General features: G+C 44.1%; 3 protein-coding genes and 1 pseudogene across 4 annotated transcripts; 2 read left to right on the top strand and 2 right to left on the bottom strand.

Annotated features, from left to right (window-relative positions):
* Nucleotides 1-71: 71 nt before the first annotated feature.
* Nucleotides 72-3,192, bottom strand: LOC308165340 (interleukin-6 receptor subunit beta-like; the record flags this gene model as incomplete). Its single annotated transcript, XM_080539497.1, is given in 7 exon segments — nucleotides 72-414; nucleotides 416-708; nucleotides 1,027-1,108; nucleotides 1,545-1,638; nucleotides 2,077-2,238; nucleotides 2,476-2,590; nucleotides 3,175-3,192. Coding segments are annotated over 7 exon segments (1,107 nt in total).
* A 1,389-nt stretch (nucleotides 3,193-4,581) lies between these two features.
* Nucleotides 4,582-17,097, top strand: LOC308165339 (transforming acidic coiled-coil-containing protein 3-like; the record flags this gene model as incomplete). The annotated part of the gene is made up of 8 exons (XM_080539496.1): nucleotides 4,582-4,656; nucleotides 8,829-8,935; nucleotides 11,056-11,143; nucleotides 11,598-11,790; nucleotides 14,015-14,157; nucleotides 15,929-16,035; nucleotides 16,507-16,627; nucleotides 17,032-17,097. 8 exons carry the CDS (start codon nucleotides 4,582-4,584, stop codon nucleotides 17,095-17,097), a joined length of 900 nt encoding a protein of 299 aa, XP_080395622.1.
* Nucleotides 17,098-29,480: 12,383 nt separating this feature from the next.
* LOC308165338 (putative ATP-dependent RNA helicase TDRD12) lies at nucleotides 29,481-126,326 on the top strand (annotated as a pseudogene). The gene is made up of 22 exons: nucleotides 29,481-29,546; nucleotides 29,892-30,045; nucleotides 30,486-30,597; nucleotides 31,126-31,317; nucleotides 32,925-33,053; nucleotides 33,686-33,833; nucleotides 34,005-34,144; nucleotides 44,165-44,361; nucleotides 44,546-44,627; nucleotides 44,797-44,978; nucleotides 45,378-45,585; nucleotides 46,047-46,139; nucleotides 46,253-46,419; nucleotides 46,643-46,814; nucleotides 55,829-55,966; nucleotides 91,217-91,290; nucleotides 116,637-116,712; nucleotides 116,813-116,920; nucleotides 118,045-118,230; nucleotides 118,561-118,714; nucleotides 119,152-119,279; nucleotides 126,276-126,326. The product of its transcript is annotated as a putative ATP-dependent RNA helicase TDRD12 (transcript).
* A 5,657-nt stretch (nucleotides 126,327-131,983) lies between these two features.
* On the bottom strand, nucleotides 131,984-136,842 carry LOC308165337 (mixed lineage kinase domain-like protein; the record flags this gene model as incomplete). Its single annotated transcript, XM_080539495.1, has 9 exons — nucleotides 131,984-132,033; nucleotides 132,317-132,460; nucleotides 132,606-132,655; nucleotides 132,827-132,966; nucleotides 133,164-133,251; nucleotides 133,980-134,115; nucleotides 134,239-134,339; nucleotides 134,499-134,676; nucleotides 136,395-136,842. The coding sequence occupies 9 exons, from the start codon at nucleotides 136,840-136,842 to the stop codon at nucleotides 131,984-131,986; spliced, it is 1,335 nt and encodes a 444-aa protein (XP_080395621.1).
* Between the last annotated feature and the right edge of the window lie 7,337 nt (nucleotides 136,843-144,179).

Raw genomic sequence — 144,179 nt, 5'->3', positions numbered from 1 at the left:
CTTTGAAATGAACAAAAGGCACGGAGGAATTACACTATTGCAAACAAAAGTCAACGTCCTCTGACTCTCCCTCATTGTGGCCTGTAGCCACTCAGCTGAGGCATATAGCTAGGGGCGGGTCCTGCTGACGACGGCTGCCAATCAGGGGTTTCCTCTTCATCTGTGGGCGTGGTCTGCTGAGACCCCTCCTCCAATGGGCTGAACCTGAGCGACGAGGCCCCGCCCTGCTCCTCCATCTCTAGCTGGTTGAACTCCGCAGGCGGACGGCTGTCCTCGTTACCCGCCGGCGAGCGTCTGAAGTATGGGTTCCTGGGGTAGCGGGACTCCTGCCCCTCCTGGAGGTGGAGCTGGTGGTGGAGGTCAGGGTGCTCCTCTGAGTCCAGCAGGGGCTGTGTGGGCGAAGACGTGCTGGGCCTGGGCCTGGGTCTGGGTCTTGTAGCCAGTGGAGGCGGCCACCACAGAGGAGTATTGGACGGTGCTGGCCGTGGTCTGGCCCGAATCTCCCCCCTCGTCGCTGTCAGAGACGCTCTGGCGTGGCGAGGACATACAGGAGGAGCCTCCGATGCCGCTGCTGTGCTCTTCCGACAGGTACTTGTCCTTCTTCAGGGGCAGGCACGTCTTGTCCTCCTCGTACAGGGACTTCCTGTCAAACACATCCACTTCCACCACGCTCACATCTGCCAGGATGCTCTCCTTGGGGCTGTCTGCCTGGCAGCGGAGAGGGGGAGAGAGAGAGAGAGAGAGAGAGAGAGAGAGAGAGAGAGAGAGAGAGAGAGAGAGAGAGAGAGAGAGAGAGAGAGAGAGAGAGAGAGAGAGAGAGAAGAGGGTTGATGGGATTAAATAATATACAGTATAATAATAATAATAATAATAATAATAATATAGAGATATAGATAGGTGAAGTGGATGCACATCTGAATCTAGGACAGGTGTTTTGTCTGTGGGACATAAATCATCTAAGTTCCTAAGTTTATAAGTTCCTACGTTTATTTCTTCCCACAGCAGCACAGAGGCACTGGGACCTACTTTGGAGGGGAAGTCAGGTGACCAGGTGGCGATGGTGCTGTTGGAGGGGTCTGGGACAACCGGCCAGAAGATTTTCTTGATCCTAAACAAAACAAGGCATGGTTAGAGAACGTCTTTTAGCAGGTGAAAAATAGACTATAGGTTTTAGTCTGTTGCTTTGTGTTTGGTTTGGCATGCAGGATGAGAACGTTTGGAACTATTCTGTTGATTCCACTGAAGCCTTCATGCTAGATTCAGTGAAATGAAGTGATAGTTCTTTGAAAAGGAATTATTTCAAACACAAACACAGCTATTTTTGTAAGTGCTTTGTTCAGACAGCTAATCTACTGTATGATATCAAGCAAAGTCAAATTCCTCAGCAATGACATATGTGCTGTCTTCACAGAGAGAAGCCAGAACTGCTGCAGTAACTTTCCAGGAGTCATAAATATAATATATAATATAATAATCCATAGTGATGAATGTTGTTCCAGGCTGTCACAGTGTAGGAGAGACAGGATAGAGGAGTAACTCACTACTCCTTCTTGCACATGCAGAACAGCATGGTCATCAACACCACGAACAGGAAGGCGAAACACGCTCCCACCACGATGCCCTCTATCTGGCCCGGAGCTGATGGACAACGCGCACGCACGCACGTGCACGCGCACACGCACACGCACACACACACACGCGCACACAACAAATAGAGAACATTTAAATGAGATCTAGAACATCAAGATGAGATACAACATTAAGATGACATCTTCTACAACATTATTGTTGATTCACTTGACTAACGAATAGAACCACAGAGGGAGAACGGATGGCAGCCCAGGGGAAGTTATAGAGGGACAGAAGTTTAACAGAGTGCAAAATGTTGCTTTTGTAGTATGAAATATTCTTGTGCTCCGGCAGATTTTGTGAAAATATTGCTGATGGAGTCCATTCACATGGTGCAATTTTGGAAATACATGACAGACAGAATACAAAAGAAAACCATGTGGGTGTACCTCAGTCCATGTAACATGTTTGTGTTGGTTGTGTGTGTGCTTGGTTTTAGAACAGTACTGTGCTCCTGGTAACGCTCACCGTAGGTGTGGGTAACGAAGGAGAAGTTGGTGCTGTTGGTGTGTCCCACCACAGTAGAGGCCATGACCCGCACCACGTAGTTACTGCTGCTGGACAGGTGCCTGAGCGTGTAGGAGTCGGTGTCAGGAGGCACGCTGTCGGCTGCAAAACAACACAGTCACAGAGGTGAACACACACACTCGTACACGCCGCCCCGACACTCCCATTACAGCAGGACTGCACATGGAGAACGAGATGACAGTAAATTGGGTCAAGACACAGAATCATTTTAATTATAACATTTTTATTTAATTAATGTTAATTCATGTGTGTGTGTGTGTGTGTGTGTGTGTGTGCGTGTCCGTCACGTCTGTTTGAGTGTGTGTGTACAGTACGTACAGAGTTCGTGGCCCCCTGTGGTGTAGTAGATGGTGTAGTTGGTGATGAAGCCTCGTTGTCTGTCCAGAGGGATCTCCATCCACTCCAGCTCTGCATCGTTCTTCCCTGGCCTCAGCTATCACAAAAGGTGTTAAAAGTGTTCCCACGCACAAATTAAGCCTAACATGTTTTGTAATTACAATTTATTCCAAGACTTGGCTTAATCTGTGGCCAGGAAACCAGTGAAGCAAATGTTCTAGTGAGAACACCCCCTAAAAAAAGGAAATCATTCCTTCAGTATTCTGTGTACAAAGCCATGTCACCTGTGAACTTGTTAGCTCTGCCAGTGTGATAAGGAACCATCAGGCTATTGATTATTTGTAAATGTAAAAAATGTTCTTCTTCTAGCACGACTGCCAATGGCCCCTGGCCTGAGCTGGATAACTCTTCCTGCTACAACTAGTGAATTGATGATTCACTTGCTTAGTCAAATGTATCGATTGTACCTTAAGTAATTTGGAATAAGGCGTCTGCTAAATGCCAAAAATGTAAATGTAACTTTTCATAACTTAAAATGGGTCTTTAACTTACCATTGCTGGTACTGATAGTAGCATCCTGCAAACAGAGTGTGATTGTGAGGGGAAAAAACTGCCTCTTCATTTTAGTATGATTCATATCAAAATGTGTTTGATGAAGTTAATGGTCAGGTGGCAAATTACCTCGTCCCATTCTTCCATGATTGGTTTTGGGATTGGCTGTAGTAAAATAATTACAGTGTCAAGGCAACACATCTTTAGGCTTAAATGCTACTGGTTGATCATCATCAGCAATTAGGGAGACAAATGCATTTGCAGCCCTCCCCCCCACTCCAGTTTGATAGGTTGGTAGCTAACAATCAATTATAGCGCGTTTTCCGAATGCGGACGATCCTGCTAATTGGAAAGAGTCAGAATTGTCCAAACGCTTGAGCAAAATCCCCGAATTAGTCCACTTACCAAACTGTTTTAGCTATACAATACATAACTAATTATGTTTAATTACCTGGCCGTATACCAACCGTTAATTACTAAAGCTTTAATTAATAGCAACTAGGTTAACGAAATGTTAACAGTAACCCAGCTAGTTCAATGATATTGCACAGTGCACACCATAAAGCAAGATTAATTCAATAACATAATTGCAGCACGTGTAAGACATTAACACATTTATATGTAATTTGATCAAATGTCTTCCATACATTACGCAACACTTTCCGCAGTGTCTTGACGGTCTTGGATGTGGCAGCGAGCAGGCTGAGAAAGTCAGAAAGACAGAATCGTCCACGACCAGGAATAACAGGGAAGGAATCACGTGTTCACTCCGTTAAGACGTGAGATAGTTCAACAGTTTACAACCAAGTTTGCCCATATACATGCACCTTAATTTATGGATAGGCTACCTATATTCTATCTTGTATTTTGTTAACGTACTGTTGCTGTGCAACACATTGTCTCTTAATTTCGTTATCTGAAAATAGCATCTATATAATAGAGTCCATAATTAGCCTATTTACTGTGTCTTTGATGAGCGATGATCTGGTGGCGTCTTAATAAACTGATTCAAGATCAGTTCGGTTGGTTGTTTGATTTGTGGTGGTTAGATTCATGCCTGAGGCAAGCCACCACTGACTCATCTCTCACACCTGCCACTGACTACGCAATTGACTCATTAAGTAGCACAGTCAAGTAGTTCCGAAACAGTTTACTGAAAGAAAGAAAAAATCAAAGTATGAAGTTGAGCTAAAAGACACAGTAAATGATAGGCTCCTTATGGACTCCATAGCTGCTATTTTCAGATAAATATTCAGAGACAATGTGTTGCACAGCAATTAATAAAAATACAAGATATACCGGTAATATAGGTATCCATGAATTAAGGTGCATGTATATGGGCAAACTTAAATGTTTTTGTAAACTGTTGAACTATCTCACATTTTCAATGATAAGAGTTTAATTGCGTGTTTTTTTCAGAAGTGCAAATTACACGGGTCCTGTTTCCTCTCACGTGACTCCTTCCCGCCCGGTCCTAGACACTCCAGGTCAGAGACGTCGGAGACTTTCTTTCTCTCCGACCATCAACCTGTTCGCATGCCCACCGCCCAGACCGACAAGAGACTGCATCTGAGAAAGCTGGTCACCTTACCGCGGAAAGCCTTCCACAATGTATGGAAGACATTTTCATATCTTATCAATGTACATATTAATGTGTTAATATCTCACGTGCTGCAATTATGTTATTGAATTAATCTTGCTTTAAACGGTGTGTGCACTGTCATTGAACTAGCTGTGTTAGCGTTAGCATTTCGTTAGCTTAGTTGCTATTCATTAGAGCTTTCGTCATTGACGGCTGGTATACGGTCATTAAATATAGGTCATATATTACATATAGGTAATTAAACATAACTAGTTATGTATGTTATAGGTAAAACAGTTCGTCAAGTGGACTTATTCGGTAGTTGGACAATTCGGACTCTTTCCAATTAGATGCTAGCTAAGGGTCGATCGTCCGCATTCGGAAAACGCGCTATTGATTGTTAGCTACCAAGCTATCAAATCTAGCTAGTTATGTATAAAATATATTCCAAATGCTGCACTATGACGATAATGTAGCCGTGAAACCAATCTACATTCTACAGCTATTCAACCCCCCTGACCCCCAGGTGGGCTGTCCGGACATGGCCATTATCAGTGCACGCGGTGGACACGTTTTGCGTAGGGGGGGAGGGGGTTACAGTGATGAACTGTTAATCAGTATTTAAGCCTGTATGGTTATGTATGTGTGTGTGTGTGTGTATATATATATATATATAGGGTTCGACAATATCGATTTACTGTATATGCCGGTATGTTTTTCTGGCAGTTGCGCGTTGTAAAAACTCAAGCGTCAAACTCTGCTGTGTAGTATTCGACGGAGATGTAGAAACGTAGATGACTCATGAAGATGTTATAGCTAGCTATCTACAATTTATCATCAAAATAATGAACAGCAAGCTAGATCCAAAACTAGTGCCGGTGGAGAAGGGCAAGTGTGACATTGGACAGACTACCAAAACAGAAAAATAAAGTATCTGGTTTTTCAAATGGCGTCTTTGGCAGTCAATGAGTTAAGAAGGTACAAAACGAGTGAAATTGCTTAGCTATCACGATTCAAAGGCATGTGCAAGCGAATATCTGCTAGCTGAAATTATAATTAGCCAAGAAAATCTCCGTTTACCATATTAGTGTATTACCAGACTGCGTTTCTCGTGAAGTCATTAGCTAAGCAGGCTAACCGCAGGTGCTTATTTGATTGAGCAAAATCATCAAATGCACGACTATAACTAACTATTTTAACCGTTATTATATAGCTTATAGATGTGAAGAACACACCAAGCTGAGTTTGTTGCTGTGTTGTGGAAGCTAGCTCATAAAGCAAGTTTCAATGATATGTAACACAGCCACGTGCGATGTTCTTTGTTTTAACTTGCAGTTGGCCAAGCTGTTGGAGGTTTGAACGATGTCTCACATATCCATTTTGAAGGTAATTATTTCATCATTGCATAAATGTGTAGTATTAATAGTGGTTGATGTCGGTTCAAGTTCTGACCTTGTTAGAAGAAGAATGAATGTTTTATTTGCCATGCAATCAACTTGTCAATCAATTGTTGGAATTTGGTATTTTTTGCTCTAGGCACAGGGTCAGCAATAGTCAGCTCCCCTGGAGCAATTAGGGGCAGGGTTTGACGCTTACCTTTTCCCCAGGTAGCACTGTGCTACCATGTCAAAAAATTTAGTAGCACACCAAGAATTTCAGTAGCACAATGAAAATTGCGCAATTTTCGTATGACGACAACAAATTATCATAATCATAACATATCAGAATTATCATAACCGGCTCTTGACACTGTAGGTGTTTATTAATGCCTGTGTGGTGTTATTTTTAAATGTTTACATTTTTGAGTTAGTCATTCATAAAATACAAAGGTTCCATCTCACAGAACATAATGGAATGTAAAACCTTTGACGCTCAATATCTCTGAACTGCCCTAAGCGGAGATAGAACCTTATCATTCTAAACGGAGATAGAACCTTATCATTCTAAACGGAGATAGAACCTTATCATTCTAAACGGAGATAGAACCTTATCATTCTAAACGGAGATAGAACCTTATCATTCTAAACGGAGATAGAACCTTATTCTAAACGGAGATAGAACCTTCTCATTCTAAACGGAGATAGAACCTTATCATTCTAAACGGAGATAGAACCTTATCATTCTAAACGGAGATAGAACCTTATCATTCTAAACGGAGATAGAACCTTATCATTTTAAACGGAGATAGAACCGTATCATTCTAAACGGAGATAGAACCTTATCATTCTAAACGGAGATAGACGTTGTATGTTAATATCAAAGGACCATGTTGGAAATATGTGAAAGTTGTCATCCCTTGGATTACTGCTTACTGTCGAACCATGAATAAACTCAATCAATCAAAGAGACAAAGCGGAGATTCCTTATTTGACAGCATCTAGACAACACAGCTCCGAGTCTGCCCAACCAGGTTAATGCCAGCACTCCAAAACCAACTCAGTAATCAATCAGCCAAACAGCAGTGAATATGCAAACCGTATAGCAGCCATTAATATGCAGCATACACAGGTAAGCCTACCTGGCTTCTGTGATTGTCTTTGGCTGTCTTTGGCTGCAGGTCCCGAAGTTAATATGTTGACAAGTTCAGTGATTTATCTCCTATGGTCACTTGTGATCATGAGGGACATGATCCCCATGATCTCTTACTCAGGTGTTATGTTTCTCAATAGGTTCTGTTATGTTTCTCTATAGGTTCTGGGTGTACACAATAATGTCGGATCCAGGTGCGGGCTAAGTAAAGAATGAGACGGAGATGTAATAAAATAAAGATTCTCTTTACTGAGACGTATGATTCATAGGTACAAACATAAACTCTTAGCCGGAATAACAAAAGGGGAGCAGTAGGGCTCAGCACGTAGGTAATAATAACTCAGGCACTGCGGTAAATAATAAAGTGCACGAAAACTAAAGATTGAGCAAAGGGCTCCAAAGGCGGTACAAGGTTGCAAACCAGCAAACAAAGTCAAAGTTCAAATTACGTTCCGGGTAACGGATACGTGAAGTGGTAATACATACACAGGGTTCTGAAGCATTCCATACGGGGTAACACAAGTGATCGACTGACAAGGGAACAAGGAAATGGGACACACCTATATACACTGACAAACACTCACAGGTGACAACAATCATTCGATAATTAGTCCAGGGCTGGAGCACTGTCGCTCTTCGACCAGTAGGGGCGATGGGGAGTCCTCTTCGCTGACCCCCCTTGTAACACTCAGGGACACAGAGGCTCTCACAGTATGAATGAATGAATGAATGGTCTTTATTGTCATTGCTATAGTACAGGTACCAAACAACGAAATTTAGGAGGGGTGGCTCCCCTGGTGTTAGGAAAAAAAGAAAAAAAAATGTCGCACTGGTGCGATTGAATGTATTTCCAAGTCGCACAGAAATATATTCACTCGCAAATGCGACCAAAACAGTCGCACTGTCGAACCCTGAGGGGTTAAGTGCCTTGCCTTGGTTAAGATCCCCGCCTCATGAGGGTGCTGCATATGCTCTTGAGCAAGGCACTTATTGTCATTAATACAGTACAGGTACCATACAACGAAATTTAGGAGGGGGGGCTCCCCTGGTGCTTGGAAAAAGACTAAAAACACGAGGGCCAAGGGTAAAATAAAAAAGGGAAAAGAGCTGGTTTACATAAATAAAGGCTAGGTACACTATCTACTATACTACTAAACTATACAATAAAACACTGTGCTGTACTCTATGCTATGCTATAAATATCCTAACTTTTCCTATATCTGAACCTTATGTACACAAGGGTTGTCATATTGCACATAGTATTGTTGCACATTCATTTAAAGTATTAATGCATTTTAACATTGAGACATATATTTTGTATTGACTATAAAATAGTATTAATGCATTTAAACATTGAGACAAGAAGCTGTCTTCTGTACCCGCTCTCCCAATATCTCAAACTGTGACCCGTCTCCCCAAGAAAAAGTTTCAGGCACAGGATTTTTCCCCACTTTAAGCCCTGGTTATCGCTATAGGGTCCATTGAGGTCATACACAAAATTGGGTCTGAATCTTGTGCTTGTGGCGTGTGCATATCCATGACCTTTCTGTCCAGAATTAAACAAGATAACCATGCATGAACTGTTTTGTATACAATTACTTCAAATGTATTATCATTTTCTTTTTTGAGATCCTACCTTTGAGGTCCTAACTTCTTTTCCATTTGAATTTAGTTCCAGGAGTCTGCGTTGAGGAAACAGTCCCTACGGGAGAGCCCCAACAAATCTGGCTGCGCTACAGGGCTGAACAGCCTTCCCTGCCCTGTTCCCTTCGCTTCACGGTGAGTTCCACTTTTTGGCTTCTTTGTTTATTAGGATCCCCATTAGCTAATGCCATGACATTAGCTAGTCTTCCTGGGGTCTGACACACAAATTATATTTGAACAATTGTCAACATTAGATAGACAATTGTAAACATTGTATACACACATAACAAAAGAAAGGAATAAAATAAATAAAAACCAAAGAAAATAAATGAAATACAACAGATCAGCAAACGAGGAATCATCTACTGTTCATTCAGAGTTAGGCCCAATCCCGATTCCCTTTTCTACCCCTATGGCTCGTTTTCGAGTGTGACTCGATTTCAAGCCAAGGCCTTCGAACAGAGCCACAAGCCATAGGGGTTGAAATCTACCCCTAAGAATTGGGACAGCCCTTCACGACGGATACGTCATCAGGAGTATCGTAGAAAAGCATTGACGCTCGCGACTCATTCACAACTTCACTTTTACGCTATCAATCGATCAAACAAACCATCAAATAAAAAATAACAATGCTTCATTATCAGACCATGACAGAATAACGGCGCTCTAACCTGTATGAAACCTGTGCTCCTACCCTGCCAGTCTGCACTGATATAGGACAACAGTGCAACAACTTCGTGGCTGAACTTTTGTTAAATTTACGGCGTCATATACCATCAATGGGAATCATGGACAAATGCATGACTTACATATTTAATTTTATGACTTTACGAAATCCGAAGTGACAGGAACGCTGGAGAAACAGCCGCTGTCCACTGCATTAATTAACTACATGTCCTTGATGAGTCTCCCGCTCACTGCCCTCCATCAAAAATGTCACATCCATCGATAATATTACATAATAACAACTGTTCGGATTAGATTGCGAGTTGTTTTGGTATGCCGCAATACAATTTATGCCACCAAGGGGGGGGGGGGGGGGGATTCGCGCCTATCATGCACATATCAGCCTGTGGATAGAACACTTTAGATGGATAACTTTACATTAAATATGTCTACCATCATCCGCTGTCAAACACCTCAATTTATTTCTAAATAAACATGATTGTACATCTCTGAAATGTTAATCGCGCACATTGCTATGGGTCAGTTGCCGGGGCAGAGGAACAGAGTGACTGTCAGCCTGTGACAAACGCGCAGATATGAGTGCTCCGGTGTCTTGCTTTAGTAGTCTAATGGAAGTGATCAGGCATAACAGCAATTTTTTTGTTATGCTTGTTGTAAAGAAAAAGTCTATAATGCATTGAAATGACATTAGTACATCAGACATTAGACATGGAGATATGTCATATGCTGTCCACAAATCAGCCTGTAACGTTAGACACAGCATCTCGACATAAAAGCGATTTTTTTTGTTATGCTTGTTATAAAGAAAAGGTCTATAATGCATTGTAATGACATTAAACTAATTTTTGATAGATAACTTTACATATGTGTACCATCATCCGCTGTCAAACGCCACAGGTAATAATTGATTTATGATTGTACATCTCTGAAATGCTCGACTGTCATGCAGCTTTGCGTTACTGTAACGTTAGACACAGCACCGACATAAAAGCGTTTTTTTGGGGGGGTTATGCTTGTTATAAATAAAAGGTCTATAATGCATTGTAATGACATTAAACTAAGATGATAAGATTGTTATCATAATTTTTCAAATCTTTATTAATAAGTAATTACAGAGAAAGTAAAATGACATTTCCGCATTGAATAGAGCGACATAACATTTCTGTAGATGATTCGCAAAGCATCCTGGAATCAAGGGGTAGCGTACCCCTATGGCTTCGAAGATAGTCTGGTCCTGGAATCGCTCGAAACGAAGTCATAGTTAGCCCTCGAAATGAAGCCATGGCTCGATGAAATATGAATTGATAGCCCTCCCCCTAAACGTGAACGCACAAATCAAGCCATAGGGGTGAAAATGAAGCCGTGGGGGTGAATTGGGATTGGCCCTTAATTGTATTAAGTGCTCTTTTTATTGTTTTCTTGGAAGTGCCTCTAGAATACATTTTTACTAACATGCTTGGGTAAAGAGTTCCATCCTTTTTTGGTCCTAATCACACATTTTTTATCTCATTCTCTCTGCTATTTAATCAGCAGTCGTATATAAACTTTTATGTCTGTTGTTGTTGCAGTCTTGAGGTGCAGAGGACCAGCGTGAAGGCGGAGGTGAAGGGACAGAAAAGAGACGGCAGCAAGCTGCTAGATCATGTTCCAGCACCAGTACATCTCCTCAACACTAGAACACCACATCACCAACACTGTCAAATCTTATTTAAAATGGGAAAATGACAGTTAAATCTAAGTGACAGTTAACACTAGAACAGCTAAACAACAACAAAATCAGTCCGACCACATGGAAAGTAATCAAGCTGGAACCAAAAAACTGCCAATTCGCTTCCTTTTTTGTCTGTATGGCAGTGAAATCCCTAATTTCATCGCCTCGAAGATGACAAAAAGCTATCATATGGTGTTGCGAATAGGTCTAAAATTATATTCAAAGAGGTCTAAAAAGGTCTTAAATTTGACTTGTTGAAACTTGTAGGAACCCTGTGTTTGAAACATCCTGCTCTCAGCTAGTGACGTTAGATGTGTTAGTTTCCCTTAATCATCACACCTTACCATCAGATGAATGCATACCTGTCTGAATGTTGTCCCTCCCTCTGGCTCTGTGCAGGGTGTCGTTCCTCTCGTTGATAACTATCAGATTCTAGAGAGCTTGGTCCCCCCCTTCCCCCAGCCGGTCCACACCGAGGACGCCATCATCGACGTGCTGAAATACAACCAGAAGGATATGGATGATGCTATCGCTAGGGTCCAGGCAGAGGTGCGTGTTTTCTCTGAAGGAGATGTTTCACCAGTGGCGGCTGGTGCTAAAATTTTTGGGTGGGACACAGGTTATGGGGGCATGCTCCACGGGGAAGAATATCAACTTTAAAATCTGGATTTACAGTCGATTTTAGCATGAGAATAACAGTGTTTCCCCTAGGTTTGCTGCCTTGGGGGGGTGGCATGGACCGTGGCATAAGACCCTGCGACATACCAGCGTCATGTCCAGGGGGTGTACTAACTTGTACATTAAGCCGCCTCACGCTACGGAAACAGGAGATGGGCTCCTTCCCTATGGGCCATTAGGCTCGAGAACCATCGGTTCTCAAGGCTACTTACTTATGTGGTCTTGACTACCTGTCCACTTTCTCACCTGGTTCTTGCTCTCTCTCTCTCTGGTGTGCCGACACCATCCTGCTCTCTCTCCTTCTCTCCCTCTCTATCCTCCTCTCTCCCTTTTGCTGTCAACCAAAAGGCAAACATAACAACCAGAGTATTTATAATGCCCACAGCAATCCAAAATTCAATTATAATTATGTTATAAATTGATATGGATCAATTTATAACATAATTATAATTGAATTTTGGATTGCTGTGGGCAATGCAGTCAGATAATGTCATTTTGACATTACTCTCTCACCTGGAAAAAAAAACATGTCCAACTATACTATACAAAACAGACATTTCAAATGCTTCAATCCACTGTCCATGTACTGTAAATATGCCATTATGGTATTACCAATGAAGCCCAATTCTAGCAGAATAAGAAAGATTGTATATCTAATTTAACTTAAGTAAAATAATAAAGTGCCTCCAGTTAGCTCTTTAGCTGGCATGTGTGCAGCAGACTAGCTCATCTCATCACCTCTGAGCTAGCTAGCTAGCTTGATAGTTCTTTGACACTATTTACAATGGAATTATAGTCATTGTCAAGTGTCAGTCAGACACTTTCTAGTCACAATAATAACGACCAATTTTAACCAACTTTCTCTGTCAGAACACTCAGCAATTATATTTGCTGACGTTTCAACTTGCTTACTTTCTATCTGAAGACATCTCACCCGGCAAAAACTCTCTCGCGTCGTGCGCACAATGTTGTATTTCTGGTTTGGAGCCGGAAATTGCAAAACGTCACGTTTGACGTCAGACTTAGGACCAATTTTTGCGCCCCGGCCGAGAAATAGGAGACAGCCAATTGGAGCGCTGCTACAGCTCACATGTAAGCCAAAAGTATTTGGCCTGCCATAGACTTGCATTCGGCCGGCGCCCCGACGACTCCCCCTATGTATTTTAACAGTGAATTTTACACACACACACAGATAAAATGTTTATTGTATTGGAGGATTTTTTATGAATGCTGATAGGCGCCGACAGAATATCAGCCGCATTTTGTGAATAAACAATGTTTTATTTTTATTTTTATCGCAACTAGGAAGTGAAGGTGGGGGCGGCGCCCCAGCGCCCTCTATCGGCCAGCCGCCACTGTGTTTCACCATGTGTCCCTTTCAAACCAACTGTGAGAAAAAGTTCTTTTTTTAAATTTAACTTCTCTTTTTTTATAGGCCAATAAAAAAGAGGAGCAGTGGAAGGTGAAGACTGACCAACTGTCTCAGGGGAATCAACAGATGAGGTAAGTTGACTTGAACCATATTTTGCAGATGTTGCTATTTTCTGTTGTTGCGGACAACAAGTTCAATCAGTTCCTTTTTTTCCTCCAGATTAATCGTGTCTAAATATGAAGCCACAATCATCCAGATATCGGGTATGCTACTTTACTTACATGCCGTTCTGGAACGTTATTGTCATATCCAAATGTGTCATGTTCCAATGCTTTGGTCCTCATGTCGGGATCTGATATATTGATCAGACTTTTCTTTAGAAAAACGTGAATAACGCGTTGTTGAAAATCAACGACACATCGCTAGTCAACTAACACAGCTTGTTTTGTGAGCCTTTTAACAATGTAAAGTAGTGTTATAGTTAACTAGGTAGCAGTGGGGATTACTCACCCAGTCCATTACGTTGTTGCAGTATTTTGACTCGACTAGCGAGTTTGTGTTGTGATTCTCAACAACGTTGAAACGTAGTTCTGTGTTTCAAAAGAAAAGTCTGAACATTTTGATTGGTTGCTGATATGAGGACCAAAGCATTAGAACGTGTCACAAATGATAACCCTTTGTTGGTTCCCTGTGAAGCGTTGGTTAGATTGAGATGACCTTTTGACCTGTGGTCATAACGGTCTGGTTGTGTGTCTTCCCCCTCCAGCGGCTAAGAAGAAGGAACAGGAGGCAGCCCAGGAGGCGCTGAGCCAGGTCCTGCAGGAGAAGGAGCAGATCATAGAGAGGTCCTGCTCTGACCTCTTCAAGATACTGGCCAAGTACAAGGAGGTCATAGAGGGGTTTAAGAAGGTCAGTACAGGGAGGTCATAGAGGGCATTAAAGGTCAGTCAGGGAGGTCATAGAGGGGTTTAAAAAGGTCAGTACAAGGAGGTCATAGAGGGCTTTAAAAAGGTCAGTACAGGTCATAGAGGGCTTTAAAACGGTCAGTACAGGGAGGTCATAGGTCAGTACAGAGAGGTCATAGAGGGCTTTAAAAAGGTCAGTACAGGGAGGGCATAGAGGAGTTTAAAAAAAGTCAACATTGTTGACTTGTTGAAAGATGAGTCTAGAGATGCTCCGATCAGGGTTTTTGGTGCCGATCACTGGAATCAGTGATCTGCCGATCCGATATCACCGATCACAGCGTCGAAAATGGCAATTGAAGCATTCTATTTATTGTGTAGCATTATTTATGTTTTTAATTATTCTTAACACCATTGACATTGTATATTAAGTATTCAAATGAAATTAGGAGATGAGAAAGTATCATGAATTGACAACCATCTGTTTTATTGAATTCACAACCACCTGTAGCTTACTTCAGGAAAACAAATAAAATGTGAAAATAAAAATCATAATAAATAAAATGTACACTGTCACATCAAATGTGCAACATTCCACTCGAATGAGAGGAACTAGGGGCTCTTAGAGAACTTGGAGCTTATACTGTAGCTTTCCTGAGGAACAATAAACATACCCAAACTAAACTGCAACATAAACAGGCTATAGCCAAATATAAAATACTGTTTCAAGTCAGTCAGTTTCAAGTCATATTTAGGAGGAGATAAGACAGCAAGTCAGCAATAATCAATAAAACAAAAAAACAAAACATTGCACCTAAGGAGATTTCAGACTCAAACCTTACTTCTGATTAAGCAGCATCACTGGCAGATTAGCCTTGAGAAATACAAGCATCTCAGCGTTTTTGGCACTCAGCCTGTTCCTCTTATCATCTAAAATATGTCCTGCTATGCTGAAAAGTTGCTCGCTATCTACACTTGTGCAAGGTACACAGAGGAAGACCTAAAACTCGCGCGCTAATAGTTGTTGTTGCTATGGGCCTTAGCCTAGCTTAGTGACTTCCTGCTCGCGGGGTCACATGACGTCGCTGAACACTACCTACACTACGCTCGCGAAGTCGCGCTGGAACTCTGACCAGCACTCGTGGAACGCCTCTCGTCCAATCAAAGCACTCGGTCCCTTTATGCCGTCGAGCCCAGTGTGCGCTTCGGAGCGAATCGACGAACGCAGCAAATGCCGTATGATAATTCGTGGTATTGAAAGACCTTGCGTGCGTTCCTCCGCGAGGAATTTCTTTTGAGCAGACATTACAAACTGCATATTTGTTGTCTCTTTCCGACACTGTGTAATATTGCCAGACTGGCGACGCCATTTCTCTATGTAATATGATCGGCCGTGTTTGATCGGCCGTTTTGAGAACCCCGATCAAAACCGATCAAGGCCATATCGGACGATATCGATCGGCGCCGATCAGATCGGAGCATCTCTAAAGATGACATTGTTTTTTGGTCAAAATCCATTCCTTGAATGTTAATGGGTGGATGGCCATAACTTGGTGGTAGTATTCATAGTTTATTTCGTTCCTTTTTTGTGTGTATGAACATAGAAAACGCATCAATAATAAGGCATTAAACTAAATGTTAAGAAAGGGGGAAAAAAGCGTAAGCTGAAGTAGTATCTTTTGGTTCTGCCAGCCTCATGATTGACATTTTAGATGTGTTTGTGTTAAATGTGCCTTTCTAGAATGTTGGTGTGTTAAATGCCCCCCCCCCCTGTCTAGAACGAGGAGGTGTTGAAGAAGTGGGCCCAGAGTTACCCTGCGAGGCTGAAGAAGGAGGAGCAGCGGTACCAGACCCTGAAGGCCCACGCTGAGGAGAAGATCGCCCAGTAAGACCAGACAGACTAATGTCTCTGTTAAGCTTTCTGATTGGTGCAGGGTTTTTGTGTTGTTGCAGTTCTTTCATATGTGACAGTCTGATCATTTGGTCCTCATGTCGGGATCTGATGTAATGATCGGACCTTTCTTTCGAAAAATGTGAATACATTTCCGCGTTGTTGAAATATCAACGACACATCGCTAGTCAACTAACACAGCTCGTTTTGTGAGCCTGCTAACAATGTAAAGTAGTGTTATAGTTAACTAGGTAGCAGTGAGGTTTACTCACCCAATCCATTTAGTTGCAGTATTTTGGCTCGACTAAAGAAAAGTCAGAACATTTTGATTGGTTGCAGAAAATGAGGACCAAAAGACTAGAACGTGTCTCATATGTCGTCATGGTGACTAAAGCGGTGTTGTTGTCATGGTGACTTGAGGCGGTGTTGTCGTCATGGTAACTGAGGCGGTGTTGTGGTCCGCAGGGCCAACACAAAGATTGCGGAGGTGCGCTCCAATCTGAAGGCCGAGGCGGTGGGGCTGCAGGTTCAGCTGCGCAGGGAGCAGATGAAGGTCCAGTCGCTGGAGAAGAACCTGGAGCTGAAGGTAAGACACCCCAGCCCAGCCCATGTGACCAGTAGACCCCAGCACAGCCCATGTGACCAGTAGCCCAGACCTGGGACGTTCCATCATCAACGTCGCTAAAGGATTCTGGCTTATTTCGATAAGTCTCGCAAGACTTCAAAAAAATAAAATAAATCCTGGCTTATTTTTATGAGTCTCGCAAGACTTCAGATCAAAATAAGCCTAGATTTTACTTAGAGTGACGTTGATGGAATACCCCCAAGACCATGTGCAACTTGTGTTGACTAGAAATATATATCTTGCTTATTGTCTGAACAGACAAAATGCTACCTTAGAAAGCATGGTTCTAACTGGTGTCTGACCTACCTTAGAAAGCATGGTTCTGACTGGTGTCTTACTTACCTTCGTTCCTTCTCTCCCTCCAGGCGAAAGAGGCAGAAGAACTAACGAGCCTTTGCGATGAGCTAATTGCAAATGTTCATAAGGGCTGAGGGCAGCTTAAGTAGTTCTTTCTTTGTTTGTCCTCGGCGAGTCTGTACTGCTGTGGTGAGATAATAAAGGTGATATTACAAATCATTTCCCATGTTTCTCCATCAATGAAAACTACATAGAATTATTGTTTTTTTGTACAGTAAAAAAGATATTCATAAACACTAACCATAATGCATGTTCAGCTCTCCCTCTAGTTAGCTGAATGGTGAATTTTCTGCTTGCTCCGGCAGTACGGGTGAAATGATGAGACTGACACAATTCGGTTTGATTTCCTTCTTCCTCTAATAAACAGATTGTAAAACTGAAAACACATTGATCCATTAGTACATGTAAATAATTAACAGTGAACGAACTAACAGAAAAGATTCAACAAACTACACAATCATTCAGAGCTCAACTTACCAACTCCCATCTCGCTCTATACTGTCATTCCGATTCCCTGCCACCCAGATTACCTCCATTAAGCCCGCCCCCATTTCTATCTAAGCCAATCACTCTCTGCATGCATACTTTTACCCAATCAAATGAATCAAACAATAAAATAAACTCCCAATCAAATACCCTCCCATGGATTAGCCAAACACCTCCCACTTGGTCCATTGGTCCTTTGTGCCTAAATGGACCACAACTTTCCCTCTCTTTAATACAGTTATTTTCTACTGCTCCTCCACGGGAAGCAGCACGACCACCCGCCCAACGTCTCGGTCGAGCGTTGGGAAGAGATCGTGGCCCTCGCTCCTTCCTCGTCCTGAATCACCCACGCCTTCTTGCGCATCTTCAATAGGGTGCCAGCCAACCCCTCGTGGTTCGCCCCATGGGCCTCCCCTGCCAACAGAGTGCTGATCCATGCAGTGTAGGGGACAAGTGGGATTCCCACCTCCTTCGCCTCCTGGATTCCTCCGGAACACACCAGCAGCCCCGGCCCTTCGACCCTCTCAACTACCAGTCTGTCCCAAGTCGTTTTAGGAAACTCTGTTCCATCCTGTGCAGCCAGACACAGGTCGCGGAAAGCTGCGTTCAGCTCCTGGACGCCGAGGCTAACTCCGCTTCTTGTCTCCCTCGGGCGTGTAGCCTCCCACTTTGCGTCTTCTGGAGCCCTCCTGCAAACCAACCACTGCCTAACAGCTCGCCGGACCCACCCAACTACCCGAATGAGCCTGCCTATCTCACTGAAGCGTTCTGGCTCAATCAGGTCCATGAGAGCAGCGCCCCAGAGCCTCTCCCTCTCATGCTCGGGGTCCCTGGAACTCCCAACCGGTGTGAATGTCCCCTTTGCATTTGCTTCCTCCTCAATGCCGCATTTCGGGTCCAGCCCCTTCCTCGCCTGAGCGCGTGTTACAGCTGCAGTGAACGCTTTCCGTTGCAGCATGCTCACGCTGTCTCGAGCACTTACAGCCACTCCCCTGGATGTTTCCTCGCTCAGCTGATCAGCCAGCACCAACACCTCTGACTCTGGCTCCACATTGGCCCTCGTTTCTGCAGGCTGGCCCTCTTTGCTCCTCCCACTTTGACCCGACTGGATCCGTGGTTCCGGAGCGAAACCTCCAGCGTTGAGCGTCCTCTCGATTCCCTCTGTGATGCTCCTCAGCTCTCTCCTGTCGCCATGAGACGCTAGAATGTCGTCTACATAGGTGTCCTCTTCAAGTGCTCTCCGCTCTTCTTTTAGGTGGGCGACCTCTGGCAGCCTTGCCGTCTTCCTCATGGCCAGCTGGGCGATGCATCCGGCTGGCTTGTCCCCGATGTTGACGCGGGTAATTGCGTAGGTTTTGATCTTCTTTTCCTCTGCGAGAGTCATCTCTTTCCCGCCCGGCTGACAATTTCCGCAGCGACACCCTCCACACTTTGGCTCGCACGCGGCGCTGATGCTATCCCAGCTCCACCACTCGAGGACCTCTTTGCTGCTTGCAGCTGTTCTCCCGGTCTTTTCATGACCTTGCGGCTTCTGGTCTCCATCCTCTTCTTTTGCGCTGGGCGTCTTGCAGGGGATCTCCTCAAATCTTACTGCCTCCGTTCTCAGAGAACGCGCAAAGTGCGTCTGGGAGTTGTGTGCGGATCTTTCCCAACTTTCAAACAGGTCTGGGTGCGTTCCTCCCACGGTCTTCCCCAGAGGCCCGTCCCACAGCACCAAGTCTCCCGTCCCTCTTCTCCACCGTGGAGCGAGTCGTCCCTCTCGGTGGCTGATCAAGAGCTCGATTTCCTTAGGTCGGACCAGCTCTTCCTTCTCGACCCCAGGGAAGAACTTACAGAGTCGCTCTGGACTGATGACCTTGTCTGCACGAGCGATTGTGTCGAGCCCGTAGCATACCATCTCGTGGGGACTCCATCTGTTGTTGCTCCACGCTCTGACCTTTAGCAGGTACTTATTAGTCTTGACCTTGACCTTCATTCCACCGACTCCATGCACAGTCAGTGTTACTTGCTTCCGCTCCAGTCGGAGCCGATCGGCGGCCCGGTTGGTGATATAATTTGTGTCGGAGGCGAGGTCTATGAGAGTTCCCAGGGCATATCCATCTTCTGTTTTGACTGTCAATATCATCATTAGTACTGGATGTTCCTCTGGCCCATCCTCTGCGAAGAGACTTCCGCCTTCTGCGCCCGCGCTCAGCGTCATCGAAGCCTTACTGGTGAATGCCTTCGCCCTCCTCTCCTGTTCAGGGTTGAGTCCCAAAGAATCCAGGAATTCTCGTTGCTTGTCAGCGAACCCTGGCCCTGTCCTCTTCCCCTCACTCCATTCGGGACACAGAAGGTAGTGATGACTTGCCCTTCCTTCATCCCGCTTGCACACTCTGCACAGGTACCGGTTACTACACTCCCCGTCGGCGCCGTGCATGCCCAAACATTTCTGACAGGCTTTGCTTTGCCTTACTATGGCTCGTTTCTCTGCCAGACTGACACTCTTGAACTTTTGGCAGAAGAATATTTTGCCACCGTGCTGATCGCTTCCACAGATGTCGCACTCTTCTCTTCTTTCCGAGTTCCTGCCCGTGACTCTGGTTTCACCTCGATGTTCCTCCTCTTCTTCATCTACCGGTGAGTCTCTCTCCGTGGCCCTCGTGAATGCCCTCTTCTCCCATCTGACTGGCTTCTCTGGTGTTCCCTCAGAGGTTTCTGTGGAGCCTCGGATTCGAGCCATCCCCTCGAGGATTTTTTCCTGCCTTTTCAGAAACAGAAGAAGAGCATCGAACCGCTTGTCTGGGGCGACTTGGTTTTTGGGTTTGGTTACAAAAGCAAACCAGCCTTCCTGCACACGATCTGGCAGTTTGCTCTCGATGGCCTTAATTACAAGTGGGTTCTTCATAGCGCCCACTTCTCCTAAGTCTGTCAGGTCCATGAGGGCTCTTTCCACTGCCTGAATAAGGTCGATCGCTTTCCTCGGCTGGTTTCCTTTTACCGCTGGTATTCTTTCCAATTCCTCGATAATTTGCAGCGCGATGGTTGCCTTGTCTCCAAACCGATTCTCCAAAGCTGTGAATACGTCTTCCGCTGAGCGGTAGCTCGAGAGTTTGAGCTCCTCGAAAACCTTTCGGTCTATGCTCTCGAGGAGGTGGAGTTTCTTCACCTCTGGCGACCCCGATGGGTCTCCCTGCTGCTGCAGGCTCTCCCAATCTTTACGCCAGCGATGAAAATCTCTCATACACCCGCTGAACACGGGCAGCCTCGTTGGAGGGAGTTTGATCTTGGGGATGGTTCCAGTGCGGTTGCCTCCATACGTGGCGCTCTCCAGCCCTGCCTCCCGGGCTTGTTCCCATGCTTCCCGCTGAGCCTCCAGTAGTTTGGCGCGCTCTTGAGCGGCTATTTCTGCTGCCTTCAACTCAATCACGGCCGCCTTCTGCCTTGCCTCAGCGATCTCTTCTTCGGCCCCCAATTTCACCTTCGCTGTCTCCTTCTCAAACTCGGCCACGCTATCAGCTGACTTCAGTCTTGCCTCAGCGGCTTTCCTTTCCAGCTTGGCAATGGCTTCTTTATTTTCTCTATTTGTCGCTCGATCTTTGGCCTCTTCTTCGGCGAGAACGTCGGCCCTTTTCCTCTCATCTTCGGCGAGAGCGTCGGCCCTTTTCCTCTCATCTTCGGCGAGAGCGTCGGCCCTTTCTCTATTCGTCGCTCGATCTTTGGCCTCTTCTTCGGCGAGAACGTCGGCCCTTTTCCTCTCATCTTCGGCGAGAACGTCGGCCCTTTTCCTCTCATCTTCGGCGAGAGCGTCGGCCCTTTCTCTATTCGTCGCTCGATCTTTGGCCTCTTCTTCGGCGAGAACGTCGGCCCTTTTCCTCTCATCTTCGGTGAGAGCGTCGGCCCTTTTCCTCTCATCTTCGGCGAGAACGTCGGCCCTTTTCCTCTCATCTTCGGCGAGAGCGTCGGTGGCCATTTGCTTTGCTGCGGCGGCCTTGTCGGCCATTTTGTCAGTATTCTCCTTCTCAACTCTTCCAAATTCAGTCACAAACGTTTCCCAAAGTTCATCCCTTTTGTCCTCCAGCTCCTCTAGTGACTTTCTCGTGTTGCACGCCTCAACTACAGGGATCCACTCCCCCCAGCTTGATAGCAGACTTCGCGCTTTGATGATGAGGTTATCTGTGAGTGTGCTTCGTTCTTTACAAACGTCGTGGGTTGCCTCCTCTAGACTGATCCTCTTCGCGCCTTCGTGACTCCTTTCTGCTCGTCTAATTGTGGATGAAAGTTCGACTCCCGCGAACCTTGTCCACATGTTGGCCTTTAAGACGTGACCGACCTGTTCAACCTTCTGAGCTCTCTCCTCAGCGGCATTGGTGATGTCTTGAAGAAGCTGACTGTTACCCGTCTCAGGTTCCTGACTTGCTTTGGCCTGCAAACCTTCCTCATAATTGTCGTCTGCAGAGTTTAGGTCTTTCGCGTTTGATAGGAGCGCTATCCACTCGCGTTTCATGTCATCTTCGCCCATCCATGCCACTGACCTGATGATGTGGCGGTATCCTCTCTCAAAAGTGACTGCCAACTTTTCCCTTTCGGTCCTTAGTGCTTCCATTCTGCCTGTGACTCAGAAATAACTTGTGTGTACCTGTTTCGTCTTTCTATCTTATCTCTTCAGCCCTCTCTGACTCCCTGAGCTGATTTGCGCTGGTCCCTGCACTTCCTTACCTAGTCTTCGGCAGCGGAACCAGGTTCACCGTGGGGTCATCCCAGGGATACTGCTAAAAATAAAATAATAAAGTGGGAGAGGATTTTCCTCCCCCCGACGACTTAATACCCAGGTACACACAAACCTATTTTAATGCAAACAGTCAATAGAGTCACAGAGAAGAGTGCTGGGTGTGGGTAGCTCTCTGGATAGCTGCTATTAGCTCGCAATTCCTTTCTTGGTGGGTCTTGTAGGTTAGCCTAGCTGGCTGTGGATTCTTGCAGTTGGGTTAACCAGTTGAAGCTAGCCGTGGATTGTTTCACTCCTTGCCTGCCTAGCTAGCTGTAGCTTTGAGTGCTATAAGCTCTACCGCGTGCCTGTGCGCTATTGCGACAACAGGGCTAACGCTAGCTTAGTTTGCTAATGCTACGCTGGCTAGCAAGTGGCTAGTTAGCTACGGTCGCGGGTGCCACGGCTCCGTTGCCGGCCTAGTTAGCTGTAGCTTTGAGTGCTATAAGCTCTACCGCGTGCCTGCTGCGCTATTGCAACAACAGGGCTAACGCTAGCTTAGTTTGCTAATGCTACGCTGGCTAGCAAGTGGCTAGTTAGCTACAGTTGCGGGCGCCGCGGCTCCGTCACTAACCTGACCAGGCTTTAGCTTGCTCTTATCTCCGGTGAATGGATCCTTGTCCTCCCGGAGCTTCTGTTGCGTCCAACCGGGCTTGTATTCCTTAGCTAACTGACGGTCCGTCCTCCTGCGGTCGTCAGCGGGTGTTTTACAATTGTTCAGCTCTCCCTCTAGTTAGCTGAATGGTGAATTTTCTGCTTGCTCCGGCAGTACGGGTGAAATGATGAGACTGACACAATTCGGTTTGATTTCCTTCTTCCTCTAATAAACAGATTGTAAAACTGAAAACACATTGATCCATTAGTACATGTAAATAATTAACAGTGAACGAACTAACAGAAAAGATTCAACAAACTACACAATCATTCAGAGCTCAACTTACCAACTCCCATCTCGCTCTATACTGTCATTCCGATTCCCTGCCACCCAGATTACCTCCATTAAGCCCGCCCCCATTTCTATCTAAGCCAATCACTCTCTGCATGCATACTTTTACCCAATCAAATGAATCAAACAATAAAATAAACTCCCAATCAAATACCCTCCCATGGATTAGCCAAACAATGCATCAGAGTGGGTGCAAGGAAGACAAGAAACCCAGAGGGGCTTATGGAGCATCTCCCTTGGTCATAGAACGTGATTACAGTAATGTAATAATAATTCTCTGATCAATAACCAGTATTTCAGTAAATAATCAGACTTTAATTGGAAATCAAACAATCTCAGTACTTCTCTTGGTCTCATGTCTACAAACACATTGGTGTTGAGTTAGTAAGCTTTTGTCCATTTGACTGGATTTAAACCCAGTTCTTCTGGGTACCAACCCACAGACCAAGGCCCAATCCTGATTCCCTTTTCTACCCCTATGGCTTGTTTTCGAGTGCCACTCGCTTTTGAGCCAAGGCCTCGGAACAGAGCCACAAGCCATAGTGGTTGAAATCTTTCCCTATGAAATGGGACAACCCTTCAAGACCCTGATACGTCATCAGTAGTATCGTAGAAAAGCATTGACGCTCGCGATTCATTCACAACTTCACTTTTACGCTATCAATCGATCAAACAAGTCATCAAATAAAAAAGAACAATGCTTCATTACCAGACCATGACAGAATAACGGTGCTCTAACCTGTATGCAACCTGTGCTCATACCCTGTCAGTCTACACTGATATAGGACAACAGTTTGATTGATTGATTGATTGAAAACTTTATTAGAAGATTTGCAGAAGTAGGTACATGAAAGTACATATTACATACAAGGTCAACTAACAGGATAAAAACCCAAGAAAGCCACTGGCTTATTTCAATTGGGGTCCTTGATTGCAACAACTTCGCGGCTGAACTAGTTACATTTCCGACATCTTATGCCATCAAAGGTGGGAAATAAGACATGGAAAAATGCATGACTTACAGGGAGCGCAGATTTATTTTTATGGTGTTCTGAAATCCGATGTGACAGGAACGCTGGAGAAACAGCTGCTGTCCACTGCATTAATCAACTACATGCTCCTACTGCTCTCCATCAAAAATGGCACATCCATCAATAATATTACATAACAACAACTGCTTGGGTTAGATGGTTGTTTTGGTTTAATAAGTGCCGCTATACAGCTATATCGTCATATACCATCAAGGGGGGGAAGTGTTACATGGAACTAGGTCAAAACGCTCAACTATCATGCCTAATGTTAGATAGATAACTTAACATTAAATATGTCTACCATCATCCGTTGTCAAACGCCACAGGTAATAATTTATTTCTAAATAAACAGGATTGTAGGATCTCAGAAATGTGAATCGCGCTCCGTGCCATGCCTTCTATGGGAAGGCTGAGCTTGGAATTTTTGCCGACATGAGCCAAATGCCGTAGATACCCGTGTTGCTCCCTTTCACGCAATTAAAGGTCTATAATGCATTGAAATGACATTAGTAGGTGTCATATGCAATCAGACATGGAAATATGTCAATAATGCGCGACTGTCATCTACAAATCAGCCTGTATTTTTGGCATTTAGCAGACGCCTTATTCCAAAGCGATTTACAATTAATACATTTGACTAAGCAAGTAAATCATCAATCCACCAGTCGTAGCAGGAAGAGTAATCTAGCTCAGGCCCGGGGCAGTCTCCGTGATAGAAGGAACAAAAAGAAACAAACCTTGTTGCTCCATGGACAAGCCTGTAAGACTAATCAGTTGATGACATTTGCTACAGTACTATGCTAGCCTATGCTTTGAATAAACTTATTTCCTTCTTTCTGAGGTTATTTGAACATTACTACGCAACCGGCGTAACTACCTGCCGGTCAGCGCTCTCAAATGTTATTTATTGTAGTTCATCTTGAATCCACAGGGAGGCAGTGTTCACAACTATTGCATTGTTGCAAATCCTTGTCAAGTCCCTTTTTGTAGTTTGTTGACTGGTATGTATTTCAGAAATTATGAGCAGGGGTGCACATAACTTTTTGGGGCCAGTGCTCAGAGGAGCACCTAGGGATGCTGCTTGGTGCTCCCCGAGCTCGCGAGTCACGACCCGTCCCATGGGATGGATAAAAAAGGGATACATGGATAACTTATATTAGCAAAACGACATTTATTCATAAATAAAGATGAACGAACTAATTATTGTGTGCAAAACAAAAGAAACAAATGCAAAATCAAATGACTGCTCTTTAAGCATGAAAGTCTGTCAGACTCCTTTAAACACAATGAAATCAACTGACATCTCTTTAAGCACTAACTGAATGTCTGTTCTTTAAACACAATGAAATCAACTGACATCTCTTTAAGCACTGCTCTGTTCTGTAAACACTGAAATCAACTTTTCAACAAAAAGTTACAGCCTAAGCATTTATTTATGCTACAAGCTTAATCATCATCATCACTGCTCTCTTGACTGCTGTTATTACTGTCCTCAATTTCAACCATGGTAGAGGATGTTGTAGGCTATCACTTTAAATAGCTCATTATTTTGATTGTGCAACAAAGTCTTTTTTTTTCTTCTTCTAATAGAATTCCCAACCATATTCCCTGGGTCAGGGGTCTAGGTGCGATAATGAAGCTGTAAAACAAACGTCTGAACGTTTGAAAGCTTCAGATAAAAGAAATGTGAAGTCCCTTGGTGTTGTTTTTCCTTTTAGCGACGAGTCGTTCGGGACAGAATTTTCACGTGTCGGCGTGATAACCGTGATAACCGTGCGATACGCGAAATGAAAGTACGAGTTACGATACTTTCCGAATGTTTTCGTGAGGGGAGTCGCCGTGGTCGTCGTCGGTCGACTGTTGTGATGGATTACTCGTCGGGCCTTCGGCTGAGGGGACGGCAAATAGTTACTTAGTGGGGCTTCAGTGATGCAGCAGTCAGCAGTCAGCAGTTGGATTTTGAGGAAGTAAATTCCTCTCCCAGCGCTTCCAGCTGTTGGTGCGCAAGAGCGCGTTCATGCGGCTGATCTGCCGCGCAGAATGCATTTTGGCGACGCATGCGCACTGGCGCACCAGTTATGTGCACCCCTGATTATGAGCATACATACCAGTGTACAGACCTACAGAAGCCTACGGTGTCTACTTCTAGAGAAAGTAAAAGCGAGCGGTGAGCTGTGTGCTGTTAATTAAACCGTTTCAGCCAGCCACGGCTCTCCCTCCCTCCTCCCTCCCTGTCTCTCTGGAGCCGAAGCTCATCCCCTCCTTCGATGCTTACAACAAAACAAGAGCGCTACTCCGACACAATGCTCCCCTTCTTTTCCTGAGAAATCACAGGCTCCTGTCACATCACTCCCACAGCAGGGGTAGTGGTGGTCTAGTGCAGTGGTTCCCAACCGGGGGTACGCGGACCCCTAGGGGTACGTGAGGGGATTGCAGGGGGTACGTGGAAAGATTTGGAATTATAATTTATTTCCCCTTCCAAAAAAATAAATAAATACACAAGTCTTTAACTCTTTGACTGCCAGCCATGTTCAGAGCAGAGAGCTCCACACTGCCAGACTTTTGGGGCATTTTCGCTGAACTTTGAAGCCCACCAAATATTGACTTTTCGGACTACATAAACATTGAACATATCTACCAAAACTTTAGACTCTCTTCTTTCATCAGAAAAAGAAAGTTTGTTTCTAGCCTCTTTGAGTGTTTAGAAATCGGCCGTAGAACATAGGGTGGTTTCAGCAAAAACACCTGATTTTGACCAATAAACAGAGAAAACTAGCTTTTTCTGCAGAACTTTTTTTTTTTTTCCTGCACTTTTTCTGTATCATCCGACTCTGAACTGTTTGAAGAGTCGCGCGATGGCCGCGCTGCTCCGCAATGCTCCGCGCCGCAATGCTCCGCGCTGCGTTTGGCACATACCCTGATCCGTTTCGCCATTACTACAACCCACAGCAAGCCACTTCCTTCTCCAGGCTTTTATCGAACTACTGCCCCCATCTGGGACCGAAATACATTACACCCAAGTCTGAAATTCACTCGCTAGGTGTAGAACATGTCAATAACGCGATCCCCGCGGAAATTTTTTTTTTTTCTATAAGACGCCAATTGGCGTCTTTGGCAGTCAACGTTACTATTCTATAAGACGCCAATTGGCGTCTTTGGCAGTCAATGAGTTAATAAGTACACAAAACCTGTTGTTAAAATGGTACACTGCAACTTAAGTTTCTCCCCGACAGGTGATGACTGTAACACAAGTGGTAGTCACGTCACATTTAAATCATGTTCACAATCACTTTCGCGCGCAAGTCAGCTAGGCCTGTCAGTTGGCAACCTACCGCAAAGATGGACAGATGGCTAAAACGTCCAGCTACAGTAACGGTCAAGAAAACTGAGGCAAAAAAGAAAAAAGGACCCCGCTATTATCTGGAAACATATGTTTTGTGGGGATTTACATGTACATCGGCTAATCCACCACAGCCACAGTGCTTTTTCTGCTGCGAAGTCCTGGCTAATAATTCAATGAAGCCATCCCATTTACAGCGACACCAGAGCACCAAACACCTAGCAACTGTTGGTAAAACTGACGACTTTTTCAAGCGAAACTGTCAGAGCTCAAGTCAAGTCAGGCTACACTGAAGGTGGCGGCAAGTGTGTCAAGCAAAGCACTGGAGGCGTCCTATGCTGTTTCATTACTGGTGGCTAAGTTAAAAAAAACACATTCAATCGCCGAAGATCTGATTTTGCCTGCCGCTATGATTTTGGCTAAAACTATGCTGGACAAGAAAGCAGCTGACGTGCTCAAGTTGGTACCATTATCAAACAATACCGTCTCCCGTCGGATTGATGATATGTCCATAAATATTGTCGGACAAGTGGTGGATCAAATGAAGCAAGCAGGTCAGTTCGCTTTGCAATTAGATGAAATGACCGACGTTAGTGGGGAGGCTCAGCTGCTGGCTTTTGTGCGTTATAAAGAAGAGTCGGACATAAATGATCTTGTTTTGCAAGACGCTGCCAGGAAAGACAACTGGCGAGGAAATGTTTTTTATTATTGACAGCTTCTTCAAAGACAACGATCGTGGAAATGCTGCAGTCACATCTGTACTGATGGAGCGGCAGCAATGACAGGTAAGGTGCGTGGGCTGCTTGGGCGTGTGATGAAGGTGAACCCCGAAATTAAGTGGATATACTGTATTATTCAACGGGAGGCACTCACCAGCAAAAAGATGAGCCCCGAGTTAAGTGCAGTTATGGATGACGCAGTTAAGGTGATTAACTTCATTCAGTCCCGGCCAATGAACCACAGACTGTTTCAAACTCTTTGTCATGGCAGCGGGTCAGAGCATGAGCAGCTACTGCTTCACACAGACGTTTGCTGGCTGTCTCGTGGCAGTGTGTGTGTGTGTGTGTGTGTGATGAATGAATTAAACATTGAGGTGTTTGGCCAGGTGGCACATGTATTGGCCAATTAGCTCATGTAGTCTAATTTTGAATGGCAGTGTTTTGAAATGGCAAACATGTGACTTTATGTCAGATTGTTGTGTCTTAGAAAGAGAACCGTGTTTAGTGCATTTAAAAAGTGCCATTTTGAATAGCAAAATGTGTGTAAAGCAGAAAATGTGTTTAGAGTTTTGGAGACTTGAGAAGAGGTTTCGCTCTGTGTGTCAGTTTAAATAATTGTGCTATGCATGTCATTTTATTGTGTTAGCAATTGGAAAAAACTGTAATAGAACACATGTGCGGTGGACAGATACAGTACCGGTACATATAGTTAAAAGTCCCAGTGCTGTTATACTGTATATCGGCACTCATGGAATGCCTCTTGTCCAATCAAATGACTTGGTCGGAACTAACTGTTGTATAATAAATGTTATATTTGCAAGTTAGTGTTTAATTGAACATTTTTGGAAATAATCAACACGCATGAGTGAGGGGGTACTTCTGGCATGGCAAAACAGCTCAAGGGGTACACAAGACAAAAAAGGTTGGGAACCACTGGTCTAGTGGATAGTGAGTTGGACTTGGGATCGGAAGGTTGTGAGTTCAAATCCCGCCTGAAGCCACACCACTACTAGTGTGCCCTTGGGTAAGGCACTTAGCCCTCAGTTACTCCAGGGGGAATGTCCCTGTAATTCGTAATTGTAAGTCGTTTTGGATAAAAGCGTCTGCTAAATGACAAAATTAAAATTAATTAATAAAAAATTAACAGCAGGACAATGCACTTCCTAAATGGTGTGCATTTAAACCTACCTCCCCCCGTTACTGGCTCACATGCAGCTGTCCTCAGGCTACAGCACCCTCTCCTCACACACCGGGGTGAGCCCAGCACACACACACGCACAGACACACACACACACACACACCAGACTGGAGGATGGAAGCTCAAGCCTGTCTCCATAGTGTCAATGTAGGAGTGTCTGTGTTATTAACAGACTAGCCTAAAACTAGCTAAAATATGTACAATAGAACAATATTGTTCCAACTCCAGTACTTTCCATGCTATCAGAAGGCAGATTTTTAGATGTGGTTTTCTGGACTACTACAAATCCATAGTAAAACGATCAAGTGGTGAGTGAAGATACCCATGTGTTGTTGTTGTTGTTGTTGTCGTCTGGTGTGTCGTCGTCGTCGTCGTCGTCGTCGTCGTCGTCCCCCCCCCAGCCCATAGCAGTGATCCTGTGCCCGGGGTGGGAGAAGGCCCAGACTGTGTTTGACCGGCTGGAGGAATGCCAGACTGCCCAGTCCCTTCACCCCATGATTGCACTGGTGGGACTAGGGAAGGACGAAGCCAAGACGATCAAGATCCAGAAGAACTGTAAGCCTACTGTCTCGGGAGCTCTATTAGACTTGCTCTAGTTGAAGTCAAAGAAATTGTTTTGGGGGGGGGGTTGAATTACAACATTGGGGGGGGGCGGCGGTGGGGGTGACGGTAGCCTAGAGGTTAGAGAGGCCGGTAGCCTAGAGGTTAGAGAGGTAGCCTAGAGGTTAGAGAGGCCGGCTTGCAATAGGAAGGTCAGGAGGGCGCTTGCATGTGGCAAGGCAATTAACCCCTGTGCGTTTACTATGCAGACTGGGAAGTGTGTGTGTGTGTGTGTGTGTGTGTGTGTGTGGCTACTTGAAAAGTAGATCTTGGTTCAAAAAAGATTGGGCACCCTGGGTCTAGAGCAAAAATACCTAATTCCAACAATTGACTGTATAGTATATTGTTGGATATTTGAATGTCATTCCCTCATTCCCTAACCCTTCTGTCTCCAGGCCAGATGGTTGTGACCACTCCCTTCAGCCTGGTGCGTGTGATGGCCTTCCACGGCTGTGTCACTTGGTGCTGGACGAGGTGGATCTGCTCTACTCACAGGCCCCAGACGAGGTCAGAGAGAGAGAGAGAGACATGATTTTATGATGTTTAGAATGGAGTTCACTAAGTTAAAGAGGAACAACCGCCTGATGCAGTGGAGGACTGTCTGTCAACTAGGGCTGGGCGATATGCCCCAAAAACGTAATCATTATATATGATATATTTTTCCTATTGATCAATAACTACAATTAACATAATAATTAATTAAATTATGTTCTATGTACCTTTTGAAGGGCATTTTATGCTTATGACTGAAGCCTAAAATAACCAGCAGGTTCAAAATGTCTGAAGGCAATACCAGATAACCAAAAAGCAGTGCTTGATTACAGTTGCAGTAATAACACTTTTATCTATATATTTTTATTCATTGTCTTATTATATTGTTAAATGTGTATCTATTTATTTTCCTTCTTCTGTATTTTTTAATGCTATATGAAAAGTTCTTGGAATTGCCCCTGTTGAAATGTGCTGTACAAGTAAACTAGCCTTGCCAACACCATCTCCCCATGAGTGTTCTCTGACTGCATTGTTCCTTCTCAGATGGCCACCATTCTGCAGCACTTCCAGAAGGTGACCGACAGAAGCGAGCGGGCTTCCTGCCCCAGGCAGATCATCGCCGTGGGCAAACGCTGGAGCAGCCAGATGGTGGGGCTCCTGGCAGACCACATGATCAACCCCTGCATCATCATCACAGTGACCGAGGAGGCAGCACTTTACGGCAACGTGCACCAGGTCAGCTTAACCTTTGAGGTCGCAATAGGCAACCATGTCTTTAAACTAATGCTGTCAATCGATTAAACATTTTAATCAAGTTAATCACAATAATAGGCTGTGATTAATCACATGTTTAAAATACTAGTATTTACTTGTATTTTTGAGGGGAGATAAAGCATAAAACAAAAACAACTGCATGGCATACTGGTTAGAGGAATCTGTTATTTGTTTTACTTTATTATAACATTTCTTAGTTTTGATGATTTCTAAATAAGATTAGAATCTCTTAAATTTGCAGAGTAAAAGAGTCTCAAGCTATGCAGTCAGAATTGCACTTAACTGCCAACCTCAGACTGCACCCGTCTGTTCTCGCCTGAATTCTAGTCGGTTGACTCAAGCCCTATCGTAAGTAACTGCTCCGCCTCAAAGGTGAAAGGAAAAAACGTTGTTCCCGCCCGTTCTCGAACCAGGGACCTCCGGAGTCGGGAAGAGTTACTCTAAAACTCTTATGTCTTCGACCACTAGTTCGTTTTGTGGCGCTGTTCCGACTTTTAGTACTTCAGCAAGCGGAGAAGTAGTCTCCGAAGACTAGAAGAAGTCTGACAAATGTCTTGCTTTCAGACAGTTTTTTTCTTCAAACCCATCACTGTTATTTTCATTCTCGAATTGCTATCACAGAATACAGTATACTTTTATAGCTCCTACATAAACTAAGAAGGACACAGGTTAAAGTATACCTTTTGCTCTTGAGATCACTTTGGCCTTGTGATAGGAATGGTAGAGCGCTCGCTTAGCATGCGTGAGGTAGCGGGATCGATGCTACGCATATTAGTAGAATTTGGTAATATGAAGTATGATTAATTTGCGTTACATTTTTCTAAAGTTTACGGGTTAATCGGGAGTGTTAACACGTTAACATTGACAGCCCTATTTTAAACACTTGATGACATGTCTGTACACGATCAATTCCCAAAAGTAAATTATTTTCTTGAGCAAGAGATCCTAATAAAATGTTCTACCACCTTTTTGTGGCCGAATGTTATGATTACATCAAGTTTTCTCTGAAAAATGGTGGACATCGCAAGTCTGTAAACACAAAAGAGTGCGTTTCTGAAATTCAATGGATGCAAAATGCTCATAGAGTTGCCCGTATACATTTTTGATTATTTAAATGTTTTGTCAAAGGTATAACCACTTGAAATGCTAATGTTGCCTATGCGCAACATCGGGTGTTAAGGACTATAAATCACACATTTATGCTTAGGCTTTCATGTAAAATAATATTTTTGTGGCTCAAAGGCTGAATTAAAACACATGTGGGTATTAACTGCCTATATCTGTACAAAAAAGACAGACATGTTATCCCTTGGGAAGTCCTAATCACAGTTTCATTTCATGCAAGGCAAACTGGGTCCTGGTATCAAAGGGTTATGGGGGTAGAGGGTCTCCTCAAGACAGTTGGGTACAACTATCAAACCCCATGTGTCCTAGTGTTGTCATAAACAGACTTTATTTGGCATAATCAATTGGTGTACAGATCCCCCCAAAAATCTGCTATTCCTGGTTAAATCTTACAGTCTTCAATCACTTGAGATTATGTTTCCCTCTCATCTTTCTCCCCACAGATGATCCTGTTGTGTCTGGAATGCACAAAGATCTCAGTGCTGCTTGGTTCGTTAGACTTCAACCCTGAGGTGGTCCAGAAGACCCTCATTATCGCTAACTCTGCAGAGGAGGTCGAGCATGTCTTTAAGGTACAACACTCTCCTGTGTGAAGAGGGTTTTTTCATTTTTGCAACCTTATATTGAGAGACTGTCTATTGCAGGGGTAGTGGAAGAACCAAAAGACCATTGTTGTTATTGATGTATCACCAGTTGCCTAGTTATTATGGCTTTGTTATGCCTACCATTGAAAAGGCATTTTTTTCAGCCATTTGACCAGTGATTGTTATGCCATTTCGTATGTCTGCTCACTGTGCCGATGTCTACACGTCTCCTGAATATTGTAACAATTAGTTTGTGCCATTTTAGTTTAGCATTTACCTTTGTAAACTTAACCTTTGTAAAATCTTGTCATGCAAAATATAAATCACTATCTTGGAGAAAAAGTACTGTAGAAGTATAATAAATAAATAAATAATAATTGGTCATTAATTAATACATTTTATTTATTTATATATATATATAATCTGTATTTTATTGGATTTTTCATATTGTCACATTTGGTCAACACATTTCTCGACTCATACAACTGTAGTATAACATGATAACAATATCACAGAATAACTCTATTGGACAATTTCTCCTACATAACACTGTCACCAAACAGTAATACATGTTTTTAACTACATCTATTTGATCTTCCCTCCTTGTATCTGTCATTCAGGGTGTGACCAGCACATCTGCATTCTCCCTGAAAGCTCATGAGGGTTTAGCATTCTCCCTGAAAGCTCATGAGGGTTTAACATACCAGTTTGACTTTGTGATTGAGCAGTGGAGGAAGGACATTGGACTTGGCACTCATGTCATTCTGGGTAAATTAAATAAATTAATTATTTGACATTTAAATCTTGTCAATTTCATATTATTGATAACTTTCAAAAAACATCTCCCTGTATTTCCCCTGTATTCCCTGTATTCCTGTATTCCAGTCTGTATTTGCCCTGTATTCCAGTCTGTATTCCCCCTGTATTCCTGTATTCCAGTCACCACCAATGAGTGTCTGAAGGCCCTGGGGATCAGGGATGCTACGTGTGTCGTGCATTACGGCTTCCCAAGCTCCCCTAAACTGTTTGGCAGCCGTTTGTTCTGCATGTCTGACAACTTCCAGAACCTCTCTGACAAGGTAGGACAGACCAGCTACCCTCCACTCCTTTCACAAGCATACTGAGTTCACAGGTCTTTTATTTTAATTTTATTTTTCAGTTTTATACACAAGACAAACAAACAAACGAACTAACAAACAACAAACTGCCAGGCATACATGTCTAGTATGATTTGGTTCAAAGCAATTCCCAAAATGCAACATTGTCAGGTATTACAAGTAAAGAGTCAAATTAAAAAGTAAAAATAAAAAAGTGTACAGGCTTGCTTCACTACAGGATATAATCAAACATTTGAATAAACTTTGAGATAGTCAATAATTGGACCCCATATGTTCAAATATTTATTGGGAACTTTAGAGTTGTAGAAGCGTATTCTCTCCATCTGCATGATACTGATTAATCCGTTGAGCCATTTCTGGAAGCAGGAAGGTGGAGGTGATTTCCAATCCAATAAAATTTTCTTAGCAGCAACAATACCAGTCATTAATTCCGACCGTTCCTCAGGCGTATAGTTGGAAGCAGTCTCTGAACATCCTAATAGTGCCAGTTCAGGATCAGGGGGAATGTCCCTTCCATAGACCCTGGAAACCACCAGAATTTTTGCAAATGAGGACCGAGCCAGAAAAGATGCGCTAGAGACCCATCTGCATTTTTGCATCTGTCACACAGTGGAGAAACCGATGGATAAATTCAGTGCAATGTCTTTGAATAGTGGAGTCTATGGATGACTTTAAATTGGATCAATTTGTACCTGACATTAATTGATTGGTCGTCAGTCACCTCGATATGAAGGACCAGGCTTCCCTCAGATGGTCAGTGGATACAGATGTGCCTCACCTGGGAAACCCCATTGCCAGTGGGACCAGGGTTTCCGTTAACCGGTAATTACCGGTCTTTGTCCGATAAAATCTGTTGAAGTCAGACATATTTAAACCTCTTCGGTCATATTGTCCGGTGAAAATAACCGCTAAACACAGTAGCCCATTCGGCGGTAACCCGCCCCATCTGGCAACCCTGTCTCTCAACGGCGCGAGTACCGTAGTTTAGTCAGTTACCGTAATTTAGTTTGATCTAGACTAAATAAAACCACTGCAGTGACCGGAGTCAAGGTTATTGTTCTGCGTGTTTTGGATGTGCTAGAGCACAGTGAATGACCACCGAGGGCCGTGAGATGCGGCTAGTAAAGGACGCTAGCGGCCATCTCAACCCCGTTCATTGATTGAGCCTGCCGTGCCCGTTCCAGCCCTGAGTCGGGAGAAGTACTACGGGAGTAGTGCGCTACTATCGACAACCTGGGCTACTGGTACCATTAGATTAGGATTGATTAGATTAGGTTGACAATACCACACTACATTTGAGTTTAGGGATATCAATGTTATATATTTGTGTATGTTTTATCTTTATGTATTAAATGTTATAATTGTTTCACATTTGAGACCTGTCTTCCCCCACTCAGTTATTCAGTCGGTGTCCATCATTTTAGTCTATCTATAGTGTTAGAGTTTAATTTGTGCCACTAAGGTGAAATAGTCCACGGGTGTGTATCCCCCCCCGATACATCCTCCCCATTCTCATACTCCCGAGTCCGAGAAAGTATGATTTGACAGGCAGCTAGACTTAATGCCTTCCCAATCAGCGAGACGTGGTTATAGAAATTACGTAGTTTTATTGATAAAAAGGGTAAAACTGGAAAGAGAATATAAAAAACTTACATTACTGTCGTGAAACTATTTAACACACTTCAGTTAACGTAATGTCCGTTCATTGATCGATCGATGCAGTCCATTCAAATAGCCATCAAAAGCTAAACTAGGCATACTTAAAATTACCAATTACATACTCAAATCCCATTAATGCAATTGAAATAAACATCTTAAAGTAGCCTACAGTCGTAATTCAAAGTAGCAAAGGTGACTAGGCTGCCCAGTGTGGCGCGCGTGCAGCCCTGGACATATTATGCTATAGCGCATGCGAATCATGAAAGCCTATTGTTAAAGGAGCACAGTCTAATACTGTGCTACTGAGATGCTAACCCGCGGACTCTGGTTGACGCGCCGTGCGTTCTAGTTTGATGTGTTCTGTTGGTTATACACGATCCGTAGTCATTGGTTTGCTGCACAAAAAACCTTTATTGCGTTACGAATGTGCCACATTCCATTTGGCTTAATCACTGGTATAAAAACGATAACAACAACAAACTCAGCGCCATTGCGTTCAAACCTATTTGCCCTTCCGGGGTCAACACCTGACGATAACAACAATTGTACTACCTTATAAAGACCTGCCTCAGGTATTGTGACAGCGCCACCCCATGCCCACACAGTGAATTACCACACATATGACAGGACCATATTTGGCTCTTACACCTATATTATTATATAGTTCGCGATCTAATCGTATCGGATGAGAAATGGACATTAAATGGCCTATATAGGCTACACAACAGCTAATCACCGCGACAAACACCTATATTATATTCTAATATGATGACCGGAATTTTTCCCGTTTGTCCGACAAATTGAAATCTTCCCGGACACGTTGACCGGCACCAAATTTTTCTAACGGAAACCCTGAGTGGGACAAAGCCCTAGCGTTGGCTGCCCAGAAATAGTTACGAAATACAGGAAGGCCTAATCCTCCCTCAGTTTTTGACTTTTGCAGATGTGCTTTCGATATGCGATGAGCTTTATATCCCCAAACAAATGGAAAGATAATAGAGTCCAACTTCTTCAAAAATGCTGAAGTGAGGAAGATTGGGAGATTCTGAAATAAATAGAAAAAATCTAGGGGGCGATACCATCTTGATCGTGTTGATACGGCCTATCATAGATAAGGGCAGAACGGAGAGGAGCTCTCGAAAGCACGTCTACTATGAATGAATGAATGAATTAATTAATTAATTAATTAATCAATGAATGAATGGTCTTTATTGTCATTGCTTTAGTACAGGTACCAAACAACGAAATTTGGGAGGGGTGGCTCCCCTGGTGCTACGAAAGAAGAAAAAAAAACAAGAAGGGATATGAGCTGGTTTACATAAATAAAGGCTATGTGTTGTGCCTCCTAATCCGACACGCCCCCGTGAGCCTCGTTCTGGCGCCCCCTCCCGGCCGGATTGAGTGGGCCGGATCTCTGGCTCTGTTTGCAGCAGGTGTGGGCTATTACGTTTCAGCCCAGCTGTCCCAATCACCACCTGGACAGCCGCCTACTTAACCCTGCTACAGACGGAGATCCAACGCTTGGACATAACTTTCTGTATGGACCCCCTCTGACTACTCTCATCTGGATTTCCCTCCCTGGCTCGACCCCTGGACTCCCCTCTGGACTACTCTCTCATGGATCACTCTCCCTGGCCCGAAAAGGATCTCGGACTTTGCTCACTAGGGTAGTATCGCAGCACATAATACAACACCCTTGACCTCATACACGCACACACACATAGTATAATTACACACCCCATAACTATCGCCTGCATCACACATTATGTTTATTTTTCCACTAGTTAGTGTAGGGCCTATTTCTTTGTTTATATAATCCATAATAAATCATTATATATTCTCCTGGCCTCTGTCTCTGTTTCTCTGGGGTTCCACCACATTTGGCTTTTCCAGTTTCAAGGTGTGCATAACAGTATGTCCAAGCCATTATGAGCCAAGGTGGAACTCCAGAGAACAAGGGTGGTTCCCCGGGTATTGGGGTTCTCCCATTAGTCGTAGATTTACGCAGAGAGGTAAATAGCCATGCTACGCAACTTACCAGTCTGCAGGCCGAGCTCCAGAAGGCCTTCCCCACGGTCCAAGGCCAGATAGCCGTACTGGAGAATACCACCCGTGCCACCGTCGGGGCTGTAAATAGTCTCGAGACGAAGATGGACGCCCTGTCCGGGTCTCTCGCCTCCATCCAGCGTTCTCTGGACCTTATCGCCGCTGGCAGCAGACCACCCCCTGACACGAGTTCCATATCTGGGCAGATGACTAATCCCCCGGTCGATCCTGTGAACCCCGTTTCGCTCTATCCTCCTGTCGCTCACTGGGAACCCAGGTTAGTCAGCCCCGCTCCATTCCATGGTGACTTTGATTGTTGTCGGGGTTTTCTGACCCAGTGCGAATTAGTATTTACGCACCAGCCTTCCAAGTACTCCTCCGACGGGGCCAAGGTAGCGTTTATCATGTCTCTACTCGCTGACAAAGCGCTCAAATGGGCCATAGCCGCTGTCGGGAGCAGTTCAAGATACTCCACGGATTACCCCCTGTTTAAAGCGGAGTTCCGGTTCGTGTTCGACCACCCCCAGGACGGGCAGGATGTAACCAGCCGCTTGTTAGCCATCTCCCAGGGTTCCCGCTCTGTAGCCGAGTACATGGTCGAGTTCCGTACTCTAGCCACGGAGACAGGCTGGAATGACGGAGCCCTCCTCAGCCTTTTCCACAAGGGGTTACATGATTCCATCAAGGACCTGTTGGTGCGCGACGATCCCGGCACCCTTAATGAGCTGATTACCCTGGCCCTTAGGATGGATGCACGCCTCCAGGTACGACGCACCGACCGCGTCCAGCGAGCTGTCACGCGCCCCACTACCGATCGCGCCGGAACGACCCCGCCCCCTTCTCTGCCCATGCTGCCTCCTCTCGTGGCTACTTCCGGGGCTGGGGAGCCCATGGAGATCGGCCGCTCTCGGCTCTCGCGAGAGGAGCGAGAACGGAGGCTTCTCAACAAGCAGTGCCTGTACTGCGGCAAGGAGGGGCACATCATCCGGGCGTGTCCTGTCCGGCCAAAAGACCCAGCTCACCAGTAGGGGGCATACTGGTGAGCAACACCTCTCTCTCTCAGCCCCAGGTCACCCCCAGTCGCCTATTCCCTGCCACTCTCACCTGGGGGAAGGACACCCTGTCTGTCAGCGCCCTCATCGACTCCGGGGCTGATGGTTGTCTAATCGATGAAAACTTAGTCCACCAGGCGGGCATCCCCCTAGTCCTTCTAGACCGCCCCATCATGCCTAGGGCCATTGATGGCCGTTCCCTAGGAACTATCACCCACACCACTGGGCTTATATCTCTTACGATCTCTGGGAATCATACCGAGGAGATCCGGTTCTTTGTCCTTCAGATCCCCACGTCTCCCCTGGTGCTGGGTAGACCCTGGCTCGAGAGACATGAACCTCACATCTCCTGGGCTTCGGGCCAGATCCTAGGCTGGAGAGGTACGTGTTACGCCTCCTGCCTTCGCTCCGCCCTGTCTCCCTCTAGCGACCCCAAGTCTAAGATCACTCCGCCTGACCTCACCGGGGTTCCTCACATCTACCACGACCTAGCCCAGGTGTTCAGCAAGGACGAGGCACTCTCCCTTCCACCCCATCGCCCATATGACTGTCCTATAGACCTCCTGCCTGGTGCCACCCTTCCTAAAGGTAGACTTTACAGCCTCTCACTCCCTGAAAAGGAGGCGATGCGTAACTACATTACGGAGTCCATCAACTCTGGTATCATCCAGCCCTCCTCCTCTCCCCTCGCGGCTGGATTCTTCTTCGTATCCAAGAAGGACGGTGGGCTCAGACCTTGCATTGATTTTCGGGCTCTGAATGACATTTCTGTAAAGAACCGTTATCCCCTTCCCCTCATTAGCTCCACCTTCGAACCCCTCACCCATGCCAAGGTATTCACCAAGCTGGACCTACGTAACGCCTACCATCTAGTCCGCATCAGGGAGGGGGACGAGTGGAAGACCGGGTTTAACACCCACCTCGGCCATTTTGAATACCGCGTCATGCCTTTTGGTCTATCTAATGCCCCTGCTATTTTCCAGGCCCTGGTCAACGATGTCCTTCGGGACATGTTAAACATTTTTGTTGTTGTGTACCTTGACGACATTCTTATTTTTTCTCGGTCCGTGGAGGAGCACCACCAGCACGTCCGGCTAGTCCTGCAGAGGCTCCTGGAGAACCGCTTATTCGTGAAGGGGGAGAAGTGCGTTTTCCACACCAGCTCGGTCACCTACCTGGGTAATGTGGTGGAGGACGGACAGATGCGGGCGGACCCTGCCAAGGTCAAGGCCGTTGTGGAGTGGCCTCAGCCCACGGACCGGACCCAACTTAGACGCTTCCTGGGGTTCGCGGGATTTGTGAGGCGGTTCATTAAAGGGTTCAGCCAGGTCGCAGCGCCGCTCACTGCGCTTACCTCCACCTCACGGCCCTTCTGCTGGACCGCCGCTGCTGAGACCGCTTTCGGCACACTAAAACACCTGTTCTCCTCCGCGCCAGTGCTGATCCACCCCGACCCCGAGAGACAGTTCATCGTAGAGGTAGATGCTTCGGACACGGGGATCGGGGGGGTCCTCTCTCAACGGTCGGGGGAGGACCAGAAGATACACCCTTGCGCCTACTTCTCTCGGCGCTACGAACCCGCGGCCCAAAATTACGACGTGGGCAACAAGGAGCTGCTGGCGGTTCACGAGGCCCTGAGGGAGTGGAGACACTGGCTGGAGGGAGCCAAACTACCGTTCCTGGTGTGGTCTGACCATAGGAACCTCACTTACCTTGGGTCCGCCAAGAGGCTCAACTCTCGACAAGCCCGCTGGGCTCTTTTTTTTAGTCGTTTCGACTTCACCCTTACCTACCGTCCCGGCTCCAAGAACGTCAAAGCTGATGCTCTCTCCCGCCAGTTCCCCAAGGCGGATTCGGGTGTCGCTGAGGGGCGAGATACCATCCTGTCCCCGTCCCGGGTGGTGGGGTTCGTGACCTGGCCCGTCGAGGCTTTGGTGAGACAGGCTCAGCGGGCCGAACCAGACCCTAGGACCGGACCCCCTAACCGTTTGTTTGTGCCTACAGCTGTCCGAGCCAGGGTGTTGGAGTGGGGCCACTCCAGCTGCTTCGCTTGCCACCCCGGCGAGCGGCGGACGGCGGCATTCATCGGGAGGAGGTTCTGGTGGCCCAATCTCAGGGGGGACACCAGGGAGTTTGTGGCCGCCTGTACGGTGTGCGCCCGTAGTAAGGCCTCCCATCGGCCTCCTGCGGGTCTCCTGCAGCCTCTCCCGGTGCCCAGCCGACCGTGGTCGCACATCGCCGTGGACTTTGTTACTGGGCTCCCTGTCTCCCAGGGGTGCGACACCATTCTCACCATCGTGGACCGGTTCTCCAAGGCGGTCCACTTCGTTCCCCTCCCGAAACTGCCCACAGCGGCCGAGACGGCGGACCTCCTAACTCTCCACGTCGTACGCCTCCACGGGATCCCCTCGGATGTGGTTTCTGACCGGGGCCCCCAGTTCGTCTCCAAGGTCTGGCGGGCCTTCTGCAGAGGCATTGGGGCCACCACCAGTCTCACCTCCGGGTACCACCCTCAGTCCAATGGGCAGGCCGAGCGGGCCAACCAGGCTCTGGAAGCCGCTCTCCGATGTGTCTCCGCCCACAATCCCTCCTCCTGGGCGAAATACCTGCCGTGGGTGGAGTACTCCCTCAACACTATGGAGAGCGCCGCCACTGGTATGTCCCCATTCGAATGTTCCCTGGGTTACCAACCCCCTCTGTTTCCCCAACAGGAGCTGGAGGTGGCGGTCCCAACCACCAGGGCCCATCTCCGCCGGTGTCGCAACGTGTGGAGGACCGCCAGGGCGGCGTTGCTCCGCGCCACCGAGCGCGCCCGGCGGAGCGCGAACCGGCGGAGGGTGCCGGCCCCTGACTACCAGCCAGGTCAGAGGGTTTGGCTGTTGGCCCGGGACCTGCCCCTCCAGACCTCCCAAACCTCCACCCGGAAACTCAACCCCCGGTACGTTGGTCCCTATCCCGTGGACCGTATCGTCAACCCCACGGCGGTACGTTTGACCCTTCCTCCCTCCCTCAAAATTCACCCGGTGTTCCATGTCTCCCAGCTTAAACCTGTGGCCGCCAGCCCTTTGTCTTCCCCCAGCCCGGCTCCTCCGCCGCCCCGTGTCCTGGATGATGGGGACCCGGTATGGACGGTAAACAAACTACTGGAGGTCCGCCGCCGGGGTCGCGGGTTTCAATACCTAGTGGACTGGGTTGGCTACGGGCCCGAGGACCGGACTTGGGTGCCTGCGTCCTATCTCGCCGACCCGTCCTTATTGGAGGATTTCTACCGAGCCAACCCCGGGGCCCTGGGTCCGTCGTCCGGTGCCTCCCCTGAGGAAGGGGGTACTGTTGTGCCTCCTAATCCGACACGCCCCCGTGAGCCTCGTTCTGGCGCCCCCTCCCGGCCGGATTGAGTGGGCCGGATCTCTGGCTCTGTTTGCAGCAGGTGTGGGCTATTACGTTTCAGCCCAGCTGTCCCAATCACCACCTGGACAGCCGCCTACTTAACCCTGCTACAGACGGAGATCCAACGCTTGGACATAACTTTCTGTATGGACCCCCTCTGACTACTCTCATCTGGATTTCCCTCCCTGGCTCGACCCCTGGACTCCCCTCTGGACTACTCTCTCATGGATCACTCTCCCTGGCCCGAAAAGGATCTCGGACTTTGCTCACTAGGGTAGTATCGCAGCACATAATACAACACCCTTGACCTCATACACGCACACACACATAGTATAATTACACACCCCATAACTATCGCCTGCATCACACATTATGTTTATTTTTCCACTAGTTAGTGTAGGGCCTATTTCTTTGTTTATATAATCCATAATAAATCATTATATATTCTCCTGGCCTCTGTCTCTGTTTCTCTGGGGTTCCACCACATTTGGCTTTTCCAGTTTCAAGGTGTGCATAACACTATGTACACTATCCACTATACTATACAGATAAAACGACTAGGGTTGTCATATTGCACATAGTGTTATTGCACATTCATTTAAAGCAGGGGTGCTCATTACGTCGATCGCGATCGACCGGTCGATCGCGAAGGTAGTGAGGGTAGATCACACAGCATTGATTTTTTTTTTTTTTGAAAAGTAGCCGGGGACGCCTCCCGTCTGGACCACACAGGAGAGGGCATCACTCAGCCCCGCGCCGCCTCACAACACACACACAGACAAGCACACACACACACACACACACACACACACAGACAGACACAGACAGACACAAGCACACACACATGCACACACAGACAGACAGACACACACACACACACACACACACACACAGACAGACAGACACACACACACTCCGCCGCCCGGAGACGTCGATGGCACCTGGCTTGGCACTGGCCAGTCTGGTGTAAACCACTCAGAGCTCCTGAGTTAATGTTAATGTTAATGGACTACCAGTGTGAATATTTGTTATATAGTTTAATAAATCTCTTCTTTGATTTTGAAACAGTGTAGCGTGGCCTTAATTTGTTATTATTACAGTACATTTTTGTGTTCGCAGCAATGGCAAAATGTTTTATTTGGTTGGTAGATCTTGTTGAGCTGGTAATTTGAAAAGTAGCTCACAAGCCTAAAAAGTGTGAGCACCCCTGATTTAAAGTGTTGCAGTTTGCAGGCTTGAAATGTACACATTTGTGCCTCAGCACTACACCTGGGGTGGGTATCAATGATTGACGATCAATAATTGATTGATACGGATCTTGGTCGATCACAAAATATTTTGCTCGATAATCATTAATAAATTGAGTGGAAATTAGTTTGTCCACGTTATGTGTGAGAAATTAACTTTGCATTTGCCTTCGCATTGAATTTCGCAACGCAGTACGGCATGATGCAAGTTACGCCGCTCATTGCAAACACTGCGCAGTGACATATAAATACAACACGACGACGACCCCGATGAAATACCACCTGCAAACAGTACATCCGACCCTGATTGCTCCTTCGCTACCTTCTCAGCCCTCCATCACGTCTCATCTAATACGCGGGAGGTGTGATGCACAACGAGAAGAGAAAGTAACGATGGCCATCTGCAAATTAATCGAAACAGATATTCTGCCGCTCAGTTTTGTCGAGGGTAGAGGATTTCGTGCGCTCATGCAAATAGTCGAGCCAGCATATCCTATTCCATCGCGACGTTCCATAACCAGGGGCATAGAAATCAAGAATAAAGTTTTTTCCCCAAGGAAAACATGCTTTTTTTTTTTTTTCTTCAACAGGACAAGAAGGGTGCATCCCACCCCCTGAAGTCAGTCCTGCTGCTGTCTGAGAGGAACGCCTGTCACGTCATCGCGGTCCTGATGGCATCGCTGCCTCCCGAGCTGCTCCACTTCGCCCAGGGGGTCCTGCAGGCCAAGGAGGAGCAGAAGACTGACAGGCCCTTCTGCAGCTACCTCAAGAGCTTCGGCTTCTGCAAGTCAATGTTTAGAATACGGACGGATTTACCTAAAATGTACTTGATTTGACATTAATGATCTGCTAACATGCAACAGTAATTAGCTGAACCCTGGATTCGGCTATTTTGCTCGTAGGTATGCGTCTGAAGAAAGGTGAAGTGGAACTGAATTCTGTAATGCTTAATGACTTTCTTTCTGTTGCAGGGACAGTAGTGTTTGTCCTTATCGACACAGCATCAGCCCCAAGCAGGACCGCCCACTTCATCAAGACTCAGGAACTATAGTGGTGAATCAAAGTTTATGATTTTTTGACTATGGTCCAAATGAGTATATTATATGGGTGGTAGTGGGTGCTTGTCTATCTTCCACAATGAGATGAACCTCTAACTGTAACATGCCTATCTGTGTATGTACACTCACTCAATAGTTCCCTTTTTACCTGTTTGTCATCCAAGGTTTTGCCCTTGCACATCAAGACCGCTTCCCTCTATTATGGCCGCATTGTGAGCAACAAAGACGACTGTTACGAGAGCCTGGCTGCAGAGATGGTCTCTCACTACGCCAAGGAGAAGCTGTGTGCCAAGGAGGTGCTAGAGGGAGGCCTCTATGGAGTACAAGAGGAAGAAGCCTATCATAGGTCAGGAACCCCCCCCCCCCCCACCAAACACAACATGAATACAACATTTCAGCTATGAAACAACAATGTTCTCAATGTCTTTCTTTCTTTCTTAATTCTTTTTATTGATTTTTTAGACATGAACATAGACAATACACATTATCGATTGGGGTGATCGGGTGAGCTGGTTCAGATTAGACATGAATAACAGCATGTAGGCAGCATTACACAAATAAATATATATATATATAAACAGTAACAACAATGGAGAGCCAAAACGCGACTCCATGGCATCTCATCATGTTCTCAATGTCAACAATCGGGTGACATTAGAGAGAAGTCCCGTTTGAGTGTGTTTTTTTGAGGCGGCTCCTCTGAGAGACTTAACCGTCTCCCCGCTCTGACGTTCATCTCTGTCAGAGTGCGGGTGACCTCGGTGCCAGAGGCGGCCGGGTGTCTGTTCTCCAGCGTGACGGTGGCGTTCCTGGACGAGGGGCGCGAGCAGGAGACCAAGGTCCACCAGCTGCTGCAGCTGCCTGCTCAGTTCCACAGCCTGCCTCCCCAGGCCGTGGAGATAGTTGTGTGCCGGGCCAAGCCCATCGACGCTGAGGTGGACTGGAACCCCAAGGTCAGTACAGTCACAGGACTCGAGTATCACGATTCACAAATCTATGTACAAAAGAGACAGAGATGTCAAATGAGATGAGCAGACTGAGCAGACTAGCTAGTTAGCTTGCTAGTTCTTTGACACTATTCACACCATGGAACTATAATCAGACACTTTCTAGTCACAATAATAACGACCAATTTGAACCAACGTTCTCTGTCAGAACAGTCCGCAATTATATTTGCTAACTATATTTTCAACTTGCTTACTTTCATCTGCAGACATCTCACCCTGCAAAAACTCTCTGGCATTGCGCCTGCACAGTCGCGCAAAAATCTTTATATTCTCCAGCGTTGGCCTTGTGGTCGACCAGGTGCCCGCGGGCACCGTGTTGGCTACCCCTGCTGTAGAAGAACATCATACAATGACATTCCAAGGGTGTAACTTACCCGCTCTGGGCTCACCATCTCTCCTTTGAGCAGGTCACGAGAGCCATCAGTCAGAAGATCAAAGGCCTGCATCACCAAGCCAAGGTCGTTCTGTGTCTGGGAAACACAGTCTTTGTTGATCCCATGGTAGGCTTTACATTACACTTAGCACTATAGCAACTTGATAACCCAGAGTTATCTCTACTTCATTTTAAAGTCAACTGAACTCCTGGCCTAACCCTTGTGTGGCATGTCTGTAGGTGAGAACCACCCGTCTGCCTGGCCTGAAGATGTCCATTAACGAGATCAACGTCCACGCCGAGATCCTGAACACGGGCACCAGCAACCTGCACCACCTAGACCTGCTGAAGGAGCTCTGCCGGGGGGCTGTGCCCGCCGGCGCTGGGGAGGTCACTCACAGCCTGGGGTGAGCGATGAGGCTTCCAGCACCACACACACCAGACATCCTAATGACCTCCTAACACGTCAGGGGACCCGTGGCATTTTCGTTTCTATATGATAGAGAGATTTGTCGTTCTCAATCTCAACCTAGTTCCCCAATAGTTGCTGAGAGCACTTCACTGGCTCCCCATTAATAGTGTGTGTGTGTGTGTGTGTGTGTGTGTGTGTGTGTGTGTGTGTCATGTAAGGCCGGAGGGCTCTGAGGTGACTCTGGAGGACAGGATGCAGGCTGCCGAGGAGACCCTGGCCCACCGGATGAGAGCAGCCATGGAGAGCCTGCACTGTCACCAGGAGGTCCTGACAGACCCACCCACCCAGGCCCTGACAGACCTACCCCAGGCCCTAACAGACCCACCCCAGGTCCTGACAGACCCACCCACCCAGGCCCTGACAGACCTACCCCAGGCCCTAACAGACCCACCCCAGGTCCTGACAGACCCACCCCAAGTCCTGACAGACCCACCCCAGGTCCTGACAGACCCACCCACCCAGGTCCTGACAAACCCACCCACCCAGGTCCTGACAAACCCACCCACCCAGGTCCTGACAGACCCAGCCCAGGTCCTGACAGAGGTCCTGGCTTCCCCAGAGCCATGCGAGGCCCCAGTACCTGTCGCAACACAACCAAAGATGCAACAGTGGAACATAGCCAACCTGAAAAACGCCACTGAAACACTGAGGTTTGTTTCTTCTTCTTGCCCAGAGAGAAGGGGCTTCAAAAACTGACACTAAGGGCTAGATTTCACTGGCTGCGTCAACCTCGGCGGCCATGTTAATGGGTTGGAGCAGCCATACAGCCCATGTTAATGGGTTGGAGCAGCCATACAGCCCATGTTAATGGGTTGGAGCAGCCATACAGCCCATGTTAATGGGTTAGAGCAGCCATACGGGCCCACCTGAAAATTATCGTACCAGCAACATACACTACAGTAGTGGTCACCAACCCGTCGATCGCGATCGACTGGTAGATCTTTGAGACTTTCCCTGTAGATCTTTGATTGATAAATAAAACATTAAAAAAAAATATATATAATAATACACAAAGATACCTCTCTCTCTCTCTCTCTCTCTCTCTCTAGCAAACTGTTGTGTCGCAAATGCTGCATGAAAGTGACCAATCAGATAAGAGAATAGTACTGCTATGTGACTCGCAAAAAAAACATTTGTCAAAATGGTTTTCCAGGATTCTACAACAAAGGAGGATTTCTTCACTCTTTTGCACTTAAAGGAGAAAACGAGGGGTGTGGATATTTACAATGAGTTCAAAAAATATGTCAGTGAAAATGACATACCCATTCATAAACTAGTGGCGATTACTACTGACGGGGCCCCAGCAATGGGCAATGGATTTATTGGACTGTGTCGTAATGACCCTGATTTTCTCTCCTTCGTCAATTATCACTGTGTGATCCATCAGCAGGCCTTGGCTGGTAAGGTGTTGGACTTTTCCCATGTAATGACACTGGTGGTGAAACTAGTCAACTCGATTCGAGCGAAAGCGCTTCAGCACCGCTTATTCAAAGCGTTATTGGACGAGCTCGACGCTGCTTACGGAGACCTGCTTCTCCATGCTGATGTGCGGTGGTTGAGTCGCGGCAAAGTGCTGCAGCGATTTGTCGACTTGCTGCCCGAGATCAAGACGTTCCTGTCGACAAGACAAGTGGTAGTAAATATTTTCATAGGCAAAGGACTTAAATTGGTGTGGAAAGTCAGATCTTTACCTTTTCTTTTTACTGTTTCCCCCTGCTTTTATATTCATTCTATGCATGTATATGTTTTTATATATGTTTTTATTCACTTTATGTTCTTATTCCTGTTGTAAAGCACTTTGAGCTGCATTTCTTGTATGAAAGGTGCTATATAAATAAAGCTTTACTTACTTAGGCCTACTTACTTACAAGGAACGAGGAGCACAAGGAACTGGCAGACGATGCGTGGCTACTGGACCTGGGGTTCCTGACAGACATAACCGCAAAACTGAACGCACTCAACTACGAGCTGCAGGGAAAAGACCGACACCTTCCCCACATGATAAGCGCAGTAAATGGGTTCAAGGCCAAGCTCGGTGTTTGGACCACACACACCTAAAGAATGGGAGGCTGACACACTTTCCCAACCTGGAGAAAATGGCACAGGCCTTGGAAGACAATGATGCTTTTCACCCTGAGCAGTACTGTGCTCCCCTGGACAAACTGGCAACAGAGTTCAATCGGCGTTTTGGTGAGTTAGATGTCATGGGAGATATTGCTGCATTTGTCTCAAACCCATTTGTGCCCATTGATATAGAGCAGGTAGCAGCCAAATTCCAGCAAGTATTTACTTTGCCAAGTGGAGTTGACATGGAGATGGTTGATTTACAAAATGACATAGAGCCAGGGCTTAAAGTACTCCGGCACAGTGCCGGATTTCCGGCGCGGGGGAATTAAAAATAAATAAATATATATATATATATCACACGCTATTGGTTTACATCGTAATTTAAAGAGTCATCTTCAGCAAAGAGACAGTTCCGCCTACCAATGGTATCACATTGCTCAAGCCAACCAACGACTTCTAGCCAATCGGAGGCAGAGTATTGGGGCGGGCCTTAATAAGTTTGAATGAGTGTAATGTGAGCTTGTAGAGACGTTCGCTTTTAGCAGCCCGCTATCTCGCTAACTTTAGTCTATTAAAATGGAAGCCAAGTTTCTCAAAACTGGCGAAGACACAGCTATATTAGAACGAGGAGTAAGAAATAAATGGCGCTGGGCATGGATAGAGGAGAGTAGTGGTGACGGGAAGCCTTATGGGACGTGGTGCCTCAAACTGAGGGAGCCGGGTGCTTGTTTCTGTACGCCGTGCTCGAAGAGACTCCTCTACGGCAGCAGTGGGAAGAAGGTGATCGCTCGACACGCCTCAGATCCCGGTCACCAAGCATCGGTTCGAGCACTCGCTCACACAACAACCTTGCCGGGAGCGACGGCTACAGGTACCACTTCATCTTCAATGACCGACCGTGTTTGCGAGCAAAAGATCCGAGTGTGTGCGTTTATAGCCGAACATGATCTGTCTTTCACAGTGGCTCAGCCACTCGTCGATTTGTGTAAGACGCTATCACAAGATAAAAATGCACTGACAAAGCTGTCCATTTCCAACCAGCACGCCAGCTATTTAAACACACATGGCCTTGCCCAAAAACGGCTATGTGAAAAGCTAAAAAAAGCTACATTTTCAATGAATATCGACGAAGCTACAAATCTTAACATGGACAAAATCCTCAATGTCCTTGTTCGTTTTTTTGATGATGATCTGGCCAAGGTAACAACACAACACCTAGCGAGCAGGAAAGTAAACATCGCCAACTCCTCAGCCCTCATGCAGGAGCTCAAAGATATCCTGGAGTCCAATGGTCTTGACTGGTCACTAGTCATCAGTATTCTGCTTGACAACTGTGCAGTGATGAGAGGAAAGAAGACTGGACTGGAGACACAAGCAAGGAAGGAGAACCCTAACCTGCTCGACATATGTGGAGATACAGTTCACATGGTGAACAATGCCGCCAAGGCCATGATGAGCCCATTTACCTCTGAGGTGGAAGGATTCTGCAATGACATCTATTATGATATAGAAAAGTCCTCAAAACAGAAGGAGATCTTTGCAGAGTTCCGGTCTCTTCTTCATCAACCAGCCAAGAGCTTAATCAGGCCCATCGGCAACCGCTTTCTACAGATCCTGGAGGTGTGTATAATGAGGGGTGAAAGCAACAAAAATGTAGGCTATTCATAAAAAAGATTTTAATATTAATTAATGTGTATTACTTCCACCCCTCATAGGTGTGCAACAGGTTACATGAACTTATGGATGTACTAGTGTTGCACTACTACCATCATGTGTTGGATCCAAATGAAGAGCATAAATACAGGTAATGCAAATTATGTTAGTGTTAAATGAACAGTTCACTGTTAATGATTTGTACTGTATTGCTTGTGTTAATCTGTAGTTAATGGTGTAGAGACTAGATTTCGGATAATCAATTGCTAAAATAAAAAGATAATCATTTGCTAAAAATGTAATATAAAATTCATGAATTAGTTAAATTAGTATGTAACATGAGCATCAACATGAGCATTGCAATTTCCTTACCGGAGAATACGTTTTCAGTTTCGGCCTATTTTCCTGGTTTTTAACTATAGCCTATCCAAGGCCATTGACATTGACAATTTATTTGAGTTAACAGGTTGAGTTTTAATCTGTAATCCACAATGAAACAAAATCCGTGTGTGTGTGTGTGTGTGTGTGTGTGTGTGTGTGTGTTTGTGTGTACTGCAGATGGCTTCTTAACCAAGTGTTTGAAAGGCATGCACTAACATTTGAGGAAAGGGCCAGAGTAGATGTTCTTCAACAAGAACAAGCGTCAGCGTCCCGAATGAGAACAGCAGAGAATCAGAACCGGAAGGCACGGATCTCTGTGCTCTTCTTGGAGTTTGATAGGTTGACAGCCTTGATTGACATGTTCAGAGGTATATTACAAGTAGGCTAACTCGAGTGGCAATAGCTGTACATGAGCGCACAACCCTGACTGATGTTTTATTCCTCTCAATCCAACAAGAACAGAGTAACAATGACTGCTAGTGTAACATATTATATGTGTCAAACCTTTTGATTGGTAGTGAATATATTTAAATGTTCTGTCATGTAATTGCTTTTTAATTCTTCTTCTTATTATTATTATTCTTATGTTGTCTGTATGCACCAACAACCATAGCAAATTCCTTGTATGTGAAAACCTACTTGGCGAATAAAGTCATTCTGATTCTGATTCTGATATTTTGTACTTTGTTTGCAGGTGTCCTTCCAACCTTTCAGGGATTTCTGAAATAACTGCAGCATGAGAAACCCCTGGTGCACTTGCTGCATGTGGAGATGGTGGCCCTGGTCAGAGAACTGCTGTCCAATTTCATGATGCCCTCCGCCATCCCACTGAGTGCAAAGAGGCTAGTCAAAGTTGATGTCCAGAGTCGAGACTTGCAACTGTCTGACAAAAGGCTGTTTGTCGGCACACATTGCTACTCTGCACTGAACAAGGCTCGTGTCGAGGGGAAGATATGGGTTAACAATCTCTACAGCTCTCTCAGAGAAGGTTATATGAAGGCAGCAGATTTCCTTCTTAAAAAGCTTCCTCTCGACAACCACATCATCACTGCACTCTCGGCTTTGACTCCTTCTTTGATTCAAGATGAATCTGTCTGTGGGGCTTTCATCACATTAGGCAAGGCCTTGCCTAATGTACTGTAGTTGAACCAGAGGAGATTGGTCAACTAGATGAAGAGGTACGGGCATACCAAATAGATGTGGACCTGGTAGCTCGTGGCCAGAGTTACATTGAGGAAGAAAGTCGACTTGATGGAGTAGACTGGTGGAGTGGAATCCTGAGAGATGCGAAATTTCCTACTCTGGGTAAGCTGGTCAAAGCCCTTCTCAGCATCTTCACTGGCCCCCTGGTTGAGGGATCCTTCAATCTCATGGATGACATCCTTGAAGCAGACAGATGCTCAATGAATGTGGAGACTTACGAGAGTCTTGCAATTGTCAAATCTGCAATTAAAGCAAGGGAGTGGACAGCCTCAACGATGATGATAGACCCGCCATTGAGGAGGTCCTGCCTGGCGTCATATCAAACATATCAGCTGCACCTGAATAAGAAGAAAGAGAGGGAAGAGGCACTAAAGAAGAGAAAGCTGACAGATGCAGCAAGGGTTCTGGCTTCAGTGAGAGTAAACAAACTAGTGCACCAGGCCAGGAATATGGCTGCACAACCCAAAGCCTCCACTGCACCACACACTGCCTCCACTGGACCACCCAAAGCCTTCACTGCCTCCACTGGACCACCCAAAGCCTTCACTGCCTCCACTGGACCACCCAAAGCCTTCACTGCCTCCACTGGACCACCCAAAGCCTTCACTGCCTCCACTGGACCACCCAAAGCCTTCACTGCCTCCACTGGACCTCCCAAAGCCTCCACTGGACCACCCAAAGCCTTCACTGCCTCCACTGGACCTCCCAAAGCCTTCACTGGACCTCCCAAAGCCTCCACTGGACCTCCCAAAGCCTCCACTGCCTCCACTGGACCTCCCAAAGCCTTCACTGCCTCCACTGGACCTCCCAAAGCCTTCACTGGACCACCCAAAGCACTCAAATCCTCCACTGCACCACCTAAAGCTTTCTTTGGACCACCCAAAGCACTAAAATCCTCCACTGCACCACCTAAAGCCTTCACTGGACCACCCAAAGCACTCAAACCCTCCACTGCACCACCCACTGCCTCCACTGCACCACTCAAAGCGTCCTCTGTCTCCCCTGGAACACTTAATGCCTTGAAAAGGAGTGTCTCGGAGAAATTGCAGGGCTTTGTTTATGACCCAAAAAGAAGGAGAATATAAGTGATAGTGGCTTAAGTAATCAGTTTGTTCTTTTAAAGACATGTATATATTTTATTCTGTATTGTTATAGTGATAGTGGCTTAATAAGTAATCAGTTTGTTCTTTTAAAGACATGTATATATGTTATTCTGTATTGTTATAGTGATAGTGGCTTAATAAGTGATGCAATCAGTTTGGCCTTAAGTGATTTAATCAGTTTGTTCTTTTAAAGACATCTAAATATATTATTTTATTTTGTATTGAGTATAAAACAGTATTAATGCATTTTAACATTGAGACATATATGTTGTATTGACTATTAAATAGTATTAATGCATTTAAACATTGAGACAAGAAGCTGTCTTCTGTACCCGCTCTCCCAATATCTCAAACTGTGACCCCCCTCCCCAAGAAAAAGTTTCAGGCACAGGATTTTTTCCCACTTTAAGCCCTGCATAGAGCTGAAAGCCAGGTCAAGGGACAGTGACTTTTGGGGACTTGTCAGCAGAGAGAAGTTTCCTCTTCTCACTGCATGTGCACTAAGAGTGAGTGCCTACTTTGGATCCACATATCTCTGTGAAATGTCATTTTCACAGATGAAAATAATCAAATCAAAGTACAGGAGCCGCCTTACTGACAGACACCTCACAGACTGTCTCAGACTGGCAGTCAGTAGCTATGAGCCAAACTACAAAGCACTTGTAGACAGTATCCAGTCACAACCATCACACTGACTTGAGTGAGTAACATGACTGTTTCGATGTGAAAAGTAATGCTGCATAAGATGACTGCACTTAGCACTGACTGAGACACAAGTACACATTACAGTTCTACTTTATAAAATACTATACTTGTAAATATGTTTGTCAATGTTAATAATATGAGAAAGTACACATTAGTTTTACTTTTGTTTTGATGTGAAAAGTGATGCTGCATAAGATGACTGCACTTAGCACTGACTGAGAAAGTACACATTACAGTTCTACTTTATAAAATGCTAATTGTAAATATGTTTGTCAATGTTAATAAGTAAGAATAATAATTAAGTCAGTCAAGTGTCAAAATGTCAAGAATGTCAGCTAACGTTACTATGAACAAAATGATTTTATCATACATTCCTCCATTCCATCATTCCATGCCTTTATGTTTTTGTGTTGTAATGAAATGACATAATCAAACTTTGAATTGAATTTCAGTTATGTACAATTCTTAAAGCAAGACAGCTGCCTGATATGCTTGATACAGTCTTTTTTTTTTGTTGCATCAATTTTAATGTTGGACCAATGCATTGCATCTAATTAAAATACAGGCAAATAAACGTCATTAAGTTTAAAGTACTATCTTGGCTGTCTTTTTCTCTCAACGCTTCAATAGGTAGATCTTGCCTTCACCAAGGCCGAGGTCAGGGATCTTGGGCTTAAAAAGGTTGGTGACCACTGCACTACAGTTTCAATGTCTACCTCTATAAATACGTCTTCTTCTTTTTTTTTACACTTTCGCTAAAAGCCCTGTAGGTACTATTATACTATAGTAGGTGTTCCTGAGGTAATTAAGTACTCTTGCTCTGAAAGAGGGTAAACAAACACGACATGACTGTTTTCTGCTTGTAACCATTTCCCTTTTCGCTCATTAAGGATGGATGACAGCAGACTGAACCCAGAACAATTTATAATGAAGTGAAATTAAACAGGATATTATTGACGGCCATTATCAAAGGCAAACTCAATGTACAAAGATAAGGCTGGCTGTAGCAGCTCTGCAGTAGAGCCGCAGTAGAAACACTTCCAGTAGTGAAGACGCGACAAAGTGCAGCAGCACTTCTGCCACGCACACGCGACTCTATGTGCTGCGACAAATAAAAAGTTATGTTTGGTTAAACAATGTTTGATTGTTGTGCTTTCTCTCACTACTCTATGCAACTTTACCCCATGACGCGTTTGAGTGCTTTTAGAGTTTGTATGGGAAGTGTGAGTAGTGAACTACTGGTCATGTCCTCTCTGTGGTGCCTTGATCTCACATCTACATGTGATGTTCACCAGATTGTTGTTGTCTTGCAGGAATACTGGCCTGAAAGGATTGTCTCCCAAAGAATGGATTTCCGCAGTCCAACCCCCATGTGAAAATGGTATGAAAACATAATTGTTTGCATGCAACCCTGCTTTCAAATCAATGTCTCTCTCTCTCTCTCTGGCGTTTTTATTGTGGTGAGCTATGAGCCACATATTTATTTCTGCCATATTATTAAATATTTTAGCTTGAAATGATGCCCAGTCAAACTGATCGACAATATCCACTTAAATGTATGCCTAGTCTACCGTGCTGTTTTTTAATTTAGTTTTATTGACGACTATGAGGGCTGTCTTATCACTGAATATTATATGTCCTATTTAGGTAATTTGATGGAGGGCAAGCAGGTCATAAATGTTGAGAAAGCCTTTGCAGAGGACTCTGTAAAAAGGTACTTCAATATTTGTTTGCCTATTTCAGAATACCAAGTTATATTTAGTCTGTATATCATGGGTAAACTGTGTGCATGTCTTTGTCAGTTTCCACCCACAGATAAAGTGGTTTCAGAGAGACGACCGAGTCGTTCTGAGAGTACTGCTGCTCAACTCTGTGGAACAGAGATGTGAATTCTCCTCTGAGCGAGTGGTGTTCAGGTTTGTCATGCAGTACATTACATCGTTTTTTATGTGTCAGTTTGGACGTCTGAAACCTGTTCTCTCTCTTCATTGGAAACGAACGGTATGATCCTGTTCATCACTCCTCCACATGTTGACTCGTCTTAGGTCCATCTTGCCTCACAGGCTAAATAATAACACGTTCCAGATGGATGTGTATGTCACCGTCAATGCTGTCTTTGTGGAAAAGGGAATAGTAGACGCTGCACTGATTTATTGCCTAATTGATTTTATTATTATTATTATTATTATTATTATTGATTATATAATTCTCTGTAGTGCCACTGTTAATGAGCGACCATACCGGGCAGACCTGGAGCTCCATGGCCCTATCGCTGCTGAGAGCTGCTCCTGGCAGGTGAAGTGCAATGAGCCAGTCATACAGCTGATGAAGAAGGACCGGGGAGATTGGAAGATGCTGCTCAAGCAGAAGGCAAGTGCTTTGTGATCAATCTCTTGATTCACCCAACAATGTCTTCAACACGTCATGACGTTAGAATTATAAGGTTCTATCTCCATTTTTGTCAAAATTTAGTTTTTTACATAATTTGATCCATTAGGTGTTTATTAATGCCTGTGTGGTGTTATTTTTAAAATGTTAATAATAATAATAATAATACATTTTATTTATATGGCGCCTTTCATGGCACTCAAGGTCGCCGTACAACAACAAATCTAAAAACAGCCACAAAATTTAAAACACAAAATACATAGAAACATACAGTATAAAACATATCCAGCAGCAGAGCAGCACGGGAAAAGCAAATCAACAGGGATACGCCTGCGTAAACAGGTGGGTTTTGAGGTGGGTTTTGAATGAGATGATAAGAGTCAATGTTCCTGATGTCGGGGGGGAGGGAGTTCCAGAGGCGAGGGGCGGAGCGGCTGAAGGCTCTAAACCCCATGGTGAACAGACGGGCTGGGGGGACGGTCAGGTTGATGGAGGAGGCAGACCTGAGGGACCGGGTGGGAATGTTGATGTGGAGGAGGTCGGACAGGTATGGAGGGGCGAGGTTATGGATGGCCTTGAATGTGTGGAGAAGGATTTTGTAGTCCATGCGGTGTTTGATGGGGAGCCAGTGGAGTTGGTGTAGAATGGGGGTGATGTGACTGATGACAGGGGTTCTGGTGACAATACGGGCAGCAGCGTTCTGGACCAGTTGGATCTTGTGGAGCAGTTTGTGAGGGAGACCAAAGAAAAGGGAGTTACAGTAATCTAGGCGGGAAGTGACGAGGGAGTGGACCAGGATTGCGGCGCTGTTGGGAGTGAGTGAAGGGCGGAGGCGGTTGATATTACGAAGATGGAAGTAAGCAGACCGGATGGTGTTGTTGACGTGGGAGTGGAATGAAAGGGTGCTGTCGAGGACGACACCCAGACTCTTAACCTGGGGGGAGGGGGAAACCAAGGAGTTGTCTATGTTGAGGGTGAAACTGGGGTGCTTGGTGAGTGTGGATTTGGAGCTAATGAGAATTACCTCTGTTTTATTACTGTTTAGTTTGAGGAGATTTGAAGTGAACCAGGATTTAAGTTCCTGTAGACAGGCACAGAGGGAGGAGGGAGGGAGGGTGGAAGTGGGTTTGGAGGAAACGTAGAGCTGGGTGTCGTCCGCATAACAGTGGAAATGAATGTTGTATTTATGGAAAATCAGACCAAGTGGGAGGAGGTAGATGATGAAGAGGATAGGGCCAAGGACAGAGCCCTGGGGAACACCAGAGGAGAGGGGGGTCGGATGGGAAGTGAATGATTTTAACTGTATAAACTGAGTGCGGCCAGAGAGATAGGAATGGAACCAGTGTAGAGGGGTGTCAGATATACCAATGGAGGCTAAACGGTTAAGGAGGGTGGAGTGCGATATAGTATCGAAAGCGGCGCTCAGATCGAGTAGGATGAGGATGGATAAGAGTCCGGAGTCAGCTGCCATCAGGAGGTCATTTGTGATTTTGAGGAGGGCTGTTTCTGTGCTATGAAGGGGGCGGAAGCCAGACTGGAACTGTTCGTAGAGGTTATTGTTAGAGAGATGAGTATGAATCTGTAAAGCCACCACTTTTTCCAAGATTTTTGAAAGAAATGGCAGGTTGGAGATGGGACGGAGGTTATTGAAGATGTTGGGGTCTGAACCAGGTTTCTTCAGAATTGGTGTTACAGCTGCGGATTTGAGAGATGATGGGACGGAACCAGAGGTTGACATTTTTGAGTTAGTAATTCATAAAATACGAAGGTTCCATCTCACAAAACATAATGGAATGTAAAAATGTTGACGCTCAATATCTCTGAACTACCCTAAACGGAGATAGAACCTTTTCTAAGCTCACGACGTGTTAAAGTGTCTGTACCAGATCAAGTCACAAAAAGAAACGACTTTCTTGAACAAGAGGTCCTAATAAACACTTCAAGCACCTTCTGGTGAAAACTTTTTCGATGGGTTAGTCTTGGGTGAGTTTCTGAAATTCAGTGGATGCAAAATGCTCATAAGATGTCCAGAGAAGTACATTTTCTCAGTCACTTGAAATGCCAAGGTATACACAACATCAGGCGTTAAGGACTGTAATCACACATCCATGCTTTGCATAGGCCTCATGTAAAATAATATTTTTGTGGCTCAAAAGCTGAATGAAAACGTCTATTCTGGATCTCTTCATCAGATTCAGATTCAGATAACGTTTATTGCCATTATGCATACACATATAGGAATTTGCTTCAGCATTACAGTAAGTGCGTTGATACTTTTTTCACGTGTATACAAAAACAAATGCAAAAAACAGGACAACACAGGACAGACAACAGTGCATTGGATAGTGCAACATATATAAAATGCAGTGCATTACTGCAGTTATTACTGCAGAGTTTTTACAGTGAGTCCAGTGCATATTCAGTCCTGGGCAGACTTGGGGGCGGGGGGGAGGGGGAAGCCAGAGTCATTTATCAGCCTGGCGGCTGAGGGGAAGAAACTGAGCCTGTGGCGGGCCTTCAGTGCCTTAGGCAGCCGCAACCTTCTTCCAGAGGGAAGCAGGGTGAGGAGGCCGTGGCCGGGGTGGAAGGGGTGGAAGGGGTAACACATGAGTGTTAAGCACCTGTATTTGTTAAAAAGGACAATATATTAGTTATTTTTTCAGAATGTTTTATTTTTTTGGTCTTTGGGCAGTCCTAATCCCTGCTTATTTTTCATGCAAGGAAAACTGGGTTCGGGCACGTAAGGGATAACTCAGTCCTGTTATGGATATTCAACTTTGCTTTGTGACCAAATGAAAATCATCCAGTTGGTATGAGAGTTATGTTCACTGTAACAGAAAATAAGTACTAGTTGATACAGAATTGACATTGCTTTATTTGATATTGGTTCATCATTGTAGTAGTGTGAAGATACTGAAAATGTATCATGTTGTCCAACAGAGCTCTTTTGTAAGTCTGGACTTTGATCATTTTGAGGACAATGAAGAGGAGATTCCAAATGGTAAGACTTAAATCTCTTAACACTAGACTTGTTGTATTGTTCTGCTGTATTAAGATATTCACTCTGATAATAATCTCTCAGGGATCACCTTGTTTTGTGATTGTCACCAGGTCGCTTGTTTTCCGAGGAGATCGGGGGAGGGGAAGACTTCTATGTGAGGTCAGAGAGTGGCAGTGAGAGCGACTGAGTACTTCAACCAGAACCCCCATCAGTCTGCCCTGAAATATCGCCTTGGAACCCTCAGAGGACTTTGTGTTTCCCCAACCTTTATCCAGCTCTCTCTTTACTGTTCAGCTTGCCAAACTCCTTTAGCCTTGGAGGCCAAGGACGCAAGAGATCCTAAATAGTTTAAGTCTGGTTCAGATATACAGTAAAAGACTAACTGGACATTTTCAGAATGTTAAAACACTCTTCTTCTCCTCACATATCATAAAGAGAGAGGAATTTTTAAGACTTTTAAGACACATTTTTAAGACTTACATTTTTAAGATTTTTAAGATTTTTAAGACACATTTTTAAGACTTACAATATTAATATTACATTTAATATTTAATATTAATATTAAATTTAGAGATGTATCAGTTTTTGTTCTCAGTTCAATTATCTTCCTCCAGATTTCTGTGCTGCTCTTTATTGTGCTGCTTGGTTTGAAGGGTAAATTAAAGTTTCTTAATTTACACTTGTTTACTGTTTGTAATTGTCTATAGAAATCTGTATCATATTCAGTCATCTGAACCCCACCAAGGAGTTGCTCAATTTAACTAGGCCAGGTTCTGAATACATGTTCAACATGCATGGAAAAGGAATGCCAATCTCAGACTTTTCAGCAGAAGGCAGTGGAAGACAATTTAACATGCCCTAGTCTAGCCTTGGGTAAAGCTTTTCACTGACATACAGCTTTAACTGTATATGCCCATCTTGTTCTATAATTAACAATATGAAAGTATTAGTGCATTGCACCAGCATGTTCTCACTAAAAGGCTGTGAACTCAGGAATTTAACTGTTACCCTTCTATGTGTAACTAGTCCGAATGTCTTTCCTTGATGTACTCTCTCCTGACCTCAGAATGTATTGGAGGAGAATTTCAAGATAGATAGACAAGGAGTCAAGGAAAGACTTTAGATTTGGGCTCATATGCCTCTTGTTTTTTCTTCAATTCCTTGCAACCTCTCTCCCAATCTACTCCTCAAAACACACCGTAGAAGAAGACATGAAGAGGAGACAGCCGAGTCGGGTAAACGTATACAGGTCAAACAATGTACACTTCAGTAGGATGAATGTGCATGGACCCTCTAATGTAGTCCAGGCGGGAGGTGAGTCCAGAGTGATGGTCAGAGTATGGCAATGTTTCTTAGGTGGAAGAAGGCGGATCTGGTGATGGACTTGATGTGAGATTGGAAGGAGAGGGTGGAGTCAAGGATGACTGGCACTGACGCCGGTCTATAGACAGGATCCTGTCCAGTACTGCCAGGGCTAGCATCTGACAGACGAGAGAGAGAGAGAGAGGATGGAGGAATAGTAACTCAGACAGAGAAGGGAAAAGAGGTAGCCAGCCAGCGAGAGAGAGAGAGACATGGGTGCTCTGCACTATTGAGAGAAGTAGAACAATGCCCATTGTTACTGTACCATACCTGTCAACATTGGGATTTCTAAATAAGGGAAATTGTGTTACGTTCTAATGCTTTGGTCTGCATATCTTTAGCTTAAAGGGTCTTACCTTATTAGAATACCAAGATAAACTAAATTCTCTGTTACAATGCTAATTGGCATTGTATTTTATAACGTTGGAAAGCCAGTTTATTTACCTTTACAATGATGTCCAACTTGTAAGGATCATGCATTTGTGGGATGGCCAAAATCCTCTGCCAATGCTAAACAGTGTATTCTCCTGTTGGTATTGACTCTTGTTTTGAGTTGTTTGGTGGATTGGATGATTGAACTCTCTCTCAGTACAAGGAACAAACAAGATATATTGTCAATTTGACACTTTATTCATTTAATACAGGATACGTCAGGAGCCTCAGTAGCAGGTGGAAGATCCATATGCATTTTTCATCATTATAAGCATGATAGACTAAAGACTACAAACATGATTTCAGTATCTACAACCTACACTTTTGTTTTTGAGCCCTTAAAGTACATCATCTAACGTCCACAGTGGGGCAGCAGAGACTATGTTACTTGTATAGTATATTAGAGGGTCAAAACATTATTGTTTTGGTTTCACAGAGCAGGGTTACCACAGAGCAGGGTTATCACAGAGACAGAGCAGGGTTATCACAGGGCAGGGTTATCACAGAGACAGAGCAGGGTTACCACAGAGCAGGGTTATCACAGGGCAGGGTTATCATAGAGACAGAGCAGGGTTATCACAGGGCCAGGGTTACCACAGAGCAGGGTTATCACAGAGACAGAGCAGGGTTACCACAGAGCAGGGTTATCACAGGGCAGAATCTCTCAGAATCTCATAAAAGAGTGGTTTTATAGGGTTCAGGTTAAATAGCTGATTAATAATACGATCGACAGTGTGTGTGTGTGTGTGTGTGTGTGTGTGTGTGTGTGTGTGCATGCGTGCGTCCGTGCAAGTGTGTGTGTGTGTGTGTGTGCGTGCGGGCGTGCGTGTGTGCGGGCGTGCGGGCGGGCGTGCGAGTGTGTGTGTGTGTGTGTGTGAGAATGAGCTTCCCATGGTTGTCAGAACTACGGAGTCATTCCCCATCTTCCATCGGAGACTGAAGACCCATCTCTTTAGGCTACACCTTGACTGCTCCTCCTGAGACATCTACTACCCCCCTGTACTGTGTCTCCTGAGACATCTACTACCCCTTTACTGTGTCTCCTGAGACATCTACTACCCCCTGTACTGTGTCTCCTGAGACATCTACTACCCCCCTGTACTGTGTCTCCTGAGACATCTACTACCCCTGTACTGTGTCTCCTGAGACATCTACTACCCCTGTACTGTGTCTCCTGAGACATCTACTACCCCCCTGTACTGTGTCTCCTGAGACATCTACTACCCCTGTACTGTACCTCCTGAGACATCTACTACCCCTGTACTGTGTCTCCTGAGACATCTACTACCCCCCTGTACTGTCCCTCCTGAGACATCTGTGTGTGTGTGTGTGTGTGTGTGTGTGTGTGTGTGTGTGTGTGTGTGTGTGTGTGTGTGTGTGTGTGGTGTGTGTGTGTGCGTGCGTGTGCGTGTGCACAGTAATTAGGATATTAGAAGAATTATAAACCCTTCAAAACATAAATAATAGAGAGTATGATTACATCTTTAGTTACATGTTTATTTCCAGATGTCGTTGCAAATCATTTGGGTGACTTTAAGTGGGCGGAGTTCCAGAACACAGCTACGAAAAGAACATGTTTTTGGAAATAATTTAAGTAAAATGACCCTTTAATGCTGGTTGGAATAATTATAATAATTATTTTAAAATATATATATATTATTATTAAATAATACATTTAGAGATGTATCAGTTTTTGTTCTCAGTTCAATTATCTTCCTCCAGATTTCTGTATTAACTTTTGATGAGGTTACTCTACTGTATAAGCAGGTTTTTATAATGTTTTTATTGTGCTACTTGGTTTGAAGGGTAAATTAAAGTTTCTTAATTTACACTTGTTTACTTTTTGTAATTGTCTATAGAAATCTGTATCATATTCAGTCCATCTGAACCCCACCAAGGAGTTGCTCAATTTAACTGGGCCAGGTTCTGAATACATTTTCAACATGCATGGAAAAGGAATGCCAATCTCAGACTTTTCAGCAGAAGGCAGTGGAAGACAATTTAACATGCCCTAGTCTAGCCTTGGGTAAAGCTTTTCACTGACGTACAGCTTTAACTGTATATGCCCATCTTGTTCTATAATTAACAACATGAAAGTATTAGTGCATTGCACCAGCATGTTCTCACTAAAAGGCTGTGAACTCAGGAATTTAACTGTTACCCTTCTATGTGTAACTAGTCCGAATGTCTGTCTTTCCTTGATAACTCATGTGCTCTCTCCTGACCTCAGAATGTATTGGAGGAGAATTTCAGGATAGATAGACAAGGAGTCAAGGAAAGACTTTAGATTTGGGCTCATATGCCTCTTGTTTTTTCTTCAATTCCTTGCAACCTCTCTCCCAATCTACTCCTCAAAACACACCGTAGAAGAAGACATGAAGAGGAGACAGCCGAGTCGGGTAAACGTATACAGGTCAAACAATGTACACTTCAGTAGGATGAATGTGCATGGACCCTCTAATGTAGTCCAGGCGGGAGGTGAGTCCAGAGTGATGGTCAGAGTATGGCAATGTTTCTTAGGTGGAAGAAGGCGGATCTGGTGATGGACTTGATGTGAGATTGGAAGGAGAGGGTGGAGTCAAGGATGACTGGCACTGACGGTCTATAGACAGGATCCTGTCCAGTACTGCCAGGGCTAGCATCTGACAGACGAGAGAGACTCAGACAGAGAAGGGAAAAGAGGTAGCCAGCCAGCGAGAGAGAGAGAGAGAGACATGGGTGCTCTGCACTATTGAGAGAAGTAGAACAATGCCCATTGTTACTGTACCATACCTGTCAACATTGGGATTTCTAAATAAGGGAAATTGTGTTACGTTCTAATGCTTTGGTCTGCATATCTTTAGCTTAAATGGTCTTACCTTATTAGAATACCAAGATAAACTAAATTCTCTGTTACAATGCTAATTGGCATTGTATTTTATAACGTTGGAAAGCCAGTTTATTTACCTTTACAATGATGTCCAACTTGTAAGGATCATGCATTTGTGGGATGGCCAAAATCCTCTGCCAATGCTAAACAGTGTATTCTCCTGTTGGTATTGACTCTTGTTTTGAGTTGTTTGGTGGATTGGATGATTGAACTCTCTCTCAGTACAAGGAACAAACAAGATATATTGTCAATTTGACACTTTATTCATTTAATACAGGATACGTCAGGAGCCTCAGTAGCAGGTGGAAGATCCATATGCATTTTTCATCATTATAAGCATGATAGACTAAAGACTACAAACATGATTTCAGTATCTACAACCTACACTTTTGTTTTTGAGCCCTTAAAGTACATCATCTAACGTCCACAGTGGGGCAGCAGAGACAATGTTATCAGAGACTATGTTACTTGTATAGTATATTAGAGGGTCAAAACATTATTGTTTTGGTTTCACAGAGCAGGGTTACCACAGAGCAGGGTTATCACAGAGACAGAGCAGGGTTACCACAGAGCAGGGTTATCACAGGGCAGGGTTATCATAGAGACAGAGCAGGGTTATCACAGGGCCAGGGTTATCACAGGGCCAGGGTTACCACAGAGCAGGGTTATCACAGAGACAGAGCAGGGTTACCACAGAGCAGGGTTATCACAGAGACAGAGCAGGGTTATCACAGGGCCAGGGTTACCACAGAGCAGGGTTATCATAGAGACAGAGCAGGGTTACCACAGAGCAGGGTTATCACAGGGCAGGGTTATCATAGAGACAGAGCAGGGTTATCACAGGGCCAGGGTTACCACAGAGCAGGGTTATCATAGAGACAGAGCAGGGTTACCACAGGGCAGGGTTATCACAGGGCAGAATCTCTCAGAATCTCATAAAAGAGTGGTTTTATAGGGTTCAGGTTAAATAGCTGATTAATAATACGATCGACAGTGTGTGTGTGTGTGTGTGTGTGTGTGTGTGTGTGTGTGTGTGTGTGTGTGTGTGTGCATGCGTGCGTCCGTGCAAGTGTGTGTGTGTGTGTGTGCGTGCGGGCGTGCGTGTGTGCGGGCGTGCGTGCGAGTGTGTGTGTGTGTGTGTGTGTGTGTGTGTGTGTGTGTGTGTGAGAATGAGCTTCCCATGGTTGTCAGAACTACGGAGTCATTCCCCATCTTCCATCGGAGACTGAAGACCCATCTCTTTAGGCTACACCTTGACTGCTCCTCCTGAGACATCTACTACCCCCCTGTACTGTGTCTCCTGAGACATCTACTACCCCTTTACTGTGTCTCCTGAGACATCTACTACCCCCTGTACTGTGTCTCCTGAGACATCTACTACCCCCCTGTACTGTGTCTCCTGAGACATCTACTACCCCTGTACTGTGTCTCCTGAGACATCTACTACCCCTGTACTGTGTCTCCTGAGACATCTACTACCCCCCTGTACTGTGTCTCCTGAGACATCTACTACCCCTGTACTGTACCTCCTGAGACATCTACTACCCCTGTACTGTGTCTCCTGAGACATCTACTACCCCTGTACTGTACCTCCTGAGACATCTACTACCCCTGTACTGTGTCTCCTGAGACATCTACTACCCCCCTGTACTGTCCCTCCTGAGACATCTGTGTCTGTGTGTGTGTGTGTGTGTGTGTGTGTGTGTGTGTGTGTGTGTGTGTGTGTGTGTGTGTGTGTGTGTGTGTGTGTGTGTGTGTGTGTGTGTGTGTGTGTGTGTGTGTGTGTGCGTGTGTGCGTGCGTGCGTGTGCGTGTGCACAGTAATTAGGATATTAGAAGAATTATAAACCCTTCAAAACATAAATAATAGAGAGTATGATTACATCTTTAGTTATATGTTTATTTCCAGATGTCGTTGCAAATCATTTGGGTGACTTTAAGTGGGCGGAGTTCCAGAACACAGCTACGAAAAGACCCAGTGATTACGTCATCAAAAGACGACAACGTGTTGATAACATGTTTTATTCTACTACTAATGTGAGTCCGTCGAGGTAGCTCGCTTGTAGGAATTGTATTTTATTTCTGGATGATAAAGGTAACGTCTCTATGACCATATAAGGACAGAAGACGTCCGACAGGGCCGTTTGGAGCAGCGCCGGTATCTCCACATTGGTGAAAACGCAGAAATGTAAGTAAAACGTGTTCGTAGCCAAGTCCTGCATCGCATTGCTTCATTCGTCTCGTAATGGTGGTTGTTTCTTGCGGAAAGTGTAAATGAGGTGAACATACTAATCAGAAGAGATGTTGTAGCTGTTTGATACGTTTCTACCGGAATACACCACGGATCAAACACAGTGGCGGCTCCTGCCAAATCTCTCAGGGGGGGCAATTGTTGCGTTGATGGTTAAGGTGACACGTTCAAGGGTAAATTCACCTAAATCAGCGGGCTTAAATAAATTGACTCTCACAGCCATTGGTATTCAGTTATCACATATTTTATTTTAGGTGCAGCAAATCCAGGATAAAGGGCAGTGGCACAGGGGCTGATAATGTGCAATGGATGGATAAAACTATTTACATACTACAAAATACAAAATATGGACGGCATACATACTGCTCACTTGTATTGAAATTTAGCTCGTCTCTCTTTCAAAGCAGCAAAACAATCAATGACCCTCTCATTAAAATCAGGCATCTTCCTGACTAGTTCCCTCTCCATTGAAAGCATGGCCAGTGCATTCAGGCGCTCCTGGCCCATTGTGTTTCGCAGGAAGTTCTTGATTCTCTTAAGGGTCGAGAAACACCTCTCAGCTTCAGCTGTTGTCATGGGAGTAGTAATTAGGATGTTCAACAGAGCTACAGTCTCAGAGAAAGTCTCCTGGAGGTTGTAACTGTGTAGAACCTGGTACAGTGCCAGTGCACCAGAGCAGCCCTTGAACTCAGCACTCTCATAGACAAGGGACAGCTCAGTCTTGAGCTTCACCTGGTTCAGCATGGGGTATGCCTTGACAGTGGTGTTCAGAGCCTCAACAGGGAATGCATGGCAGTGCTGTTGGAACATCTCTCCTTGGAGCAGCGTGGCACTCACAAGGTGGTTGGTGAAAGAAAACCTTTCTTTGGAGTGGGCCAGGATTGTGTCGCAGATCTGTCAAAAGTATGGGGTGTGAAAGAAAATGTGGAAATAAGCACTTTGGAAGTACAACACTGAATAAAGACTGCTACCATCCCATCCCTGAATGTAACTCTGATTGGTGGTGATTTTCCAACACTGTGTTTCAAAACTTGGACCTACCTCTTTAGACAGCCTCTGCTTCTCTTCTTCTCCCAAGACCCTCCTTGATGTTCTGGTTCCTGTGGCTTCTTGCTGCTGCTCTTGAGATGAGCTTTGGTCCCTGAAGGCAGACAGACCAACAGTGTTAAGATTTCAAATAAGAAAATGTAGCTGAACAATCTGCTGTCTTGTAGTTGTAATTGTATCTACAGTAATTTCTGAAATGTAGTCTAACGATGATTTAAGGTCTCCAGGAGAGAGGGATCTGTTTTAAGTATAACAGTTGACTTTAGCTTTAACAGGCTGTGCACATGAGTCACTCCCGACCACTTAGATATCTTGGAGCTATTTAGGTAGATATGCTTATTCTTGAATATAAATATGTAGGTCTATCTATTCACAAATTAAACCTCAGACATTTTTAGACATGTTCTATATATTAGCCTAATACATATATCAAAAAAAAATGCTTAGTTGTAATTCGCTGACAAAATGTATTGTTTGATACATGTAATATACTACATTACATTAAGTAACTACATATTAATATAATGTAACATAATACATTAAATGCAAAGTTTTGTTGCAAAAAAGAAGCTTCGCATAGCAACCTACCAAATGAATAGTGGAATATCCTACTCCAATTACTCGGGCAAGCCCTATTTTAATTCAACTCATTGTTATATAAGCCTACTAGTTTTACCGGCGCCTTTCCCATTCATCATAGCATGCATACATTTGATTATTACAAAGTTCTATATTACGGAGAAGGTACAAACTATATTTTTTGATCTTACCTTATGGCCTGCATGCTGCTTGTGGACGGCATGTTTTATGAAGACTGCGTCAATGTCAACCCCTCGTAAATCCTCGGTTATACGATTTTCCAATTTTCCCTGCCTTTGTATAAACTTGCTTTATAATAAAATTTGGTCTGGGTGGTCCTAATTCCTTTACTGTTAATTTCTCCTGGTTGCTACGACGGCTGAACGACATTACTAGCCGCCATTGCCATGGTGAACGAACGTGATCTGAAATGAAGGTTAATTGGCTAGCTCGTCTAAAGCTACGCCGGACATGACGTAAGCACGTACGATTCTTTGTGCATGTCCCAAAACCCCATAGACAAACGACCGAATGGCCTGAAGTTACCAAAATAGATTTTACATGCAAGTCTACGAGAACAGCCTAGTGCAACTTCGAGTAGACTGAAAGTTGCCCTGAAAGGGGCGGGACTTGAAGCTGATTGGAACATACTCCACAGAACACTAGCTGATTGGACTATGATATACTCCACAGAACACTAGCTGATTGGACTATGATATTCAGAAGCAACACTGTCTAGAAGTCATAGAAAAAAAATCTCTCTCTTCTCCCTTTGGTGGGGCATTGCACAATTGCCCCTAATGAACCAGCCTCCCCTGATCAAACACATGTTCTGATGAGTATTTTGATTTCATATCAACATTCCGCCAGAAAGCCCATCAACAAACACGTGTTCGTCTGTCCTTTGTGCAACTCGTGTGAGGCCTTGGTTTGCAGTTGCAAAGTCACAATGTCTGCGCTGAATGAGGTCGAAATGGGATAGACTGGATATCAGAGTAAAGAACAGTGATATTCTAGACTTAATAGGGTGAATTTACAAAGGCTGAATAGATGAGTCGCTTTGAAAGTTGTTGACTTCTGTTACAGTATGTCCTCGTTTCCAATCTAGACCTTATTTATCTATGAAATATTGCAGAATGGCATTTCTAGTTAGTCTGGTTAGTTGAAAGGTTAGTTGAAAGGTTATATGATGTTGGAAAGATAGAAGGTTAGACAGAGTCAGAGTTTGATAGATATATATGAGGTTGGAAGGTTAGAAGGTTAGATATGGAGCTATTTTAGTGCCAGCAGAAATTGAATTGTATTTGACAGATTTAATTGAATCTGAGCACAAACTGAATTGTATTCGACAGATTGAATTGTATTCAATTCAGTTTTCATTATTTTCATTCAGTTTTCAAATTCAGTTTCTCTAAATAGACAATTCGGTTTTACTCAAAATACAATTCAGTTCTCTAAATACAATTTAGTTTTTCTCAAAATACGAGTTCAGTTTTAGAGGCACTCATCCGGGGACTCTGGGCTAGGTAGAATAATAGAGCACCGATTCTAACTCCCATCCCTCCCATCCGACGTCGTTATATGGAGAAAAGTAATGAAATAGACAATGTGTGTCCTTTCAGTCTGCCTGAGGTGTTGTAGGGTGGTATTTAGTATAACAGGCTAATGGGTTTATTGTGAGTTTACTTTGATTGTTTGTTTATTGCCTTGATCACCGTATTGAGAAGTCATATGGTTATGGGGGGTGATATTGCAAGGTAATTTAAGCACCTGCGCATCTTGCATGGCGGTAGTGGAGAGAGAGGGGAGCGATGTATTTTTGTTGACCGCATTATACGCATATTCTATAGGCTACACATTGATTGTTATTTTTCTGGTTTTGATCGCTTATGGATTATTTTTGTACGTTGCCAAGTTTGATTGTTCTATTCAATAAATGATCTCGCTACAGGTGTCATATAACCCTAACCCATATCCTGTCATATAAAAGTACCTTATTGAATCTCCAGGTAATGTATTTCTGACATCCATCACTTTTGCTGTCGTTAAGATCAGGGATCTCAAGTCTCACGCATTGGGCGGACACACGCGGCGTGTGAGCGTGTGAACGACTTGAGAGCCCTGAGTTAAGATACTTTATTTTTCTGTTTGGTAGTCTGTCCAATGTGACACTTGCCCTCCTCCACCGGCCCTAGTTTTGGATCTAGCTTGCTGTTCATTGTTTTCATGATAAATCGTAGCTAGCTAGCTATAACATCTTCATATACACCATACAGGCTAAATACTGATTAACAGTAATCACCCTAACCCTACTTTGGCAAATGTTCATTGAACAGATTTATTCATTATCCTATCTTAAGAAAACGAATGTAACACTCTCATCTGGGGATTTACACGGCAAATCAAATGAAGAACTACACATCCCTGATGACAGGGAGATGACATAATATGTCATATTATGACTGCTCTGATGAATCAACCCCTATTTCATAAATGTTCTCTATATAACGACGCGGCAACGACACTATATAATAGTTTGCCTAACTGGCCATCGGATTTGGGCTCCTAATATCTAAAAAGCACTACGGTTTTCTTATTTTATCGGATTAAAGTAGCAAAGACCAGGGGCCTCATTTATAAAAAAGTACTTGAACGTCATCTTTGACTTTCACGTAAGTAGGGCTTAGGGTTGGGTACCGAAAATCGGTACCGGTAGGTACCGGTTACTTTACATTCGGTATGTACCCGTACCGAATCGCAAAGGAGATTTCGGTACCTTATTTCGGTACTTTTCTATTTATTTATTTTCCCCTGGTGTCCGGTGTCATGCAACAGTCAACCACACGTGACTTGAGTCGTGACGTGACATCGCCTGTTACATTTCCAATCAGTGCGTGTCGTGGTAGTGAGGTGAGCAGTTGTGTTGAGAACTTAAGAAGAGTGAGTTTATAGTAAGTGTAGTAATATAGTTAGTGATTGTATTATTGTATTATTATTATTATTATCATCATCATCATCATAATAATATTATCGTATTTCGCTAGCTAGCCTACGAGGTCACCGAGAATGCCGAAGGCCCTAATGAAGCAGCGTTCTAAAGTGTGGCTGCATTTCACCCGACTCGACGAAAACAACGCGAAGTGCTCAAAATGCTTAAAATCATTCGCACTTTATCGCTATTATGGCGATGTGCTGTGCCTATGGTGTTCCTCAGTCCAGCGGCAGTCAACTGCCGGTAGATCCGTGTCTTGCTCTCTCAGCACCGCTTCCTGGTTGACAGCGGGGGGAGAGAAACGTTTTACCAGGGAATTCGCTCCGCGCTGTGTCGTTCAGTTTCAGGTAAAGTGACGTGAAAACAATATTTGTTTACTTTATGTTTATAAATCTGTGCCATTAGACAATTATGTCAAAACAAAAGAAAAGTCAAAATGACAATAAAAAAGTCAAGAGAGGTGTCGTATTTTGCCAGAGAAGGCAAATATGCTGATCTTTTTGCAAAAGAATTGCTGAGGTGGGATTTTTTTTATTTTATTTTTTATTTGAGTGTATATTTAACTGTAATATTATATATATGTATATTGTGCCTCAGTCAGCAGGAGTTTTATTTTCATTTATTTTAATTTGAGTGTATAACTAATATATATTGTGCCTCAGCAATAAAAAAGCTGTTTAATGTTGTCGACTGTGTTATTATTATAATATATATTAGGGATGCACGATATGCATTTTTTCCAACCGATACCGATACCGATATTTACCCGCTTCTCGTGGCCGATAACCGATACCGATACCGATATTATTATTATTTTTTATTTCCTAGCACCAGGGGAGCTCCCCCTCCCAAATGTCGTTGTTTGGTACCTGTACTATATCAATGACAATAAAGACCATTCAGATATCATTTCACAGTTGATAACCTGTAGTTCATGCACACCTGAAGGTAAGAAAGGCTATGTAGTGAGCAAAGATTGATGATTTAATATTCCATAGTGATCTCACCAAATCTAACTTACATCACTATTGTTAACACAACAAAGAGAACACTTCTGAGTCTTCAAATGTTCATTTATTATTTCCTCTAACAAACAGAATCTGTTATACAGTGCACAATAGGGATGGGGGAAACGAAGCTTTCGACGCAATTGACACGTTCGACACAATTGTGTCGGAAAAAGTGTCGATCTATCGATACAGTCGATACAGCAGCTCCACAATGACATCTGCTGGTCAGGTCATGGTATGGCGGCCGTATCGACTGATTCACAAGTCAGGTATTTGAGGCAAAATACAATAAGCCCACCGTCATCTGCGATGTCTTGTTCAATAAAGGTGCTGTGACAAACTGTGTCGATGTGTATGTGGCCATATGTGGTCTTAAATGTTGGTGTGTCTAGTAGACTATAATAAATACATATATGAATAAATAAATGCAACTGTTGTGTCCATTTCTGATATGAATAGAATAGAATTTGCCATTTAGCAAACGCTTTTAATCCAAAAGCTACTTACAGGGACATTCCCCCTGGAGTAATTGTAGTACTCAAGGGCACACTAGTGGTGGTGTTTCAGGCAGGAGTTGAACTCACAACCTTCCGATCACCAGTCCAATTCACTCCACTATCCCCTTGACATGTAAGGATACAAATCGGAATGACATTTCGGCATGTGTGGGACATGGCTGTTTGACAATTGGAGCAGATATAAATGGTCAACATGTCATAACAGGGTCAACAGTGTTGAGACGTGCTCGTGGAACAGGGAAAGAGTGCAAAACAAGGCTACATTGTGGAAACTGGACAGACTTGTGCTTATGTGAACAATCAAATATTTATTGCTTGTGTACATGAACAGGCAACGTTTTTTTATGTGTATCTATCTGGCTAGCCTATGTGTTGCAATTATGAATCTATGACTATCTCTGTATGTTCTATATCTATCTATCAATATCTACCAATCTCATGTCTATTTCTATCTCTATCTCTGTCTCTGTCAATAAATGTATTCTGTCTAGCGTCCGTATGTCTCCACTCTGACTACAACCCTCGAATATGAGTGAATATGAGTGAATATGAGTGAATATGAGAGAGTTCAACGTCATTTTATGCAGTACCAAACTTGGAACACTGCCCCGTTTGCGGAACGACTGACACACGCGTCAGATGTGCGTGTGTGACGTACGAATCTTTCTTCGAGTAGTCACGTGGTTTTTGCCATTTGACACAAGCATCGATACATTTGTATCGACGCACATTGCGTCGGAAGATAGACACCGTGCCGTGACTACTGCGTCGAGCGGTAACATCCCTAGTGCACAATGCTTTTTTTAGCCAAGATCTGGCCTCCTTTTATGAAAACAAAAAAGGCTCACCTAAGAGTAATTAGATCAAAAAAGTGTCAAAAATAAAGTGCACCTTGTGCATCAGTCAATACAAAAATAAAGACTTTTAAAGAACCAAAAGTGTTATAGAACTTTTACAGAAACTAGTGCCAAATGGCTGCCTAGTCTGGAGATAAACAGAATGATACAAGGCACATAGTAGGCTACACTAGTATGCTTAATAAAGCAACTGAAAAGGGCTGGGCTATGCTACTTTTAGTGCATGAGGATGAGGTAGGTTGTGATAAAGCCCATCAAACGTTTTGCATAAGAATTCAACATAAATTGCACTGACATGGAAAAACAAAAAGTGCATGTTTTCCTTGTAAACAACTTGTCTTGTATAGCCTACATTCACATTCTCACCTAAATAATAGACACGTTTTCCATTGGTGTTCCCTAATATACAAACTGAATACAATTCCTACCTCATAGAACCTTTGCTAGCCTAGTCTTCAGAAGCAGTAGCCTAGCCGCGGTGGTAGCCTAGCCTTCAGAAGCAGTAGCCTAGCCGCGGTGCAACACATTGAACACGCATTTGAAAACTGCAGGAAGACAGCAGACAGCTCAAAGGCTCAAGCAATCAATGAAAAAATAATGGAGTTGGTGGAGCCACCACCGCGGCTAGGCTACCTTCTGAAGACTAGGCTACCACCGCGGCTAGGCTACCTTCTGAAGACTAGGCTACCACAGCGGCTAGGCTACCTTCTGAAGGCTAGGCTACCACCGCGGCTAGGCTACCTTCTGAAGGCTAGGCTACCACCGCGGCTAGGCTACCTAGTGCTTGATATTCCTTCCATACAGTGTGCTTGCAATGGTGATTCTTAAGGTGACTTATGAGATTCGTTGTGTTGTAACTCGTAGACCTTTGCCCTCCTCTCCGAACTTTTGTTGAACATGTATTGCAAATTGCAAACGCAATATCTGCCTTAGAAATTGTGAAGAATGTCCACACCGGGGAAGGCATGTTTCGCTCGCGTCTCGTCTATACAAACTGCGTGCCTGAGCGCGGAAACCGGAAGCAGAGCGCGGAAACCGGAAACCGGAAGCAGAAATATTTCCGGCTTCATATTATCGGTTAAATATCGGCTAAATTTTATAATAAATACCGATACCGATAAACATTAATTCCTCAATATCGGGCCGATAAATATCGGTGCCGATAATATCGTGCATCCCTAATATATATATATATATATATATGTCATTTTAAAAAATCAAAAGTACCGAATTAAGTACCGTTTTGGTACCGGTACCGTTTTTAAAGTACCGTTTTTAAAGTATCGGTTAGGTACCGGTACCGGATAAAACCCAAACGATACCCAACCCTAGTAGGGCTGCAACAACGAATCGATGAAATCGATAAAAATCGATAATGAAATTCATTGGCGACGAATGCCATTATCGATTCGTCTTTTTTTTTTTTTTTTTTGGGTTTTGTTTCCATAACAAACCTACTTCCTGTTGACGCACGCCAAGCTGTCTGGCCGGTGTAGGCATCGCGAATCGCGAGTGAAGCTGTCTGCTGTCTGCTGTCAGGACATGCTAGTGAGTTAGCTAGCAGGGTTAGCTCGCTGCTGCCGCTAGCTGACTGTCACTACGCTGCTCGTCCAGCTGTAGTCTGCGTAGCTGTGCTGAGAACCAGAGCACTAACTATGTTTCTATAGAGGAGGGTTACACTAACTATGTTTCTATAGAGGAGGGTTACACTAACTATGTTCAGTGTTTCCTCCAGGAATTTTTACAATGGTGGCGGGTAGTGCTGACCGCGCGCGCGCAGCGTGCACGCGCATGAAACGCGCACGCGCGCTCAAAACAACGACGTAATTTCAGCCAAAACTCGAGGATGGTCCCAAAAAATAAAATGTTTTCCTGTACTTCTCCCGTGTGTCTCTTATTGTCTGTGTCTGCATGTTTTTCCAGCATGTAATTCCGTTGTCAATAAAAACAAAAACACTGATCTGACGTTTTTTTTCACAACGTTATTACTTGTCACTTTAAGCCCAGGAGGGAGTTAGCGATTAGCGATGTTTAGCTTAGCTTAGTTTAACAGAAGTATCTTCACTTTTAACATGACTTCCCGTGGTCGTAGAGGGCTGGTCGACGGCTTAAAATGACCGTGTAGACTTGTAGACCTTATCCAGCTATAGTCTTGTGTTTCTACCCCGGGCATAGCCGGTGTTATTCACGGACAAACACTCCTGTTAGAGTGGTTCTAGTACACTGGACATAGGTAACACATAGAGAGGCTTCTCCTCTCTCTCTCCATCCTACACTACACTACACTACGCATCCTATACTACACTACACTACGCTAGCTCGCGGTGTTCGGGTGACAGCCAGGGCGCGTTCGTAAATACGCTCTGGAAATCTGATCAGCACTCACGGAATGCCTCTTGTCCAATCAAATGACTTGGTCCCTTTATGACGTTGAACCCAGTGTGCGCTCCGGGGCTCTCAGAGCGAATTTACGAACGCAGCCTCAAGTTCAATACTCGCGACACACACGGACTGGTCCAGTTTCAGCGCTTGTGGGTGTGTCTAGCGCTGTGAAGGTCTGAAAAGCGGCCTAAATGTTTTTTTTTTTTGGGGTTGAGAAATCTGAATGGTGGCGGAGGAAATTCCATCGTGGCGGTCCGCCACGATGAAATGCATGTAGAGGAAACACTGTATGTTTCTATAGAGGAGGGTTACAGCTAACTATGTTTCTATAGAGGAGGGTTACACTAACTATGTTTCTATAGAGGAGGGTTACAGCTAACTATGTTTCTATAGAGGAGGGTTACACTAACTATGTTTCTATAGAGGAGGGTTACAGCTAACTATGTTTCTATAGAGGAGGGTTACAGCTAACTATGTTTCTATACAGGAGGGTTACACTAACTATGTTTCTATAGAGGAGGGTTACAGCTAACTATGTTTCTATAGAGGAGGGTTACACTAACTATGTTTCTATAGAGGAGGGTTACAGCTAACTATGTTTCTATAGAGGAGGGTTACACTAACTATGTTTCTATAGAGGAGGGTTACAGCTAACTTCCTATTGTTTTATTATATAAGTCCTGCTGGGCTCAGCCCTTCCATGGTCTCCTGCTCTCCATGCAAATGCGTTAGTGTGAGTTCTGGCGAAGCGTCAGCTAAATGACTGTAATGTAATGCGATAGCCAGTGAGTGTTTGCTCGCATTCATGAATTCAATATTGCATGACAAGTGTATTTAGCTAGCTGGCTAACGTCAGTGGTAGAGCAGAGGTGATAAGCTAAAGGCTAGCTAGTGGTAGCCTACCAAGCTACCCGTGAGTTAGAGTGAGGCACTGACTGTAGCCTAGCCTATTGTATGGAGTGAGAGGACACATTGCATTGTTTTGGAGCATATCTGTTATATAAAAATATTAGTGTCTTGTCTGTAGCCTATATTGCACTTTGGGTTACTGACCTTTACATTAAGCAAAGTTATTACCTAAAACAATGCATGTATTGAGCTAGAGTTCAACTACTTTATTGAAACAATCTACCGCCATAGTCCATGGCCTGTTGTTAAACCTATTTGATGTAGCAACGCCTTTTTTATTTATATTATTTATTATTTTTTATTAATACCGTATTTTCCAGACTATGTCGCGCTTTTTTTCATAGTTTGGCTGGTCCTGCGACTTATAGGGCCGGTTTCACAGACAAGGCTTACGCCTAGTCCTGGACTAAATCACACTTTCAATGTAAAATCTCCATTGAAGATGCTTTTTAGTCCAGGATTAGGCTTAAGCCTTGTCTGTGAAACTGGCCCTTAGTCAGGTGCGACTTATATATCAATATATATATAATTTCATACTGACTGACATGAACCAAGGAGTAAACATTACCGTCTACAGCCGACAGAGGGCGCTCTGGGCTTGTGACAACTATATGCTGCTCCTTTTCCCCTGAAGAAGTGATCTAAAACATTAGCTTGTTGAAGCTAAGCAAACGGTAGCTTAGTGAACTTGCTTACTGGTAACTTGCTTGTTGGACTCGCTGGCTTGTTATGTTAATTTATCCTATTCAGCCTCCCAGGTATGTTCTTTATGCTATTGTGTAGCTGAATAACTGTTAATGTGTTCAGTGTTTCCCCTAGGTTTGCTGCCTTGGGAGGGTGGCATGGGTGGATCCTCCACCTCCACCCCCCCCCCCCGTTGTGAAATGTTAATTTCTCCTCACCCCCGCTCGCCCCCCCCCACAATTAGTGTAACAGATTAGTAACGGAACAAGTTATCTCTGTAATATCATAATATCAATTATGTGACTAGAACAAATATGATAATTTATAGACTTTATTGTTGAGCCACAAAGCCATCACTTATGTTTTATTAATTGTTTTACTTAGAGATGCTCCGATCAGGGTTTTTGGTGCCGATCACCGATCACTGGAATCAGTGATCTGCCGATCCGATATCACCGATCACAGCGGCGAAAATGGCAATTGAAGCATTCTATTTATTGTGTAGCATTATTTATGTTTTTAATTTTTCTTAACACCATTGACATTGTATATTAAGTATTCAAATGAAATTAGGAGATGAGAAAGTATCATGAATTGACAACCATCTGTTTTATTGAATTCACAACCACCTGTAGCTTACTTCAGGAAAAACAAATAAAATGTGAAAATAAAAATCATAATAAATAAAATGTACACTGTCACATCAAATGTGCAACATTCCACTCGAATGAGAGGAACTAGGGGCTCTTAGAGAACTTGGAGCTTATACTGTAACTGTAGCTTTCCTGAGGAACAATAAACATACCCAAACTAAACTGCAACATAAACAGACTATAGCCAAATATAAAATACTGTTTCAAGTCAGTCAGTTTCAAGTCATATTTAGGAGGAGATAAGACAGCAAGTCAGCAATAATCAATAAAACAAAAAAAACAAAACATTGCACCTAAGGAGATTTCAGACTCGAACCTTACTTCTTAAGCAGCATCACTGGCAGATTAGCCTTGAGAAATACAAGCATCTCAGCGTTTTTGGCACTCAGCCTGTTCCTTTTATCATCTAAAATATGTCCTGCTATGCTGAAAAGTCGCTCGCTATCTACACTTGTGCAAGGTGCACAGAGGAAGACCTAAAACTCGCGTGCTAATAGTTGTTGTTGCTATGGGCCTTAGCCTAGCTTAGTGACTTCCTGCTCGCTGGGTCACATGACGTCGCTGAACCCTACCTACACTACGCTCGTGAAGTCGCGCTGGAACTCTGACCAGCACTCGTGGAACGCCTCTCGTCCAATCAAAGCACTCGGTCCCTTTATGACGTCGAGCCCAGTGTGCGCTTCGGCGCTCTCGGAGCGAATCGACGAACGCAGCAAATGCCGTATGATATTCGTGGTATTGAAAGACCTTGCGTGCGTTCCTCCGCGAGATATTTCTTTTGAGCAGACATTACAAACGGCATATTTGTTGTCTCTTTCCGACACTGTGTAATATTGCCAGACTGGCGACGCCATTTCTCTATGTAAACTGATCGGCCGTGTTTGATCGGCCGTTTTGAGAACTCCGATCAAAACCGATCAAGGGCATATCGGCCGATATCGATCGGCGCCGATCAGATCGGAGCATCTCTAGTTTTACTGTTTTGACACTAACAATCTTGACTTCAGTCTTCACTATCTGTCCACTTTCTCACCTGGTTCTTCCTGCTCTTGCTCTCTCACTCTCTCTCTCTCTCTCTCTCTCTCTCTCTCTCTCTCTCTCTCTCTCTCTGTCATCTCCATCCTCCTCTCTCCCTCTTTGCACTGACAATCACACACAAACATATGTGACAGGGTCTGGTTAAAAAGTCTGCAAGTCTGGCAACATAATTTTTCAGTTTTTTACTACCTTTCATTATCTACCTGTCATCTGTCAGTGATGACATGCTGACATGTTTAAATAGCAAAAATGTTTTGCTAATTCAAGATTCATGTTTTTTTATTGCCATGTGTGTCAAACGTTTATTACATCCTATTACAAGTAATGAAGAGGGGTGCTGAGGGTGCTGCACCAGAACCATAGGTTCTCAAGGCTACTTGTGGTCTTGACTACCTGTCCACTTTCTCACCTGGTTCTTGCTCTCTCTCTCTCTTTGGTGTGCTGACTCCATCCTGCTCTCTCTCCTCCTCCTCTCCCTCTCTATCCTCCTCTCTCCCTCTTTTGCTGTCCACCGAAAGGCAAACATAACAACCAGAATATGTATAATCTAATAAGAGGTATAAATTGATCCATATCAATTTATAACATCATTCTAATTGTATATTGGGTTGCTGTGGGCAATGCAGTCAGATATGTCATTTTGACTTGACTCTCTCACCTGAAAAACAATCTTATGTCCATCTATGGAAAAACAGACATTTCCAATGAGTGAGGGTTTGTTCCAATGCTTCAATCCACTTTTTTATTGTATTTTATTACCATAAAGCCCAATTCTAGCAGAATAAGACATATTATATTATTACTACTACTAGAGATGCTCCGATCAGGGTTTTTGGTGCCGATCACCGATCACCGATCACTGGAATCAGTGATCTGCCGATCCGATATCACCGATCACCGATCACAGCGTCGAAAATGGCAATTGAAGCATTCTATTTATTGTGTAGCATTATTTATGTTTTTAATTATTCTTAACACCATTGACATTGTATATTAAGTATTCAAATGAAATTAGGAGATGAGAAAGTATCATGAATTGACAACCATCTGTTTTATTGAATTCACAACCACCTGTAGCTTACTTCAGGAAAAACAAATAAAATGTGAAAATAAAAATCATAATAAATAAAATGTACACTGTCACATCAAATGTGCAACATTCCACTCGAATGAGAGGAACTAGGGGCTCTTAGAGAACTTGGAGCTTATAGTATACAGTAGCTTTCCTGAGGAACAATAAACATACCCAAACTAAACTGCAACATAAACAGGCTATAGCCAAATATAAAATAAGTCATATTTAGGAGGAGATAAGACAGCAAGTCAGCAATAATCAATAAAACAAAAAAACAAAACATTGCACCTAAGGAGATTTCAGACTCAAACCTTACTTCTTAAGCAGCATCACTGGCAGATTAATAATTATTTATAATGATTATAATAATAATAATAATTATTATTATTATTATTATTATATATAATTATTATAATAAAAAATTAATAATAAGATAATGACAATAAAGTCCATAAATAAAATAAATAAAGATTAGCCTTGAGAAATACAAGCATCTCAGCGTTTTGGGCACTCAGCCTGTTCCTCTTATCATCTAAAATATGTCCTGCTATGCTGAAAAGTCACTCGCTATCTACACTTGTGCAAGGTACACAGAGGAAGACCTAAAACTCGCGCGCTAATAGTTGTTGTTGCTATGGGCCTTAGTCTAGCTTAGTGACTTCCTGCTCGCTGGGTCACATGACGTCGCTGAACACTACCTACACTACGCTCGTGAAGTCGCGCTGGAACTCTGACCAGCACTCGTGGAACGCCTCTCGTCCAATCAAAGCACTCGGTCCCTTTATGACGTCGAGCCCAGTGTGCGCTTCGGCGCTCTCGGAGCGAATCAACGAACGCAGCAAATGCCGTATTATATTCGTGGTATTGAAAGACCTTGCGTGCGTTCCTCCGCGAGGTATTTCTTTTGAGCAGACATTACAAACGGCATATTTGTTGTCTCTTTCCGACACTGTGTAATATTTCCAGACTGGCGACGCCATTTTGTAAACTGATCGGTCGTGTTTGATCGGCCGTTTTGAGAACTCCGATCAAAACCGATCAAGGCCATATCGGCCGATACCGATCGGCGCCGATCAGATCGGAGCATCTCTAACTACTACCATCTATTATTACTAATCACCTCTGAGCTAGCTAGCTAGTTCGTTAACACTATTCACACAATGGAACTATACACGTTCTAGTCACCATGGAACTACAATCAGACACTTTCTAGTTAAGTCACAATAATAACGAACAATTTGAACCAATGTTTTCTGTCAGAAATTCAGAAATTATATTTGCTACGGTTACTTACTTTGCTTACTTTCATCTGCTGACTTCTTACTTCATCTCTCTCTCTCTCTCTCTGTCTCTCTCTGTCTCTCTCTCTCTCTCTGTCTCTCTCTCTCTGTCCTTCTCTCTCTCTCTGTCTCTCTCTGTCTCTCTCTGTCTCTCTGTCTCTCTCTCTCTCTGTCTCCCTCTCTCTCTCTCTGTCTCTCTCTGTCTCTCTCTCTCTCTGTCTCTCTCTCTCTCTCTCTCTCTCTCTCTCTCTCTCTGTCTCTCTCTCTGACCGGAGTGTGTAACATCATGACTGTAATTGGGCTAGAATGATTTCAGAAAATAATAATAATAATCAAATCAAATCAAATCAAATTTTATTTGTATAGCGCATTTCTTACAAGATGCAACTCAATGCGCTTTACACAATGAAAATGTTCAGTCAATCAGTCAATCAATCAATACTGACAGAGCCGCGAGCAGGCAAAAGTAAAAACCTGTATACTATGTAGCCAGGAAAAAATTCCCTTGCAGCCCTCTACCAATAGAGCGACTACTAGCCAGTTTGCCTACCAGTACCCAGCGGTCCCCAAGGGGAGGCCAAGGACCACCGGCACAAAGCAAGCAAGCAAGGGCAATAATAATAATAATGATAATAATAATAATGATCGTCCATATCGCCAGATTCGGGTTGGGTGCGTTTAATAAACGCGGGAAGTTAGCCTGCTTGTCAGAGGTTTGGGGTCTACGTCCATCCATTACTAAAACTATGATTGTTGGCCTTTATTTGCACTTACAGCAGAGACGAATGGCTTGTTTGAGATGAGCACGTCAGAGCGTGTGTGTGGAGGGAGCTGAGCCCCGCCCTTCGTGAAACGAGGAGACAAGCGGACAAGCGTGGCAGCAAAACGCACAGAGGAGAAACATTAAATGAGGGTGCACAATGCACATAAATTAGGCAAATGACACAGAATAAACATATTTCGACCACATAATAAACATATTTCGGCCATATACAACTGGGAGAAAAATATTATTATAAAAAAATTAAATAAAATGAACCAAATTGACATTGAACATTTTTCTTGCGGGGGCGGGAGGTCCCGTTGGGGGGGGGTGGGGGGGCCCCCCCAAGGCAATGGTAGGGGAAACACTGAGTGTTACGTTAACATACCGGACTTCTATTCAGCCTGTTGTTCTGTGTGCTATTGTGTAGTTGAATAAACTTGCCTTTCCAGATTAAATGTCTGTTCTTGGTCTTGGATTTTGTGAAATATATTTCTAAATAAATGCGACTTATAGTCCAGTGCGACTTATATATGTTTTTTCCTCTTAATGTCACATGTTTTGACTGATGCGACTTATACTTCGGAGCGACTTGTAGTCCGGAAAATACGGTACTTATTCATTTTGCACATGGAATGGAATGGAATGGAATGGACTTTATTGTCATTGCTACAGTACAGGTACCAAACAACGAAATTTAGGAGGGGAGGCTCCCCTGGTGTTTAGGAAAGGAAAAAGAAAACACATTTTAGAAAAAGCATAGATGCATAAAATCACAAGAAGGTAAGGAGCTGGTTTACATCAATAAAGGCTATGTACACAATCCACTGTACTATACTGCACAGATAGTCAACTAGGGTTGTCATATTGCACAAAAAGTATTTTTTCACATTATTTTAAAGTGTCACAGTTTGCAGGCTTGAAAATGTACATGTTTGTGCCTCAGCACTAGCTGCCATACAATCCGTCCGGACTGTCCTGGGCCCAGAACTTAGGCCTTTTCTGTGTTCAGGGCCTTGACGGCCCTGTGGTAGAAGCTGTTCTTCAGTCTGTTTGTCTTAGCGGCCGGGGTCCTGTACCTCCTGTTCGAGGGCAGCTTGACAAAGTGTTCGTGCCCAGGGTGGGTCGGGTCCTTGGAGATCTTGGAGGCCCTCCTGAGACAGCGTGTTTTGTACAGCTCCTCCAGAGAGGGGAGGGGGGCGCCGGTGATCTTCTGTGCTGTTCTCACGACTCTCTGTAGCTCGTTTCTCTCCGCTGTTGTGCAGCTGTGGAACCAGTTGGAGATGCCGAAGGTGAGGATGCTCTCCACTGCGCCGTGGTAGAAGGCCACCAGTATCTCCTGCTTGTTGTGTTGTTTCCTGAGGCATCTCAGGGTGTATAGCCGCTGTTGTGCCCTCTTGATGGTGCCTTTAGTGTTGTCCTTCCAGGCCAGGTCATCCCGCATGTTGTGTCCCAGGAATCGGAGGGTTGAGACTATCTCCACGCTCTCTCCGTCGATGAGCAGGGGCTGGATCTCGGACTTTTTCCTCCTGAAGTCTACGATGAATTCCTGGGTCTTTGACTTGTTTAGCAGCAGGTTGTTAACCTTGCACAGCTTGCTCAATTGCTCTACCTCATCCCTGTACGCCGCCTCGTCCCCCCCCGAGATACATCCCACCACGGTGGTGTCGTCTGCAAACTTTACGATGTAGTTGCTGGGGTGGATGGGGGTGAAGTCGTGGGTGTAGAGGTTGTAGAGGATGGGGCTTAGCACGCAGCCCTGGGGTGACCCAGTGCTGAGGCTGAGGGCTGTGGAGGTGTGGGGGCCCACCCGCACCCTCTGGGGGCGGTCGGTCAGGAAGTCCTTGATCCACGCACATATAGAGTGTGATAGACCCAGGTCTAGTAGTTTGGTCACTAGCCTGTCTGGAAGGATGGTGTTAAAGGCGGAGCTGAAGTCCACGAAGAGCAGTCTCGCGTAGCTGTTTCCCCTCTCCAGGTGGGATAGAGTGGCGTGGAGAGTCGTCGCTATGGCGTCCTCTGTGGACCTGTGGGCTCTGTAGGCGAACTGGTATGGATCCAGGTTGGGCGGGAGGCGTGTGAGTATGTGGGCCCGGACTAGTTTCTCAAAGCACTTCATGATGATTGGTGTGAGTGCCACCGGGCGGTAGTCGTTTAGGCAGCTCACCGTGCTTTTCTTCGGGACTGGGATGATAGTTGAGGTTTTCAGGCAGGGTGGGACGGTGGCCTGGGACAGGGACTGGTTAAAGATGTTGGTGAAAACCCCGGCCAGCTGGTCGGCGCAGTCTCTCAGCACCCGTCCCAGGACGCCATCCGGCCCCGAGGCTTTCCTGGGGTCCACCGCCTTCAGTACGCGTCTCACCTCGTGCTCTGTGAGGGTGAGGCTGCTGAGAGCTGGAGAGAGTGGTCTGTGTTGTGGTTACCTCCGTTCGCCCCTCATCGAACCGGGCGTAGAAGGTGTTCAGCTTTCCCGCCAGCAGGGGGTCGTCCTCTGCGGCTGTGAGCCTGTTGGCTCTGAAGTTTGTCATCTGCTGAACCCCCTGCCACATCCGCCTGGAGTCGTTGCTCAGGAGGCATTCCTCAATCTTCTCTCTGTGCTCTGCCTTGGCCGCTTTGATGCCGCGCTTTAGGTTGGCCCTGGTGGAGCTGTACAGCGGTGTGCGCTTCCCTGCGAAGAAGGCGTTGTCCCTCTCATTTATCAGTTTTTGGACCTTCCCAGTCATCCATGGCTTCGTGTTGGGGTAGACCCGGACCCGTTTGTCCACGGTGACTGAGTTGGTGCAGTTCACTATGTGGTTCAGAACCGACGACGTGTACTGTTCCAGGTCCTCATGCTCATATTCCTGCCATAGGGTGTCATTTAGGCAGATCTGCAGTGGAGCGGACCCTTCTGGCCAGGTTCTGACAGTCTTAGTGGTGGTGGGAGCACTTTTCCCCATTGTAGTGTATGCAGGAATCAGGAGGATTGACACATGGTCAGACATGCCTAGATGAGCTAGCGGACTAGCCTTGTAAGCACGTTTGATGTTGGTGTATACCTTATCCAGTGTTTTTTCTCCTCTCGTTGCGCATTTTACATGCTGGTAGAACTTGGGTAGTACTGCCTTCAGGTTGACATGATTAAAGTCCCCCGCTATGATGTGAATAGCCTGTGGATCAGTACTTTGTTGGCTACTAATGACGTCATATAGTCGCGCCAATGCTACTTTGCTGTCTGAGCTAGGTGCTATATACACACATGTAATTAGCACCGCGTTAAACTCCCTAGGCAGGTATGTGGGTCGGCATTTAACAGTCAAGTATTCTAGGTCTGGGGAGCAGTGGCTACTTACAGTTTTCGTGTTTAAGCACCAGCTATCCTTCGTCGATATTATGATCCCACCTCCTCTTGACTTCCCGCTACGCTCCGTTCGGTCAGCGCGATGTAGCGTTCGGCCCTCTAAGCTAACGGTAGCGTCCACAATGTTGTCATTTAGCCAGGTTTCGGTCAGAATAATCACACAGCTATCCCCTACGATGCTGTTTTTGGCCACCTGTAGTCTCAGTTCATCCATCTTGTTAGTCAGGGATCTGACGTTAGAGAGGAAAATGCTTGGTAGGGCTGGCTTGTTTGGGTTTCTCCTTAGCCTTGCTAACAGGCCTCCCCTACGGCCTCGGGGTCGCTTACGATCTCGCCTCCGTCGCTTCCGCCTCAGGGAGGGGACTGAGAACCAAGGTTCGCCCGGTACACGGGCTATCTCGTAATATATCCTGTGTTGCTTTAGAAACTCCGCTGTAACTGTCTTGTCGTTTTGCGTGCCGATTTCTAATAAGTCGAGCCTGCTGTAGGTACTATTTACACAACTGTTCCCTATAAGTACTAGAATAAAAGTGTACATACAAATGTGTTTACAAACATAAAGAAACACCAGTGTGGTCGCCCCCCGAGCTGCGCGGACTAAGCGCGCGGCCATCTTGGAATCTAAATATGTACTATATGTATAGGCCTGGCTGATTTAGAAAACATAAAATAAAATTTGCAATAGAAATCTGTTTTTTTTTGTATCCGATTAATCGGAAAAATAATCGGCAGATTAATCGATTATCAAAATAATCGTTAGTTGCAGCCCTACTATTAGGGGTGTAACGGATCACCTAACTCACGGATCGGATCGTGTCACGGTTTTTGAGTCACGGATCGGATCATTTTTCGGATCAACACAAAACATTTTTGTTTTTATAAAAACTGCTTTTTCCTTGAATTCTGTAAAAACACCACTTTTACTATGTGACAAAAACCAACAACATTCAAGATGTCAAAACTGGTCATATATATATATACATACATATATATACAGTATATAACATATTCTACACTCAAACATTACATAATTATACTGAAATACACTCAATTTAAATGATAGGAGAGAGGGAGGAGGCGCCTGGTTGCAGCAGTGAATCACTGGGCTCTTTAAAGCAGATTAATAAACATGTTTTATGCCACTTTTAACTAAATAATAAAGTGAACCCTTATTTTGAACATGGTATGAAAAAAATGCCTACATTATCAGAAGTTGTCGAGCTACCTTTTTCGTGCCTCCCGTCATAGTTGACAGAGAAGCCAAAGTGCTCCCATACATGGGATTTAAATGACGAGGGAGGCATTTCGAGTTCTTCTCCGCCGAACAACGTAACATGATACACTTGGGCCGCGTTCGTAAATTCGCTTTGAGAGCGCCGGAGCGCACACTGGGTCTGACGTCATAAAGGGACCAAGTCATTTGATTGGACAAGAGGCGTTCCTTGAACGCTGATCAGATTCCAGAGCGGATTTACGAACGCAGCCTTGTTGTTGTGGATTCCCAGCTTCACGTGTAGTGAGCAAACAACGGATTATTTTTCTTTCGCATTATCAACCTATCATTGCGCTTTAGAGTAAAACAAAGCCCGCAACTGTCGCGTCTATCTTTTCATGGCAACTCTACATTGTGATTTACAAGAGATATTAAGTAATATTATTACTTGTTAACAGTGATACAGTATATAGGTTTGCTTCTCTGTCCACTTTATCCAAGCTAGACCCCCTGTATCATTCGGTTCTAAGATACATCACCAATAGTGCCTTCAGGACCCATCACTGTACACTGTATAGTCTGGTTGGATGGCCATCTCTTTCTGTCAGAAGGCTCCAACACTGGTACACTCTTGTGTTTAAAATCATCTCTGGCTTCTTACCGAATTATCTGGGCCTGAAGTTCATCCCTATACCGAGTGGCTCGGGTCTCAGGTCTCGTAGATGGCTACAATACAAGGTGCCACTTATCATGAACAATGTTGGAAGGGCAAGCTTGTCTTATTATGGCCCTTGGTCTTGGAATGACCTACAGACTACTTTTAAATTAGAGGCCCTTATTTCCATAAGTATCTTCAAGCGTAGATTAAAGGATGTGGTCACCGCTCGCTGTACCTGCTTTGGTTAGACTTCTCAATGTTTTAATCACCTTGTAAATACCCCTACCATTGTTTGTCTATTGTATTGTTGCCACTGTCTTATGTCCTGTCTTGTTATCTGAACTGTTTTTTAAGCTACTATTTTGACCCTGTCTTGGCCAGGTCTCTCTTGTAAAAGAGGTTTTAATCTCAATGTGACTTCCTGGTAAAATAAAGGTAAAAAAAAAAAAAACGGATCACGGAATTTCCGTGATCCGTTACACCCTTACCTACTATACTATACAATACAGTGTTTCCCCTAGGTTTGCTGCCTTGGGGGGACCTTGGAATTGGCATTGAATTGGAATTGGGGTGGCATGGACCCTGCGACATACCAGCGTCATGTCCAGGGGGTGTACTTGTACATCAAGCCGCCTCACACTACGGAAACAGGAGATAGGCTCCTGCCCTATCGGTTCACAAGGCTACTTATGTGGTCTTGACTACCTGTCCACTTTCTCACCTGGTTCTTGCTGTCTCTCTGGTGTGCCGACACCATCCTGCTCTCTCTCCTTCTCTCCCTCTCTATCCTCCTCTCCCTCTTTTGCTGTCAACCAAAAGGCAAACATAACAACCAGAGTATTTCTAATCGAATAAGAGGTATAAATTGATCCATATCAATTTATAACATAATTATAATAGCTTTTGGATTGCTGTAGGCAATGCAGTCAGATAATGTCATTTTGACATTACTCTCACCTGAAAAAAGATCATGTCCAACTATAAAAAAACTGACATTTCCAATGCTTCAATCCACTGTCCATGTACTGTAAATATGCCATTATGGTATTACCATGAAGCCCAATTCTAGCAGAATAAGAAAGATTGTATATCTACTTTAACTAAAAGAATAAAGTCAAGTGCATCCAGTTAGCTCTTTAGCTGACAAGTGTGCAGCAGACTAGCTCATCTCATCACCTCTGAGCTATCTAGCTAGCTTGCTAGTTCTTTGACTATTTACACCATGGAATTATAGTCACACACTTTCTAGTCACAATAATAACGACCAATTTTAACCAACGTTCTCTGTCAGAACACTCAGCAAGTATATTTGCTAACGTTTCAACTTGCTTACTTTCATCTGCAGACTCTCACCCGGCAAAAACTCTCTCGCGTCTCGCGCACACTCGCGCACACACTCGTCTCGCGCACAATCTTGTATTATTCTCCAGCGCGGCACAGTACGAAACGAAGTGTGGAGATAGGTTTGACTATGCGAGACTACTGGCGGACTAATGTTACCAACGAGCCTATGGGCTTGCCACTCGCCAGATTCGGGTTGGGTGTGTTTAAAAAACGCAGATATTTTAGCCTGCTTGTCAGATGTTTGGTGTTTACATCCGTAATAATTCCTCTTTCTAAGGGGGGCGGGTGGTTCCGTTGGGGGGGCGGCCCGCCCCCCCAAGGCAATGGTAGGGGAAACACTGCAATAAAACACTGTGCTGTACTCGATGCTATGCTATAAATATCCTAACTTTTCCTATATCTGAACCTTATGTACACAAGGGTTGTCATATTGCACATAGTATTGTTGCACATTCATTTAAAGTATTAATGCATTTTAACATTGAGACATATATTTTGTATTGACTATAAAATAGTATTAATGCATTTAAACATTGAGACAAGAAGCTGTCTTCTGTACCCGCTCTCCCAATATCTCAAACTGTGACCCCCCTCCCCAAGAAAAAGTTTCAGGCACAGGATTTTTTCCCACTTTAAGCCCTGTAATTAGCTACTGACGTTGTTTACCTTGCATTCCTACCCTGTCTATTAGCTGCTGCTTTATCCTAACCGATAGATTCAAATGAATGTTACCCGAAACTGTTGGTTTGCGTTAGCTACTTGACACAAACAGCTAACCTGCTTTTAATGACATACACCCCTCTATCTAATTCCTGCCGGTGAATATCATTTACCAAACCAAATATGACTCCTGTGCTTTCACTTCACAAACCACACACTTCCGTAGCTAACCCTAACTTAGCTAATTCATAGCTTTCAGTCACGTGGTTTCTTCCCTAGCAACCACCAAACTGACGGGCAAAAAGTATCATAGCAACATCGCTCAACATGGCTGCCTACTATTTAGACCACCTCACTCATGAAGAACTATCAAGATACACGACGGTGATAGGAGTGGAGGATTGACACCATTCAAATAGTGTTGGATTCCCCGTCTTCTACTCTACCCGGACACGTTGGAATTATTTTCCTAACTCCCGGAGAATCAAAGTTATTGACCTGCAAACCACCGCGCTGACACCCCGAGAAGATATACTTTTAATATGAAACTCGATCAACCGGGCGTTCACCGGCTGCTGGACGAAACTCCCAACTCCCGCTGTCGGCGAGGGAATATTTCTACCCGGGAATTCGCTCCTTGCTGTGTCCACGGTGATAGGAGTGGAGGATCGACTCCATTCAAATAGTGTTGGATTCCCCGTCTTCTACTCTATCCGGACACGTTGGAATTATTTTCCTAACCCCCGGAGAATCAAAGTTATTGACCTGCAAAGGGTGCCTCCTTGACCGGCTTTTCCCGTGAATAACACCGGTTATGGAGGTGGTACAAACATAAGACTATTATTGCTAAATTCACCATCAGTATACGGTCATTTTGAGTAGTGTTGTTCCGATACCGATACTAGTATCGGCATGGCCACCGATACGCACAAAAATGCTGGTATCGGTATCGGCGAGTACTAACACAAAAAAAAATCCGTTTTTTTTTTTTTTTTTAAGTACTAAAGTTATTTTGTTTGTAAATGTTCACTTGCTGTTGCACTACTACTACGACTGTTTTATATCTTAAATGGATATTGCACTGATTGGCATCTGTGAGAGCCACATTTCAGGTTTTATAAGGGGTTGATTTTCTTGTCACCATACCAGGTAGACAATAAAAAAAAGTTCTATAGTATTCACTCTCTGTTGGTATTTTTTCCTGTTTTACAAAGGTTTTGAGCAGTGCCAGACTAAGTGTTAGCAATAATTTTACATCGAGGTGAGTATGCGGCTCAAAAAACATGTATTTTTGTTTTGTTTTTTCAAACGCCGTGGTATCGGATCGGTACTCGGTATCGGCAAGTACTGCACGGTCAGGTATCGGTATCGGTATCGGGATCAAAAAATGGTATCGGAACAACACTAATTTTGAGTACTTAACCACCGCGCTGACACCCCGAGAAGATATACTTTTAATATGAAACTCGATCAACCGGGCGTTCACCGGCTGCTGGACGAAACTCCCAACTCCCGCTGTCGGCGAGGCGAGGGAATATTTATATCCGGGAATTCGCTCCTTGCTGTGTCCACGGTGATAGGAGTGGAGGATCGACTCCATTCAAATAGTGTTGGATTCCCTGTCTTCTACTCTATCCGGACACGTTGGAATTATTTTCCTAACCCACGGGAAATCAAAGTTATTAACCCGCAAAAAGTGGGTTTTGCCCGTGGGTTTTGCCCGCAAAAAGTGCCTTTTGCCCGTCAGGTGGGCGTTTCCACTATGCTGTGACGTCACATGAAAGCTATGAATAGGACTAGCATTGGTGTTTAGCTAGCCTATTGCTCCCTAGCCTAAAGCTAATGCGGTTAGCTCAGTTATCAAACAAACACATTCACAAATCATTCAATCGTTCAAATCCCGGAGGAGCGCCCCAATTATGTCACGACCCAACAGCAATGTGCGTACATTGATAGTCAATGGGCTCGTTCCCACACAGGGCCGAGGCCGGACACAGGTAGATTAGCTCAGGGTTAGCTGACAGCACCCAGGTAGATGTTAAGGGGAAATGGCTTACCTGGCTCCGATGTATCGTGGCGTGGTCCGCGGGGATACTGAACAGCCCGCACGTTCGTTCAGTGGGGTGTTCCTTCCCGTTCAGTATTGACATATAACAAAACAAACAAAACCGGACACGACACAACACGACCTCGGGGGTAATCCACTATTCCACACGGTAATAGTCTTGATAATAATTGTCAAAGGGGTTCTCTTCTAGGTAAGGCGTCTCAATCAGTATTTCTCTTCTCCGTTAACTCCACTCTCTCGACCCTCAGGTAGCAAATGAGCACCTGTCATATACCTTTCGAGAGACCCGCCAACAGGCAAGCCACTCCCCCATGTACCCTGGGTAGCCAATCAACACCCCCTGAGCTTACCATGACAACTAGGAACAGTTGGATCGTGACAGTATCAAAACTGAAAGTCATAAAAACACGAGTTAGACGACTCTGCGCGTTTTAAAGTTGGATTTGTGTGAAGAGCTTGTTGTATGGTGGATTTTCTCTCCCTAACCCTCATGAATTCAGAGAAGGAATTTAGCAATAAATGGTACCATTTGTTATTCAGGGAGACAGCCAGCCAGGAGGTAGGCTACTAATGATGCCCAGAGTAATCATGAGAAGGGCTTGGAATAGGCCTATATGGGGGAAAAGAGTTAGCCTAATCACTGATCAAAGGGTTTCACAGCAACAGGCCCAGGATATTGAGCTGGGAGTTGGGGGCACGGTATGTAAATGAGTATTTGGGGAGGGGTCCACAGGAGAATTCTATAAGAGATGATATTTCTGAGTGCCTAGAGAGTTGCATCGTGAACTCGCTCAGGCCCCGGTCTATAATAAAGGGCCTCTTGTGATCAGCAGCTCCGGTTTCTTAGAGAGTTGTTATTGTTATTATTTGAAGCCGGTGTTAGAGTAAAGTCTTCCCCAACAGTTATATGAGTAGCAGCAGGTGGACGAATTTAAACAAGTAAAGTAACTTATACACTAACGTTAGGCCTGTATGCACAACTCCAACTCTGTCAACCTAACTTTTCAATTTGTAGTGTTTAAATGATCTATTATAACTGTCAAGATATCCTATACTGACCACCTCAATACCCACCATAGTTGTATCTTAACCTTAGCTAGAGCGTTTGTCAAGGCTTCTTCTTCTCTTCTTTATAATACTACTTTGCATATGCTGTCTACTGCCAATCCCCCCCTGCTGGATCTATAACCGCATTGCATGGAAATGCTTCTTGAAGGGAGATTCTCAATGCAGCAAAGCAATCCTGTATACTATCCTGTACTGTGGCAGAATCCTGCATGCATTCAAAAGTATTTTGGCAGACCACATGTCAAACTGTTCTTGGGCAAGTCACTGAACCCCGAATTGCTCCCAATGAGCGGGCTGGCGCCTTTCATGGTAGCTTGCCGCCATTGGTATGTGAATGGGTGAATTAGAGGCCATTGTAAAGCGCTTTGTAGTCAAATGGTCGGTCCATTTACCATTACCATTTGGTGCAAGCATGAGACACCACCATATTGCTTAGACCAGTGTATTCCTTTCAGTGTATTCCTTTCACCAGAGCCAGCGGGTGTAGAGAATTGGGTCTCAGCCCAGCCACTGCTAAAGACACTTTACAATAACAATTCATAGTAGGGCATATCCTTTGTTAGGTGTTTGGTAATCTGAATGTTTGTGTAATTAACTCTCCACTATGTGTGGCTCTTCCTGTGATCCATCTCACAGCCCAGCTACCATGTCTGAAGCCAAGTCCACAGAGTCCCTGGGTTCACAGCAGGGTCCAGAGATGGTGGCAGTGAAGTTGGAGGACTGCAGTCAACCACTGGAACATAATGTGGTATTGAAAGAGGAAGAAGAAGAAATTATGGTGGATGGAAGAGAGGAAGAGGAGGAAAAAGCGATGATGGTGAAAGAAGAAATAGAAGAGGAAGTGGAGGAGAAAGATGTGATAATGAAAGAAGAGGAGGAAGTGGAGGTGAAAGATGTGATTCTGAAAGAAGAAAATGGAGGAGAGGACGGAAAGGATGGTAAGTTCATGAACGTGGCTAATATTATAATTGTATGTAATGTACATTATTGGTCTATGGTGTTAATTGTGTATTAGGGATGGGTCCTTATTTATTATTACCATTACCTACTTGTTCAGAGGTTATCTGGATCAGGTTCATGTAGCTGTATTGAATAATATTTAACAGACAGAACGCAGTGTGTCTTAACTGATGGGGTTAAATCAGTTTTTTTAGACATAACAAAGGATGGATCAAGGATGGATTCTTGGTCATGTTTTTTTTACTATTTACATTAAGAATATTGGATTCTGTAAATAATTAAGTAATAATAAAGTATCCTGCAGTTGAAGTTGGAGGTTTACATATACCTTAACCAAATACATTTAAAAGTTTTTACAATTCCTGACATTTAATCCTAACATTCCCCGTCTTAGGTCAGATAGGATCACTACTCTATTTTAAGAATGTGAAATGCACGCATGAGACACCATGTTTCTTAGACCAGTGTATTCCTTTTAAACCCATGAGGGGGATGTATGTGAGTGCACCACTCAGCCAGAGGGGTAGAGAATCAGGCCACAGCCCAGCCAACATGAAAGACACTTTACTATAATAATTCATAGTAGTGCATATTCTTTGTTAGGTGTTTGTTAATCTGAATATTTGAGAAATTAACTCTCCATTATGGCTCTTCCTTTGTTTACATTACACAGATCCATCTCACAGCCCAGCTAGCATGTCTGAAGCCAAGTCCACAGAGTACCTGGGTTCACAGCAGGGTCCAGAGATGGTGGCAGTGAAGCTGGAGGACTGCAGTCAAACACTGGAACATAATGTGGTAGTGAAAGAGGAAGAAGAAGAAGTTGTGGTGAAAGAAGAGGAGGAAGGGGAGGAAAACACTCTGATGGTGAAAGAAGAAATGGAAGAAGAGGAAGTGGAGGAGAAAGATGTGATGATGAAAGAAGAGGAGGGAGGAGAGGATTTACTGGAGACAGATAGTGAGTTGGATGGTAAGTTCATGAACTTGACTACTATTATAATGTATTTATTGTACATTGCTCTATGGTGTTAATTGTGCATACGGGATGGGTCCTTATATATTATTACCATTACGCAGGGGTTAAAGTGGGATTTATTAAGTGGGGGGGCTCTGTGTTAGAGGTGGGTAAAGGTGCGGGAGTGATGGTGGGGCTCAATACTGCCTCACGAATCAAACCATAAATGATCTTGAAATTAAAATGTCCATGATGCAATTTTAAATTTCAATCCATTTTATTTATTTTTCATTGAGTTTCCGTAATACAGCAGGCCAATAACGTACACTGACAGTCTCTAATCTTGGTTATCTCGTATCTCTTACACAGTAAGTTAGCTAGTTATTTATATACAATCTTAGTTCAGAAGATCCCAGATGGGCTGGTATGTTGAAGCCTGTCCTCTCTGCATGCATGCCAAGTGACTAGCAGATCTTTTTTTTAATATATATATTTTTTTTATTCCAGTATAGAAGATTGATACATTGAAAAAGGCATGAATATTTTCTGTTTTTCTCCCTCCCCTCCACCCACCCCTCCCTCTCAAACATGTCTGCATGCATATATACATATAGATTTGCCCATCTACACACACACACAAATATAAACAAGTTTACGACTAGCAGATCTTCTAGTAAGCACCCACTTCTTTACATATTTCATGGGGTTCCAACACTCAAGAGGAGGTCCAACTAGTTAAATAAAAATAAGAGCTGAGGTGTTTTCAATTCTCAGTTGTGTGCATAAAGGTGTGACAACATTATTCATTTCTGAAAAACCTCTTTCCCAATCTGCACTACTCACAGGAATGGTATCAATTGCATGTCTGAGTTTAAGAAGGGCTTTCTGCATGGTGATCTGTGTATGGTCTATTATGTTTGGCAATATAATATGCTATATTGAAGACATTCTTAGTGGAGGCTAGACACTCCTCTTGTGTTTTCAGAAAGTTTGACTCCAAAGTGTTTTCACCCTGTTTTTTGTTTTGTTTGTTTTTCTACTATTTCTTCTGCTAGCTTGTGGCTCTGTGAGACACTGTTCTTGTATCTTCTTTCTCAAAGATTTCATTTGTTTCTCCCTGGTTCTGCCATATTGGCCAATGGAGTCCACCTGGAGTCCTTATCAAACTCTACCTAGCTATGACAGATTCAGTTAATCCATTAATCAGATACCCAAAGCTAAATATATAAGCTGCAATAAATTATTTTAGAAACATGTCAACAATTCGAAATTCACTAGCCTAACTTACTAATCTAGCTAGCTATCCTTCCTTACCGTTGAAAGAATTCTGTAATTTTTCTCAGTTTTCCTCCTATCATGTCCATTTTATATTTTCTGTAATAGAATAAAGCTAGTTTAAAAAAAATAAAAGGACACAAAGCAGTTCGTTTTTACATTCCCCAAGGGACAAAATACATGAACAGAACACCCAAATTTAGCCATCTTGATGACGTTGCTGAGCCTAGTAATATTATAGTGCTAGCTAGCATGCACATGGGACGGTGGGAGTTCGCCATGCTGCAGTTTGATTTAACTTACGTTAGCTCGCCACTAACGTTAGTCAGGTAGCTACCGTTAGCTAGCTAGTTGTTTGAATGAAAACACTGTGATGCTAGAGCTAGACAAAACGTTGTTTAATCGGTATATTGGACATACTCTGAGGTATACTCACTCTTTAGGGCTCCATAACCAAGATTATACTGTCAGACATCTGACAGTGACAGTCTGATGCTGGCCATGAAGCGAGGATACTGACAGCCAGCTGACAAGTCATGCGAGTGAACAAGAGAACACAAAAGACTCAGGCAGGCAAGCAGGCAACTGATGCGGTGGTCATGTGACAGTGAGGACGCGATATCATTTCAAACTTTCACGAATTAACATGTATAAAAATCTAATGTCAATAAAATTATTTGTGATTTATTTTAGTGATGCTAAATACTGCAACAAAAATGTAGAAATAAATGAACTGGTGATGTGCCAGGGCTGAGCCCCGGCTGAGCATATTTGGGAGGGTAAGTGCGCCCCGGCCCACTTAAACCCCTGCCATTATCTACTTGTTCAGAGGTTATCTGGATCAGGTTCATGTAGCTGTATTGAAAATTATTTAACAGACGGAACGCAGTGTGTCTTAACTGATGGGGTTAAATCAGGTTTTTTGGACATAACAAAGGACATAACAAAGGGTCACAAGGACCAATTCTTGGTCAAGTTTGTTTTACTATTTACATTAAGAATATTGTAAATAAATAATTGTAAATAATTAAGTAATAATAATCCTGCATTTACAGTTGAAGTTGGAGGTTTACATACACCTTAACCAAATACATTTAAGGCCCTTGCACACCAACGCGTTTTTTACGTCCGTTAAAAAAATAAATTAGAACTCATGTTGTGTCAACCACGCTTGCACACCAATCCGTAATATTTCGTCCGTCAAAAAAAACAACGCAACAGGTTCGATTTTCTGCGTTTTTCGCGTCCGTCAAAAGCCTTTTGAGAGTAGTTTTTGACCACTCCGCCATGGTATAGACTGGGACACATCGTCAAATTACAACTGCAGGACAGTTGGATTAATGTTTACGGAAGTACATGTCTCAAGTATTATCTCGGCGGTTAGTCGAGTGAAAGAAAAACAACATACAGATGATAATTCACACAATATAATACCACGAAAGCGTACGGCACTAAACAATAACATTCATTTGGGTAGCATCCTACTCAAACTCAGGCAGAAGGGCAGGGTCCGGCCAGGTGCACACGGTCACAGACTGCCAGTTATACATCATTCAGCTGGTTATAGCGGTTTCTTTTTCTTTTCTATTCTACTATTCTATTCTACTTCTGCTGTCTGCGTCTCCCTGGGTATTCCTAGACCAGATGGCAAACAGTAAAGAAATGCCACAATATTACAACATGTAGAGTGCATATTGCGAAAGTTCGCAACGTCAAAAAACGCAACGGACTCCGCAACGGACCGGTGTGCAAGGTCTCTGTGCGTAACGTTTTTTTCCGGATGTCGGATTAAAAATACGCAGGCGTAAACGCACGCATTGGTGTGCAAAGGCCTTTAAACTCAGTTTTTACAATTCCTGACATTTAATCCTAACATTCTCTGTCTTCGGTCAGATCGGATCACTACTCTATTTTAAGAATGAAATGTCAGAATATTAGTCAAGAGAATTATTTATTTCAGCTTTTATTTTATTTTATTCATATTCCCAGTGGATCAGTAGTTTCCATACACTTAGTTAGTATTGGGTGTCATTGTTAGGGCTGGGTATCGCCACTGATTTCCCAAAACGATTCGATTCCGATTCACAGCTCCCGATTCGATTCGATTCACGATTCGATTCGATTCGATTCCGATTCGATCTAGTTACAATATACATTTTTTGCTTGAATATGAAAGAGATTCTCCGAACTAATGCTATAAATGGTTCAAGGAACCCTATAACATGTAGCATTGTTAAACATATCAATGAATTGACTCCAAAGCAGTTACATGAATGTACTTTTTATTTACATATGACTTTGCTTTTGTCCAGCTCATCTCTATCGTCACATTTTTTAAATCCAAAATGCACCCAGACATCTGACTTTAAGCCTGGTGGTGACTTGAGTGTCCCTGCCATCGCCATGTTTTTAGATTTTAGTGTTGAGACCTCACGTTGCGTGAGATATGATAAATTATTGTAGCGCGAGATCTGGCCACGAGATCTCGTTGCGGGTTGAAGCTGCAAGCAAAAAAAAAAAAAAAAGATCGATCTCTGGATTTATGAATCGATAATCGCTCATTTAATGAAGATCGATTCAGAATCGGGAAATCGATTTTTTGAACCCAGCCCTAGTCATTGCCTTTGGTAGCATTGCCACATGGGTCAAATATTTCTGGTAGCATTCCACAAGCTTCTCGCATTAAGTTGGTGTAATTTTCCTCCTGACAGAACTGGTGTAACTGAATCAGGTTAGTAGGCCTCCTTGCTCGCGCAAGCTTCTTCACTTCTGCCCACAAATGTTCTGTAGGATTGAGTTCAGCGTATGACGACTGTATGCTCATATAATGTTTATACTTGTGTACTATTGTTTGTAGAGATTTACGTGGTACCTTCAGGCATTTGGTTTGACAAATAGTTGAAGTTTAGAAACGTTTAAAACGCTAAGAGTTAAGATGGGCTTCTTTTTTATTTTTTATTTTATTTTATCCCTTTTTCACCCAATTTGGTATCCAATTGCACCCAGCCTAGTATCCAATTATCCCCTGCCTATTGCGTAGGATCCGCCGCACGACCCCGTGGCCGGCAGCCCCAGAGGAGATAGCCAGGCAGACTAGCTGTCTGGCTCCTCGAGCCCGACACCGTTATTCCAGCACCAGACGGGGGCGGTGTTGCGCGGCGGATCCTTGTCCGGAAATAGTCCTATACCCCCCTTGGGAGCGGCCGCTCAATATGCCGCTCCCTGTGGGCCCCGGCCATATCCGGGTCTGGCGAGACCGGGATTCGATCCCAGTCCCCGGTGAGCAGCTTGCACTAGAGGCTAATGCTTAGACCGCTGCGCCACCGCGGGGCTCTTAGATGGGCTTCTTTTAAAGGAACAGATCTTGGCATTCCCTGAACAGCACAAATCAGATCAACTGTGCCATCAACCTTCATGCCAGTGCTTGATTATGGTGATGTCGTCAACAAAAATGCAGCAGCCACTACCCTTAAACCTTTGGATGACATCTACCATAGTGCCCTTTGCTTTACCATAGGTGATTGTTTTAAAATGAATCGTTGCATACTTAATCAAAACGTTGTCTGGACGTTGTGAAAGTCCCGTAGATCTCGCCTTCTGCATAAACTCCCATTTACCTAACCTCATTACTGAAATTCAAGACCATAAATTGCCGAACTCTTTCTCAAAGTTGGTTAACTCTTGAGGTTACCTGGGTCTCCACCAAACTGGGTAAATCCACTTTTAGTTCTGGTGCACCTCACTGCAGGGAAAATCTACAAAAACATTCCAGTTGGTTGTTCTGGTGTCACTCAGGCAATTTAGGGTGTTGATAGAGGACCTCTTTGGTGATTGTTTCTCTTCATATATTGTGGTTTTAAGTGATGTATTGATGTCTGTATTCAAATGTATTTCTTATGTGTTGTTTTGTAATGGTATAGATATTGTGGACAGGGGGCAACTGCAAAAGAGGCCTTGTTCTCAGTGTGTTTTCCCCTGTATGAATGAAGGTTGAATGAAATGTTTCTAATCCTGTATATGTTCCTACTCTTACAGGAGAGAGCTCCAACCCAGGCTCAGACAGCGAGCCCAGCTCCACCATGTCAGGAAACCACAAACAACCACAGGCTCACAGAGGAGAACATACTTACCCTGACCGTCAGTGTGGGAAGAGTTTAGCTTCCCCTAACACCCTAAAGAAACATCAGAGGAAACACACAGGAGAGAAGTCACACAACTGCACCCAGTGTGGCAAGAGTTTCAGTAAACTAGGAACGCTAAAGGTCCATCAGAGAATCCACACAGGAGAGAAGTCACACCAATGCTCGCAGTGTGGGAAGAGATTTACTACTCCAAATAACCTAAAAATACATCAGAGAATACACACAGGAGAGAGGCCATACCAATGCTCGCAGTGTGGGAAGAGATTTATTACTCCAAATAACCTAAAAATACATCAGAGAATACACACAGGAGAGAGGCCATACGTCTGCTCCCAGTGTGGGAAGAGTTTTACTCAGGCAGGAGGGCTACAGACCCATCAGAGAATACACACAGGAGAGAGGCCATACCACTGCTCCCATTGTGGGAAGAGATTTACTGAGGCAGGAACGCTAAAGATCCACATGAGAACACACACAGGAGAGAAGCCATACGATTGCTCCCAGTGTGAGAAGAGTTATACTACTCCAGATAAGCTAAAAAGACATCAGAGAATACACACAGGAGAGAGACCGTACCACTGCTCCCAGTGTGGGAAGAGTTTCAGTACACTAGGAAACCTAAAGAGCCATCAGAGAATCCCCACAGGAGAGAAGTCACACCAATGCTCCCAGTGTGGCGAGAGTTTCTGTCGACTAGGACACCTAAAGAGCCATCAGAGAATCCACACAGGAGAGAAGTCACACCAATGCTCCCAGTGTGGCAAGAGTTTCAGTCGACTAGGACACCTAAAGAGCCATCAGAGAATCCACACAGGAGAGAAGTCACACCAATGCTCCCAGTGTGGCAAGAGTTTCTCTCAACGAAGCAACCTAAAGACCCATGAGAGAATACACACAAGAGAGAAGCCATAACATTTGTGGGGAGTTTGAGGAGAGTTACAAACATCCCCTAAAGGTACATCAGAAAATACACACAGGAGAGAGTACCACTGCTCCTAGAGTCGGAACAGTTTCAGTAAGTCCTGCAACCTGAGAGCATCATGGTACGGACACTGACAGAGTTCCATTGCCCCTTGTGTAGTACCATATATCCCTGCTGGGACCATATATACTGAAACATGTAATGTAAGTTGATTTGGATGAAAGTGTTTGCATATATTATTATTATTATTATTATTATAGTAAAAACAAAGATAGATTCATCCATGTATTTATAGTAACTTGTGGTCTTTGTTCACAGAACAGGAAGGTTGTGTCCTCTAATGGATTCTGTATTTGACCTCATTAGAAATATTGTAATAACCAACACATGGTCCTCAGTGTTAGGAGTTAAGTGTAGGAGTTAGGGGTGTAACGGATCACCTAACTCACGGATCGGATCGTGTCACGGTTTTTGAGTCACAGATCGGATCATTTTTCGGATCAACACAAAACATTTTTGTTTTTATAAAAACTGCTTTTTCCTTGAATTCTGTAAAAACACCACTTTTACTATGTGACAAAAACCAACAACATTCAAGATGTCAAAACTGATATATAACATATTCTACACTCAAACATTACATAATTATACTGAAATACACTCAATTTAAATGATAGGAGAGAGGGAGGATGGCGCCTGGTTGCAGCAGTGAATCACTGGGCTCTTTAAAGCAGATGAATAAACATGTTTATGCCACTTTTAACTAAATAATAAAGTGAACCCTTATTTTGAACATGTTATGAAAAAAATGCCTACATTATCAGAAGTTGTCGAGCTATCTTTTTCGTGCCTCCCGTCATAGTTAACAGAGAAGCCAAAGTGCTCCCATCCATACATGGGAGGGAGGCATTTCGAGTTCTTCTCCGCCGAACAACGTAACATGATACACTTGGGCCGCGTTCGTAAATTCGCTTTGAGAGCGCCGGAGCGCACACTGGGTCCGACGTCATAAAGGGACCAAGTAATTTGATTGGACAAGAGGCGTTCCTTGAACGCTGATCAGATTCCAGAGCGGATTTACGAACGCAGCCTTGTTGTTGTGGATTCCCAGCACGTGTAGTGAGCAAACAACAGATTCTTTTTCTTTCGCATTATCAACCTATCATTGCGCTTTAGAGTAAAACAAAGCACAGCACGTAACTGTCGCGTCTATCTTTTCATGGCAACTCTACATTGTGATTTACATATTAAGTAAGATATTAAGTAATATTATTACTTGTTAACATTTTGCAATTGATCCGCGGTACACATGCGTTCCGAACCGTGGAGGGCGATCCGAACGGATCACGGACTTTCCGTGATCCGTTACACCCCTAGTAGGAGTAGGGTTGGAGTATCAGACTGTTTAGTGGTCACAGATATCATGGTTTTTAACGGGATGGTTCAACCTATTTTCATGATTAGATCAAAATGAATCTTATTTCACTATTCACCTCATAGTGAAATCCTATCCAGGAAACATTCTTGTGGTGAAGAAAGTGCAATTGCAGGTGCAAATGACTGAGTGGCAGACATTGTATATACTTCTGATTTGTTTTTACCTGTTATTTCAGAAATGTCAAGGTTTGGTTTTTTGTATGTTTGATTATATTTTCTGTTTCATATTTCAAAGTTTGCTTTCATTGTAATTCTGTATATTCTCAGTTTGACAATACATCTGAGTCAAACTTCATTTTCTTTGTATGATTTTCTTTGAGTGGGAAAATGTATAGAGGTGAATGGTTTACTTTTCAAAACAAGTGAGAAAACAGTTGAATTTGGATGGAATTTATACCTATAGTGATCTGTCAGTGAAATATAATTAGTTTTACAGTCTGGTACATGAGAAAGGTCAAAAATGGCACTGGTGGTGCCAAAAGTTCTCCAAATGGCACAATTTGGTGGTCCGTCTGGACATACCTGTTTTTAAACCTCTCCAAAGTGTCACTGGCTCACATACTAGCTTCTAACTTAGGACAAGTACTAATCATAGATTGGAATACTGATTACATACAAAGTCCTATCTCTATTTGCTACTACACAGTAACATCTATTTTGATTCTGACATCCCACAGGTGTTAGCTTTCATCTGATACCAAGATTATTACAATGGCCCTTATGGTTGTGGAGATATTCTATATTCATTGTGGGCATATCATTTCCTGCAGGTTATAATTCTGCTTCATGTTGTATTCAGTTAATTATTGATGATTGTATATCTTTGTCATGTGTAGAATGTTATTCTGAAGTAAGATCTGAGCATATCCACACAACCTGAAGGTGGTATCCTGGTATTGGTATTATTTTTCAGGCAGTGGATGAGCACAGCTAGCCAGTAAAGGACCATGTGGAAAGCCTGGCAGAGTATCTGGTAGACCTGAGGACCCAGACCAGCCTAGTCCTCAGCAACCAGGCTGTCAGCACCATCCTCGGCTTGTGACAGGACCTGCTGGAATACGCTTAAATTGTTTATTTAACCTTAGGGTTTTTAAGAGGTTAACTTGTTTATTTGTGTGTGAGTATGTTTTTTGTGATTATTAAAATAACAAATGTTCTATTTCAAATATAAATCTTTCATAGGACTTGTATTTGATCATTTAGACACATTGCTAATAGCAAGTGATGCAATCCACGAGAGAAAGAAAGGTCTGATAATTTTATAACAGACCCTTTCTCACAAAGATACACATGCAACTTGAATAGAGTGTCATACCTATAGGCCCATAGCACAGTCATTAAACATCATTAAAACAACAGCAAGTGTATATCATCTTCTGTTATGTCACAAGAAGCAAGATGTTGGCTCAAGGGATCTTGAATTTACACAAAACAATACTGTTGTGGAAAGACAGTTCATCGCTGCAATATGTGCACACAATTTTGTTTTAGTTTTTTGGCTCAGTCATGTTGAGGTTTGGACTGAAGTGTACGTTGAAGCCCAAATCCAATTCATCCCATTCCAACACTGGGTGTGTTTTTAACCTTACAGTGGTGCAAACGTGTCACCTTTAGGTGAAATTCGCCGTTTTTACCTCGAAATAGGTGACCTACGTGAATCATGCAGATCTGCAAAAAATATAAAAAAAATTGGGGGGGGGGGGGGGGTCTACATCTCATCCAAGTCACATGATGCCCAAGCTAACATCTTCCTGTCTGCTAAACTCTGCTGCAGTTGAAATAAAACGTCTTAAAAAGGTCTTAAAATGGTAGTAGAAACATAAGAAGTAATCAAATAAAATAACAGAAGTTATTTCTATGTTGCGATAACTTCTCAACAGGATTTTACAGGGTTTGTTCAAACTATCGTAATTCTTGAATTATATGTGCAATCGAAAAAAATCCAACAGTTTCTGAAAGCACAGATGTTGCACTCTCTAGCCATTTAGGGTTATTACGGTAGTTCACCAAAAAAACAAATGCACTGACCTCAAAGTGTCATGGAGTGATTTGAAGAGAAGCAGTATTTTAGCCGTGTTTTATACTTTAGTGAGTTTCTGTACACATATGTTTGTGATTGTGAAATGTCACAAAGACCATAGGCTAGGGTAACCAATCCACCTAAAAGTTTCATTGAGGACGACGATGTAAGTGACGAAGGACTGATTTCTTCTGAACCAGGGTATGGAGGTTAGTTCTAGCGAATTTACCTGATAGAACATCGACATGCTAGAAACACATAACTACACATAATTAGATGATCATTATAAGTATTTAGTGATCGTTAAACTGTTGTTTATTATATCGACTGGGTACTTTACAACTTCAAGTTTCGTGTTATGAAAAAAACTAGTCGGCGAGTGGTTTGCCCTAGGCTGCGTTCGTAAATTCGCTCTGGAAATCTGATCAGCAGTCATGGAATGCCTCTTGTCCAATCAAATTACTTGGTCCCTTTATGACGTTGAGCCCAGTGCGCAGAGCGAATTTACGAACGCTGCCCGAGACTGTCTCGCTTCCCCCTTTACCTCACTTCTACCCTGCTGCTACGCTGCTTCTATAACATCAGGATCAGACACAGGGCGAGACTTTCAAAATAAACCTTTTAATGGCTTCTGTGTGCTTTAGACTTGCGTAGAATCGATTTTATTTTAATTTTAAAAGTCAGTCCGGAAAATGTATTATTGTCGCCAGACCCACTGCGTGGGAATACGACGCGTGCGGATGAGAGACAACATATAAAACAAAACTTATCGCACACTTATTGCTCTTTTGACATTGGTTAAGCTGCGCCCAAAACCCTGATATTTTGCCACGTGAAATGATAAGACAAGAGGCCACGATACGATAATCGCCGTAGGAGGCGATTCGACTGTAGGCATGTGAAGTTAGAATTTCTTCAAACTTGCAGTGGTAGCAACGGTGTGTGTGGTTTAGTAAATATAGTGTGTGTGTCTGTGTGTGTCTGTGTGTCTGTGTGTGTGTGTGTGTGTGTGTGTGTGTGTGTGTGTGTGGACCTCCTGTGAGAGGTTTGTGTGTGCCATTATCTCAGTATGTAGGCTATGCAGTGTAAGTGAGTGTAAGTAAGTGTGTGAGTTTATTCTGTTATGTATGTTATTATATCTAGTAATGTGTTGAGAAGCAATGGAAATAAATCAAGAAATTGATAGAGTAGGCTAACTTACATTATCATTGTTCTATATGCAACAGAACAGATCACCCAGCATTGCTAATGAAAAGAATCAACAAATGTGATTCTAATACCAATACTTGCTCACTAGGTCTTAAAATCTATTAAAAGTGGTCTTATATATTAAATGTAACTTGTTGAAACCTGCAGGAACCCGCATAATTATTTTGAGAACAGGTTGCTTACATTAATTATTTGGGTGTTAAGGTCAGGGCCATCGCTACTTACACGCGCATCATTGTTAGACCACTGTTAATGCTAGAGCTAACCATCTACGGGCAAAAAAAAAGTGTCACCTTTTTGGACCATCGCCAGTTTGCACCCCTGCTCTTATACTGTGTTGTACCTGTGTAAAGGCTCCTATACTGTGTTGTACCTGTGTAAAGGCTCCTATACTGTGTTGTACCTCTCTAATGCAGTGTTTCCTCTATATGCATTTATTCGTGGCAGGCGCCACGAATGAATTTCCTCCGCCACTAATTGATTCAGACAGTCCACTTTGATTCAGGCTGCGCAGAAAGGCAGCGAGTTATTATGACCGGAGAACAGAAAAAAAGCAGATTGAAGCTAGATTTAGGCCGCTTCCAGACCAACAATTCGTTACGATTTAGGGCGTAGTTATTTACAATATGTTACAATGTTGCAATTAACCTCGTCGTTTGTGTTCGCACTGCAATCGAGACTGAATCGCTCTCAACAGGCGCGCGGCGCGAGGCGACGCGCTTTCAAAACAGTTTTGTGATTGGTCCGAATTTAGCGGGACATTTGGATTTCTCTTTTAGCCCGTCGCCGGTGCCTTTAATCCCGTATCCTAATCGAAAATGCAACATCATCAGCGACGACTGTGGGTTATTGCATTTACTGCTGTTCTCTGGTTCATGTTCTTATACCAGTGCTCAGTATAGAGTATTTTAAATGAACATTCGTAATGTATGTCTCTGATGTTCATGGTCAATTAAATCAGCCTATTTTGTGAAACAAATAATGTTCCCGCTAATGGGTTAACCGAGCATTCTCGCACCCAACGTGCAAGCACCTAGCTTCGAACTATTCATAGCAATAAGCGCGGGGCAAAAAGTAATCTATTGCCTCTAAAATCACCACGAACAGAACGGCGGAGGTACGGGTAAGCAGGGCTCATGTTGGTGTCCTCAAAGGTAAGAGTTGGTTTTCTTTAACTCAACTGATAGCATTACCTTGCTGTTGTTGTTTACCGAATGCTCCATCTGACTGTCACACTGTGATTTTACTTGTGTAAACAGTTAATGAGTAACGTTAGCCGGTTTTGTGCGTGTACTCTCATGTAGGCCTACTTCGTATTGATCTTTCTGTGTGTGTGTGTGTGTGTGTAATGCGCGTTCCGCATGTTCCGCTGCAGCTGTAGGATATATTGGTATTTGATCACCTTCTATATAAAATCACCTGCTCGGCTTTAATGACTTAACCACTATTTAAGAAATTATAATTGTTGCCACCCCTGGGTTTCCGTTAACCGGCAATTACCGGTCTTTGTCCGGTAAAATTTGGTGAAGTCCGACAAATTGAAAAGTCGTCGGACATATTGTCCGGTGAAAATAATTCCCTTTGAATACAATTCGCTAAAGCTGGCTGGGTGCGTTCGTAAACACGCTCTGGAAATCCGATCAGCACTCGCGGAACGCCTCTCGTCCAATCGAACGACTCGGTCGCTCTGTGACATCGAAGCCAGCGTGCGCGCCGGCGCTCTCAGAGCGTGTTTACGAACGCACCCCTAGAAGTTTCCAGCCAGCTAGCTGAAGCTGCTACACACACCAGAGCCATGGCGACCGAACGGCAAGTTAAACAACATACTATAAAAGTGACATTGTTTTACTCATTACTCATACGTTTGTTGTCATTCGGCGGTGCTAATAGTCGCTTTCTTTTTTAATTTATTTAATTTATTTTATTTTAGCAGTTTCCCCGAAAGTTAAGTGTTTGTTTTTATATCACTATTTGCACTTCTGGTTAGATGCTAAACTGCATTTTGTTGTCTGGTACTTGTACTCTGCAATGACAATAAAGTTGAATCTCACCTAATCTAATCTAATCTAATCTAAAATAATCTAAGATAATCCCATCACTATTACTCCCTATTTTCATCAGTGTTTCAATCCTTGAATCTGTGATGGAAATCAAGCAAAGCCACTTCAAGTCTCCCCACCACTGACAGTGCTGGGTGTGCCTTTCCTTACACTCTCGGTTATTCCCTGTGGATTTAAAAAACGGTGTTTTGGTTTCTATAATGTGGTCTATTCTCAGTGTTGACGAGCAGCTCAGGGGGCTTTGAGATGGCTAACAGCTAATTAAAGGAGTAATTCCACTCAAAAGGGTAGAAGTAAGCTGACTGTCTGTCTGTCTGTCTGTCTGTCTGTCTGTCAGTGTGCTGGACTACCTATGACTTCCATGGTACCTGGGAACGCGTTGTCGGAGAGAAACGCCCTCTGTACAAAGGACCTACTGACCAAAATCCCTGTTCCCCGTAGCCTACATGCTTGCACTGTTACTGTTCAATAAAATGTTATACATCTAGACATTGTGGTATTTCTTTATATACGTATCCCAGACTGCCTATCAATTGTTTCTCAATAAACAGTTATGTTCTTCCCATTGTCATACTCCCGAGCTAAACGAAATGCCTTCCCAACCAGCGAGACTTATAGAAATGACGTTGTTTTATTGATTTAAAAAAAAAAGGGTAAAACTGTAAAGAGAAAATAGAAAACTCACATTAATCCCAAACAATTTAACAAACTTCAGTTAACGTAATGTGGAGTCCGTTCATTGATCGATGCTGTCTGTTCAGTTCCCAGTGAGGCGCCCGTTCAGCGCTGGACCCGTTCAGCGCTGGATTTGACGCATGGCATAGCGCGCATGTGTAACAGAGTTGGGAATGTATGTTTAGTTGTGGTGAATGTAGATGAGTTTCGCCGTGCTTGAGCAGCCCTGGTTGTTGTTGGAGCCCCCCTTTGGAGTTTGGGTGTACTGCAGGTCTGCGCGTTCTTTTGTCCTTCTCTTGTTGCCGTACTTACGGTGGAACCAGAACATGGCCGCCATCTTAATGGGTATGTGCGCTATGTAAAATGCTCCTCGTGTTTTGTTGTTTGTATGGAGAATCTTGTAATGTAGGGTGAAAATGTTGGTGTAGTACTGTGCTGTTTGTTTTTACATGTATTGTGATGATGTGAAACAGAACATTTATTGTATGTTATTTTGAACGCGCAGATTTACAAGAGTTGCAGAACAGAGAAGAATTGTGTTTTATGTGTCTTCTCTGCAGGTATGTTGCTCCACATGTTGTTTGTAATTGTTATTTGTAAATGTTTGAGGGAAATTTGTGTTCTTTCTGTAAACAAATTGTCTTGATGTGAAATGTACATAGACGGTGGAACGAGAACATGGCCGCCATCTTAATGGATTTACAAGAGTTGCAGAACAGAGAAGAATTGTGTTTTATGTGTCTTCTCTGCAGGTCAAATAAAAGAATTGAATGAAAGAAGGTTGCCTGTTTGACCATCGTTACACTGGTGCCGTGACACGTCGATCTCAAGATCAGCTGAACGCCGATCTCCGTGGATGCTGCGTGGATGCCAGGTCTTAGTGTGATAGATCAAGTGTGGTCAGAGTATTATAGTAAATGGTCATTCAGTCTGAGGTCTGTGATTACATCAGTTTAAAAAGTGCTTTGATTGTTTGGTTTTTATGTCCTGCTGTAACTTTATATTTTTTTTTAAACATTATTTTTTATTTTATTTTTTTTCATTCAGTAATATTACACAACGCAAGTCTGTACCACTATGGCTCAGAGGCCAGGTTTTAATGATGAGATTTTTGCCAGTCCAGTGTTGCCTATGGGGAGGGGTGCATGGGGGGCATGTCAGAGCAGAGCAGACAGTGCTGTCATCGGTGGGTTGAATAGTAGGGAGGTGGGGTGTTCCCAGTTGTCTACTGACAGTGGTAGAGGCACAGGGTCAGGTCAGGACCCAGGTTGTGCTGCTGTCGGACAGTTTACAGGGGAGGCTCCTCCCACATCCACACCCAGTGTTAATGACACTGAAGCTCTTCATCACCTTTCAGACATGATGGGTCAGCTAGGTGCTCAGATTGGCGAGTCCATTGTAACCAAGTTAATTTCAGCTGGTGTAGTTCACTCAAGTAGTATGAGCAGTGCACACCTCAACTGCACATCGCCTCCAGATCCTGTAACTGATCCTAATGTTGTTAGACAGGAGGTTCCGCGCGTTACTGTGAATGTAAAATCAGACAGGGAACCACCAATGTTCCGTGGTGATAGTTCTGATAAGTGTTCAGTCCAGGACTGGATTGACATGTCTAAAGCTTATCTGAGAAAGCAGAAATGTCCAATGCATGAACAGGCTGAGGAGACACTGGCAAGGCTGATGGGTAAGGCAAAGGATGTCGTGAGGGTTGGTTTGCGTAGCGATCAGACACTTGATGTGAAGCAGAACCCTGATCTCATCTATGATATCCTTCTCAAGTACTTCAGTGATGTGTCATCATGCCTCCCGTTGTCAGATTTCTATGCCACTCTACCCAGACCCAATGAGAACCCTGTAGACTACTGGTTGAGGATCAACAAAGCAGCTGATGTAGCTGGTGAGGGCCTTCGCAGACAAGGTAGGAGGATGGAGAACGTGGGTGAAGAGGTAGCACGGATGTTTGTCAGGCATTGCCCGGACTCTGGACTATCCCGTATTCTGGAATGCAAGGCTATTGAGGAGTGGAGCTCACGAGACATACAGTTGAAGATTGATAATTATCAGAGAGAGCTGAGAGCCTCTGGCAGGACCGGTAGTTCTGTGCCATTGAAGAGCCATGCCACCGCCCTCCACACTGTGCAGTCTCATCCAGAGCCTTCGATTCAGTCTGTGTCTGAGCAGTGTTCCACCCAGTACCCCCCTGCTCCTGCCCATGGTCCATTGTACCACACACAGTGTCCGCCTTCTACCCTCATTCCTTCCCAGGACCATGCTTTAGGCCAGCTTCCGTACCACTCCTCCGCGACTGCTGTGGCCCAGAACACTCAGCAATCTGAAGACAGGATTCTTGCTCGCATTATGGAGAGGCTGGAGCAGATGATGGGGAAAGTGCAGCAGCGTGACAGTGCTCCTCGTGGCGGAAGATACCAGGGTGGCGCCCGTGAGAAGGCCTGCCGAGTCTGTGATGACAGTAGACACACTACCATCTCACACTGCATGTCAGAGAGGCTGTGCTTTGTCTGTTTAGCCCCAGGTCACACAAAAGTTGAGTGTTCCACCAGGTCGTCCCGAGCACCTCAGCCTCAGGGAAACTAGGTGGCCTGTATTCAGAGGGAGAAAGTATAGGTCGCCAAGTAAACTCCCATTGTGAGGACGAATCTAGTGCTGAGACAGTGTATATAGCTCTCAAAAGCTCAAGTGATAACTCTGAAGATATTGTTTATCAGAATACGCATACAATTAGTGGTAGTGACAGCCTTTTCTACACACCTGTGACAGTTGGTAATACAGTGACTCTGAATGCTATGCTAGACAGTGGGTCTATGGCTTGTACAATGAGTAAGACGGCAGAGGGAAAGCTTAGAGAGGTTGGAGTTGCTACAGAACATAACCAGTTCAGTTCAAATGTGGTGCTTGTTGGCTGTGGTGGTCGCCGTGTCAAGCCTGAGTCAGCTTTCAACGTGGAAATGGAGGTGTATGGCTGTAGGATTATGGTTCCCACTCTGGTAGTTGAAGGCCAGCATGATGAGTTGATACTAGGCACCAATGTTATTAAATATATCCTCCGGCAGTATAAGCAATGTGATGGCTACTGGAAGGCTGTGTCTACGCCCTGTCCTGCTGGCGATCCAGAATCTGAACAGTTTCTCTCGATGCTCGCTGGTCTGAACCGTTGGCGAGGTGACGTCATACCTGACAAGATAGGCACAGTCAGGTGCAACTCAGCCGTGTGTCTTGAGCCTGGTCGGGAGTACCTGATGTGGGGCAAGCTACCCAAGTCCACTATTGTGTCTCCTGGTAGCGCTGTGATGACAGAGCCCACATCGTGTCGCTCAGCTCCAAGAGGGGTTCTGGTGGCCAGAGTTGTTACTCCTTTGTGGGGAGACGGATGGGTTCCATTGAAGCTGATCAACTCGTCCGACAGGCCCGTCTTGGTAAGACGCAATGCTAAATTGGCCGACGTCTTCTCCTGCATTGCGCTCGAGGACATGGATGAGACCGGACCTGCTGAGGTCCCACTACTCAGTTGCTGTCAAGTAACCCCGTCCAGTGAAAATGCGGCCCGCACTGTTGATGAGGAACTGAAGTACATGGGATTGAGTGGGCTCGACATACACTCCTGTGACGTGTCTGAACAGTGTAGAAGCAAGATGGCTGACCTGGTTGTGCGCTACAAGGACATCTTCTCACGCCATCACCTGGATTGTGGAGAGGCAAAGGGCTTCATACATCGCATTCACCTCTCAGATCACAGGCCATTCCGGCTCCCATTCAGACGAGTGCCCCCCAGTCAGTATCAGAAGTTGCGCCAAGTACTGAGTGAGATGGAGGAGAAAGATATAATCAGGAAGTCAACCAGTGAATATGCATCTCCGTTGGTTCTTGTATGGAAAAAGAACGGAGATCTCCGTATCTGTACAGACTTTCGCTGGCTGAACAAGAGGACCCTGAAGGATGCTCACCCTCTCCCTCACCAGGCCGACTGCTTAGCTGCACTTGGAGGTAACTCCTTGTTTAGTACTATGGATCTAACCTCAGGGTTTTATAACATGCCACTACACGAGGATGACAGAAAGTACTCTGCCTTTACAACACCTATGGGCTTGTATGAGTATAATCGCCTCCCGCAGGGCCTCTGTAATAGTCCTGGGAGCTTCATGCGTATGATGACTAGCATTTTCGGAGACCAGAACTATCTGAGCTTACTGGTTTATCTGGATGATTTATTGGTGTACGCCCCTGATGAGAGGACAGCTCTGGAACGCTTGGAGATGGTGTTCAGTAGACTGCGTGGTCATAACCTGAAATTGGCCCCCAAGAAGTGTTTTTTTCTCCGGAAATCCGTCAAATTCCTCGGCCACATAATTAATGACAACGGTGTGTTGACTGATCCCAGCAAAGTTGAGAGCATCGCAAAGATGACAAGTGCTGACCTGATGGAAGCGGACGGTGTAACCCCCTCACAGAAACGAATCAGATCTTTCTTGGGGATGATCAATTATTACCAGCACTTTGTGCCTAGCTTCTCCGCTATTGCAAAGCCTCTCTTCTCTCTGTTGACGGGCCAGAAGAGAAAAGGGAAGGTGAAACAGTCCAAACAAAGGTCACAAAGCAGGAAGTTGAAGGTTACTGACTGGACCCCCGAAACGGAGCAGGCTTTCCAGAAGCTGAAAACGGCGCTGGTTGAGACGGCTGTCCTGGCTCACCCTGATTTCAGCCGTCCCTTCATGCTGTCAACGGACGCGTCCCTTGATGGCATCGGTGCTGTCCTGTCGCAGATCCAAGAGGGTGAAGACCGAGCGAGGCCAATCGCATTCGCCAGCAAGTCCCTCTCTCAGTCTCAGAGAAACTACCCAGCCCATCGGTTGGAATTCCTAGCCTTGAAGTGGAGTGTCTGTGACAAGTTCAGCCATTGGTTGAAGGGGCATGATTTCACTGTTTGGACGGACAATAATCCATTGACTCATATCATGACGAAGCCCAAGCTGGACTGCTGCGAGCAACGATGGGTGGCTAAGTTAGCGAGCTATAACTTCGACATCAAGTACGTGCCAGGCCCACAGAATGTTGTCGCTGATGCCTTGAGTCGTGTGCCTTTCGTCAAGCAGAGAGTCAGTCACAGATTACTTGAAGAGCCCTACAAGAATCTCCTCTCCGAAGTCCAGGATGTGTCGAGTGCTTCTGTACAGGACGCCTTCCGGTCGTCCAATGATAGTGGTGACACTCCACGCCAGGCAGAGAGTTACGCTCAAAGTGTCCCATCACCTCTGCATGTCCACGCTCAGTCTATGGAGATGGATGAAGTGTCTGTTGTTCTACAGTCATATGACGATCTGTGGGAGGTCGGAGCAAGAACGCGTGCTGTAGCAGTCTTGCACCATTTGCCTCAGTTAGTCCCAGGTGGTCAGGACTCACTTCCTGCTTACAGTGAGAAGGAACTCCGGGATGAACAGCTCAGAGACAGAACTCTCTCTCGAGTCTTGTACTATGTGGAGAGACATCGGAGACCCTCCAGGAGAGAGAGAGATAAGGAATCAGTCACAGTCATGAGGTACCTGAAGCACTGGGAGAAACTTGTTGTGAGCAATGGGATACTCTACAGAGTCTCGAGGGATCAAGTCGTGAAGTCAAAACGCCGCCAGTATGTGGTTCCTGAGTCTAAGAAAGTTGAAGTTCTGAGAGGTGTTCATGACCATGCCGGCCATCAAGGTCAGTTCAGGAGTCTTGGCTTGGCCAGACAGAGGTTCTTCTGGCTCAACCTCGACAGAGACGTAAGAGACTACGTCCGTAACTGCCAGCGGTGTATTGTCAGTAAGACTGTTGAACCTGCTGCGAGGGCGCCTTTGCAGAGTATCACATCAACCAGGCCACTTCAGCTGGTTTGCATTGATTTCTGGTCAGCGGAGGACTCAAGGAACAAGTCAGTTGATGTGTTAGTTGTTACTGACCATTTTACAAGAATGGCCCAGGCATTCCCCTGCAAAGATCAGTCAGCCAAACAGGTGGCGAGAGTTCTATGGGACAAGTTCTTCTGCGTCTTTGGGTTCCCAGAACGTATCCACAGCGACCAGGGAGCTAGCTTCGAGAGTCAACTAGTGAGTGAGCTGCTCAGAGTCTCCGGTGTCAGAAAGTCGCACACAACCCCGTATCACCCGATGGGTAACGGTAGTGTGGAACGTTTCAATAGAACTCTCGGTAACATGATCCGAGCGCTTGAACCAGAGGCAAAAATCAACTGGCCGAGGCGTTTGCAAACTCTGACGTTCATGTACAATAGCACAGCGCATGAGTCAACTGGCTATGCACCTTTCTATCTGATGTTTGGGCGTACTCCTCGTCTCCCTGTCGATATACTCTTCCGGACAGTCCTGAATGATCCAGCTGTGGTCAGCTACGACAAGTATGTGATGTCTCTCACGAAGGATCTGAGAGAAGCTATGGTCATAGCCCAGGAACATGTCATAAAAGAACAGCACCGTCACACAGAGCTCTACAACAGACGAGTGAAAGGGCCCACCATTGACGTCGGAGACCGTGTGCTGTTGGCGAACAAGAGAGAGAGAGGAAAGAGAAAGGTGGCTGACCGTTGGGAGTCTACTGTATACACTGTGGTGGATAGGAACTCTGAGACTCACACATATAGGATACAAGACACTGTCACTGGACGAGAGAAGGTAGTCCACCGTAATCTATTGTTGTTGGTGAACTTTCTGCCGGTGTATGATACGAGTGTGATCTCTGACCCAGTTTCATCCCTGTCTGCTGTTCATACATCAAATGAGCCAAGTGACATGTCCGTGTCGGAAGTGGAACAGGATTCCTTGCCTGGGGAAGTGAGTAGAGGAACCGCGTTCGAGTCGGAGAGAGTGGATTCCTGTCCTGGGAGTGAGGGAGGGGAGGTTGAAGACATGGAGTATGGGGGTAGAGCTGTTCGGGAGAGGGATGTTCCCTTGACTGTTCCAGAGCCCAAGGATCCCAAGGGAAGAACCCTGGAGTGGGTCACCCAGTTACCATTCCCTGACCACTCACGGACAGAGGCTACTAACACTGTAGTGTCTTCAGTCTCGTTTGCCCCTCAGAGGGTTCCCGAGCAGATGGCTGAGGAGCAAATGGTAGATCAGTCCATTAACTCTGATTCTAGATTTGTGGTTAGCGCTGATGATTGTACTGATGTTTCTGGTAACACGAATCAGATAGATGATGCTAGTGACACACAGCGTACTGACACTCTAGCTTCTGTTACACAGTGTGAACATCCTAGTACAGTCACACAGGTCAAGTCCAAGTTTGGTCGCCTTATCAAACCAGTTGACAGATTGATTTATACTATGTCAGGACAAGACATTATCCAAGACACTAAGTCAAACATTCGAGCTGTTTGTAGGTCAGTGTTTCAGGCTTTCCACAGTTAGATAAGCCGAAGCTCAGTTCAGTGCATGTATACACTGTGCACACTGACATCCTATGACATATAGGTTTGTTCGTTATTCTGATTGTTTCATAAGAGGTTGTGGCCTCTTGAAGGCTAGTAATACACAGTGAAAAAAAAAAGGGTCTTGTGGGGTGTAGAACGCATCCTACCGCCAGTAGTTGGTTGGAGAGATAGGTTACCTCTCTTTCCACTTCATCCTTATAGGATACTTTTCAAGTTGGCTGTCCTGTCCTTTGGCGGCCCTATGTAATAGTGTAAAAAGTAAAAAGTAGTATTTAAATGTATAGTTGCTGCTCAAGGTTGGCGAAATTCAGGGGAGGTGGGTGTAACAGAGTTGGGAATGTATGTTTAGTTGTGGTGAATGTAGATGAGTTTCGCCGTGCTTGAGCAGCCCTGGTTGTTGTTGGAGCCCCCCTTTGGAGTTTGGGTGTACTGCAGGTCTGCGCGTTCTTTTGTCCTTCTCTTGTTGCCGTACTTACGGTGGAACCAGAACATGGCCGCCATCTTAATGGGTATGTGCGCTATGTAAAATGCTCCTCGTGTTTTGTTGTTTGTATGGAGAATCTTGTAATGTAGGGTGAAAATGTTGGTGTAGTACTGTGCTGTTTGTTTTTACATGTATTGTGATGATGTGAAACAGAACATTTATTGTATGTTATTTTGAACGCGCAGATTTACAAGAGTTGCAGAACAGAGAAGAATTGTGTTTTATGTGTCTTCTCTGCAGGTATGTTGCTCCACATGTTGTTTGTAATTGTTATTTGTAAATGTTTGAGGGAAATTTGTGTTCTTTCTGTAAACAAATTGTCTTGATGTGAAATGTACATAGACGGTGGAACGAGAACATGGCCGCCATCTTAATGGATTTACAAGAGTTGCAGAACAGAGAAGAATTGTGTTTTATGTGTCTTCTCTGCAGGTCAAATAAAAGAATTGAATGAAAGAAGGTTGCCTGTTTGACCATTGTTACACATGCGTCAAATCATGTTATATTATTATATATTATATAGCTCGCATCTAATCGTATCGGATGAGAAATAGACATTAAATGGCATATATAGGCCGCTACACAACAGTAATCACCGCGACAAACAGCTATATTAGATTTGGAGAAAAAAAATATATGATTTTGATTTTTTTTTAATTTATTATATTTTAATATGATGACCGGAATATATCACGTTTGTCCGGTAAATCGAATTCTTCCCGGACACGATGTCCGACGGCAAATTTTTCTAACGGAAACCCTGTGCCACCCTCTAGTTTTTGGTGGGAAAAAAATCGCTGAGCAGCCAACCTTCGAGGATGAGCTAGCCTGTGCACGATATGGTCATCCTGCCCTGTGCTGCTCTCTTTGGTGTCTTTTAATGCTGCGCTCACTAGGAATTGAAATACACATGTGCTGACAATTCATAACCGTGACATTTGGGGCTATGGTGGGAGTTTCAGTGCGTTGGTACAAACATGTTTGAGAATCATACCAGTGACCCGAGCTGCCGCTGTGTCTCTGCAGGTTGTTGCAGTTGCTGAACCCAGACCCTCTGATGCCGGACCCTCCGAACCCGGACGTCGATTCATCAGATGTCACCGTAAGCACTTTGGATCAACATCTTAGGAATGTGTGAATGCATGCAACTGGCTGTGTGGGTAGCAACAACCTAATACATCTTCTTGGCACCATTATGTCAGGTCATCCATAGTGATCCCAGCAGGAGCGCCGTTGTGGTGCACTCTGCCTTCAGTCTGGACCCGTGCACCAGTCTGGCCAACGCTCCCATCACTGACACCTTCCGCAGGGTACGTTCTGCTCTCTGTCAGGCGCTGATAGTCCTGACTGAATCTACTGTTCAAATAACATTATATTACTCAATTGCACCTGGAATACAGATGAAGTCAGTTAAATGTATATTACATTTTGTTATGTCCCCAAATAGTATCCAGGGGATGAGGGGAGTAACAATAGAATAGAACCCGGGAGACGAGACCAAGAGGCGGACAGGAGAATATAAATAAACCAAGATTTATTGTGTAATTTGTCAAATAAACAGGTTTCCGTGAAACTTAACTAAAAACTACTTTCTATTAAAAAAGGAGAAAGCAAATTAATATTTATAAGCAATGTAACATGTAAATTATATAGTTAGCAGTTAACTGTAGAAAAGACATGGTTAAATGTAGAAAGTAACTTAAAGTATGGCCAAACACAAAACTAACACGCACTCTCAAAGTCAAAGTTACCCACACCGGTACACACTACAACCTGTAGCAACACACAATAGCTGTAGCTAACACTTTAAACACACACACACACACACACACACACACACACAAAACTCGGCTCACTCAGGCCGTCACCATGGCGATAGGCAGGGAGGAAGGGCAATCACCTGGGAGAAACACAGAAAACACACAACACACTACGGCTGTAACAATTTGATATTAATAAAAATATTGAATGAGGGTTTCTACATGTGATCTGGAAGATGTGAAATCACATTCATTGATTGTCAGTTGTCTAAGTCAGATGTTGTGGTGACGAATGTGTATAATATATGTGACACAGTCTGATCATTTGGTCCGCATGTCGGCAACCAATCAAAGTGTTCGGACTTTTCTTTTGAAACACTACGTTTCAACGTTGTTGAGAATCACAACACAAACTCGCTAGTCAAGCCAAAATACTGCAAGGCAATGGATTGCCGGTGAGTAATTTCCACTGCTATTTAGTTAACTATAACACTACTTTACATTGTTAGCAGGCTCACAAAACAAGCTGTGTTAGTTGACTAGCGACGTGTGTGTCATTGATTTTCAACAACGCGGAAATGTATTCACATTTTTCGAAAGAAAAGTCTGATCATTACATCGGATCCCGACATGAGGACCAAAGCATTAGAATGTGTCATACGTGTTCTCTCCAGATCCTAATGAGACAGAAGTTCACTAGGCCGTCGGTGGCTGAAAGCTATTGCTGGCCAGCAGTCGCCCAGGGCTGTGACACGGTCCTCATCTCCCGCAGCGCAGACGAGCCCCTCACCTACCTCCCCCCGTTACTGGCTCACATGCAGCTGTCCTCAGGCTACAGCACCCTCTCCTCACACACCGGGGTGAGCCCAGCACACACACACACACACACACACACACACACACACACACACACCAGACTGGAGGATGGAAGCTCAAGCCTGTCTCCATAGTGTCAATGTAGGAGTGTCTGTGTTATTAACAGACTAGCCTAAAACTAGCTAAAATATGTACAATAGAACAATATTGTTCCAACTCCAGTACTTTCCATGCTATCAGAAGGCTGATTTTTAGATGTGGTTTTCTGGACTACTACAAATCCATAGTAAAACGATCAAGTGGTGAGTGAAGATACCCATGTGTTGTTGTTGTTGTTGTTGTCGTCTGGTGTGTCTCCCCCCCCCCCCCCCCAGCCCATAGCAGTGATCCTGTGCCCGGGGTGGGAGAAGGCCCAGACTGTGTTTGACCGGCTGGAGGAATGCCAGACTGCCCAGTCCCTTCACCCCATGATTGCACTGGTGGGACTAGGGAAGAACGAAGCCAAGACGATCAAGATCCAGAAGAACTGTAAGCCTACTGTCTCGGGAGCTCTATTAGACTTGCTCTAGTTGAAGTCAAAGAAATTGTTTTGGGGGGGGGTTGAATTACAACATTGGGGGGGGGGCGGCGGTGGGGTGACGGTAGCCTAGAGGTTAGAGAGGCCGGTAGCCTAGAGGTTAGAGAGGCCGGCTTGCAATAGGAAGGTCAGGAGGGCGCTTGCATGTGGCAAGGCAATTAACCCCTGTGCGTTTACTATGCAGGCTGGGAAGTGTGTGTGTGTGTGTGTGTGTGTGTGTGTGTGTGTGTGTGTGTGTGTGGCTACTTGAAAAGTAGATCTTGGTTCAAAAAAGATTGGGCACCCTGGGTCTAGAGCAAAAATACCTAATTCCAACAATTGACTGTATAGTATATTGTTGGATATTTGAATATGTCATTCCCTCATTCCCTAACCCTTCTGTCTCCAGGCCAGATGGTTGTGACCACTCCCTTCAGCCTGGTGCGTCTGATGGCCTTCCACGGCTTTATGTTCCTGCGGCTGTGTCACTTGGTGCTGGACGAGGTGGATCTGCTCTACTCACAGGCCCCAGACGAGGTCAGAGAGAGAGAGAGAGACATGATTTTATGATGTTTAGAATGGAGTTCACTAAGTTAAAGAGGAACAACCGCCTGATGCAGTGGAGGACTGTCTGTCAGTGGAGGACTGACTGTCTGTCAACGTAATCATTATATATGATATATTTTTCCTATTGATCAATAACTACAATGAATGAATGAATGAATGAATGAATGAATGAATGAATGAATGAATGGACTTTATTGTCATTGCTACAGTACAGGTACCAAACAACGAAATTTAGGAGGGGTGGCTCCCCTGGTGTTAGGAAAGGGGAAAAAAAACACTTTTAAAAAAATCACAAGAAGGGAAGGAGCTGGTTTACATAAATAAAGGCTATGTACACTATCCACTGTACTATACTGTACAGATAGACGACTAGGGTTGTCATATTGCACAATAGTATTATTTCACATTTATTTAAAGTGTCGCAGTTTGCAGGCTTGAAATGTACATATTTGTGCCTCAGCACTACACCTGATTTTTTTCAGTCCAGCAGCTGCCATCAATCCGTCCAGACTGTCCAGGGCCCAGAACCTAGGTCTTTGCTGTGTTCAGGGCCTGGACGGCCCTGTGGTAGAAGCTGTTCTTCAGTCTGTTTGTCCTTGCGGCCATGGTCCTGAACCGCCTTTTCGAGGGCAGCCTGGTAAAGTGTTCGTACCCAGGGTGGGTCGGGTCCCTGGAGATCTTGGAGGCCTTCCTGAGACAGCGTGTGTTGTACAGCTCTTCCAGAGAGGGGAGGGGGGCGCCGGTGATCTTCTGTGCTGTTCTCACGACTCTCTGTAGCGCATTTCTCTCCGCTGTTGTGCAGCTGGAGAACCAGTTGCAGATGCCGTAGGTGAGGATGCTCTCCACTGCGCCGCGGTAGAAGGTCACCAGTATCTCCTGCTTGCTGTGTTCCTTCCTGAGGACTCTCAGGGTGTATAGCCGCTGTTGTGCCCTCTTGATGGTGGCTTTTGTGTTGTCCTTCCAGGTCAGGTCATCCCGCATGTGCATCCCCAGGAATCGGAGGGTTGAGACTCTCTCCACGCTCTCTCCGTCGATGAGCAGGGGCTGGATCTCGGACTTTTTCCTCCTGAAGTCTACGATGATTTCCTGGGTCTTTGACTTGTTCAGCAGCAGGTTGTTAACCTTGCACAGCTTACTCAGTTGCTCTACCTCATCCCTGTATGCCGCCTCGCCCCCCCCCCCCCGAGATGCATCCCACCACGGTGGTGTCGTCTGCAAACTTTACGATGGAGTTGCTGGGGTGGACGGGGGTGAAGTCGTAGGTGTAGAGGTTGTAGAGGATGGGGCTTAGCACGCAGCCCTGGGGGGACCCAGTGCTGAGTCTGAGGGCTGTGGAGGTGTGGGGGCCCACCCGCACCCTCTGGGGGCGGTCGGTCAGGAAGTCCTTGATCCATGCACATATCGAGTGTGATAGACCCAGGTCTAGTAGTTTGGTCACTAGCCTGTCTGGAAGGATGGTGTTGAAGGCGGAGCTGAAGTCCACAAAGAGCAGTCTCGCGTAGCTGTTTCCCCTCTCCAGGTGGGATAGAGTGGCGTGGAGAGTCGTCGCGATGGCGTCCTCTGTGGACCTGTGGGCTCTGTAGGCAAACTGGTATGGATCCAGGTTGGGCGGGAGGCGTGTGAGTATGTGGGCCCGGACTAGTTTCTCGAAGCACTTCATGATGATTGGTGTGAGTGCCACCGGGCGGTAGTCGTTTAGGCAGCTCACCGTGCTTTTCTTCGGGACTGGGATGATAGTTGAGGTTTTCAGGCAGGGTGGGATGGTGGCCTGGGACAGGGACTGGTTGAAGATGTTGGTGAAAACCCCGGCCAGCTGGTCGGCGCAGTCCCTCAGCACCCGTCCCAGGACGCCATCCGGCCCGAGGCTTTCCTGGGGTCCACCGCCTTCAGCACACGTCTCACTTCATGCTCTGTGAGGGTGAGGCTGCTGAGAGCTGGAGAGAGTGGTGTTTGTGTTGTGGTTACCTCTGTTCGCCCCTCGTCGAACCGGGCGTAGAAGGTGTTCAGCTTTCCTGCCAGCAGGGGGTCGTCCTCCGCGGCTGTGAGCCTGTTGGCTCTGAAGTTTGTCATCTGCTGAACCCCCTGCCACATCCGCCTGGAGTCGTTGCTCAGGAGGCATTCCTCAATCTTCTCTCTGTGGTCTGCCTTGGCCGCTTTGATTCCGCGCTTTAGGTTAGCCCTGGTGGTGCTGTACAGCGGTGTGCTCTTCCCTGCGAAGAAGGTGTTGTCCCTCTCGTTGATCAGTTTTTGGACCTTCCCAGTCATCCATGGCTTCGTGTTGGGGTAGACCCGGACCCGTTTGTCCACGGTGACTGAGTTGGTGCAGTTCACTATGTGGTTCAGAACCGACGACGTGTACTGTACCAGGTCCTCATGCTCATATTCCTGCCATGGGGTGTCATTTAGGCAGATCTGCAGTGGAGCGGACCCTTCTGGCCAGGTTCTGACAGTCTTAGTGGTGATGGGAGCACTTTTCCCCATGGTAGTGTATGCTGGGATCAGGAGGATTGACACATGGTCAGACATGCCTAGATGAGCTAGCGGACTAGCCTTGTAAGCACGTTTGATGTTGGTGTATACCTTGTCCAGTGTTAAAAGTGTGCCTTGTTTAATAACTTTGTTCCAGATGGAGACGGATGAGTGTGTATTCTGTGGGAACCAAACATCTGATGACGTGCCGACTGTCAAGTTAACCCAGAAGGGATGTGATGGTATTGTCAGAGCCAATGAACAATGCAATGTAGGCATAACCGTAGTCCCTGGCCAAGTGGTTCATGTAGAATGCCGGAGGAAATTTACCAACCCACAGGACAGAAAAACAGAAGAAACAGCAGCAAGATATTGAAGCAGGGGTAGTTGGTTGTAAGCGCAGATCATCTGGCCCCTCATTTTCATACAAAGATCACTGTTTGTTTTGTGGGGTGCATGACAGATATTCAGGCAAGTTAAAAGAGTTCAAACTGATTCCTGTCAGGACCAAAGACTTCCAGACCAAATTACTTGAATGTTGCACTAAGCGTTCGGACCATTGGTCTGATATAGTGAGAGGAAGATTGCTATATGTGAATGACCTTCACGCTGCTGACACAGTATACCACAAGTCTTGCAACGGCAGCTTCAGAACTGGAAGACAAGTTCCCAAGTGTTTTCAAGATGGCTCAAAAAGGCGTAAATCTGGGAGGCCCCGGTCCCTTTCTCGTGGTGATGCTTTTTTGAAAGTGGCAGACTATCTGCGCCATAGTGATGAGGAGCAGACGACAATAAATTACCTCATCATCAGGATGAAGGACTACTTAGGAGATGATGAGGAGCCATACAGCTTTCACCACATGAAAGAACAACTTCAGAGTCACTTTGGTTGTGACATTTTGCTCAGTGAGGTAAAAGGAAAACAGAATGTGGTGACATTCCGAAGGACGGCTTCAGCAATTCTCCATGACTTTTTTGAAGGATCCAAGAGCAATGATAATGACAAGGAGAGGCTTATTATGGCTGCAGCAGAAGTCTTGAAATCTGACATGAGGTCTGTTGTGCAGGGAAATAGTTCCTATCCAACAAGTCTAGAAATGTCATCAGTGATGAAGACACTGCTATGTTCCACAGTCTCTGCAACTCTTCCTGCGCACACTATTTGTTGGGAAAGAAAAGGAATTAAAAGTTTGTTCCATCGGCCAAGCCATGATGCAAGCTACCAGACCAAGAGCTCTACTTCCACCACTTCAGCTTGGGGTTGGTGTACAAATGCATCACCACTTTGCATCAACATTTCTAGTTGACAGTCTGTATCACCTTGGGTTTGGCTGTTCATATCCAGAGGTACAGATGTATGAAAGAAGTGCTGCAGTAGCTGAGAAACTTGAGGTACGTGGACCAGGGTTTCCGTTAACCGGTAATTACCGGTCTTTGTCCGGTAAAATGTGTTGAAGTCCGACAAATTGAAAACTCGTCGGACATAATGTCCGGTGAAAATAATTCCCTCTAAGCACAATTTGGCTTCGGGCCACCATTTTCAGCTGAGCACCAAACACACACACACTCATACACGCACAACACTGCCCGAGAGAGAAGGACCCGCCCCCTTTAGTTAGCCTGCCCGAGAGAGAAGGACCCGCCCCCTTTAGTTAGCCTGCCCGAGAGAGAAGGACCCGCCCCCTTTAGTTAGCCTATAGCCTATAGGCTAACTAAAGGGGGCGGGTCCTTCTCTCTCGGGCAGTGTTGTGTGTGTGTGTTTGGTGCTCAGCTGAAAATGGTGTCCCGAAGCGGAGCGGATAACAAACGAAACGGACAACATTTACACTATGGAAACAAACTTCAGCGATAATATGATCTAACAGCCGGTCTTCAGGACGACATACAAAAACAGTTATGTTCTCCTCATTGTCATACTCCCGAGTCCGATTAAGTATGATTTGACAGGCAGCTAAACGAAATGCCTTCCCAACCAGCGAGACCAAATGACGTTGTTTTATTGATAAAAAAAAGGGTAAAACTGGAAAGAGAAAATAGAAAACTCACATTAATCCCAAACAATTTAACAAACTTCAGTTAACGTAATGTGGAGTCCGTTCATTGATCGATGCTGTCTGTTCAGTTCCCAGTGAGGCGCCCGTTCAGCGCTGGACATAATGGCATAGCGCGCATGCGAATCATGTTATATTATTATATATTATATAGCTCGCATCTAATCGTATCGGATGAGAAATAGACATTAAATGGCATATATAGGCCGCTACACAACAGTAATCACCGCGACAAACAGCTATATTAGATTTGGAGGAAGCAAAAAAATATGATTTTGAAAAAAAAAAAAAAATTATATTTTAATCAGATGACCGGAATATATCACGTTTGTCCGGTAAATCGAAATCTTCCCGGACACGATGTCCGGCGGCAATTTTTTCTAACGGAAACCCTGACGTGGACTCACACCTGGGCACTTCATACAATATGTTGCTGATAATGCTGACCATAATATCCGAACAATTGATGGCCATGGAACGTTCCAAATTCCCTGTTATAGAGGACCGTGACTCTAATATGACAACAAGATGAAACAAGAATTTTTAACCTGGCTTTATCCAATTTTCAGATTTCTGATCTTGAATGTTATGCAAATTAGCACATATTTCATTAGATAATGCCTAATTTGCATATTTAAACATAATATTTCAGAAAACTTGTAATACAAAAAATAGTAGTCTTAATGTAAGTGATTAACTGGGGAAGTTTCATGGTGATATCTATTAGTTACATTTTTTATCCTATTAACTGGCTGTGTTGCGCCTGGCACAAAAAACCACATTTTCGACCCCTGAATTTACCTTGATCCAATACATATTAAGACTAAGACTTTTAATATGTTATTTGGTTGTCCCTAGGGATCACAAAAAAACTTGAATGATTACTATTGCAATTTCCCCTGGGTTAAACCACAGATTGACTGGACTAATGGACAATTCCCAGCCTAACCACAGTCTAAAAACCGCTAAATCCACCAAAAACTCTGGCAACCCTGCCTCCACCATCTACTGCCAGTCATAAGGAGTAAACCGTTATACATTGAAGGGAGATCTGTTATACAATACAAACGAGCAGGTCGTCACCTTTAAAATAATGGCTTAAGTCATATTTTCAAGTTATGCGAATATTATTTTATTTAGGGTACTTAAAATATATTAATAATAGAATTTATATTAATGAATCATATATATTATTATTATATTATTCCAGAATAAACTGAACCAAATCTAGAATATAATTTATGATATTTAGGCAAAAACATAATTTTCAATGTCATTATGTGACAAGGTGTTACAAAAACTAGGTTTTAGAAGAAGGTGATAGGAGAAGGTTTTTCCTGAGCTTTTAGATTTTCGGCGTTTAGCAGACGCCTTCTTCCAAAGCGACTTACAATCAATACATTTGACTAAGCAAGTGAATCATCAATCCACCAGTCGTAGCAGGAAGAGTAATCTAGCTCAGGCCCAGGGCCATTGGCAGTCGTCGTGATAGTACAACAGTACAAAGGGGGAAGTAGAAGTCTTAGGAGACACAGTATAGGGGGAAGCAGGTGTCTCAGGAGACACAGTGCTGGGGGGTAGTAGATGTCTCAAAGTAGTAGATGTCTTGGCAAGCACCAGGGTCTTGAATCTGATGTGAGCTGCTATCGGGGGCCAGTGCAGGGTGCGAAGGAGGGGGGTAACATGAGAAAACTGAGCTGCCTGCAGCTAAACATTATTTCAACAGATGGGTGTTGTAGTTCCAGTCTAGGTCGTCAGACTGGCAGTTTGTGAATGAATGTTCAGTGTAGTAAATGTGTTAAGAGTGTGTGTGTGTGTGTGTGTGTGTGTGTGTGTGTGTGTGCCTGTGTGTGCGTGTGTGTGCGGGGGACGGGGTCTGATCTGATAAATGACATCAATTTGTAAAAAAAAAAAAAAAAACACACACACTCAGTCTCAGCGTCAAAGGATATGGTCTTCTCCCACGGCGACCAGTCTGTAGCCACTTCGAGATGTGAATGATCAATTCAAATAATCTGTCCTCTTCTGTGTAGCGAGCATCTGAATCAATAGCTCCAGTCAGCCCGTGTCGTTGGAATCAGAACGTTGTTTGTTGTAGCGGGAATATCAAAATGTTACCCGGATACAGCAATGCTATTATTTTCTGATTGGCTGTTCGGTAGCTATATATTTTTATTAGATTAGCTGGTGCGTGGCCTTCTGAACTCTAGGGGAACCAGAGGGAACTCACTTGAGTCTCTACCTGTTCTATTTTTTAAAAATAGCGGCGCAACTTGGTGGGCGCCCCTGGTAATTTCTCTGCGTGAGAAATACAAGGTGTGGCGTGTGAGCGTGTGAACGGATTGAAATGCGTGTGTCTCACGCCCAATGCGTGAGACTTGAGAGCCCTGGGTCTAGCTAGCCTTTGACAGGGTGTAGCGTGTCTCTGTGGAGTTACACCGGCCAGTCTGCGGCTACCCGCCTCATCGTGTGCTGCTCCATCATTGGTGCGGAGTGAGACTAGACTGAAACACTGCTAAAACTAGTCCTATGATTCTATGAGGAGTTTTTTACAATTGTCTCGCAAACTGTTTCTTTTTCCTTCAAATGAATTGCATTTATCGGGCTTCCAAGACCAAGTTTCACCAAAAGTTTGGAGTGAGATTTTTTTGGCGGTGGAGCGACCCCAAAACTGTGCACGTTTTGGTAGCGGCGGCCCCTCTCTCTCCCACACAATTATTTGTGCTAGTTTCCTGCAATTGTACATGTTGTTCACAATAAACCAGCACAAGAAATGAAAATAATTGGAACATTTGATAAAACAAGACAAATTCAGACAATATATCATATTTATGTAAGTCTTAATAAACAAATACAGTAGCCTTACAGTCTAAAAGAAAATTGTGCCCCATCAACTGGACTCAGCCCCTTGGTCAGCAGCTGAAAGACCCTTGGTCATCATCTTATATACAGTGCATTGCTCATAGATGGCTATCATGTTATACAGTACATACCTGGAATCAGTGGCGGACTGGCCATCGGGCAAGCCTGGCAAATGCCAGGAGGGCCGCGAGACTCTGGGCCGCTCAGAATGTATTATATAAAAAATAAATGAATAACATATTTGTAATTTTGTCTCTGGTGATTTTCATTGAAAATAACTTATTTCAGCAGACCGCGGCCCAAAACATTTTATATCGGCCCGGGTCGCCCGCGCAGGGCTGCGTTCGTAATTTTGCTCTGAGAGTGCCGGAACGCACACTAGGTGCAACGTCATAAAGGGACCAAGTAATTTGATTGGATAAGAGGCATTCCATGAGTGGTGATCAGATTTCCAGAGCGTTTTTTACGAACACAGCCTCGATTATCGCTGTTTTGAAATGAATGAATGAATGAATGAATGAATGGTCTTTATTGTCATTGATATAGTACAGGTACCATACAACGACATTTGGGAGGGGGGGCTCCCCTGGTGCTAGGATTTTTTATTTTATTTTTTTTACTAAAAACAAGAAGGGAAAAGAGCTGGTTTACATAAATAAAGGCTATATACACTATCCACTATACTATACTATACTATACAAAAAAAAGAAATGATCGCTGGTAGCTTTGCCCCGCTCTTTTCCCATTGACATCATGGTGTCAAGTAATGTATAAATAAATGTGCTGAATTTAGATGCCCTTTTGTGTTTTCATGCAGGGATGTTCAAAGTATTTTACTTTCAACCAGGTATCTGATTCTGACCACCTGTAGTCACTTACTTAATGTAGGAACTACTTAATTCTTGTTGCACTGAAGCAGGTGGTTGATTGACTGTGTACCCTTGTCTAAATGTAAGGGGTATCCTATGGTTGCCTAATGCCTAGTGGTGATGTTAGGATTGACTGTGTGTACCCTTGTCTAAATGTAAGGGGTATCCTATGGTTGTCTAGTGGTGATGTTAGGATTGACTGTGTGTACCCTTGTCTAAATGTAAGGGGTATCCTATGGTTGTCTAATGGTGATGTTAGGATTGACTGTGTGTACCCTTGTCTAAATGTAAGGGGTATCCTATGGTTGTCTAGTGGTGATGTTAGGATTGACTGTGTGTACAGTCTAAATGTAAGGGGTATCCTATGGTTGTCTAGTGGTGATGTTAGGATTGACTGTGTGTACCCTTGTCTAAATGTAAGGGGTATGGTTTGTGGATGGTGGGGGGGGGAGAGGATGACCCGGGGGTGCGCAGGGGGGATATCCCTTATTTTCCCTTATTTTGGGGAAAATATCCCTTATTTTCAAATCCCAATGTTGACAGGTATGCTACTTAGTAGTCTGCTAATTACATGAAGGTAAGACACATTTATTACACTGTGGCTGTGCAGTGCTCTTTTTCTGCTTTGGTGAAGCTAAATGTAATATGCACTGTGGCTGGTGTATTGTTTAGGCTCATACATGTCATGGTTCATGTAACTGTAGCTTTTTTTTGCTAACGTTATTGTATTCCGTGTCAGAGCAGCTTCATTTAGCTACACCGAGTAACGTAAGCTATTAGGCTTAACTGGGCCTCAAGGTCCTTTTGGCTAAGATAGATGCCACAGTTCAGGTTAAGTCAGTCACTGTGGATTGTTGTCGGCACTCTGAATTCTTCAGCGATTGTAGTGTGTGTCAGTTGCGTGTGTTATGTGTTCCAAATGTCTACATTGGATTCTAGTCAGTCTGATTATCTCAAGCTTTATGTTAACAATCCGTGTTGCGTGTTGGGTTTGGAAATAGGGCTGTTGTGTCGCAAATGCCAGGGCTGTTTTTTGAACCCAGTCCGCCCCTGCCTGGAATCCATCCATCCGTCCAATCAGTCCAATCAAACTCTGGGTCAGAATTATCAATGGCGTCATTGATAATTCTAAGTTGGTGGTTGAAGTTGTAGCGCGCCCACATTTTTTGGGGAGGGACCCCCAATTGTTGTATTTGTATTGTAAATTGTAATTAATAATAATAATAATACGATACGATTTGAAAGTACCAGTAGGCTAGCAGATATGTGCACATATTTTGCTACCAGGGTTGCCAGACGGAATTGACCATTTCCAGCCCAACCAGTCTAAAAGCTGCCGAATCCACCCGTCCAGTGGAGCTCCCGTGAACACAGACTCAAGTTAACGCGCGTGCAGAAAGATGCCACGAAACTCGTGTCCGGTAGCTTCATTTAAAGGAATTTAAAAAATAAGTCCCGCAAAACAATTGTTATTTCTCGGCGTGAGAAATTGGAGGTGTGGCGTGAGAGCGTGAGAACTGTTTGAAATGCGTGAGACTTGTGTGACACCTCACTGTCTGGTTGGGGATCGCTCTACTGCTGAGCGACCCTTTGGCGCCCCCCTTGATGTGTATTTGTTTCTCTGTCTGTCTGTCTGTATGTCATTGATTGTTATTAACAGCTGTGAGTGATTGTCTTGGTCTATCTATACCCCCCTGTGTCTTGGTCTATCTATACCCCCCTGTGTCTTGGTCTATCTATACCCCCCTGTGTTTCCCCCCCCTGCATCGGTTGTTCACCCTACGTGAGTACTGTGTCAGAGTCGTAACGTGCCTCGCCGTATAGGAAGTTATGCATTGATTGCCTGTTCCTGAGCTTGTGTAAAGGCGATCATACTATTAGGATTTTTGGGAGACTAACCTACCTCCAACGTTTGTTTGTATTTGTTCGGTTGATTGTTGCCCGACGACTCAATAAAGAGTATCTTTATTTTTGAATTCTACGTTCGTGTTCCGTCTCCTGTCTGTGTTCTGCACGACATCTGGGTCCAACTTTAGATTCACACGTAACACCTCACCATAACATTAAACGCTGTCATTACCATAAGAATGAGATTACCCGGGGCGCTTAGGTGGCGTTGACCATGTAACCGCAGGGTCCCGGCGGGGACATATCCTGCATGTCATCCCTCCTCTCTCTCTCACCCATCCTTCCTGTCTAAATCTCTACTATATCTGTCAATAAAATGAAAAATATGAGTGGGACTGCCCCACTCAGAAATAATTACTTTAAAAAAAGAAAAGAATTGACATGGCCTGCCCCCAAAACAAACATCTTCATCATTGTACCTATGCATTAACATAATTGAATGCAAACAGTGCAAATGGATATGTGCAATGCTATGCAACACACTTGGCAGGTGCATTGTAGCATATAGAGTACCTCATTTGTGGATATACAACGCCATGTGTAAGTAATGGTTAGTAAAGTTTCAATTGAAATCAAACAATTACTATGAGGTAGTTTTACATAGCAATTCTCAGATTTTCTTTGATGGTATTTGTGTACATATTGATTTCACCATTGATAAAAATTACACATATTTTTATGCTTAGTCCCCCTATTTCAGGGGAACCAAAAGTAATGGGACAGATTTATGAAATGTTTAAATTAAACAGTAATGTTTAGTATTTGGTGGACAATCTTTTGCATGCAATAACCGCTTGAAGTCTGTGATCCATTGACCGCACCAGGGTGGGATCTGAATTAATTGACCGTTGTTGTATTTTGTCCCACTCAAAATATTAGGAGAGATTTTGAACGACTGTATAACAATCACCCAATAGTCAAATTTAAGTAATTCCTTCAGATGCAAGAACCAAGGAAACACTGTGCTGTAGTTGAAGTAAAGTTTATTGCACACTTCACAGAATGCAACAGAGTGAGCTGCGTTAAGGGACCCAACAAGTGGACCCCCGACACAAACTGAACATCATACCTTGTTCCACCCTTAATATAGGGCCCATGTTGTGACCATGTAGATATAGGGAGCTATTTTCGTACTTTGGTCCCTCCTATCCTGGCACCAGAAAAAGGCGACTCCAGAGGTCCACTTAATTCATCAACCCAGTGGTGTAGTCCAGTTGTTTCTAGTGGGTATACTGTGATTTTTCCCTCCCAGCCTCATATCATTCATTTCTGAACGCCATAAAAATAAATCTGCGCTCCCTGTCTAACGTTATATATACAGTATATATAACATTACATGTTATAAGGCTGATCTGTGCATGATAGTGCTGCATTTGGACATATTTCATGTCGCATCTCCCCCCGTTGATGGTATATGACGCTATAGTCAGTCTCAATGGTCCAAAAGTCAAGTGCTTCGTAACACAGACGGGGTGAATTTTATGAATGAAAGTGAAAGTTCTGTCACAAAACGCTGTTACGTATCCTCACACATTTTTAAGTGGGTATATGGAAATCCTTGGCCTTTCCTAGTGGGTATACGGTGTAGTCTACGTTATACGGCGTAGTCCTGCGTATCACGTAGACTACACCACTGCATCAACCCCTAGGGAGAGTTATTGAGACCTTGAGGGAGAGTGTGTTAATCCCTGGATGAAAATCCCTGTTTAACCATCTTCACTGTATTGGGGGAGTTCCAATCACCTATCATCCTTTGTACATGAATAAGAGAGGAGTCTGATTTAAACCATCTTCATGTACCCCATGTCAGTTTGTCAATACAGAACCGGTGTGAAGTAAAACAGCATTATAAGCATTTCTCAACTACTTTTGTTAGTGTGACAGATAGCTTGGAGCTGGGATCAGAGAGCAGTGTTTTTTTTCTAATGGCGGCTTTAGAGTTGAGCCAGGATACAGGAGAATCACACTGAACTAAGCTGCAGTTTACAAGAGACCAGCTGCAGGGCCCAGGGACCTCACCGGTAATTTAATAATTTTGCCATTTAGCAGACGCTTTTATCCAAAGCGACTTACAATTACGAATTACAGGGACATTCCCCCTGGAGTAACTGAGGGCTAAGTGCCTTACTCAAGGGCACACTAGTAGTGGTGTGGCTTCAGGCGGGATTTGAACTCACAACCTTCCGATCACAAGTCCAACTCACTATCCACTACCACCACGTACTTCCCACTCTTCCTAACCGTCGCACAACCAGCCCCTTATGCAAACTAGATTAGTCCCTCTATGGGTACATATTAGATAGATACTGAGATAAAGATAGATAAAGATAGATAATTATATATATAGATAGATAATGATGTATAGAGATGGATACAAACCCATTGACATATAAAACATATCTATGCATATTATAAGACCCATGAAATACAAAAACATGGATACATATATACACATATATTCAGATAACATGTCATATAAAACCCAATATCAGAGACTCAGGGAGGTGATCCTCAGTTAGTCCTCCTCCATCTGCTCCACCACTTTGCGTAGCTTGTCCACCAACACTGTGGAACAGATCAACTTAGTTATCACATCTTTCCTTCACATGATAACCCCAATCCTGAAACTAAGAGAGACAGGATACGAGTACAATCAAGAGGACGCATTTGAGCTAGACTGGAATTTGTATGGATTGGAATGTTACAATTTCTTTAGTTGTGTAGTTTTATTGAGCTAATACCAATGTCTGGTCCGAATTTAATGTGAATAGCTGCAATGGAATTATGTTTAATAAACATTTTTATTTTTCCTAATTTCCTCCCACTGTAAGTTATGCGTTGAAGGTACCTCCTGCAGTTGGCCTGTGGAAACCCTCGTAGGACCGGCAGGCGTTGATCAGTTCTCCCAACTTTTTAGGGCAGTCTTTAGGAAGTGGCTCAGTGAGTTGGTCTATACACACCCTCTGATAGATCTCTCTTCGTGTGGAGCAGTCTGTTGTTCAGACAAGAGAGAACAGCAGAACGAATATGAGGGTACGACACATAACTACATCAGAGAGCATGGATTTTCCTATTTTTGCTGTAGTGCATTTTCATTGACATACACCGCATTATTCACTGATAAAGTTGTCACACACCTTTGAATGGATTATTGCGCGTTGCAATTTCCCACAGAACAATTCCAAAACTGCAAAGAACATCATAAAGCATTCAGTGAGAGGGAGATCTGTCAGTAGACATTTTTGCCAACATAGAGCAACAGTGGAAGTTTCAACAACAAAGATGACGTTTCTTTTGTGACTCCACATTCATTGCAGTTGTTGTGAGATGGTGCTGTTGAGCGTGACTGGGAGCTGACCTGTACATCTCACAGGCCTTGGTATAAGGCTGGTTGATATTGTCAAGCTGCTGAGGTGAGGTGTAGCATAGGGAACTGTTCTTTCTGTCCTTGGTCCTCATCAAAGAGGTCTCAGTTTTCGCCAACTCCAAATCCCCAAGCTGACCACACACAACAGAGTACACAAAAATGACTACACTTTGTAACTCTGTGAACAACGTCAACTGCGCAATCAGGTCTGATTAGATACATCGTCTCTGACAGCTGCAACTACATGCCTGTGGACCTTGATATCTACTATACTGTCATGTTGAAGACAAATACAGCTGTGTAAAAGATTACCCAGGCTCTCTCATACCTTCACTCTGTATCCATCAGCTACCAGAAACCTGCTACTATTGATGCATCCATGCACTTTAAACTGCTGTTTGTCAGATTGATGTAATCTACAGTGAGACAAAGAAAAGCAGAGTCAACATGATACATTTTAGTATGACATAGATTTAATGAAGAGGAAACAGTGTATTTTTTTTTCTTCTTTTGGCTCAGTACGTTTGATATCAAAGATATCAAACAATTACCATGATGTTAAAGTAGAGATTGTCAGCTTTTATTGAAGGGTATTTGTTCATGTTGGTTTCACCATTTAGAAATTACGGGTTAGGGTTACTTTGTATACATCATCGCCCTATTTCAGGGCACCAAAAGTAATCAGAAAGGACAATAGGCTTCACAGGGGTTTCATTCCTATGGTGGCACCAGGCCATTTCAGGATATCTCTTACCACCTAGACCTAGGACAAATCTTCTCAAATCTACTGTAATTTACAGAGCCATTACAGGATGGAACTCTTTACTCAAGCATGTTAGTAAAACTAATTCCAGATGCACTTTCAAGAAAACAATAAAAGAGCACTTAATACAATTAACTCTGAATGAACAGTAGATGATTTATCTCATTTGCTGATCTGTTGTATTTTCATGTATTTTCTTTGTTTTTGTTTTTTTGTTTTTGTTTTTTTGTTATTATGATGTATGTACTGTATGTATACAATGTTTATAATTGTCTATAATGTTGACAATTGTTCAAATATGATTTTTGCATCGGACCCCAGGAAGACTAGCTAATGTCATGGCATTAGCTAATGGGGATCCTAATAAACAAACAAACAAACCTGTAGAGGCCTTTTGCTGCATCCAGGCTCATGCGAGCCTTTCTCTCCCAGGACAGTTTTCTCTGGGAATCCAGAACATTCCTCAGACTTCCCTTCTCGCAGTATTCCATGACGATGAGGTAGTTTGGATTGGGTACTAGAAGAGAACAAGAGTGGAAAGTAAGAGTGATTGAGATGCAATGAGTCTCAGACACAGTATCCTGTCTTCTATTTGGTCAGCAATGACCTTCACATAAAATGATTCAGAAGCTTAAATCACCGTTCTCATCTTGGACACATATCCCAAACATTCGCAGGATGTTTGGTGACTCAAAACGCTTCATGGTGTCAACCTCCCTTTGGAAGACACTTCTCACCTGACTTGTGTGGGAGAAATACCAACACATGTATTTGTTTTAGCATACAAACATCATATTTAATTCATGTGAGTTTTAGAGATTAACTGCCATATTGAAATATAGTTTTTGATTTTACAATCATATTGTTTACTGCCATAAGGAATTCAGTTATGGTAAAAACCTTGGTCCGGTGCTAATTGGGCAAGTGTATCTTTTGATGGCCACGGTGAATTTGTTGTACTCTCCTCTGAACACCTCTGAGTTGGCAGATTTAAAGATGGGCTCTATGGGCACATCATAACTCAACTCCTCTGGCTGGATCTCTCGGATGTCTTGAAATAAAATGCAGGGCTTCTTCACTGCGAACGAGACAAACATAAAGTCAACGAGATGGAAGACTGGATATCTGTTTAAAGCTTTCATAGATGAGACTGATTTCAAGCCCTGCCCTTAGTCCCGCCCCCTTTTAATCTGTGAGCTCACCCAACCCCCCCCCCCCCACCCACCCACCCACCCTCCTGAAAGTTAGAGTTCATTACAATTGGACATTATACATTGTCTACAGTATATCTGCTTCGGCCACTTACATGACTCTACCATGTTTTTGATATCTCTCACTTCTTTTTGGGTGGAGTCCACTATCTCATGCACTGCATCTAGGCTTTTCTTTTCCTCAGCCAGAGACTGTAGCACTGTGGGATAGACACAAACACACACAAAGTTAGCAGCCTGAATTGCATGGGTCCTCACAGTAGGAGCCATGAATGGGTTTATTGTGAGTTTATATTTTGGTTATTTTGATTGTTTGTTTATTGCTTTGATCGCGGTATTGAGACCATCCGGAAGTCATGTGGTTATGGGCAGTGTCATTGTGGGGTTAATATAAGCACCTGTTCACCTGCATGGAGGGAGTAGAGAGAGAGGAGAGTTGGGTCGCTGTATTTTTGTTGACCGCATTATACGCATTGTTTGAATGGATACGCATATCTGAAAGCTTTTGTCTTTGATCGTTTTACATTTGGTTCCATCTAGTCGCTACAGGGGGGTTTGAACTTGTGAACAAGTGAAGAACCTGTGGGTACAGACAGTGCAGACTAGCTTCACTTACTTACTGTGCAATAATAAAAGCCACACAGATAGGCTGCTACATATATACAGTGGTTTCGGAAAGTTTTTAGACCCCTGACTGTTTGACTACATGTTGTTGTGTTATAGACTCAATTTAAAATGGATTATATGAACAATTTAGCCATCAATCCACACATGATACACCATAAACACTAAGCGAAAACACTTTTTAGAATTTCTTTTATCTTCAAATGTATTAAAATTTAAATAGAGAAAAACCTAATTTACACAAGTATTCACCTTTCGCTATAACACTCTTAAAATTAGCTCAAAAGCAAAGTCAACAACTCAACAACTCAAAATTGGTCTATAACCAAGTGTAACAGGTCTTTTAAGGTGGATCCCAGTGCAGAGCGGAGACAGGACTCAGAGTTGCAAAAATCAAACATAAGCTTTACTATATTTACTTTAAAAAACAGGAGTAGCAAAAACCAGGCATATAAACTGGTCGAAGGGGAAACAGCAGGAGTGAAGAGCACACCAAGTGGCCAATGTCTGGTTTTACTACAAAGCATCACGTTTAGTGCAATTCTAGCACATGCAATGCAGTTTCCGCACCATCTCACCAAGAATAGCATCAAGTTATGGGTATATTTGTCACTGTCAGGGACTGGGGAGTTTGTCAGGATTAAGAGGAAATTATGAAATTTGCTCATTTTAAGAGTGTCATAGCAAAGGGTCTGAATACTTATGTAAATTAGTTCAATTTACATAAGTAAACAAATAAAAAAGTTATTTCAATTGTAATACATTTGCAAACATAAAAAAAATAAAAAACATGTTTAGCTTTGTCATTATGGGGTATTGTGTCTGAATTTATGGCAAACATTTTTATTAAATCCATTTTAAATTGAGTCTATAACACGAAAAAGTTAAGGGGTCCTAATACTTTCCGAAGCCACTGTATAACCTAAATAGAAATTACGAAAAAACGGCATATTTGTCTCACATTTCTGTAGCTCCAATCGGTCGCTCTCTATGTCTGCCTCATCCTGTGTCCGACGTGTGACTTCTTGGAACACCTCCTGCAGCTTTGCTCCCTGGTCCACCTGCAGGGTGAGTGAGAACACCTGAGCCGCTTCATTCAGACGTTCGTTCAAGCTCCCAAACTCGTCTCCTTGGTCGTAGGCCTTCACAATGCGCATTAGGAAGTTGGCACAGGCATATTTTTTTATCATATCCAGGGCACACTCAAGGGTGATTTTGAAGTCTCGCAGGCCGTTTTCCACAAGCCCAGGGTTTTGCCCTAGTCCCGTCTCCTTTACTGCCTTCACCAGCACCACCAGCGCTTCAACACGCAGGGCCAAACGATGACATCGCTCCTTATTGGCCTTCACTTCACCACACAGGGAGTAGAGAGTATTTGCTATGGCCAAGATGGGGTCTATGATGTCCATGGTTGCCTAAAGACAAGAGAGACAGAGAGGAAGATGGAATTTGATTTGATTTGATTTGATTTTTATTAGGATCCCCATTGGCTTATGCAAAGCATCAGCTACTCTTCCTGGGGTCCACACAGAACATATTCAAGAAATCATCATAAAAGCATATAACAAAGAAGAATGGCATCAACATCACAGAACATAACAAAGGAGAAAAAAACATAGATCTCTACAAAACAAAACATTTTTAAAAATACAATAAAAAAAAGAAGAACAAAATAAAGGCTGGCAATGCTCAAGGCCAGTTTTTGGTGAGCATCACAAAACACATAACAAAAAAAGAACTATCCACAGATTCTACACACAACAATAATAACTAGACAGGGACAATTCCTGTGGAAATTGTGAAGTGTGCTTGCCCCCCCCTGGGCCACTCCACTGCATCCCCGGCGAAGACCATGTTTCTCTAGCTCACCCGGGGGCCGAGCTAACTAGTGCTAGCTAACTCCCCTGCACCCCCCGGCGAAGACCGCGTTCCTCTAGCTCACCCAGAGGCTTTTGTTGTGTGGGAGGAAGTTGTGGGGTTGTGTGTGTCTGTGTCTGTGTGTGTGTGTGTGTGTGTGTGTGTGTGTGTGTGTGTGTGTGTGTGTGTGTGTGTGTGTCAGAGGGACACCTGCAAGAGTTAAGTGACAGTTGGTGGTTGCTACGATAACGTGCTCTGACCAGACCTGCTTTTGTCTTTGGCCAGCTCTCAAACAAACGTCTGAAACGTAAAAACCATTCATGTTTGGGCTTATATGTTGATATTTGAAGTGACAGTAAGAGTTGCTCTACGTTACGTGTGAATATAGACATACAATTGTAGCCGTACATACAACATAAGTTATATGTACAAGAACACTTTTAATAATTTAAATCTACTCTGTGTAGATTTTTTGGTCTTTGGAATTGTGTAGTATGGGTATGTGTGTGCATCAGAGCTAAGTGTAAGCTGACTATACAAACAGACAGGAGTTTTCAGAACATTAATACTTTTTACAAATGAAAGAAGTGATGGTTTTAATCTCTCATCAACTTTAATCTCTCATCAATCTCTTCATAAATCCACCATTGTGTGTAATTAAATAAAATAATTACAGAGGAAAAGTCTTTTCAAAATAGCCTACAAACTGTACACTGTAAACACACTTTTGGACAGAGGTATGTCTCAATTCTACATTTCCAAACCAAGCATAGTACACCGAAACACTATGCTGACCTCCTTGTAGGCAGAGCTCCAACCCAATTAAATAATTAATGTTGAAGACATCATATAACAACAGTCAGACTTAATCACTTCAAATCAGTCAGTCAGGTGCGTGTGCGTTTCTGCATGTTTGTTTGTGCGTGTGTGTACACATACATTATTGTAACTGAAGGCAGGTAAAACAGGTTTTCTTGCCTTTTCTTGACCTTATTCATAAGTTCTCTTGTGAGTATAGAATTAGGCCAACTGTCAGTTAAATGGTCGACCGTTTAAAATACCTAGGAATTACACTGGACAATAAACTTAGTTTCAACCAACACACCACCGATATCTTTAAAAGGAGCGAACAAAGATTGTCCACCATCCGCAAAGTTAAAGGACTGTATGTTTCCCCCTCTCTTCTCCTACTACTGTACCAGAGCATTATTCAGCCCATCCTCATGTACTGTTCCTCCTGCTTCTTCAACATGCTCACAGTCATCAACCGGGTCAAACTCACACGCATCACCAACACTGTTGCCAGGATAATTGGACTCCCCACACCCAACCTCACAGCCTAAACAACAGGGCCATCTCACGCATCGCAACTAGAACAGGACATCACCCACCCATCTGCAAATTACCCAAATGCAATAACACTATGTGCAATATGACAACCCTCGGGTACATAAGGTTCAGAGATAGGAAATGTTATAATAGGTATAGCATAGCATAGAGTACAGCACAGTGTTTTATTTGTATAGTATAGTATAGTGGATAGTGTACATAGCCTTTATTTATGTAAACCAGCTCCTTTCCCTTCTTGTTTTTAGTTTTTTTCTTTCCTAGCACCAGGGGAGCCCCCCCTCCCAAATTTCGTTGTTTGGTACCTGTACTATATTAATGACAATAAAGACCATTCATTCATCACCCACCCATCTACCTCCTCGCCCCACTGCCATCAGGGCGCAGGTACAGAACGCTAAGGTGCAAAAGGGTTCGCTTTGGTCGGTATACCTGTTCGAGCTATTGCCGTCGGGGAAACAGTACCGAAGAAAACCCAGAAACACACTGGAAGAATACAACAGACTGCAAATGAACATACAGTATTATAACTACTGCACACCAGATTACTTGTAGGCTATACCATTGGAGTAATTTACTACGTAGTAAGGTACCTTACTGTAGTGTATCATATTGTACTTCATATCTGCACAGCATTCGAAGCCACTGTAAAATCCATCACTTTATCAATGTAGGGTTACTTTTTTTACTTACGTTACTTTGTACTGTGTAGGCTACTGCGTAATGCTCATAATCCAATAGGGAGCAGGCGAAAAACAAAGTAATAAAAACACTCGGAGATCAAAAACCATGAATTGACTACGTAACACTAGGAATTGCTGGGACGTTTCGACACAAAGGCACAGACACGAACTGGCACAGAGACATGGGTAAACACAGACTAAATACACGGGGGAAGATGGTGAGGGACAGGTGAAACCAACCAGGGCGGGGTAGACACAAGGGCAAGGAGCGGAGCGACCGAAGCGAAAGACAACTAAAATAAACAGGAAACAATAAATAAAAAAACATGAAACAAGGACAAAACATAACCCAAGGAAACAGGACGAGACGTAACAATCTGTAGGGTTGACTATAGAGAAATAGTCAGACTATAGTCAGAAATGTCGCTTGGTTCATTATTGGTAGTTTCACATTCAGCGTTCTGCATTAACTAATTCAACAATCAGCCATTAGTGAATGGTTTGAGCCAAGAGCATTGAACTTGATATCCATTTTTACTTTAAAAAAACAAACAATTGAAGGACAAATAAGGGAACGTGGAGGTTTACCTTGAGTCACTGTGTCGTCTGCCAAAGTGCGTCTTTGTTCTACTGTCATTGAAACTGAAATTGAAACTAGGGAAAGCATTTATTTGCACAGACACAGGTTTGAGCTCCTCCTACCATTGCTCAGAGTATATCAAACTTCCTCTGCTCCTGTTTTCCTTTAAATTACTGTTGTCTTAATTGCATAATGCATTTTTATTCAAAGACCAATATATAGTATATGCCTTCAAATTCATTTATTGGCTCTATTCTCTAGATCTATAGATTTGGGGAATAATGTGTCACTCCATTATAATTAGTATAATGTAACATTTGACAATATATACAGTAGAAATACAATGTGATTAGATTATAGCATCTATACTACACAGATTTAAAATACCTAATTGTTTCCCATACCCTTTAATCCTCTCAGAGAGGTGTCAGCAGGAGATTGACTTGGTTCTGGAAGGGAAGGAGCATGCTTCATTTGAGGACAGACACAATATGCCCTACATGCAGGCAGTGACCCACGAGTCCCAGCGGATTGCCAGTACTGTCCCCCTCAGTGTGTTCCACAGCACCACCAGAGACACTCAGGTGATGGGCTACAGCATCCCAAAGGTAAGGAGAATCATGGATAAATATATCAGTGATGCTTAATCATTAGTCTCATCTGTACACTGTATTCATATCTCCCTCTGTACCCCCTCATCTCTCTCTCTTTTTCTCTCGTCTTCTCTCTTCAACAAATCCACCTTGTTGTTCCATCTTCTTATTTCTCTATGTTCATTTCTCTATCCAGGGCACTCTCATCATTCCCAATCTCACTTCTGCGCTGCACGAGGAGGGTCAGTGGAAGTTCCCCCATGAGTTCAACCCTTCCAACTTCCTGAATGAGCAGGGAGAGTTTGAGAAGCCTGAGGCCTTCCTGCCCTTCTCTGCAGGTATACAGCGCAAAACAAAAGTACATCGCTATAGATCAATCGTGACCTTAGAATTATAAGGTTCCATCTCCGTTTCAGAGATATTGAGCGTCAAAGTTTTTACATTCCATTATGTTTTGTGAGATGGAACCTTTGTAATTTATTAATTACTAACTAAAAAAGGTCAACATTTTAAAAATAACACCACACAGGCATTAATAAACACCTAATGGATCAGATTATGTAAAAAAACTAAAACTAACATTTGACCAAAAATGGAGATAGAACCGTATAATTCTAACGTCACGAAATGTTGATGATGGAAATAAATGGCTGATTGAGCTTTTTTTCTTGTTGTTGTTGTTGTTGTTAATGTTTCTGCGATGCTTCCAGTTTGTCTGGCCTGAGGACGCATGGGAACCTGACTACACTCCTGTGTTTGGAGTTACTCTGTCCCCCAAGCCCTATAGACTAGGTGTAAGGCTGAGAGGGAACCAGTGAGGGGGAAGAGGTCAGGTATAGTCTGATATTATCGATGTGATATAAACCCTGTATGTTGTTGTTGTTGTTGTTGTTGTTGTTGTTGTTGTACGTAAATCTATTGTACTTGCTATTGTGTTTTACACAAATAATTGTTGCTGTCAGTTTTGCTTTGTATAACCTTGATTAAGATTGATGGAACACTTCAAGCGCACTGTGTGCCAAAATGTTGGTTCAATTTTCAAATGTCTTCCTCCTTTGTCTCCTTCCTTACATGCGTTACCATTGAAGAGCATACATACGTTGTTAAATTGTTATTGGACTGGTATGTAATATTTTTGTAAAATAAATAGTTAGCAAACATTAGTTTAACATAAGTTATGTGGAATGTTTGGCTTGCTGAATTCTTAATAAAAGTATTTATAAATGTTTGTTCTGCGGTTGTTCCTCGTCTCTAAAGCACACAGCTCACAACCAATGAATCGAGACTAGCAACCTGTCTTGTACAGTTGCCATCAAAATTATTCAACCCCCAATTGCACATTAGGTTTATTGGCGAACAATTTATCAGCTGTTTGCAATAAACAAATTACACAATAACTGTTTAAGTAGTTCAATGAAACTATTACAAGTGTTTTTTTTTTTTTAATCCAAATTCAACACAAAATTCTACTTGAGTAGGCTACAGCTCAAGCTAGGAGTTGAAAATGTGAGAAAGATGCGGTGCCAACAACAGATTAACATCGCTATTAAAATCGATTTTCTCGGACCTATAGCAACAGTGAACTCTCGCATATGGAGTATACGGTTTAGCAACAATGCATATCAGACTGAAAGGATATTACTATGGAAGGAGTCGCAGAGCTATATTTACAGTGCAATAAAATATGAAATAAAATTGTATTGGTCATTTAAACACAATATGCAAGAGTAAGACACAGCGTAATGAAGTGCTTTTGGGCAAACAATGATGCAACAATCAACAATACATTTGAACAGTACAGACAGCGTTGTTGTCCTGGTGACGCCATGACGCCATAATAACATAACGTCATCATACATTGATATAGCCAATAACAATCATCAACAACATGCAGAAACGCTGTATCTATCAGAGAGTACACATATTGCGACTGTTGCGCTTACTTATCTATAGCCATGGCGATGTTACCGGACCGTTAACATGTCAGCCACTTCAACCACATTCGTGCGCTTCCGCGTGCCCTTGCAGTCGTCTGCAAGCTCGGTTCCAAGCTCGGTTCCAAGGTTGGTCCCAAGCTTGGAGCTTGGTTTCGATGCGGTCATTGGATTGCAGCTCATGGTGTGTATCCTCTCCTTGTTCTGGCTCCTGAGCTGGATGATTAACCGGAGGAAAGGTGGCACCGCGCTCCCGGCAAGCGAGGTAAACTGCGCGTCAATATTAATATGAATTAGCGTAAAGCACCGTTGGGCTAGTGCTGTGTGTTATGTTTAGGGTTGTGTCAGGGCTGTGTGTTTTAATGCTGTGTGTCAGGGCTGTGTCTTAGGGCTGTGTGCTAGGGCTTGTGTATTTAAAAGGCTAATACTTACATTCCCATTTTGTATTTGAACAGGAGGAAATCTCGACACCAACAATTGACCCAAAAATGTAAGTTCCATTAATTAGGATTTGTCATAATTCTTTGTTAAACCAAAGTGGTTTGATGATAACATGAACAGCCTAAATGCCTGCTGTGTTAGCCAGAATGAGAGCCCTGTTTGTTGTCCTCCTGCAGAAAGCTGTTGAAGGAGTTCACAGACCAAATTTTAAAAAAGCGATTGGAGAAGATGCTGGACATCCTGGAGTTTAAGCTGGATACTCACCTGGGCTCTGACTCCTCCTCTGACTCCGCCTCCTGCTCCAATTGGCCCTCCTCCTCGGCTCAGTCGTCCAGCTGCTGCTCTCAGAGGCCCTGTAGAACGTGTCGCCATAGGAACAGAAGAGGGGGGGGGGACAGGTGTCCAGGCGTGCCAGACTTCTTCCAGTCAAAAAGTTCTGCCTGCCAGCAAGACTCCAGTGCCTGTCACAGTTCCTCTGAGAACACGACCCGTGACCTCCTGCTGTCTCTGGATTTTCAAGACTCTGACCCGGACCTCCATCACAACCAGCACAAACAAGACCTGACCACTAACCCCCACGCCACTCTCAACCAGAGCCCTACCCCCAGACCGGGCGGGCTGGTCGCGCAGTGGAGGCGTGGACCCCCGGAGGCCCAGTGCCGCCCCAGACGCCCCCTGGACTCCGGCACGAGTGCCTCCTGGCCTCCACGGGCCAACTCTCCGTGCCAGCCTGTCACCACGGCAACGGAGGGCAAGCCCATCATGATGTTCCTGCGGGACGCCTCCGTCCCCTTCATCTCTCAGGAGACCAGAGAGAAGTTGGAGTCGCACGTCCGAGGCAAACTCAGCCATCGTCTCTGGGGCTTCCCCCAGCGGGTCACCAGGTACGTGGGAGACCTGACGCCTCTTCTGGTGCCCTCGCTGGCCACGGGAGACAGCAGGGTCATGGGCCATGTGACCGGCTCTGTGGTGTTCTCTCTGTGGGACAGCCGGCTGAGGGACAAGAGCAGATTCACCAACCCTCCCCAGAGGGCTTTGCAGGAGCAGCAAAAGCCCAGGCTGGACATGAGCCTGAGGAGGAAGTGTCTGGAGGTCAAACTGTCTCACTTCCCCCGCCTGGTGGTCCAGTCCTACCATGCAGCCGGTCAGCCAATCAGGGAGATTCCCTCCATGAACCAGCCAATCAGGGAGGTACCCTCCACCAACCATGTCATCAAGGAGGTTCCCTCCACCAACCAGCCAATCAGGGAGGTTCCCTCCACCAACCATGTCATCAGGGAGGTTCCCTCCACCAACCAGATCATCAGGGAG

This window comes from Nansenia antarctica, assembly GCF_963989245.1.
Source record: "Nansenia antarctica genome assembly, chromosome: 9".
In the NCBI taxonomy this organism is placed as follows: Eukaryota; Metazoa; Chordata; class Actinopteri; order Argentiniformes; family Microstomatidae; genus Nansenia; species Nansenia antarctica.
The sequence above is the reverse complement of the archived record's forward strand: the minus strand, read 5'-3'. Positions and strand labels throughout refer to the sequence as shown.